This window comes from Drosophila bipectinata, chromosome XR (genome assembly GCF_030179905.1).
Source record: "Drosophila bipectinata strain 14024-0381.07 chromosome XR, DbipHiC1v2, whole genome shotgun sequence".
Classification (NCBI taxonomy): Eukaryota; Metazoa; Arthropoda; class Insecta; order Diptera; family Drosophilidae; genus Drosophila; species Drosophila bipectinata.
The window spans coordinates 6,774,521-6,918,699 of record NC_091735.1 but is presented as its reverse complement, the minus strand read 5'-3'; the positions used below and the strand labels follow the sequence as shown (position 1 = coordinate 6,918,699).

Here is a 144,179-nt window from a genome sequence, read left to right as displayed (position 1 = left end):
TTACTTCGGCGAACGAGCGGTTGGACGGCTGCGGCTGGGCCTTCCTCTTCTTAGCCTGGGGGGCTTCTCCCTCTGTGGACCTCTGCCTTTTCGCGCTTTGCGCGGCCTCCTTGGCAGGGTCTGACGCAGTACGTCTCTTCGGATCCAGCCTTTCTCCCGCCTTTTCCGGATTAAAATCGGGTAGGATCTCCCTTGCCCACTTAATAATTTCGGCTTATGGGTCGCCCTCATCAGAATGAAGGCTGCTCTTCTCCTGTCTTTATAAGAGCCTTTACGCTGCGTCGAGTGAGACGCTCTCGGACCAGGGTTCGCTTTAGGGGCCCCGCCGGTTGGTTTGGAGGTTGACCCTGGGGTCTTCCTCTCCACGCCGTTCGGTGGTCCCATGGCTAGCCCTACTTTGGAAGAAGAAGCCTTGGCAACCTCCTCCGCACCGGCGCGTCCCGCCTCCAGATGTTGCCCCTCTGTGGGGGCTTCTCCATCTCAGCAACTCCTTGGCTTTTGAGTGCCTTGGAGTTTGACGGGTCACTGACCCCATTTCCGGACTTTTTTCGGGAGTTCCGTCCTCCACTTAGGTTTTTGTTCGGTAAGTTAGAATTCATGTTTTGGTCCCACGAGTAGGCGGGAAGGGGTTCGTCCATCATGACATAGCCCGCTTGTCACGATAAGCCTGGTTAAAACTGGGAAGTCGGCCGGTCCCCCAGAGTTTGCATAATAGCGTCCGAGCCCCCCCTCGGACACGCATCCTTCGGCATATGCTGTTCCACCTTGTATTGGGGTGATTTAAGGAAGGGAGTGTTCTTGTCCCCGCCCGACGACCATTAGCCAGCATCCTCGGCAGAGACATGACCTTACTGGGACCTGTTACCAGCCGCCCTCACGTGGAGAGTATAGTCGCACTACCAGCGGTGTACACAGTTACGGCTGTTGTACCCGTTGTACCCGTTGGCTGACGGCCCCAACGGGCATCAAAACATTTTCCAAAATTATTTATTTTGGCAAAACTTTGACAAAATTTTAATCTACGCGGATACCATACGAGTTCAAGTTCTATCTCTTATAGTCTTCGAGATCCACGCGTTCAAAATTTTAGCCTGTTTCACAGTGCCCGGTTTAGCTATTCTAGCGTCAGATTAGGCAAATTTTCAACTGTTAAAATTCATTAAAATGCTGTTTCCTACCGTTAGTCAAATAATTAAATATTTTTGCAGCACCCTTTTTTATGACAAATTTCCACTTCTGTAGAGGTAAACTTTGTGAAGCTCGCCTCGGCCCGCAAAAAGCGTATATTTTTGGTAAACTGTGGTTCGTCTAGTGTATAAATTATCCATGTTCAGCTGCCCCTACGTGCCCCTGTTAAAGTTAGCGATATTTCCAGCAATCACTTTTTGCAGTTTGGCATGGGGATGCAGACGCCATAATCTTTATGGGTTCTGCAGTAGTAGATCACATTTTTAGGAATATAATTCATTAATCGAAATGTTCCGAAGCGAACTTGACATCTATAGAATGCACCGGTAAAAATTTTTGTAATATTCGTTTTAAAAAAATTATGGAATAAATCAAATAGGTACATATGTTTAAGAAGCTTTTCGAGAGCAAGAACGCTTGTTGGTTAACGAAACATTAGGTTCTTTTGGATGAGGATAGTAAATTGTATTCCATCCTCAATGTACAACATTTTGATTCACTGCGGATACCGATCGGAATGATGTCGGAAGAAGCCCGAAACAAAGATTTTAGAAATTTTCGCTTGAGCCATACACGTAAAAACTCTTACAAAAACACAATGGATGAATTTTTGCACTTATTGTTAGTATCGTCAGATCCATTAATAACAAACTTTTCCAAAATTTCGACCAATAACTCGAGCAAGGCAGTTTCCTTTGAGATTAAAGGCCAAAATCTTCTTATGGACAATTGAAACTAGTTTATTTTGCAAAAAAAGTAAAGTAAACTAGAAAAAAATAAAAATAAACAATTTTACTTAATTACAATTACTAAATTTTATTTCTTATTGGGTTAACATTCCATACGAATTTCAAACTTTTTTAAATTATCATTATTTTTAATGATATTCCATATTCGACGCTAAATTACCAAAATCGGCCACAGTGCGTTTGTATGAGAAATTGTACATATATATGGGTATATGTCCTTTAAAAAACGGCCGATTTAGATAAAATTAGTTTTTTAGAAACATATAAAAAGATTCAACACATCTCAATTACGCTGATTTAAATAAATACTTAAGTACCTGTACAAAGACCTTCCATTTTCAGATTCAGGAATTATTTGATTCACACAACAAAATTCCATAAACTTTATGATTGTTAACGCCAATTTAACCACATTAAAAAGTCAATGAAGAAGCTGGCTTTGGTACTGTGACAACACTGATGATTTACCACTTAAAATTTTTTAAAATTGCGAGTCACCAATATGACGCCAAATAAGAATATGATATGAATATATTCATTTTATTTAAAACTTTTCTTTATGGATTGTTTTAGTATTGTCAGCACAAATACAGAAAATTTGTTAAGAGAGTTACAGAGAATCTTCGAAGGCGCCTCGAATATAGTTTATTTGCGGTGTCAGGCATAACTCGCCACAGAATCATTCGCAACCAATAAATCAAAATTCATATGTTAAACAACAATATCCTCCGTCACAAAAAAACCCTTGTTTAATTTGTTTCTGTAAAATTAATAATTATTAACGTCATTCCATGTAAATAATCGACGTCACTACCTGATAAATAAGTTAATTATAAGTAATAATAAAAATAATTATTTCCACTATTAAAACTAGCAATTACTTTAAATTAAGATTCTTTTAGAGAATATGGATCGTTTGCTGCATTTTTTTTCGGAAGATTCTGTATTTTGATCTCTGAAATATGGGTTCGCTTGATGCTCTTAAAACAGAACTCTTTAACTATTTGAAGAATTTCATCTCTAGTAAATGCTTTACCTATCAAAGAGGTAATTTTTGTGCCACGTTCATTCATTGGAGAAAGCCAATCGCTATTAATTTTACTTGGATTAATATTGTCAAGATGTTGGGTGCGGACACCATTGCCAGAAAGGGATATGCGATAACTGTTCTGTTTTTTCCGATAGATCAGCTGATGCGTACGCAAATGCTGATGAATTTTCGTCTTCATACTAGCACTAGGAGGAGCTAGCACCTTTGAGCAGTATTGCTGATGTTGGTCCAATACCTTATTATAAAGTTGACGATCAGTTACCTCTTTAATAGCCCTCAGTTGTTGCCATTGGTGATTGTCTTGCATGAGAGATGAGGCGGATGAAAATTCGTTAAGTTTACTGAAGTTAGGCACATATAAATCCGTCTGCATCAACAGAGGTCCCATCGATCCCGGCCGTCTAAAAAAAGTATCGTTAATTGCCAAGCCATGTTCCACAGGTACAAATTGCAGTAATGTATTATTTTTGCGTTCCAATGAAATTTGCGATTTCTTTTGTTGATTATACACAATAGTCCCCATTTTAGACGATATGCAGGATTTTTCAATTTCACGGTTCTTCGCACAGCTTCCAAAGAAACAGGGGTTCAAAACGGGTGCGCTTGACGTATTGTTTAGCCTAAAAGGAATAAGTTTTTGAGAGAGTTGTTTTTTTAGCGGCGCATAAAATTTTTTTTCCGATGACTGTTTGTTCACGCTTTTATCTTTATAAGGTTGATTAGATGAAGCTATCGTGGACAAAGTCACGTCGTCTTCTTTAGGGCTATGTGAAAAACTTCTTCGTTCGCGGAAGCATTTAAGTTCAAAGGAACTCATTTTCTTTGAGAAAGTGTAGGGCATTGATAATGGTAACGAGTTTGTACACAATTGTATACTTCTTGGTTGAATCTGCATATAAAACTTAGGATAAATGTCCAGCTCATCGCAGGTCTCGTTTAGAGTGCTATCAAAATCATTCAGGTCATCGTCAGATCTTATCTGAAGTTTTTTAACTCTTTCGTCAAACCTACGTGCGTTATTTTTAACCTCAGCAGGATTTAAGTGCGCATTGGATTTAAGTGGTAAGAGTTTTTTTCTGTGTTTGATCCTTTTCAGAGGGTTGCTTGTAAATCGGTTTCCATTTTAGACGCTTATCAGATATTTTCTGAAAATCTTCAAGCTTAAGCCGAGCCAATACTAAAGGACCTTAAGTGAAATAGGCATTCGGATTTTTAATGTACGTTTTCACAAACTTAGATTGGTTGAGAACCTTTTCTGTGGTTACGTAATCATCTATTTGAGAAGGATCAAACGATTTTGTTTCTTTAAAATTGTTCGTCTTATTCTCCTGAACTTTTAGATGTTGGGGTTTCGCAAGAAAGAAACGCAAGAAACGTTGGGGAGAAACACAAAAGTTTCTTTTAGTTTTTACTGTCGGATTTTTAATAGGCCGATGTGACAAAACGACATCACTTTTCCGAAATGGATTATGTCGATGGCTGATTGGACTTCCTTTTGTAAACTTGCATAAAGGTATGTAAACTTCCTCTCTTGTGCTTTGGTCTTGACATTGACCAATATTCATTTTAATAATCTATTTTTATAAAACGGACTAGGCAATACAATATACTAACGAAATTTTTTTTGAATTTTTGATTTCGGATGAACCGTTCTCGGGATATGATGTCTACCGCAAGAGACCATCGAAAAAAGACGATCTTGGGATTCGGCTATAACATTTTTATTATTTAATATTTTTTTATGAAAAAATCTAAATAAGTATCCAGAAACATGTACTAAACAACGTCACTAAAACATTTTTAATAAATATTTTCTGTGGTGTCGAAAAAAAATCGATAAAATTTGTTTTTAAAAAAAACTGTATATAACCCCTTAACGGAATGGATTCTCAGCAACATATTTTGGTTTCATACTTTTGTGCTTGGGCAAAACAACAACAAAATAGCAACGGCCATACTGCCGACTCAGAAGTGTAGCTTGTAAAGCGGCTGCTTTTATATTCATGGTAGATTTGTCATTTGAACAGTTTGGCATCAAAACATTTTTCAAAATTATTTATTTTGGCAAAACTTTGACACAATTTTAATCTACGCGGATACCATACGAGTTCAAGTTCTATCTCTTATAGTCTTCGAGATCCACGCGTTCAAAATTTTAGGCTGTTTCACAGTGCCCGGTTTAGCTATTCTAGCGTCAGATTAGGCAAATTTTCAACTGTTAAAATTCATTAAAATGCTGTTTCCTACCGATAGTCAAATAATTAAATATTTTTGCAGTACCCTTTTTTTATGACAAATTTCCACTTCTGTAGAGGTAAACTTTGTGAAGCTCGCCTCGGCCCGCAAAAAGCGTATATTTTTGGTAAACTGTGGTTCGTCTAGTGTATAAATTATCCATGTTCAGCTGCCCCTACGTGCCCCTGTTAAAGTTAGCGATATTTCCAGCAATCACTTTTTGCAGTTTGGCATGGGGATGCAGACGCCATAATCTTTATGGGTTCTGCAGTAGTAGATCACATTTTTAGGAATATAATTCATTAATCGAAATGTTCCGAAGCGAACTTGACATCTATAGAATGCACCGGTAAAAATTTTTGTAATATTCGTTTTAAAAAAATTATGGAATAAATCAAATAGGTACATATGTTTAAGAAGCTTTTCGAGAGCAAGAACGCTTGTTGGTTAACGAAACATTAGGTTCTTTTGGATGAGGATAGTAAATTGGATTCCATCCTCAATGTACAACATTTTGATTCACTGCGGATACCGATCGGAATGATGTCGGAAGAAGCCCGAAACAAAGATTTAAGAAATTTTCGCTTGAGCCATACACGTAAAAACTCTTACAAAAACACAATGGATGAATTTTTGCACTTATTGTTACTATCGTCAGATCCATTAATAATAAACTTTTCCAAAAGTTCGACCAATAACTCGAGCAAGGCAGTTTCCTTTGAGATTAAAGGCCAAAATCTTCTTATGGACAATTGAAACTAGTTTATTTTGCAAAAAAAGTAAAGTAAACTAGAAAAAAATAAAAATAAACAATTTTACTTAATTACAATTACTAAATTTTATTTCTTATTGGGTTAACATTCCATACGAATTTCAAACTTTTTTAAATTATCATTATTTTTAATGATATTCCATATTCGACGCTAAATTACCAAAATCGGCCACAGTGCGTTTGTATGAGAAATTGTACATATATATGGGTATATGTCCTTTAAAAAACGGCCGATTTAGATAAAATTAGTTTTTTAGAAACATATAAAAAGATTCAACACATCTCAATTACGCTGATTTAAATAAATACTTAAGTACCTGTACAAAGACCTTCCATTTTCAGATTCAGGAATTATTTGATTCACACAACAAAATTCCATAAACTTTATGATTGTTAACGCCAATTTAACCACATTAAAAAGTCAATGAAGAAGCTGGCTTTGGTACTGTGACAACACTGATGATTTACCACTTAAAATTTTTTAAAATTGCGAGTCACCAATATGACGCCAAATAAGAATATGATATGAATATATTCATTTTATTTAAAACTTTTCTTTATGGATTGTTTTAGTATTGTCAGCACAAATACAGAAAATTTGTTAAGAGAGTTACAGAGAATCTTCGAAGGCGCCTCGAATATAGTTTATTTGCGGTGTCAGGCATAACTCGCCACAGAATCATTCGCAACCAATAAATCAAAATTCATATGTTAAACAACAATATCCTCCGTCACAAAAAAACCCTTGTTTAATTTGTTTCTGTAAAATTAATAATTATTAACGTCATTCCATGTAAATAATCGACGTCACTACCTGATGAATAAGTTAATTATAAGTAATAATAAAAATAATTATTTCCACTATTAAAACTAGCAATTACTTTAAATTAAGATTCTTTTAGAGAATATGGATCGTTTGCTGCATTTTTTTCGGAAGATTCTGTATTTTGATCTCTGAAATATGGGTTCGCTTGATGCTCTTAAAACAGAACTCTTTAACTTTTTGAAGAATTTCATCTCTAGTAAATGCTTTACCTATCAAAGAGGTAATTTTTGTGCCACGTTCATTCATTGGAGAAAGCCAATCGCTATTAATTTTACTTGGATTAATGTTGTCAAGATGTTGGGTGCGGACACCATTGCCAGAAAGGGATATGCGATAACTGTTCTGTTTTTTCCGATAGATCAGCTGATGCGTACGCAAATGCTGATGAATTTTCGTCTTCATACTAGCACTAGGAGGAGCTAGCACCTTTGAGCAGTATTGCTGATGTTGGTCCAATACCTTATTATAAAGTTGACGATCAGTTACCTCTTTAATAGCCCTCAGTTGTTGCCATTGGTGATTGTCTTGCATGAGAGATGAGGCGGATGAAAATTCGTTAAGTTTACTGAAGTTAGGCACATATAAATCCGTCTGCATCAACAGAGGTCCCATCGATCCCGGCCGTCTAAAAAAAGTATCGTTAATTGCCAAGCCATGTTCCACAGGTACAAATTGCAGTAATGTATTATTTTTGCGTTCCATGCAAATTTGCGATTTCTTTTGTTGATTATACACAATAGTCCCCATTTTAGGCGATATGCAGGATTTTTCAATTTCACGGTTCTTCGCACAGCTTCCAAAGAAACAGGGGTTCAAAACGGGTGCGCTTGACGTATTGTTTAGCCTAAAAGGAATAAGTTTTTGAGAGAGTTGTTTTTTTAGCGGCGCATAAAATTTTTTTTCCGATGACTGTTTGTTCACGCTTTTATCTTTATAAGGTTGATTAGATGAAGCTATCGTGGACAAAGTCACGTCGTCTTCTTTAGGGCTATGTGAAAAACTTTTTCGTTCGCGGAAGCATTTAAGTTCAAAGGAACTCATTTTCTTTGAGAAAGTGTAGGGCATTGATAATGGTAACGAGTTTGTACACAATTGTATACTTCTTGGTTGAATCTGCATATAAAACTTAGGATAAATGTCCAGCTCATCGCAGGTCTCGTTTAGAGTGCTATCAAAATCATTCAGGTCATCGTCAGATCTTATCTGAAGTTTTTTAACTCTTTCGTCAAACCTACGTGCGTTATTTTTAACCTCAGCAGGATTTAAGTGCGCATTGGATTTAAGTGGTAAGAGTTTTTTTCTGTGTTTGATCCTTTTCAGAGGGTTGCTTGTAAATCGGTTTCCATTTTAGACGCTTATCAGATATTTTCTGAAAATCTTCAAGCTTAAGCCGAGCCAATACTAAAGGACCTTAAGTGAAATAGGCATTCGGATTTTTAATGTACGTTTTCACAAACTTAGATTGGTTGAGAACTTTTTCTGTGGTTACGTAATCATCTATTTGAGAAGGATCAAACGATTTTGTTTCTTTAAAATTGTTCGTCTTATTCTCCTGAACTTTTAGATGTTGGGGTTTCGCAAGAAAGAAACGCAAGAAACGTTGGGGAGAAACACAAAAGTTTCTTTTAGTTTTTACTGTCGGATTTTTAATAGGCCGATGTGACAAAACGACATCACTTTTCCGAAATGGATTATGTCGATGGCTGATTGGACTTCCTTTTGTAAACTTGCATAAAGGTATGTAAACTTCCTCTCTTGTGCTTTGGTCTTGACATTGACCAATATTCATTTTAATAATCTATTTTTATAAAACGGACTAGGCAATACAATATACTAACGAAATTTTTTTTGAATTTTTGATTTCGGATGAACCGTTCTCGGGATATGATGTCTACCGCAAGAGACCATCGAAAAAAGACGATCTTGGGATTCGGCTATAACATTTTTATTATTTAATATTTTTTTATGAAAAAATCTAAATAAGTATCCAGAAACATGTACTAAACAACGTCACTAAAACATTTTTAATAAATATTTTCTGTGGTGTCGAAAAAAAATCGATAAAATTTGTTTTTAAAAAAAAACTGTATATAACCCCTTAACGGAATGGATTCTCAGCAACATATTTTGGTTTCATACTTTTGTGCTTGGGCAAAACAACAACAAAATAGCAACGGCCATACTGCCGACTCAGAAGTGTAGCTTGTAAAGCGGCTGCTTTTATATTCATGGTAGATTTGTCATTTGAACAGTTTGGCATCAAAACATTTTTCAAAATTATTTATTTTGGCAAAACTTTGACACAATTTTAATCTACGCGGATACCATACGAGTTCAAGTTCTATCTCTTATAGTCTTCGAGATCCACGCGTTCAAAATTTTAGGCTGTTTCACAGTGCCCGGTTTAGCTATTCTAGCGTCAGATTAGGCAAATTTTCAACTGTTAAAATTCATTAAAATGCTGTTTCCTACCGATAGTCAAATAATTAAATATTTTTGCAGTACCCTTTTTTTATGACAAATTTCCACTTCTGTAGAGGTAAACTTTGTGAAGCTCGCCTCGGCCCGCAAAAAGCGTATATTTTTGGTAAACTGTGGTTCGTCTAGTGTATAAATTATCCATGTTCAGCTGCCCCTACGTGCCCCTGTTAAAGTTAGCGATATTTCCAGCAATCACTTTTTGCAGTTTGGCATGGGGATGCAGACGCCATAATCTTTATGGGTTCTGCAGTAGTAGATCACATTTTTAGGAATATAATTCATTAATCGAAATGTTCCGAAGCGAACTTGACATCTATAGAATGCACCGGTAAAAATTTTTGTAATATTCGTTTTAAAAAAATTATGGAATAAATCAAATAGGTACATATGTTTAAGAAGCTTTTCGAGAGCAAGAACGCTTGTTGGTTAACGAAACATTAGGTTCTTTTGGATGAGGATAGTAAATTGGATTCCATCCTCAATGTACAACATTTTGATTCACTGCGGATACCGATCGGAATGATGTCGGAAGAAGCCCGAAACAAAGATTTAAGAAATTTTCGCTTGAGCCATACACGTAAAAACTCTTACAAAAACACAATGGATGAATTTTTGCACTTATTGTTACTATCGTCAGATCCATTAATAATAAACTTTTCCAAAAGTTCGACCAATAACTCGAGCAAGGCAGTTTCCTTTGAGATTAAAGGCCAAAATCTTCTTATGGACAATTGAAACTAGTTTATTTTGCAAAAAAAGTAAAGTAAACTAGAAAAAAATAAAAATAAACAATTTTACTTAATTACAATTACTAAATTTTATTTCTTATTGGGTTAACATTCCATACGAATTTCAAACTTTTTTAAATTATCATTATTTTTAATGATATTCCATATTCGACGCTAAATTACCCAAATCGGCCACAGTGCGTTTGTATGAGAAATTGTACATATATATGGGTATATGTCCTTTAAAATAAGATAAAATTAGTTTTTTAGAAACATATAAAAAGATTCAACACATCTCAATTACGCTGATTTAAATAAATACTTAAGTACCTGTACAAAGACCTTCCATTTTCAGATTCAGGAATTATTTGATTCACACAACAAAATTCCATAAACTTTATGATTGTTAACGCCAATTTAACCACATTAAAAAGTCAATGAAGAAGCTGGCTTTGGTACTGTGACAACACTGATGATTTACCACTTAAAATTTTTTAAAATTGCGAGTCACCAATATGACGCCAAATAAGAATATGATATGAATATATTCATTTTATTTAAAACTTTTCTTTATGGATTGTTTTAGTATTGTCAGCACAAATACAGAAAATTTGTTAAGAGAGTTACAGAGAATCTTCGAAGGCGCCTCGAATATAGTTTATTTGCGGTGTCAGGCATAACTCGCCACAGAATCATTCGCAACCAATAAATCAAAATTCATATGTTAAACAACAATATCCTCCGTCACAAAAAAACCCTTGTTTAATTTGTTTCTGTAAAATTAATAATTATTAACGTCATTCCATGTAAATAATCGACGTCACTACCTAATGAATAAGTTAATTATAAGTAATAATAAAAATAATTATTTCCACTATTAAAACTAGCAATTACTTTAAATTAAGATTCTTTTAGAGAATATGGATCGTTTGCTGCATTTTTTTTCGGAAGATTCTGTATTTTGATCTCTGAAATATGGGTTCGCTTGATGCTCTTAAAACAGAACTCTTTAACTTTTTGAAGAATTTCATCTCTAGTAAATGCTTTACCTATCAAAGAGGTAATTTTTGTGCCACGTTCATTCATTGGAGAAAGCCAATCGCTATTAATTTTACTTGGATTAATGTTGTCAAGATGTTGGGTGCGGACACCATTGGCAGAAAGGGATATGCGATAACTGTTCTGTTTTTTCCGATAGATCAGCTGATGCGTACGCAAATGCTGATGAATTTTCGTCTTCATACTAGCACTAGGAGGAGCTAGCACCTTTGAGCAGTATTGCTGATGTTGGTCCAATACCTTATTATAAAGTTGACGATCAGTTACCTCTTTAATAGCCCTCAGTTGTTGCCATTGGTGATTGTCTTGCATGAGAGATGAGGCGGATGAAAATTCGTTAAGTTTACTGAAGTTAGGCACATATAAATCCGTCTGCATCAACAGAGGTCCCATCGATCCCGGCCGTCTAAAAAAAGTATCGTTAATTGCCAAGCCATGTTCCACAGGTACAAATTGCAGTAATGTATTATTTTTGCGTTCCAATGAAATTTGCGATTTCTTTTGTTGATTATACACAATAGTCCCCATTTTAGACGATATGCAGGATTTTTCAATTTCACGGTTCTTCGCACAGCTTCCAAAGAAACAGGGGTTCAAAACGGGTGCGCTTGACGTATTGTTTAGCCTAAAAGGAATAAGTTTTTGAGAGAGTTGTTTTTTTAGCGGCGCATAAAATTTTTTTTCCGATGACTGTTTGTTCACGCTTTTATCTTTATAAGGTTGATTAGATGAAGCTATCGTGGACAAAGTCACGTCGTCTTCTTTAGGGCTATGTGAAAAACTTCTTCGTTCGCGGAAGCATTTAAGTTCAAAGGAACTCATTTTCTTTGAGAAAGTGTAGGGCATTGATAATGGTAACGAGTTTGTACACAATTGTATACTTCTTGGTTGAATCTGCATATAAAACTTAGGATAAATGTCCAGCTCATCGCAGGTCTCGTTTAGAGTGCTATCAAAATCATTCAGGTCATCGTCAGATCTTATCTGAAGTTTTTTAACTCTTTCGTCAAACCTACGTGCGTTATTTTTAACCTCAGCAGGATTTAAGTGCGCATTGGATTTAAGTGGTAAGAGTTTTTTTCTGTGTTTGATCCTTTTCAGAGGGTTGCTTGTAAATCGGTTTCCATTTTAGACGCTTATCAGATATTTTCTGAAAATCTTCAAGCTTAAGCCGAGCCAATACTAAAGGACCTTAAGTGAAATAGGCATTCGGATTTTTAATGTACGTTTTCACAAACTTAGATTGGTTGAGAACTTTTTCTGTGGTTACGTAATCATCTATTTGAGAAGGATCAAACGATTTTGTTTCTTTAAAATTGTTCGTCTTATTCTCCTGAACTTTTAGATGTTGGGGTTTCGCAAGAAAGAAACGCAAGAAACGTTGGGGAGAAACACAAAAGTTTCTTTTAGTTTTTACTGTCGGATTTTTAATAGGCCGATGTGACAAAACGACATCACTTTTCCGAAATGGATTATGTCGATGGCTGATTGGACTTCCTTTTGTAAACTTGCATAAAGGTATGTAAACTTCCTCTCTTGTGCTTTGGTCTTGACATTGACCAATATTCATTTTAATAATCTATTTTTATAAAACGGACTAGGCAATACAATATACTAACGAAATTTTTTTTGAATTTTTGATTTCGGATGAACCGTTCTCGGGATATGATGTCTACCGCAAGAGACCATCGAAAAAAGACGATCTTGGGATTCGGCTATAACATTTTTATTATTTAATATTTTTTTATGAAAAAATCTAAATAAGTATCCAGAAACATGTACTAAACAACGTCACTAAAACATTTTTAATAAATATTTTCTGTGGTGTCGAAAAAAAATCGATAAAATTTGTTTTTAAAAAAAACTGTATATAACCCCTTAACGGAATGGATTCTCAGCAACATATTTTGGTTTCATACTTTTGTGCTTGGGCAAAACAACAACAAAATAGCAACGGCCATACTGCCGACTCAGAAGTGTAGCTTGTAAAGCGGCTGCTTTTATATTCATGGTAGATTTGTCATTTGAACAGTTTGGCATCAAAACATTTTTCAAAATTATTTATTTTGGCAAAACTTTGACACAATTTTAATCTACGCGGATACCATACGAGTTCAAGTTCTATCTCTTATAGTCTTCGAGATCCACGCGTTCAAAATTTTAGGCTGTTTCACAGTGCCCGGTTTAGCTATTCTAGCGTCAGATTAGGCAAATTTTCAACTGTTAAAATTCATTAAAATGCTGTTTCCTACCGATAGTCAAATAATTAAATATTTTTGCAGTACCCTTTTTTTATGACAAATTTCCACTTCTGTAGAGGTAAACTTTGTGAAGCTCGCCTCGGCCCGCAAAAAGCGTATATTTTTGGTAAACTGTGGTTCGTCTAGTGTATAAATTATCCATGTTCAGCTGCCCCTACGTGCCCCTGTTAAAGTTAGCGATATTTCCAGCAATCACTTTTTGCAGTTTGGCATGGGGATGCAGACGCCATAATCTTTATGGGTTCTGCAGTAGTAGATCACATTTTTAGGAATATAATTCATTAATCGAAATGTTCCGAAGCGAACTTGACATCTATAGAATGCACCGGTAAAAATTTTTGTAACATTCGTTTTAAAAAAATTATGGAATAAATCAAATAGGTACATATGTTTAAGAAGCTTTTCGAGAGCAAGAACGCTTGTTGGTTAACGAAACATTAGGTTCTTTTGGATGAGGATAGTAAATTGGATTCCATCCTCAATGTACAACATTTTGATTCACTGCGGATACCGATCGGAATGATGTCGGAAGAAGCCCGAAACAAAGATTTAAGAAATTTTCGCTTGAGCCATACACGTAAAAACTCTTACAAAAACACAATGGATGAATTTTTGCACTTATTGTTACTATCGTCAGATCCATTAATAATAAACTTTTCCAAAAGTTCGACCAATAACTCGAGCAAGGCAGTTTCCTTTGAGATTAAAGGCCAAAATCTTCTTATGGACAATTGAAACTAGTTTATTTTGCAAAAAAAGTAAAGTAAACTAGAAAAAAATAAAAATAAACAATTTTACTTAATTACAATTACTAAATTTTATTTCTTATTGGGTTAACATTCCATACGAATTTCAAACTTTTTTAAATTATCATTATTTTTAATGATATTCCATATTCGACGCTAAATTACCAAAATCGGCCACAGTGCGTTTGTATGAGAAATTGTACATATATATGGGTATATGTCCTTTAAAAAACGGCCGATTTAGATAAAATTAGTTTTTTAGAAACATATAAAAAGATTCAACACATCTCAATTACGCTGATTTAAATAAATACTTAAGTACCTGTACAAAGACCTTCCATTTTCAGATTCAGGAATTATTTGATTCACACAACAAAATTCCATAAACTTTATGATTGTTAACGCCAATTTAACCACATTAAAAAGTCAATGAAGAAGCTGGCTTTGGTACTGTGACAACACTGATGATTTACCACTTAAAATTTTTTAAAATTGCGAGTCACCAATATGACGCCAAATAAGAATATGATATGAATATATTCATTTTATTTAAAACTTTTCTTTATGGATTGTTTTAGTATTGTCAGCACAAATACAGAAAATTTGTTAAGAGAGTTACAGAGAATCTTCGAAGGCGCCTCGAATATAGTTTATTTGCGGTGTCAGGCATAACTCGCCACAGAATCATTCGCAACCAATAAATCAAAATTCATATGTTAAACAACAATATCCTCCGTCACAAAAAAACCCTTGTTTAATTTGTTTCTGTAAAATTAATAATTATTAACGTCATTCCATGTAAATAATCGACGTCACTACCTAATGAATAAGTTAATTATAAGTAATAATAAAAATAATTATTTCCACTATTAAAACTAGCAATTACTTTAAATTAAGATTCTTTTAGAGAATATGGATCGTTTGCTGCATTTTTTTTCGGAAGATTCTGTATTTTGATCTCTGAAATATGGGTTCGCTTGATGCTCTTAAAACAGAACTCTTTAACTTTTTGAAGAATTTCATCTCTAGTAAATGCTTTACCTATCAAAGAGGTAATTTTTGTGCCACGTTCATTCATTGGAGAAAGCCAATCGCTATTAATTTTACTTGGATTAATGTTGTCAAGATGTTGGGTGCGGACACCATTGGCAGAAAGGGATATGCGATAACTGTTCTGTTTTTTCCGATAGATCAGCTGATGCGTACGCAAATGCTGATGAATTTTCGTCTTCATACTAGCACTAGGAGGAGCTAGCACCTTTGAGCAGTATTGCTGATGTTGGTCCAATACCTTATTATAAAGTTGACGATCAGTTACCTCTTTAATAGCCCTCAGTTGTTGCCATTGGTGATTGTCTTGCATGAGAGATGAGGCGGATGAAAATTCGTTAAGTTTACTGAAGTTAGGCACATATAAATCCGTCTGCATCAACAGAGGTCCCATCGATCCCGGCCGTCTAAAAAAAGTATCGTTAATTGCCAAGCCATGTTCCACAGGTACAAATTGCAGTAATGTATTATTTTTGCGTTCCATGCAAATTTGCGATTTCTTTTGTTGATTATACACAATAGTCCCCATTTTAGGCGATATGCAGGATTTTTCAATTTCACGGTTCTTCGCACAGCTTCCAAAGAAACAGGGGTTCAAAACGGGTGCGCTTGACGTATTGTTTAGCCTAAAAGGAATAAGTTTTTGAGAGAGTTGTTTTTTTAGCGGCGCATAAAATTTTTTTTCCGATGACTGTTTGTTCACGCTTTTATCTTTATAAGGTTGATTAGATGAAGCTATCGTGGACAAAGTCACGTCGTCTTCTTTAGGGCTATGTGAAAAACTTTTTCGTTCGCGGAAGCATTTAAGTTCAAAGGAACTCATTTTCTTTGAGAAAGTGTAGGGCATTGATAATGGTAACGAGTTTGTACACAATTGTATACTTCTTGGTTGAATCTGCATATAAAACTTAGGATAAATGTCCAGCTCATCGCAGGTCTCGTTTAGAGTGCTATCAAAATCATTCAGGTCATCGTCAGATCTTATCTGAAGTTTTTTAACTCTTTCGTCAAACCTACGTGCGTTATTTTTAACCTCAGCAGGATTTAAGTGCGCATTGGATTTAAGTGGTAAGAGTTTTTTTTTGTGTTTGATCCTTTTCAGAGGGTTGCTTGTAAATCGGTTTCCATTTTAGACGCTTATCAGATATTTTCTGAAAATCTTCAAGCTTAAGCCGAGCCAATACTAAAGGACCTTAAGTGAAATAGGCATTCGGATTTTTAATGTACGTTTTCACAAACTTAGATTGGTTGAGAACTTTTTCTGTGGTTACGTAATCATCTATTTGAGAAGGATCAAACGATTTTGTTTCTTTAAAATTGTTCGTCTTATTCTCCTGAACTTTTAGATGTTGGGGTTTCGCAAGAAAGAAACGCAAGAAACGTTGGGGAGAAACACAAAAGTTTCTTTTAGTTTTTACTGTCGGATTTTTAATAGGCCGATGTGACAAAACGACATCACTTTTCCGAAATGGATTATGTCGATGGCTGATTGGACTTCCTTTTGTAAACTTGCATAAAGGTATGTAAACTTCCTCTCTTGTGCTTTGGTCTTGACATTGACCAATATTCATTTTAATAATCTATTTTTATAAAACGGACTAGGCAATACAATATACTAACGAAATTTTTTTTGAATTTTTGATTTCGGATGAACCGTTCTCGGGATATGATGTCTACCGCAAGAGACCATCGAAAAAAGACGATCTTGGGATTCGGCTATAACATTTTTATTATTTAATATTTTTTTATGAAAAAATCTAAATAAGTATCCAGAAACATGTACTAAACAACGTCACTAAAACATTTTTAATAAATATTTTCTGTGGTGTCGAAAAAAAATCGATAAAATTTGTTTTTAAAAAAAACTGTATATAACCCCTTAACGGAATGGATTCTCAGCAACATATTTTGGTTTCATACTTTTGTGCTTGGGCAAAACAACAACAAAATAGCAACGGCCATACTGCCGACTCAGAAGTGTAGCTTGTAAAGCGGCTGCTTTTATATTCATGGTAGATTTGTCATTTGAACAGTTTGGCATCAAAACATTTTTCAAAATTATTTATTTTGGCAAAACTTTGACACAATTTTAATCTACGCGGATACCATACGAGTTCAAGTTCTATCTCTTATAGTCTTCGAGATCCACGCGTTCAAAATTTTAGGCTGTTTCACAGTGCCCGGTTTAGCTATTCTAGCGTCAGATTAGGCAAATTTTCAACTGTTAAAATTCATTAAAATGCTGTTTCCTACCGATAGTCAAATAATTAAATATTTTTGCAGTACCCTTTTTTTATGACAAATTTCCACTTCTGTAGAGGTAAACTTTGTGAAGCTCGCCTCGGCCCACAAAAAGCGTATATTTTTGGTAAACTGTGGTTCGTCTAGTGTATAAATTATCCATGTTCAGCTGCCCCTACGTGCCCCTGTTAAAGTTAGCGATATTTCCAGCAATCACTTTTTGCAGTTTGGCATGGGGATGCAGACGCCATAATCTTTATGGGTTCTGCAGTAGTAGATCACATTTTTAGGAATATAATTCATTAATCGAAATGTTCCGAAGCGAACTTGACATCTATAGAATGCACCGGTAAAAATTTTTGTAATATTCGTTTTAAAAAAATTATGGAATAAATCAAATAGGTACATATGTTTAAGAAGCTTTTCGAGAGCAAGAACGCTTGTTGGTTAACGAAACATTAGGTTCTTTTGGATGAGGATAGTAAATTGGATTCCATCCTCAATGTACAACATTTTGATTCACTGCGGATACCGATCGGAATGATGTCGGAAGAAGCCCGAAACAAAGATTTAAGAAATTTTCGCTTGAGCCATACACGTAAAAACTCTTACAAAAACACAATGGATGAATTTTTGCACTTATTGTTACTATCGTCAGATCCATTAATAATAAACTTTTCCAAAAGTTCGACCAATAACTCGAGCAAGGCAGTTTCCTTTGAGATTAAAGGCCAAAATCTTCTTATGGACAATTGAAACTAGTTTATTTTGCAAAAAAAGTAAAGTAAACTAGAAAAAAATAAAAATAAACAATTTTACTTAATTACAATTACTAAATTTTATTTCTTATTGGGTTAACATTCCATACGAATTTCAAACTTTTTTAAATTATCATTATTTTTAATGATATTCCATATTCGACGCTAAATTACCAAAATCGGCCACAGTGCGTTTGTATGAGAAATTGTACATATATATGGGTATATGTCCTTTAAAAAACGGCCGATTTAGATAAAATTAGTTTTTTAGAAACATATAAAAAGATTCAACACATCTCAATTACGCTGATTTAAATAAATACTTAAGTACCTGTACAAAGACCTTCCATTTTCAGATTCAGGAATTATTTGATTCACACAACAAAATTCCATAAACTTTATGATTGTTAACGCCAATTTAACCACATTAAAAAGTCAATGAAGAAGCTGGCTTTGGTACTGTGACAACACTGATGATTTACCACTTAAAATTTTTTAAAATTGCGAGTCACCAATATGACGCCAAATAAGAATATGATATGAATATATTCATTTTATTTAAAACTTTTCTTTATGGATTGTTTTAGTATTGTCAGCACAAATACAGAAAATTTGTTAAGAGAGTTACAGAGAATCTTCGAAGGCGCCTCGAATATAGTTTATTTGCGGTGTCAGGCATAACTCGCCACAGAATCATTCGCAACCAATAAATCAAAATTCATATGTTAAACAACAATATCCTCCGTCACAAAAAAACCCTTGTTTAATTTGTTTCTGTAAAATTAATAATTATTAACGTCATTCCATGTAAATAATCGACGTCACTACCTAATGAATAAGTTAATTATAAGTAATAATAAAAATAATTATTTCCACTATTAAAACTAGCAATTACTTTAAATTAAGATTCTTTTAGAGAATATGGATCGTTTGCTGCATTTTTTTTCGGAAGATTCTGTATTTTGATCTCTGAAATATGGGTTCGCTTGATGCTCTTAAAACAGAACTCTTTAACTTTTTGAAGAATTTCATCTCTAGTAAATGCTTTACCTATCAAAGAGGTAATTTTTGTGCCACGTTCATTCATTGGAGAAAGCCAATCGCTATTAATTTTACTTGGATTAATGTTGTCAAGATGTTGGGTGCGGACACCATTGCCAGAAAGGGATATGCGATAACTGTTCTGTTTTTTCCGATAGATCAGCTGATGCGTACGCAAATGCTGATGAATTTTCGTCTTCATACTAGCACTAGGAGGAGCTAGCACCTTTGAGCAGTATTGCTGATGTTGGTCCAATACCTTATTATAAAGTTGACGATCAGTTACCTCTTTAATAGCCCTCAGTTGTTGCCATTGGTGATTGTCTTGCATGAGAGATGAGGCGGATGAAAATTCGTTAAGTTTACTGAAGTTAGGCACATATAAATCCGTCTGCATCAACAGAGGTCCCATCGATCCCGGCCGTCTAAAAAAAGTATCGTTAATTGCCAAGCCATGTTCCACAGGTACAAATTGCAGTAATGTATTATTTTTGCGTTCCATGCAAATTTGCGATTTCTTTTGTTGATTATACACAATAGTCCCCATTTTAGGCGATATGCAGGATTTTTCAATTTCACGGTTCTTCGCACAGCTTCCAAAGAAACAGGGGTTCAAAACGGGTGCGCTTGACGTATTGTTTAGCCTAAAAGGAATAAGTTTTTGAGAGAGTTGTTTTTTTAGCGGCGCATAAAATTTTTTTTCCGATGACTGTTTGTTCACGCTTTTATCTTTATAAGGTTGATTAGATGAAGCTATCGTGGACAAAGTCACGTCGTCTTCTTTAGGGCTATGTGAAAAACTTTTTCGTTCGCGGAAGCATTTAAGTTCAAAGGAACTCATTTTCTTTGAGAAAGTGTAGGGCATTGATAATGGTAACGAGTTTGTACACAATTGTATACTTCTTGGTTGAATCTGCATATAAAACTTAGGATAAATGTCCAGCTCATCGCAGGTCTCGTTTAGAGTGCTATCAAAATCATTCAGGTCATCGTCAGATCTTATCTGAAGTTTTTTAACTCTTTCGTCAAACCTACGTGCGTTATTTTTAACCTCAGCAGGATTTAAGTGCGCATTGGATTTAAGTGGTAAGAGTTTTTTTTTGTGTTTGATCCTTTTCAGAGGGTTGCTTGTAAATCGGTTTCCATTTTAGACGCTTATCAGATATTTTCTGAAAATCTTCAAGCTTAAGCCGAGCCAATACTAAAGGACCTTAAGTGAAATAGGCATTCGGATTTTTAATGTACGTTTTCACAAACTTAGATTGGTTGAGAACTTTTTCTGTGGTTACGTAATCATCTATTTGAGAAGGATCAAACGATTTTGTTTCTTTAAAATTGTTCGTCTTATTCTCCTGAACTTTTAGATGTTGGGGTTTCGCAAGAAAGAAACGCAAGAAACGTTGGGGAGAAACACAAAAGTTTCTTTTAGTTTTTACTGTCGGATTTTTAATAGGCCGATGTGACAAAACGACATCACTTTTCCGAAATGGATTATGTCGATGGCTGATTGGACTTCCTTTTGTAAACTTGCATAAAGGTATGTAAACTTCCTCTCTTGTGCTTTGGTCTTGACATTGACCAATATTCATTTTAATAATCTATTTTTATAAAACGGACTAGGCAATACAATATACTAACGAAATTTTTTTTGAATTTTTGATTTCGGATGAACCGTTCTCGGGATATGATGTCTACCGCAAGAGACCATCGAAAAAAGACGATCTTGGGATTCGGCTATAACATTTTTATTATTTAATATTTTTTTATGAAAAAATCTAAATAAGTATCCAGAAACATGTACTAAACAACGTCACTAAAACATTTTTAATAAATATTTTCTGTGGTGTCGAAAAAAAATCGATAAAATTTGTTTTTAAAAAAAACTGTATATAACCCCTTAACGGAATGGATTCTCAGCAACATATTTTGGTTTCATACTTTTGTGCTTGGGCAAAACAACAACAAAATAGCAACGGCCATACTGCCGACTCAGAAGTGTAGCTTGTAAAGCGGCTGCTTTTATATTCATGGTAGATTTGTCATTTGAACAGTTTGGCATCAAAACATTTTTCAAAATTATTTATTTTGGCAAAACTTTGACACAATTTTAATCTACGCGGATACCATACGAGTTCAAGTTCTATCTCTTATAGTCTTCGAGATCCACGCGTTCAAAATTTTAGGCTGTTTCACAGTGCCCGGTTTAGCTATTCTAGCGTCAGATTAGGCAAATTTTCAACTGTTAAAATTCATTAAAATGCTGTTTCCTACCGATAGTCAAATAATTAAATATTTTTGCAGTACCCTTTTTTTATGACAAATTTCCACTTCTGTAGAGGTAAACTTTGTGAAGCTCGCCTCGGCCCACAAAAAGCGTATATTTTTGGTAAACTGTGGTTCGTCTAGTGTATAAATTATCCATGTTCAGCTGCCCCTACGTGCCCCTGTTAAAGTTAGCGATATTTCCAGCAATCACTTTTTGCAGTTTGGCATGGGGATGCAGACGCCATAATCTTTATGGGTTCTGCAGTAGTAGATCACATTTTTAGGAATATAATTCATTAATCGAAATGTTCCGAAGCGAACTTGACATCTATAGAATGCACCGGTAAAAATTTTTGTAATATTCGTTTTAAAAAAATTATGGAATAAATCAAATAGGTACATATGTTTAAGAAGCTTTTCGAGAGCAAGAACGCTTGTTGGTTAACGAAACATTAGGTTCTTTTGGATGAGGATAGTAAATTGGATTCCATCCTCAATGTACAACATTTTGATTCACTGCGGATACCGATCGGAATGATGTCGGAAGAAGCCCGAAACAAAGATTTAAGAAATTTTCGCTTGAGCCATACACGTAAAAACTCTTACAAAAACACAATGGATGAATTTTTGCACTTATTGTTACTATCGTCAGATCCATTAATAATAAACTTTTCCAAAAGTTCGACCAATAACTCGAGCAAGGCAGTTTCCTTTGAGATTAAAGGCCAAAATCTTCTTATGGACAATTGAAACTAGTTTATTTTGCAAAAAAAGTAAAGTAAACTAGAAAAAAATAAAAATAAACAATTTTACTTAATTACAATTACTAAATTTTATTTCTTATTGGGTTAACATTCCATACGAATTTCAAACTTTTTTAAATTATCATTATTTTTAATGATATTCCATATTCGACGCTAAATTACCCAAATCGGCCACAGTGCGTTTGTATGAGAAATTGTACATATATATGGGTATATGTCCTTTAAAATAAGATAAAATTAGTTTTTTAGAAACATATAAAAAGATTCAACACATCTCAATTACGCTGATTTAAATAAATACTTAAGTACCTGTACAAAGACCTTCCATTTTCAGATTCAGGAATTATTTGATTCACACAACAAAATTCCATAAACTTTATGATTGTTAACGCCAATTTAACCACATTAAAAAGTCAATGAAGAAGCTGGCTTTGGTACTGTGACAACACTGATGATTTACCACTTAAAATTTTTTAAAATTGCGAGTCACCAATATGACGCCAAATAAGAATATGATATGAATATATTCATTTTATTTAAAACTTTTCTTTATGGATTGTTTTAGTATTGTCAGCACAAATACAGAAAATTTGTTAAGAGAGTTACAGAGAATCTTCGAAGGCGCCTCGAATATAGTTTATTTGCGGTGTCAGGCATAACTCGCCACAGAATCATTCGCAACCAATAAATCAAAATTCATATGTTAAACAACAATATCCTCCGTCACAAAAAAACCCTTGTTTAATTTGTTTCTGTAAAATTAATAATTATTAACGTCATTCCATGTAAATAATCGACGTCACTACCTGATGAATAAGTTAATTATAAGTAATAATAAAAATAATTATTTCCACTATTAAAACTAGCAATTACTTTAAATTAAGATTCTTTTAGAGAATATGGATCGTTTGCTGCATTTTTTTTCGGAAGATTCTGTATTTTGATCTCTGAAATATGGGTTCGCTTGATGCTCTTAAAACAGAACTCTTTAACTTTTTGAAGAATTTCATCTCTAGTAAATGCTTTACCTATCAAAGAGGTAATTTTTGTGCCACGTTCATTCATTGGAGAAAGCCAATCGCTATTAATTTTACTTGGATTAATGTTGTCAAGATGTTGGGTGCGGACACCATTGCCAGAAAGGGATATGCGATAACTGTTCTGTTTTTTCCGATAGATCAGCTGATGCGTACGCAAATGCTGATGAATTTTCGTCTTCATACTAGCACTAGGAGGAGCTAGCACCTTTGAGCAGTATTGCTGATGTTGGTCCAATACCTTATTATAAAGTTGACGATCAGTTACCTCTTTAATAGCCCTCAGTTGTTGCCATTGGTGATTGTCTTGCATGAGAGATGAGGCGGATGAAAATTCGTTAAGTTTACTGAAGTTAGGCACATATAAATCCGTCTGCATCAACAGAGGTCCCATCGATCCCGGCCGTCTAAAAAAAGTATCGTTAATTGCCAAGCCATGTTCCACAGGTACAAATTGCAGTAATGTATTATTTTTGCGTTCCATGCAAATTTGCGATTTCTTTTGTTGATTATACACAATAGTCCCCATTTTAGGCGATATGCAGGATTTTTCAATTTCACGGTTCTTCGCACAGCTTCCAAAGAAACAGGGGTTCAAAACGGGTGCGCTTGACGTATTGTTTAGCCTAAAAGGAATAAGTTTTTGAGAGAGTTGTTTTTTTAGCGGCGCATAAAATTTTTTTTCCGATGACTGTTTGTTCACGCTTTTATCTTTATAAGGTTGATTAGATGAAGCTATCGTGGACAAAGTCACGTCGTCTTCTTTAGGGCAATGTGAAAAACTTTTTCGTTCGCGGAAGCATTTAAGTTCAAAGGAACTCATTTTCTTTGAGAAAGTGTAGGGCATTGATAATGGTAACGAGTTTGTACACAATTGTATACTTCTTGGTTGAATCTGCATATAAAACTTACGATAAATGTCCAGCTCATCGCAGGACTCGTTTAGAGTGCTATCAAAATCATCCAGGTCATCGTCAGATCTTATCTGAAGTTTTTTAACTCTTTCGTCAAACCTACGTGCGTTATTTTTAACCTCAGCAGGATTTAAGTGCGCAATGTTGGAGGAGTTAGGCCCTGCGCCGTTATGTATTTTTAAATTGTCCAAATCTGGGTTATTTAAAGGTACACATTTTGTTGAATTTTTTAATGTAAACATATTTTTATGGTAAGAGTTTTTTTTCTGTGTTTGATCCTTTTCAGAGGGTTGCTTGTAAATTGGTTTCCATTTTAGACGCTTATCAGATATTTTCTGAAAATCTTCAAGCTTAAGCCGAGCCAATACTGAAGGATCGTAAGTAAAATAGGCGTCGGGATTTTTAATGTACGTTTTCACAAACTTAGATTGGTTGAGAACTTCTTCTGTGGTTACGTAATCATCGATTTGAGAAGAATCAAACGATTTTGTTTCTTTAAAATTGTTCGTCTTATTCTCCTGAACTTTTAGATGTTGGGTTAATACATTTTCATCGCAAAAGTTTCTTTCAGTTTTTACTGTCGGATTTTTAATAGGCCGATGTGACAAAACTACATCACTTTTCCGAAATGGATTATTTCGATGGCTGATTGGACTTCCTTTTGTAAACTTGCATACCTTTTCCTCTCTTGTGCTTTGGTCTTGACATTGACCAATATTCATTTTAATAATCTATTTTTATAAAATAATAATAATATAATTTGTTTTAGAATGTCCCCTTGTGGCTTCCTCAATTTCTACGACCTGTTTGAATGTTTTAACGATCTTTAAAGAAGCATTGCAATTAGACTATTTTTTAGATCTGTCCTGGGTTTTCTTTCTTTTCATAGGATGATTAAATATACGTAGAATTATGTGAATAAAATATGAAGGATGTAAGCAAGATAATCCAAAAATGCTTATATGTCCTTTCACTTATGAGGTTATGGGGTTGGTGCGGCGAAATTCTGCAAAGAAAAAATATCGATTTATAATTATTTTAATCGAATTTTTTGATGTGATACAATCGCTTTACAATTTAAGACAGTTTAATTTGGAGGAATTTTTCCATGAACCTCTTAACTTTAAAAAACCTTCAGGAAAGACTTTTTTTCAAGTGTATAAAATTAATGTGTATTAAATTAATCAAAAAATGACGGTCGATTTTCCCGACTATATTATACCCGGTACTCATCTCATCCAACCACAATTGAACTAACCTTTAAAGTTTAAACCTTAACAGAATAGATTCTCAGCAACATACTTTAATTTCATACTTTTGTGCTTGGGCAAAACAACAACAACAAACCTACGGCCATACTGCTGATTCAATAGTGAAGCGGACTAAAAAGTCTATAACTCCTCTAAAAATTATCCGATTCGGCTGCTTTTAGATTCATGGGCGAAGATTAGTCATTGCAACAGTTTTGCATCAAAAAATTTACCAAAATCATTAACGAACTGGCGCTACCACGATATTTCTGTTTTGAAGGAGAGAGTGGGTGTGCCAAAATTTTGACACAATCTTGATCTGAAATATCAACTTTCGTATTTTTGAAGATAGAAGTTTGGGACTTTTTTTAGATTTTTTATTTTAGTTAATTAGTTTTATTATGATGTAATCATAAGGATCGGTATCCTTATTCCATTTTTATCCTTATTTTTATTCCATTTTTATTCTTGATCAGGATCACCTCCTAAGTTGATATGAGCATGTCCTTGTCCGTCTGTCCGTTAGTCCGTCTTTCTGTCTGTTTCTACGCGAACTAGTCTCTCAGTTTTAAAGATATCAACTTGAAACTTTGCACACACCCTTCTTTCCTTTGCACGCAGTATATAAGTCGGAATATTTCCTTTAAGGACATTCGATACACCATTTGAAATGTACTGCGCCACAGATCATAAATATGTTTTTTAATAGTCCACTTGGTTTAGAAGTTATTCGCATTCAATTTTTATAAGATTTTTTTTTATTATAATAAGTTTTATTTTCAATTTTTATAATAAAAATTGAATCATAATTTTTATTGTTAATTTTTATTGTAAAAATTGAAAAATAATTCTTATTCATAATTATTATTATAAAAATTGAAAATAAGAGGTCTATTTCAATTTTTGTCATAAAAATCAACAAATAATGAACAAAAAATTATAATAATTACGGTCCCGAATCGCGGGAATAGATACAAGTTATTAAATCGATAAAAAAAAATTAGAAAGGAAGATTAAATTTTAAGAGAGTGAGATGATGCGGTAGAGACCCTAATAGTTCGAACATAAGACCCTAAGAGGATCGTGTTGTGCATAAGTCGAACTACAATGGCTAAGGAATAAGGGACTAAAGTTGCCAGTCTATCTATTAGGGACCATTAATCATGTTGTGTAGGAAAGCGACACCCAGCAATGTTCTACGCTTTGTTAAGGGGGTTAAGTTTTAGTAATTTTTTAGTAATATAGTAATATACTAAAATTTAAGTAATTTTAGTAATATAATATTCTTGTTACCATCTTTTAATAAAACCAAGGTCACCTTTTTTATCATTTTCAGCCTTGTTTACCATTGTGGAACTATGGTCGGGAAATTTTAGTTTTAATCTAATAATTGGTATTTTTTTCTGATCATTACCTCTGAGTTAATTTTTCTAAAGCAATCCAATAGAGATAATACATAGTATGGAGAGGCCAGAACGATAGAAAGACAACATTTTTCATTTTGATCCAATTAAGTATTAAATCATTCGCTAAACACAATTTATGAAAATTGTCGAGTTCGGACTGAAGTCACTGGGCAGAGGTGAATTTGTATTGAAAACAAAGCTTAACATCGTCTGCGTACACACGTACTAGCGAGTTCGTTAAAGCACGGGGCATATCATTAATAAAAAAAAGTAAACAGTTACGGGCCAATGTAACTTCCTTGAGGGTCTTCAGATGTAGCACAGACTAAGCGGGAATGTACATCTTTAAAATAACACTTTTTTTTGTCCATCTATGTAGCTGGAGATCCACAAGTATCGTGAAGGATGACATGCGCCTTGAGTAGGAATATTTAAATTTCCTAATGTTTTCCACTCTAATAGGATCATGGTTTTAGCTTTGATGTAAGCTGAGGTGACGATACTGGCCTGGGAGGCTGAAATCGGCTTACTACACGATTTTGACGAGCAGACAATAAAATCATAAGTTTCCATAATTAATTCAACATGCGTTAAACAAATAAATCTTTAACCATTGTACGAATATTAACTGTTAAATAATAATTATAACAATAATAATTATCAATAAAATGTTATACAAAAATTCAAATTAAAAAAAAAAGAAGCCCTCAGAATAACACAAATTAAACATCGTGAAATTACCTATTTTTTTGGCCCTTTACAGAATGTTCAGTCATTTGATTGAGCATGGTATTTAAATGTAAAAAAGAAAAAAAAAATAATAGTAACTGTAGCCTTTCTTTAGAAAGTTTAATAATTGTTAGTAAACATAAATTACAACAATTCTAAAAAATGTACAATTTCCGTTCACTAAAAAATCGAAGAAAACATTAATTATTAAAATTAATTAATTAATTATAATTATCTAATATTGAAGAAATGAAATATATAAATTTAATATAAAAACAAAAATACACATATACTAGACATATGCATGATTACATTCATAACATAAGTCTCAAAGAATACTTTCGAATTGAATAGAATGAAGTGAAAGAAATGTTAGAATGAAATGTCATTGAATGAGTACAAGTTTGTGTTCCTCTCATAATTTGACAGGTCAAACTAAATGAAAGAGAATGAACCAAACTAAAAGTAATATTAAAGATTTGACAGATGCCTTGTATACTTGAATCATTCGAGTTGTTGGATAGATTTCAATACATTCCCTTTTTGACAAATCCGGAACAAAGCCGAAATTATGGAAAACCAAATAGAAAAAGAAGCCGATGAATCTGTATGTATTTGTAGACCTCGTAAATTAGATTATTATTAAATGCAAGGCGGCTTTTGCTTATTCCGCCTCTGCAAGAATCCTTCACAAGTTGTTAAGGGACTGTCACAGATGGCAGCTGGTTGAAAAGACAGTTTACCAGCGCCGGTGGGTCACTCGTTAGCTACCGTTGTTTGGTTAGCTATTAAGTACCTACTGCTAAGAGACTGTGTTTTCGGCAAGATGCTCCGTCCCCGTTTTCTTAAATATGTATTGTTCTTTAATACATATTGTTCTTTATTTATTTTAATTTGTCAATTTAATTTGTTTGAAACATTTAGGTTGTGCAAGGCGCGATAGGTATCAAAGAGAAGCTGCAAATTGGCATGTACACCTTAATTCAAAAGAGAGGCAGAAGCGAAGTATGGGAATTTTTCTCTAAAATTAAAAACGAAAATGGAGAAATAATTGTCGACTTTGTAGCCTGTAAGATGTGCTATACAGTTTTAAAGTTTACAGGAAGCACATCCTGGTCAAACATAAATGCTACATAGTAAATGCTAATAAATTCCGCAACCCTTCTCTTATTGAAGTCAACAAAGCTACAAAGGACGAGGGCTTATCTATTATAACCGAATGGGTACTTAAGAACTGCCGTCCTGTTAAAATTATTGTCGACTCTGGGATTAAACAGATTTAATCTGTTTACCTGATTGCATAAACAGGTTCATTGCATAAACCACTTGCTTAACAACGCTGTTGAAAAAGCTATTAACGCTATTCCCGAGGTGGGAAATATTGTCACAAGTTGCAGCAAGCTAGTCAAATATTTTAAAAAGTCAGGAAATAATTCATCGTTAAGCGTGTCCTTAAAGAGCTTTTGTCCAACTCGGTGGAATACCGTCTACTATTTGCTTAAGTCCATTGAAATTAATTGGATAGAGCTAATAGCTATTTTAAAAGCAAAAAACCAAACCTGCACAGTTGAAAACATTAATATAAATCATTTAGTTGGAATTGTACGATTGCTAGAAGTATTTGAGAATGTGTCCAAAAAACTTGAAGCTTCTAAACGCCCAACGATACATTTAATTTTGCCAAATTTAAATAACCTTAAGAAAACCTGCCATATCGAGAACAATGACATAGAAATAATTAAAAGACTTAAATTGCAACTCAATAGCCAAATTTTATCAACAAGTAATCCAAATTTGACAAAATACCATAAATTAGCCTTGTTCCTTTTTCCTCCAACGAACAAACTAATTCAATTTTCACAAACTGAGAAAGAGACCATAATTAAAGACTGCAAAATTATTATAAGTCAATTTCTACAAGAAAACTTTGACATCAACAATAATGAAACCCAGTTGGTAGACGATGAATTTGCTGATTTTTTCGATGTCCCCCATGTTGAGACAATACAAGACAAGGTGGATCAAGAAATTTCAGGATATTGCAATATTAATGTAGCATACACCATTGATTTTAATGCTTTAGGCTGGTGGCATATGAATAAGCAATTTTTTCCGCTATTGCACAAAACAAGCTGCAAAATATTTTGCATTCCAGGGAGCAGCGGCGTCAGAACGTACATTTTCAAACGCAAGAAATTTAATTACAGAAAAGCAGTGTCAAATAGCCACTAATTCAGAAAACATAAACAAAATAATGTTTTTGCATTCAAATTTAAATGACTTGTAAATTATTGTTAATATAGAAATAAATTAAATTAAAACTTAAACATTAGCAACTCGAATCATTCGAATGAAACTTCTCTGTTTTTAACATTCTCAATTCATTCAATTCGTTTCCTTTTTCCTATTAGTTGTGCAAATGAGTAAGAGTAAGAGAACCGAATCTATCACACCGGGTTGGCTTTGCTTTCAAATTCACTTAACTCATTTTGAGCATTGTACATTTGAATGTGTGTTTTTTGACATTCATGCAGATGTCTAATATATACATACAGTCCGCTAAAGGATATAAAGTAAAGAGATTGATTATGCTAAATAATATTTTAATCTAAGACAACATCAAATAGGAGATGAACAGCCTAACACAAATAAATAAGTGGTGCGCTTATCGCATTAAAGAAAGGTCGCATAGCATGTCAGCGTGCAGTGCGTAGATAAGTAGTTTTAATCAGCGTTTGCATTTGCTGCTACATAGCAGCAATTTAAGTATAAATATTGCCTGCTCCCGATCACCTCTGTAGCATAGCAGAGAGCACAAAATCAAAACGGCCGCTCCATGCTCTGCTCTGTTGCATTGAACGTCGGAGCACGAAGCAATAGCAATAGCAAGAAAATTCGCGACACGCTATTTGTAGTTGTAGCAATAGCACAAGCATCGACAGCGAGATGAGAGCAGATCCAACGAAAAGAATATTGTGCTCTCGTAGCAACTGCATAGTCGCTCTTGTAGCATTTTTATACCCTTGCAGAGGGTATTATAGTTTTGGTCAAAAGTGTGCAACGCAGTGAAGGAGACATCTCCGACCCTATAAAGTATATATATTCTTGATCAGGATCACCTCCTGAGTTCATATGAGCATGTCCGTCTGTCCGTCTGTCTGTCTGTCCGTCTGTCTGTCCGTCTGTCTGTCTGTTTCTACGCGAACTAGTCTCTCAGTTTTAAAGCTATCTTCCTGAAACTTTGCACACACCCTTCTTTCCTTTGCACGCAGTATATAAGTCGGAACGGCCCGGATCGGCCGACTATATCCTATAGCTTCCATATAACTGAACGATCGAAAATGACCCAACTTTCGTGTTTTTGAAGATAGAAAGCTGAAACTTAGTACAGATTCTAATTTTGGTCAGTTGATCCAACCTACCAAATTTCATTAGGATCAGCCGACTATATCCTATAGCTGAACGATCGGAAATGGTTTTTGGTAGAAATACCAGCTTTGGTATTGTTAAAGATAGAAGTTTGGGACTTGTTTTAAATTTTGTATTATAATAAATTGGGTTATATTATCATATTCTCATAAGGATCGGCCAACTATATCCGATGTTTGCGATATATATACGGTTTTAACTGCAAGGGTATATCAACTTCGGCTCCGCCCGAAGTTAGCTTTCCTTTCTTGTTGTAGTTAATTTTTGTATTTTATTGTTATTGTTATTGTATTGAAATTTAATTTTTTATTTTTGTAATATGAAAGATAAATATATTCTTATAATTTGAAATTAACGTCTTTTAATGCAGTATCTGGTATGCAGTGGTAGGCAGTAAAATTGATATTCGGAAAAATTCGGCGAAATGAGAGCACCAACAAAAATGCTACGAGAGCGACGCAGTTGCTACGAGAGCACAATATTCTTTTCGTTGGCTCTGCTCTCATCTCGCTGTCGATGCTTGTGCTATTGCTACAACTACAAATAGCGTGTCGCGAATTTTCTTGCTATTGCTATTGCTTCGTGCTCCAACGTTCAATGCAACAGATCAGAGCAGAGAGCAGCCGTTTTGATTTTGTGCTCTCTGCTATGCTAGAGAGCCGATCGAAAACTGAGCAATAGCGGGAGCAAAAAAAAATACTCTGATGTAGCATAGCATTTTCAATTACTGGTTTTAGTTAGATTTAAGATTTTTATGTTCTTTCGTGTAAGAGAATTATATGAAAATAAAACAGTGTCCAAACGGAACTCATTAGATCGAGCCTTGCTTGCGAAACTAACGTAAGCGCTAAAAAGCAAATTTTACAGGAGAGGGTTGTTTCACGTTTTTTTCACGGACACTACATAGGCTTTTGTCCCTTGACAGGCCAATATCTCCGTAAATAGATTCAATTAGTTTTTAATATTTTGGGAGCTAATTCGGTTGGTATTTGGTAAAAATTTTTATGAAGATAGGAGCTTACGTTATTATTGCAAATGGGTCGATTAACATTGCTTTTTGTTACATTGACTATTTTATTTCGATAAAAAAACATGTAAATAGATGAAATTCCGTAATAGTAAATAACTCCGTAAATAGATGCAATTAGTTTTTAATATTTTGGGAACAAATGCGGTTGGTATTTTGTAAAATTTTTTTCTGAAGAATGGAGCTTACGTTATTTTCGCAAATAGGTCGATATATTAACATTTCTGTTTGTTACATTAACTATTTTATTTCGATAAAACACATTATGAAAATTTTGTCTCACAAATGTGCGGTCTTCCATAAATTTTGGAAATTTCTTGTGCATCATTTAGAGCATCAGCTAGCATTCCTGTATTCATCATAAAGCTTAGAGGCCCAGACGACCGAGGAGCGCTCGAGAAACGATTTATTAGTGTTTGTTAAACTTTTTGTAATTTATTAAGCTGAAGGAGTTTGTAAGGACATTTAAAATTCTATATTTTAAATTTGAAGGAGAGGAAAGAGATGTTAATTCGAGTAGAGACCATTGTAGTTCGAATATAAAACCTTAAAAGGGTCGTTCTGTGCATATGTCGAACTACAATGGCTAAGGAATAGAGGACTAAAGTTTCTAATCCTTCTATTGGGAATGCTAAAATTTAAGCGTGTTAGTAAATGCTGGCTATCTATCAGGTCTATGCATATGAAACTGCTTCTTACTTCATTTTACTTCATTGTTAATTATCGGTAACAAAAGTGATCGAAAATTGTTGGTAAAAAATTTTTTTTAGCAACTTTTGACATCTGGGAACACTGCTTAAACGTTATTTGATAGTTTTTTTCCAATAGCAATTTGTTTTCTAATTTTGAAAATATAGATTTTTATACCCACAAACCACTATTCGCGGTCATCGAAAAATGACATGCGAAATTCTCTTGAAAATTCTCGCTTTTGCATTGCATTGTCACTGGAAATAAAAAGTGGATCTATTTTCAAAACCCCAAATGAAAAAAATCCTATGTTAGTCCAGGCCAGCCGACCCAATCCCAATCTCGGCCTAACCGTTAGGCCGCAAAGCCATGCTGAGCGTTTTCCGGGATCAGGCCGGAATCGTTTGGTGTGAGCTTCTTAAACCGGGTGAAACCGTTGATGGCGAACGCTACCAGCAACAATTGGAAGAATTGAAAGAAACTCTGCTCCGAAAACGCCTAGAAAACGCAAAAAGGCAGCTCAAACCCATTCTTCTGGACGACAACGCCAACATCGGCCAAGAGACACCAAGGAATTGGTAGCCACGTTTGGCTGGGAGTCCTTACCCCATGCGGCTTGTTCATCAGATTTGGCTCCATCAGATTACCATTTGTTCGCCAGTTTGGGACACGGATTAGCCAACCAGCGCTTCGATTCCTATGGAGACCTTAAGAATTGGGTAGAAGACTGGTTTTAGTCCAAGGAAAAGGAATTCTTCTGGCGAGGAATTCATAAATTGGCCGAAAAATGGGCAAAATGTGTGGCTTCTGAAGGGGCATACTTTCAAGATTGAAATTGTCACCATTTATTTTTAATAATACTCCAAAGTAGTAAAAAAAAAACGCAGTTTCATATGCATAGACCTGATACATCCCTATTAATTAGGTTATGCAGAAAAACTACACCGAGCATTGTCCTTTGACCACCTTTCAATGAAACCAAGGACTCCTTTAGCCTTATTAACCATTGAGGAAATATGGTCGGCAAATTTAAGTTTAGTGTCTAATAGGACGCCGAGATCATTAACCTGAGTTAATTTCTCTAAGATACCCGGTACTCGTAGAGTACAAGGGTATATTGTAGTCGTGTGAATTTATGTAAATAGAGAAAAAATCATCTTCGACCACAAAAGTGTACGAAGTATCGACCCAAATATACATGTATTCAACAGCCGAGTTGATATAGTCATCTCCGTCTGTCCGTGCGTCCGTAGGAACGCGTTGATCTCCGATACTATAAGAGATGGAGCTAAAGGATTTGGCATGGAGACTCCTACAATAGGGGAGGTGTATACTATGAACAACTAGGGATCAGGGCCTCCTTTAGACCTCCCAATCACTTCAGCTTCTTCCAGGCTGAAGTGATAGCTATAAGAAAAGCACTCATACACCTTAATTCATACAACCTCAAACACAGTGGAGTCAACATATACCACTTGGCGACAACCAAGGGGCTATTAAATCGAAACAACTCGAAAACGTCTCTGGTCAAAGGGAAGACACAGGAAACTGCATAGCAAACGAATTGACTCCCATAGGTACCACCACACCGCTCCAGGATGATATGAGGGGTACTGGTATATCAATAGCCTTTTATAAACTCCATAGGAATAAATTAAGGGAAGCCAACAACAGAAAAAACCAGCTCAACTGGGAATGTGTCCCAAATTTCCCGTTGACCCGCCAACTCTGGCCCAATATCTCAAAGAAAAGGACATCCCAATTATTAAGGATAGATAGAACCCGAATCAGCACGGCTATTAGAGTCATAACGGGACACTGGCTAGATGGACACATGATAAGCGAATAAATTCACCCCACAACGACTACTGCCGCAGATGCAAGGACAAAAAGGAGAAAGAAACAGTTGAGATCTTCTATGTGACTGCCCAGCCCTGCAGTCACTTAGTCAATCACATCTCGCGGATAGATTCCTAAACGACATCATGGAGGTGTCTGATATAAATCCAAAAAGAAACAAAAATTTAAACCAAACCCTCAGGGTGGGCAAAATGCCAGACCATGAGTCTCTCATACGCGACTCATACAAGGGACCGAACACGGTCTAAGTGTGTCGGTTTTTCTTAAGGAAAACAGTATTTTTTTTAAAGATCCCAAACCTCAATTTGTCATTGACAAATATTCCTTAAGAACTCCTATAAAGTTCTATGCAGAAAATACCCAATACCTTCCCTAAGATTTCTTTGCATGATTTAATGTGATAATTCTCTGTCCCGTTGAGGAAAAAATCTAGGTCAGCAATGCATCCCATAAAAAAACTTCTCAACGATTCTCATAGACGGTCTACATACTACCGATTCAATAGGGAAGCAGACTAAAAAGTCTATAACTCCTCTAAAAATTATCCGATTTGGCTGCTTTGTAGGTGTACTGGTACTAACAGAAGATTTCTGTTTTGGAGCCAGGAGTGGGCGTGGCAAAATTTCAACACAAATCTGCGTGGATATCAAACGATCCCAAGTTCCAAATCTTATAGTTCTATCACTAACCATAAAACATATAGACTACTTATTTCATACTCTGAAAGGAGTATCATGAAGAAGGTTGGTCTTCGCTTCGATTAATTGTTGTATGTATGCGTGTCACAAATTCACATACACGGGGCATGTCCAGCATATATCTCCTCAAAAAATCGGCGGATTTGTAATTTGATTTTACCGGGTATAATATAGTTGGGAAAATTGACAATTTAACCATCCTTTCTGGTTTTTTTTTTTTTTTTTTGAAGATAGATGCTTGGGACTTTTTTTTAGATTTTTTATTTTAATTAATTGGTTTTATTATAATGTAATCATTAGGATCGGCCAACTATATCCGATATTTGCTATATATATTTGGTTTTAACTGCAAGGGTATATCAACTTCGGCTCCGCCCGAAGTTAGCTTTTCTTTCTTGTTTTATTGTAATTTATATCGGTACACTAAAAAAAAGTTATAGTAACATTCAAAAAATTGATTATAATATAACGGTTAAATATTTTGCGAATTTAAAAAAGGATTTTATTTTTTTGCAAAAACTTATTATTATACTATGACAAATAATTCATAGTTTCTTACTTAAAAAAATGTTCTGCAAAAAGGAAATTCGTCGCTTAAAGCTGACCATTTAGCAGAAACAGAAACAAGAATGTATCTTTTGCAGTGAAAAGTTTTCGGCAACCCAACAACAAAATGCATTAGGATTAAGAAAATGCATTTTGGAAAAACACGAAAAATTGTTATTATAATTGCTCTTTGCCTATGCTAGAAAACACACATGTATATAACTTTTCCTTTCCCTTATAAAAGAGCAATGGAACAACAAAGGAGGAACTAGACCAATAGGAGTGAGAACCCCTTTTGTGGGCCATGCGTGAAGCCTTCTTTTTCAGGAATGAGTCAAACTTTTTTTTCAGGTATGATTCACCTCTGATTTCCAAAATATGTTCCCTCCTGTAGCGAATCCGAATCAAATTCACGGCCGAGAGGACGTTTTTAAAAATTTCAGTACAATATTCAGGGCCGCTTGTTATAGGAATCCGGCCCGATTCAGGGCGTTTCTCCGGGTCTCACCAGTGATTGATGCGTGTTTTAGGGCTGGGTGGTACTGGCAAGTATGTATGCTGATTACTCCAGATATAAATTGTTCATCAACATTTGGGTCAACTCAAGGGCTCAACTCAAAAAGGTAATGTTTTTCGTATGTTTGCCGTATCATAATATTTTTAAACATTTCTTCCTGTATTATACTGAACTAAAGAAGATATTTAAGATATTTGTCATTTGAGCCAACCTCTTCAAACTCTTGAACAAATTTAAATATTTTTAAAATTTGTTTCATTATGTTTCAGGTAAGGAGGATTCTATTTTAAAAATAGTATTTTTATTAAATGACCCCTATATAACCAAAACACTATTCATTTCTATGGTCCGTCCTATACTGGAGTACGGTTCATGTGTCTGGAGTCCCCAATATGGAGTACATCAGGACCGCATAGAATCCGTACAAAAGAATTTCCTAACTTTTTCACTTAGAGGTCTAAACTGGGATGCAAATCTTCAACTTCCATCTTATAGTAGTAGACTCTTACTCATAAACTTACCTAGCTTAACAAATCGTAGGACAATGCTCGGTGTAGTTTTTCTGCATAACCTTATTAACGGGGATGTAGATAGCCAGCATTTACTAACACGCTTAAATTTTAACATTCCTAATAGAAGGACTCGAAACTTTAGTCCTCTGTTCCTTAGCCGTTGTAGTTCGACATATGCACTGCATGACCCTTTTAGGGTATTATGTTCGAACTACAATGGTCTCTACTCTATTACATCTCTTTCCTGTCCCTCTAACTTAAAATATAGAATTTTCCTTCCTAACTCCTCTTAGCTTAATAATTAACAAATAACTTAATATTCTAACAAATCGTTTCTTGAGCGCCCCTCGGTCGTCTGGCCCTCTAAGCTTTATGATGAATACAGGAATGCTAGCTGATGCTCTTATTGATGCACAAGCCATTTCCAAACTCTGAAAGACCGGTAAAAGAATGCCCTTTCAAATAATTTTTTATAATATTTTTAATTGTGAATATCTTAAATGTTAAAGTTGAAAATATTCTACTACGGCGCTACAACAAGATTTCAGTTTTAGAAGTAGAAAAGGGCGCGGCAAATTTTGACACAAACTTAATTTGCGTGGATACTATAACCAAGTTCGGATATTTTTATCTTTTATATTCTCGGGAACCAAGGATTTTATATTTTAACACGTTAGTATGGAAATGGCTTTAAAAATCGGCCAATTTGTCTGAATTTTGTTTGCGAGATAGAAATTAGACTTTTCAAAATACCTGAACTGGGGCTACAGAAATTTGTGTGCAATTTGTGCGGGTGGTAGGGGGCGTGGCAACTATATTAAATAAATTTGAACGCCGCGGGTAATTTAGGTGTCTCCAAATCCTATAGGTCACTCTCTCTCATAGTCTTTGAACTCCACGCGCTAATACGGACAGACGGACAAGGCTATATCGACTCGGCTTTTAATGCTTATTAAAAATATATACACTGTATGGGGTCGAAGATGATTCCCTCTGTATATTACATACATTCACGCTAATACAATCTTCACTTGTACTCTACGACTACCGACCGGAACTCATCTCTTCCTTTCAAACTTTAACGTGTTAATTTAAAAGTAATTTTTAAACCTTAACTTTTGAAAGAAAAGACTGTCAACATAAACAAAAATAAACAAAATTTTGTTTACATACTTTGCTTTGGAAATAACTGAAGCAATTATGTAGGGTAACAGAATAAAAAGTCTATAACTCTTCAAAAAATTATTCAATATGGCTTAATTTTTGGAATACAAGGTGTGTTCCAAAGAAAAACGGGACTTTTTGAATCTAGCGCCCTCTAGTGGCGCCATCTATATATCAACTGGTGCGATAGAATCTGCTATCCTTTATCGACTTCCAGTAAAAATTGCATGACATTTCATCTATTGGAAGTGAAGTTATTGCGTTTTAAGCGTCAGTATGTTTTTGTCATCGGTGCGAAAATGAGCTTCGAACAAAAAGCAAAGATTTAATTTTGTTTTAAAATTGGTAAAACTTTTACCGAAACGTTTTAATTGAGGAAACAAGTTTATGGCGTTGATTGCCTATCTCGTAGCAGAGTGCAGAGTGGTTTCAACGTTTCAAAGTGGTCGTGAGGACATAAATGACGATGAACATGTGGCCAACCAAAATCCGTGATCACCGAAAATTCCATCGAAACTGCCATGAATTCATAAAAAATCATGGAAATAGAATTGAACATCTCCAAAACATCGATTTATCGCATTTGGACCGAACATTTAGGCTTACAAAAGGTGGGTGCACGGTTTGTTCCGCGTAAATTGACTGACGTCCAATAATTGCTCAGAATTCAACATTCGAAGGACATCATTAAAGAGGCAAAAAAAGACCCGAACTTCCTTTATAACAGAGGTCGGCACGGCCCTATCTCGGGGGCATAGGAAATTTCTCTGCCAGAGCTCTGCCACACACACACAGTATAAATGTGTGAAACGTCATGCTCACAGCCTACTTTCTGATATTCGTTACTAACAATAATGCGGTAAAATCATATCAATGTATTGGGGTGCCGACCACAGCTTTATAAGATTGTGACTCGTGACGAAACGTGGTTTTTTCAATATGATCCCGAGCCGAAACACAAAAAATCGGGCCTGGAGAAATCAAAAGTGAAGACAATGCTGATTTGTTTTTATGATTCCAAGGGTGCAAGGATTCCAAGGTTCTTATGAGTCCACAAAGAATTTGTTCCACCCGGCCAAAACGTTAATGCGGGATTCTACCTTGGAGTTTTGAAGCGTTTGGTGTGCCGTATTCGACGTGCTCGGCCCGAATATCGCGAAGTTGAAAGTTGGAGTTTGTTGCACGATAATGCGCCGTCTCATTGATCGATGCTTGCGACCGACTATTTGACCAAAAATCAAATTTTAAGCATCTATCACTCCCCGTATTCACCTTATATGGCACCGTGCGACTTCTACCTTTTCGGAAAAATGCACTTGCCGATGAAAGGAAAGCGTTATGCAGAGATCATTCAAAAGGCTTGCACCGGCATACTGGCGGCCATAGCGGGCAACGAGCCAAAACACTCGTTCGACATGCTTTTCGACCGTGCAAAAAAGCTGAGTTGAAGCAGAAGGAGAATAAAAAGAGAATTTTTAAATAATAAAAATTAATTTTGCCGAAAAAACTATTTGTTCTGTCTTATTTTTTTGAAGTCCTGTTTACTTTGGAACGCACCTAGTAGATTAGCAACTAGATTGAAAGTTTGGTTATAGATTGAAAAAGTTTGGCATCAAAACATTTTTCAAAAAGTTTTTAAATGGCCCTACAAGATTTCAGTTTTTGGGGCGGGAATGGAGTAAAATTGGATAGTTTTATCTTTTATAGTCTCAGACCCATGCGTTTATGCGGACAGATGGGCAAAGTTATATCAACTCAGCTAATGATACTGAAATGATTTCTTTTTTATATAACATACAATCACACGAATACAATATACCCTTCTACTCTACCAGTAAATATTTAAAATTGTAATATGCAGTTACTGTATAATTACTTATTCATATATAATAACAATGTAAATAAGAAGAGAAGTAAACCGTTATTAAATCATCATTTAGGGGTTTACGCAGTTAGGATTTTAAAAAATAAAAATTTTTTTTTTTATTTTAGTCAACATATGTATATATGTGGATGTCCTTTCAAAAATTAAACTTAATTCGATAAATATTTTCGAACTATATATTTGAACAGTATTTTTGAAGTCGGTGAATTCTATTTCTCAAAAATAGATAAACTGATCGGTCTAAAATTTTTAAACAATTTTCTTAAATGTAGTCCCCAGGTAATGAACTACGCAATTTATTTTCAATAATAGACTAATAATTTTTTCTACAATTTATATTACTTGTATTTATGTATTCTTTAAAAGAATTGATAACAATTTTTTTCGATAGAATTAGAATTAGAAAACAGTTTTACAGGGTCGGCATGCTATTATATTTTTAAAAATAGCTTTTACTTATGTAAATAAAATTCCTGAAACATCTTAAGGTTTCTTTGTAAGAAAATGTAAAAAAATGCTAATTTTTGGGTCGCGCAACGGCGTATATCCTCCTAGGGTTTTGTGTAAGAAAACGACGGGCCATTTAATTCTTTAAACCGTTTTTTAATAAAACCAAGTACACCCAGTATTATCCATAGTGGAAATATGGACGGAAAATCCAAGTTTCATATCTAATAGGACACCCAAATCTTAAACCTCAGTTCAAATTTCTAAGGAGCAGAGAAAGTATAAAGACTGATGAGGACTAGATCGAAAAAAAGGCATGAATTTTCATTGCGAACCATTAAGCTTTAGGGTACAAGCTCGTCACAATCGGATATAAGATTAGAAACGGATTGAATAGCGGACAAGTAATGCGGTTCGGACGAAGGTGCTATAATGAATGAACAAGTAATAAATAAAAATTTAAAAAAACAAAAAATGTCATGGTGCAAGGCAAGAACTATCAGAATATAGTCAAGGGAGTTTACTACGTAGCTCCCTAGAACTCTGTTAGATAAATGTTAGTGACGAGATTAGTTTTAAGAAGTTGTGGAAGATGAAGAGGTGGAAGGCTGGCCAATGGTTATGTGGGAGTTTTACTGCCACTAGTATGCCAATTTTAATACACTTGCAGAGGGTATTATCATTTTAGTCAAAAGTGTGCAACGCAGTGACAAGATATTTCCGACCCTACAAAGTATATCAGGATGTCCAAGCTCAGCATACGGCAGAACAAACTCCAATACCAATTCTAAGTACCATTTTCAATGGAAAAAAGAAAATAGAAGCCGCTTCGGGCGGAGCCGAAGTTGATATCCTCATGCAGTTAAAACCGGATATATATCGCAAAAATCGGACGTAGTGGGCCGATCATTATGAGAATATCATAACAAAACCAATTTATTACAATATAAAATCTTTAAAAAAAGCCTCAAGCTTCTATCTTCAAAAATACAAGAGTTTGTATTTTTACCAAATACCATCTCCGATCGCTCAGTTATATGGCAGCTTTAAGATATATGGTAGTTGGCTGATCGTTATGAAATTTAGCATGTCGTATTATTTTGCCGAAAATAGCTCTCACGTAAAAACACCGAAGTTATTCCATTTCTAATCAATCAGTTTAATGCCAGCTATAGGATATAGTCGACCGATCCCGGTCGTTCCGACTTATATACTGAGTGCAAAGAAATGAAGGGTGTGTGCAAAGTTTCAAGTAGCTTTAAAGCTGAGAGACTAGTAAAACTGAGAGACAGAGTGACATGCTTATATTAACACAGAAGGTGATCCTGATCAAGACTATATATATACTTTATAGGGTCGGAGATGTCTCGAAAATGCCATAACCTTGTTTTTAAAGTTAGAAAATTGGGATTTTCTATTAATTTCGCGATATATGTACATCTGATCTTAACTGCAAAGGTAAATCCTGCAATGGTGCTTTCCTTTCAAGTTTTTTTTTAATACTAGGCTGATGTTCTCGAACAAAAATGTTCTCTGGCCAAATACTGTGTGAACAAATCGTCATGAACGTCATCACTGGCACACCAATCTTGAAAGAAAATGTTTTCCCAATGTAGATACATATATTTATATTTCTTATGTCCTCCACCTTTCGTTTTGCCTTTGATGTAAACCGAGATATCAATCTCACTAATATCAGTACTGACTTTGACTATAGCAGTGGTCGGCATCCCAATACATTGATATGATTTAAACGCATTAGTGTTAGTAACGAATAGCAGAAAGTAGGCTGTGAACATGACGTTTCACACATTCATACTGTGTGTGTGTGGCAGAGCTCGGAGAAATTTCCTATGCCCTTGGGATAGGGCCGTGCTGACCACTGGACTATAGCCATCCCCTCTTGTTTTCATAAAATTTCCTTAAAAATTACGATCAATTCAAGTATTTTTTCGCAATTTTCACAACAGTTCTTCCAAAACGTTACTACCTTTACACCGGAACGAAAAAGTTGAAACAATCGTTGCACAATGAAATGGAAAATGTATCGAGTCCATATAATGCAAAAATTTAAATGGCGCCTTTAGATACATTTTTTTAGTGGTTCTGTAAATTTTGCCGAATTTTTTCTTTATTTTGATACATGTTTGCGACGCTAAAACTCATAAATGACGAAATCAAACAAAAAACTGTCAATTATGTCAATCATTCAGCGCCTGAAAATACCTTTCATAGACCTTAAATAGCATTGCTCGATGCGTGGAATAAAATACGCGCTAGCAACGACACCAAAATACAGCTAGTATTTTTATAAAAATTTTCAAATGTCAATTTATTGAGGCCAGCCGCAAAATTTCTAATTTAATGAGTAAGCGTAAAGCTAACAAAAGACAAAAGTTTGGTTTTAGACATCTCTACATATTCACTTCCACATTACACATACACATACACATACATAAAAGTAAAAAAAAAATGTCAACACAGAGTGTAGGGCAGAGTGACCGTTTTGATCAGAAGAATTCTGCCAACACGAGCATAAAGAGCATCGCATTCTAAATTTCATTTTTCCATAATCCTAATATACTAAAGACTAGCACTCAGGTCAACAATACTGTTTCACAATAATACAAAATCACAAAAGGATTGTTACCTTTGACTAACAAGGGATTTTCGAGCACAATCAAATGTCCAAAATATGTATAAAATAGGGATGTCGAATTTTTTTAAAATATCGTATCGATTTTTTGTTTTAAAAAAAATATTAAAATGATATTTAATATATCGCTACAAGACATGTTTTGATATGTTTTTAGTATTCCAAAATGTTTTTTAAATTAAAAATGTGAATAAAGTACCCTGTATATTTAAGTATGTTACAATGCACGCTTGTATAGTTATTGAAAAGAGAAAGTGATCTTGAAGTAGAAGCTGAGAAGAAAACAATTTGTGTAACAACTTTTTGTTATTTCCTCAACTTCATATTAAGTCGCAACTAAGGTTCCGAAGCTGATTTTGTCGCTTCGAATTCTGCCGCTCAATATAAAATGTAAGAAATAAAACACAGCAAAAATACATCTTTTGATTTTATAATTCATTATAAATTAAATTATACAAACTATATATTATATTATATTATATTATATATTATATATTATTATATATATACAAACTATTATATTATATATTTCATTACACATAAATGTCTTGGCCTGAGATTCGAGCTTTGTTTATAAACAAACATGTATTGTATTAATGCGTAAATGTATTTTTTAATTAAATTCAAAGTTCTTATGGCTTTTGGATAATACAGATTATATGAGTTCCTTGTCCAAGGAAAACATAAAATTAATTTTAAATTAAATTCTTAGAAGTTCCTTGGACAAGGAACTCATATAATCTGTATCAGAGAACGGCTTCGGGTAAATGAAAAAAAATCGTACGCGCTCAACAGCCGAATAATCGCACTGTTCGGATCAGCCAATCAAACTTGGATGCGCTCACATTTTCGTTGTAGATTTTAAATCCACTCAGGTGCGAGCGATTTTTTGTGTAACTCCAAATTGTTCGGCTCGTGTTCAACATAATGATTTCGGGCGCTACTCATTCATTCAACAATCATTTTTTTGAACAAGAATAGCACTTAACTTACAATAATCAACTCGTATGATTTTACTCATGGAACTATGATTTTACTCATTCACGCAAACTGATCTTTTTTTGCACAGATGAAATATGTGAAGAAGAAGGCGAAATGCAACACAATGAAAATGATTTTACATCAAAGCGTTTAGTTTCATGTTTTAATTTTATTTTATAACAAATAAAAAAAAAATTTAATTGGTTCGTCGCACTTTGATTTTAAATCTATATTAAACTTAATTATGTTTTACATTTAAGCATAGTACTGAGTTGACGAAAATCCGCTGTCCAACGAGTGACAGCTGTCAAACTCCATATAAAAAAAACGGTGTAAAAAAGGAAAGAAGAAGAAATTTTTGCCTTCTAGACTTTGCGGGTACTGAGTTGACAAAAATTTTTAAAAGAAAAGAAAAGAGTTAAAAGAAATATTTGAATTTATTTTTATAGGTGTGACATGGAGGGTCAATTGACCAAAATAAAAAAATAGTCGGCCCGAAAAATTTTCGACGCGCCAGGACAAATTAAAATTAATTTCTGCGGTCAAGGCGAAGCCCATAATATGGGATTTGACCCACAAGGGGCATTTTAATGACATAAAAAGGCATTGAAATGATTTGTGATTGATTTTGATTTTGACCCAGTTTTCTATTTCTTAATCAGCTCCTTAAGCATAGTACTGAGTTGACGAAAATCCGCTGTCCAACGACTGACCGCTGTCAAACTCCATATAAAAAAACGGTGTAAAAAAGGAAAGAAGAAGAAATTTTTGCCTTCTAGATTTTGCGGGTACTGAGTTGACGAAAATTTTTGTTATCGATTTTAATGGTGTTGCCGGATCAAAAAAAAAAAGCAGCTGCTCTCGGGGTGTCAAAATAAATATTTGAATTTATTTTTATAGGTGTGACATGGAGGGTCAATTGACCAAACAAAAAAAAAGTCGGCCCGAAAAATTTTCGACGCGCCAGGACAAATTAAAATTAATTTCTGCGGTCAAGACGAAGCCCATAATATGGGATTTGACCCACAAGAGGCATTTTAATGCCATAAAATGGCATTGAAATGATTTATGATTGATTTTGATTTTGATTTTGACCCAGTTTTCTATTTCTTAATCAGCTCCTTAGCGGCGAAATACATAAACAAAACACCAACATCCAATCGTTTTGAATTCATTTTTGCTTATTTGTTTTTTGTTTACAAACAACAGCTGTTCAGTATTACCTTATTTCTTCATTGTTTTGGTCACACTACCTCGGCAGCCGAATAAAGTGCAAAATCGCTATTAGAATTTCAACAGCGGATTTTCGTCAACTCAATACTATGCTTTAGCGGCGAAATACATAAACAAAACACTAACATCCAATCGTTTTAAATTCAGTTTTGCTTATTTGTTTTTTGTTTACAAACAACAACTGTTCAGTATTACCTTATTTCTTCATTTTTTTGGTCACACTACCTCGGTAGTTGAATAAAGTGCAAAATCGCTATCGGAATTTCAACAGCGGATTTTCGTCAACTCAGTACTATGCTTTACATACTAAAGCTTTCGTCAACACATTGTCATATTTTTGATCGGAATGATGCGTACGGCAAAATGAGTGGATTTTTACTCATCACTGTGTTTCGTTCAGTGAGTTGAGTTGATTGAAAAAGTTCGCGTACGATTAAATGAAGAAAGAAGTGCTTTTTGCAGTTCTCTGATCTGTATTATCCAAGAGCTGGAAACTAAATGTTAAATTAATTATACACAAATTACACGTTGTTGTGCCATTTTTGATTTCACCGTAATGTTTTTCTACCTCATACAAATAATTATATGTTCACAAATTTTTAAAATAGTATATCTTAATATAGAGGTTTATTACTATTATAATGTAACATATAAAACACAAAAAATTATAAAATTTCCAATTTTTTTTTACCTAAAAAACAAAATTAAAACTTATATTCATAGTAAATAATTATATGTGCATTTTTCTTTTCTTGTGTGTAAATCTGATTAACATCTATGAAACTTAAAGGTATCTTAATTTTAATAATCAATACTTTTTTCTTTATTTTTTATAACTAAATTAAGTCGTTTTGGCAATGAATTAATCAACGATTGTTAGTTTTGGATGTCAATATCAGCCCATTCTTGTATTATTGCTGATCTCTGGTCACGTACAGTCTGAAACTGTATTTCATTTTTATATACACGACCAGCAAGAATCCCCCAGAGGTCTTCAATTAAATTCAAGTCAGAACTCAGCGCAGGCCATTTCAAAATGAGGAATTCTTCGGCTGTTAAAATATTCGTTTGTGAGCTTTGCCTTGTGGATTGACGCGTTATCCTGCTGATAAATCCAATCGTCGCCGTACAAATTCCCAGCAAACTCCATAAGTTCACTGTAAAAGAGCTCCACATACATATTGGCATTCATTCTGGTGGATATAATGCATATATCAGGTCGAAAAAAATATTGGGACACTTTATTTTTTTTTATAAATTTGTAAATGATTTTTTAATTCTTTTTTGTTTTTTTTTTTATTTGTAAATATAGAGAAGAAATGCATTAAAAACAGATAACACTTTTTTATTTTACTGATCCTTTCAACGAAAATTGATATTGTTTGTTAGCTCCCTTAGAAATAATTATTTGGACACTGTAAAGATAATAATTTTTAAAAAATGTATAATTGTAGAAAAAAAATGTTTACCCACCTCCGAAATTGCGATTATAGCAGGACTTGCGTTCACGGCGGATATCTTTGCAGGACATCATTTTTCCGTCAGGACCATTCAAGTTGAACCGAAAAATTATGTCCTGGAGAGATATCTGCCGTGAACGCAAGTCCTGCTATACTCGAAATTTCGGAGGTGGGTCACTGATGGTATGGGCCGCATTTGGACACGCCGGAAGATCCCCTATATGTTTTTTATTAACATGAATGAATTCTCAGATGTACATTTTGATACCGTTTGGCGAAACTTGTTTTGAGAAAAAGTTAATTTTTCAACAGTATAACGCCGCCATCCACGTATCCAAAGTGTCAAAGCAGTTTTTTCAGGATTAAAAAATTGAACTTTTGGGGTGGCCAGCTTGTAGTCCCGACCTAAACCCGATTTAGAATGTGTGGGGTATACTCTCAAATAGAGTATACAGCAATGGACGACAGTTTGAAAATTTGGCACAGCTCAAGAAAGGTTTTGTTGAAAAATAGGCCAAAATCGACGAAAAACATTGCAGGATTTGGCTAATTTAATGTCTAAACGCTTGGCTAAAGTCATTTCAAAGCACGGAGGCAATACCCACTATAAGGTAACAAAATACATTTTTTTTCTACAATTATAAATTTTTTAAAAATTATTTTCCTTACAGTGTCCCAATAATTATTTCTAAGGGAGCTAACATAACAATATCAATTTTCGTGGAAAGGATCAGTAAAATAAAAAAGTTTTATCTGTTTTCAATGCATTTCTTCTCTATATTTACAAATAAAATAAAAATAAAAGAAATAAAAATCATTTACGATTTTATTAAAAAAAAATAAAGTGTCCCAATATTTATTTCGACCAGGTAGGTGTCTTTCCTTTATGACAGACTGCAGCCCCTACCGCTATACTACCACCTCCAAAGCCTCGTTTGTAACAGGACCGTCGTTCTTGGCGCAAATCTCTCCAATATTGTTTTGAATTATCTGGTCCGTCTAAGTTAAATTTTTTTTCATCACTAAAGATGACATTTTCCCCACTCTTCGGCACAGAATTGATATTTATTGGCCAATTCCAAGCGAGCTCTTATATGCCGGTAGCTTTGGTTTAGGCACCATGGATGTATGTTCAACGAATTTGTTTTCGTTCAAAATTTAAAAAATTCGGCTTTGGGTGACTTGGAGGCCAAAATGAGCTTTAATTTGCCCGCTGGACATGCATTGCTCTACTGCTAGACGCCGAATATGCCGTTAGCACCGATCATCAATGGTGGTTTTCCTTCCACTGCGTCGCGCTACTCCGTGTTCAGTGGGGTTTTTTATAAATTTGGATATGCAGTTTCTATGCCTATTTAATTTAGCTGCAATATCTGATATTTTGGAGCCCGTTTCACGCATTCCAATAATAATTCCTTTCTCCTTGGCCGACAAAATATTCCCACGAGGCATTTTTAGCTAATTTCTCAAATAATTGAATACAAATTAAGCAAAATTAATTATTTTTATATACTTACAATAATTAGAAAAGCAATTTTCACTTTTTAATATTTTTCACCATACTATCAGCACGAAATATCAGATAGACTGATATTGCACATATATACATTTATTACGCAATACCCAAGGCACCAACATCTTTTTTAAGTAAAGATACTACGAAAGAGATTAGAATGAAGCAATTTTTTCACATATCCACAGAATGTCTTTGGCCCCAAGCAGGCAGCTGTCCTACGCTACCAGCCGCCCCACTTCAACAGGATTAACTACAACACTAGCAGGGTTAATCCAAATGTCACCTACGCTGACGCAGCAAGGAATGTTGCCCAGAGACCAACCGAAAACCAGTTCTAACACCAACCCAATCCCGCCAGGCAACCCACTGGACGCGGTTATGTCCAGAATAGAGAATGTTCGAGAGAATGATAGAAAAAGTTATGGGTCAAATGACCAAAATGATCGCCACTGTCTGCAAGTCCTTATGCAAATGGGACTAGACGTCACAATTTGGAAAAGCAGGCCAGCAGTGGAGCTCTACTACAAAACTGAAAATCCGATATTCTCCTCATATCGGAGAGCCATTTTACGAACAGATCCTATTTAATCCTCAGAGGATACGACCTTATTGATGTCAACCATCCAAACGGAAGAGGTCGCGGGGGTGCGGCCATCATCAACCGCAGCAGCATCAAGTACGAGACCCTGCCAGCCATTAGAGAGGACTGGGTGCAATGCGCTAAAATTCAAGTCGCTACCACCAATGGAGACATTACCATTGCTGCTGCCTACTGCCCAACCCCCCCCCCCCCCCCCCCCCAGACACAATGTCAGCGACGTTGGCTTTGGGATGCTCCTGGACTCCCTCGGGCCCAAGTTTCTCAATGGCGGGGACTTTAATGCCAAACACCCTTGGTGGGGCTCCAGAGTCAATAACCCAAAAGTCGGGGCTCTAGTTAGGCAAATCTGGGCTCGTAATCTCGGCTGCCATGCTACAGGCGCTCCGACCTACTGGCCAACAGATCCGTCGAAATCCCAGATGTCCTGGGCTTCGCCATCACAGGAGGACTGGACTCGGCCGTAATCCAGGTACGAGAAGTCGTCGATCTTTTGTCTGACCACAGCGCTCTTGCCGTCTCTCTATACACGTCATCCATCCTAAGGTCGGTCCGGAAGTAGTTTATTGAGAAGACGACGGACATCGGGAAATTCCAGTCCTGGATGTGCTCTGCCGCGGATCTTAATACAATTCTGGAATCCCCCGACCAGATTGAGGCGGCCGTCGAGGAACTGACCACACAAATCCAAATCCAAATCCAAGCTGCAGCAGCCGAGGCAGCTCCAAGGCTTTCGAACCGCCCGAGAGCCACTGACAGGGATATCCATTTTTTGAATCCAGACGTCACGGCTCTCAAGCAAGAAAAGCGGGCACTCAGGCGGGTCTGGATGCTGTCCAGAAACCCAAGGGACAAGACCAACTTGAATAGAGTCTCCAAGTAGCGTTCGACGGGTTCGTTGAACAGTTGGAACCGGGTAACCCACAAAACAATCTGTGGCGCGTCACGAAAAGCATACGACGTGCTCTTAAGAGGATCCCACCTGTTCAGCGAGCCGACGGCAGTTGGTGCAGGTCAGAGACGGCCGAGCCAACGCGTTCGCCGAACACCTGGAAAGCGTATTCTTCCCTTTCTACCGATGCTCGCCAGAAGAGGCAGCAGAAACGGAACAACTCTTGGCAGAGCCCGCAAGAGGCGACGACAGAATACCACCTGTGACGGAAGAGGAGACAGCCACCCAGATTTCAGTGTTCAGCAACAACAAGGCCCCGGGCGATGACGGCATCAATGCAGCTGCATTAAAACTGCTGCCACCTCCAAGCATCAAGATACTAACAAAAATTTATAATAGATGCTTAGAAATTGGGTACTTTCCGACCAACTGGAAACATGCTCTGGTAACCATGATACCCAATCTTGCCTCTTATCATCCGATTAGTCTCCTATCGATTAGAGCTGGAAAACAATCGATAGAACTATCGATACCATCGATGTTTTTGAAATTTTCTCAACATCGATGGTTTGTTGGCCACTATCGATTGTTTTCATTAATTCTGTGCATTGAGGACAACGTGTAAGTAAAATGGGTTTTGTGGTGCATTATTTTAATTATATTAAATATTTAATCACATGTAGTGAAAATTTGAATACCTCGCAAGCAAGTGGCGGTGTTCGTTGTAGGCGTGGTGCTACAAAATGGACAAGTTTGTGAAAAGTAAGTATTGTTTCAAAATTACTCTTTGCATACAAGTGAAAATGTATTCATGCGTATGTATTGGTATGCAAACGCATTGAAAAGGCCGGTATTTATGCATATACTCATTGCATGCTGTTTTTATTTTTATTATTTTAGTAACATCAACTAGCAATAAAGAAAATGACAACGATGGACAGCATGCAACAAAGCGCAAAAGAGAAACATCGATGGTTTGGCAGGTATTTAAAAAATGCAAAGATAGCAATACGGCGATTTGCAACCAGTGCGGTAAGCAGTACAAAACTGGTGGAAATACCACTAACCCCATGGATCACCTGAAGCGTATTCATCCTGCGCTACTAAAAGAGCAACCTCTAGAAAAGAAAAAAAGTTTGACAAAGTTCCTAGAGCGTGACACCCATTACTCAAATACGTCAGAAAAAAAACGCATTGACAAGCTGGTATTAAATATGGTCGCGTCCGATGTCTTGCCATTAAATGTGGTTAATAATGTAAGGTTAACAAGGTTGATTCATGAGCTTGATCCACGTTACAAAATGCCTAGTAAGACTCACTTGCGAAACGTACTGTTAAAAAATTAATACAAGAATTTAAAAGATACTTTAAAAGCAGATCTAGAGCATATAGAAAGCGTCACATTGACAACAGATGGCTGGACATCAAGAGCAAATGAATCATATTTAACATATTCAACAAATCAACTAGCTTCCCCTACAAACCATTCAGCTATTAACATTGCTGATACTATCAGTAATGTTGTAGCTGAATGGGGCTTACTAGGGAGTCTTTTGCATAGTTACCGACAATGACGCCACAATGAAAAAAGCATGTGCGCATCTCAAAATCATGCATATTTCTTGTTATGCGCATACCATAAATTTATTGGTGCAAGATTTGCTAAAGCTTCCATGCGTATCTGGGATTCTTTTAAAGTGCAAGCGCACAGTCTCATTTTTTAAATCGAGCAATATAGCATATGCGAAGTTTAAGGAGGAGCAAGGGGTTAGTAAGCCGTACAGTTTGGTCCAGAAGGTACCTACCCGCTGGAATAGTGCGCTTTTCATGATTCAGCGTATCCTGGAGACAAACGAATCCATCTCAAAGGTTCTTTTAAAAACTCCAAAGTCACTACCGCCGTTTACCGCAGACGAAATCACTCTCCTAAAAGAATTGGTTGAGATACTGAATGCATTTCAGGATGCAACGGTATCCATTTCTGGAGATACCAAAGTGACTATATCACTTATTATCCCAACATGCTGCGAGTTGCGCCAAAAAGTGTCGGAAATGGGATCGTTCATATCTCCAGAGGCGACACAAGTAGTGGATTATCTCAAGGTATGAGACGCGAACAGCAACAAGGCTTGCAACCATATTGGACCCACGGTTCAAAAGTGATGGATTCCTGCAGCCATCAAATGCTGAGCAGGCAGCAAAAACCTTGGAGCTGGAAGTGTCTACATACTTATCAAAAACTGTCCAACGTCCACAGCCAGCACCACCACAACAAAAACGCTTCTCGTTTATGAGCAAGAAACCGGAAGACAAGGTGAAATCTAACAAAGCTGACGCTATTATAATTCTCCGCCAATATTTTGAAGTGTCGCATGAAGCAGAAGAAGCAAATCCACTTGAATATTTGAAGGTAATAAAAAATTAAATATATGTAGCATGGGTGTAAAAAATATTTTCTCTTTATTTTAGGAGCATACAAAGGATACCACGGCCTTAGCAATGCTGGCTAAAAAGGTTCTATGCGTGCCATCATCTTCTTGCGCTTCAGAACGAGCATTCAGCAAAGCTGGACAGATCGTGTCCGACAGGAGATGCGCTCTGAAACCAAACATAGTCGATAAACTGTTGTTCCTAAACAAGAATAGTGATCTCAAAAAATAAAAACTTGTTAATTGTTATTTTTGTGTTTTAACTGAAAACATCGATGTTTACTTTCAAAAACATCGAAAACATCGATGGTCCCAGACATCGATTGTTTTCCAGCTCTACTATCGATACTCTCCAAAATACTCGAAAGAGTGTTTTTGAGTAGAGCATTGCCAGTACTATACGAGGCTGGTCTAATCCCCAATCACCCAATCACCACGGAACCCCGGAACAATGCCACAGAGTGGTGCAGTATATCCTGGACGCCTTCGAAACCAAGAAGTACTGCCTGGCTGCAATGCTGGGCGTCAAAAAAGACCTCTTCGAAGATCCAAATCTATAAGGCGACTATTCGGCCAATTTGCACATACGGGATCCAACTTTGGGGCACAACCAGCAAGACTAATATTCAGACTATCCAGATGTTTAAAAATAGAGCCCTCCGTATCGCCACTGGGGCCCATGTCTACCACGACAACCAGACAATCCACGAGGTACTTGGCTTCCCATGGGTGAAGGAAGAGATCCAGAGTAGCAGCTGTAAGTACATCTAGAGATTACACAACCACCCCAACAAGTTGGTGACCACTCACTTCGACAACAGCGAACAGATGCGGCGGCTGCGCAGAACTCACCCGTTGGACCTCATCCGGAATAACTCTTATTTTTCTTATTTTTCCATCTCCAACTTAAGAAAATTTTTTTTTTCGCTTAAAAAACTCTTTTGGGTCTTAAAAATAACATATCAAAAGATAGAGTCTGGGCAAAGTGTCTAAGTGTCGAAATTTTCCATTCTGCGGCGAAGCCTCACAGGTATATCCCACAGTACTTAAAACTTTAAACGCGTTTTTCTCGAAACCACTTTTTTTGAGTTGGCCGAACACATAACTCGAACAACTCTTAACCTTAGTCTATCGACACACGTAGGATTTTATTTTTCAGCCGCTGAGATACAGAGACTAACAAAACTTGATTTTTTGTTCTAGATCAAAAATTAAGGACGTTAGGTGTTCGGCCATGGACCCTTTAAAAAATAGGGCCTACGAATAGGGCTGCTGGGCCGCCATTTTGTTTTCGATTTATTAAAAAAAAATTTTTATGTGTAATTTAAATATAATATAATAAAACCTCATTTACAAATTTTCGATTAGCTGTTTTTATATGGCCAAAAAAAATTCCAGAAAATCCGTTTTTTTTTCGCCTGTTACTCAGATGTCCCCCCTTAAGTTGCACATAAGCCAGGTTTTCTGCCACAATATTTAATGGTTGTCCCTGTTGGACAGTTTTAAATAAAACCACACCTGTCATAATAAAAAAGAACAGCAACAGAAACATATGATAAAAACATTGTACATTCATCAATACATAAAGAATTAACTCTGAATATGAAAAATAATCAAAAGAAAAAATACACATATAATTGCATGAGGTATTAGGGGGGCCGGTCTGACCCCCATCCACTTGAGCCGCTGGAGCTCCTTGCGATAGCGCACAGGCAAGGGTCCTACAAGGGGACCTCTCCCTTCCCATTACTTATGTCCAAGGGTGTTCTATCCTTCCTGCGGCGGCTCGCGTTCCCATCCAGATTTACGAATGAAAGCTACGAGTCTGTGTGGAGCGACCTCCGCGAGGTCAGTTAGATCTGTGAGTATTGCTGCGCCCAAGAATTTGAGTCGGCTGCGCCCCAGCGCAGGGCATTGACACAGGAGGTTCGCTACTGTCTCTTCCTCTTCTACGTCCCCACAGCTCCTGCAGTAGTCATAATGTGGCACCGCTAGTCTAGCCGCGTGTGCTCCTATTAACCAATGTCCCGTAACGGCCTTTACCGCCAAACTACAGTCCTGCCTTTTAAGGGCGATAAGCATCATTGACCTCTCCTAGATCGGATGGGCCATATCATGCGGGAGTTCCTGCAGTTTTGGAGATTTCTCCATTTCCTCAGTGATGCGCGGTCAAAGTGGTCCCTGCATTTTAGCCTACACGTAGCTAAGGGGATACCTACTGGTTCCTTCTCCCGTAGGAGAGGATTGGTAGTACCTGCTCTTGCCAGTTCGTCGGCGGCGCAATTACCCTCGTGGTCCCTATGCCCGGGTACCCATATGAGGTGGATGTCATGCTGCTCTTTCATCTCGTGAAGAGATCTTTCAGTCATTCACTGTCCTGGAGTTGGATGAGAATCCGTCAAGGGCTTTGAGTGCCGCCTGACTGTCTAAAAAGATACAGATTGTGTTTTGATTGCCAGTAAGTGCTGGGGATCTAAGTGCTTCCCTGATAGCTATTACTTCTGCTTGGAACACACTACAGTGGTCGGGGAGTCTGAAGGACTCATTTAGACACAGCCGTTCGCAATGGAAACCGCCTCCCACCTGGCCATTCAATTTTGAACCGTCTATGTAGATATGGAGGGAACCGGCTGGTCCCGGGATTTGTGTGGCCCATTCCTCCCTTGTTGGAATGTAGACCTTGTATTTTAAGGTGGGATGATCGACATGTACGCAGTAGTTTGTAGACCCTGTTGGCGTGCAGTGGTGTAGATCTAACTTGGTATGTCTATAGTTAGTCCATTTCCATGTGTCCGTCTCGCGTAGCCTGATTGCCGATAGCGTGGCTATCTTGACCCCCATTATCTCTACCGGTAATAGGTCGAGTATGAAGTCTAGGGCATCCGTCGGTGTGGTGCGTAGGCTGCCTGTGATACAGACCTCCGCCATCCTTTGCGTTTTCCTAAGTTTCTCTCTCATTGTGGAGTTTGTGAGAGCAGGCCACCAGACCACCACCCCGTAGAATAGGATGGGTCTTATGACCGCTGTGTAAAGCCATCTTACTATTTTTGGGGACATTCCCCATTTAAGGCCAATGGCTTTTCGGCATATATAGAGCGCGATTGTTGCCTTGTTAGCTCTATCCCAGGTGTTTGACTTCCAGTCCAGTTTCCTGTCTAGCTTAATCCCTAGGTACTTGGCGCTATCGCTAAGGGATAGTTTTTCTCCTAATAGTTTTGGAAGCCTTAGGTTTGGTATTTTGTACTTCCTGGTAAAGAGGACGAGCTCGGTTTTGGACGGGTTTACACCCAGTCCATTTCTAACTGCCCACGTTGAGAGGACCCTAAGTTTGTCCGTAGAGTCTGAGGAAATTTTCCAGAGAAGGCAATTGCGACATCATCCGCATAAGCGATAACTTTGCAACCACCCCCTTCTAGGGATCGCAGTGGGCTATTAACCGCCACGTTCCAGAGTAGGGGTGAGAGTACGCCTCCTTGCGGGGTGCCTCTTCTGACGTATCTATGAATAGATTCTCCTCCTAGTGACGCCTCAACAGTCCTGTTTACCAGGATCTGCTCTATAAGGCGTATGGATTGATCGTCTATTCCTAGTCCTGTCAGCGCATTGATTATCGAGCTTGGTAGGATGTTGTTGAACGCACCTTCTATGTCTAGAAAAGCAATGAGTGCGTATTCCTTATCACTAAGTGCCTTTTCGACAAAAGTAGTGACTTCGTGGAGTGCCGTTTCCGTGGATCGGCCCTTCCTATACGCATGCTGTGACCCCGAGATATCATCTGGGTTTAAAGTAAGATTAATGGGTATAAATACGACTTTCGTCCGCAACCACATTGCGGGTACGATGCCTGTCCTGAAAATTGCTGAGAAAGCTTTCTTTACCCAAGACCTCAGATTGGGATTGAGCCGGGACAATGCCATCTGGGCCTGGGGATTTGAAAGGCTTGAAACTATTTATTGCCCAGGTGAGATACCTGTCACTCAATAGGTATTCAAGTTGGTTAGGGGGGGAGGGGCTATTCCCCTGTCTCTGCATTTCCAGGGTTTTATCTTCTCCAGAGGATCCCGGGAAATGTGTCTCTGTGAGAGCCTCTAGGGTTTCTCTGCTGGACGATGTCCAGTTACCTTCTGAGATTTTAATATAACCTACATTTGGTGCAGTAGTTGCGAGGACCTTCCTGAGTCGGGAGGCCTCTGATGTTTGCTGAATGTTCGTGCAGAACTGGGCCCAGGCATTCCTTTTTGTCTTGCAAAGCTCTTTGTTATATTGTCTAAGGTCCGCTTTACGACTCCCAGGCTGTCTCCGAGGTTCTTTTGCTGGCAAAATTAAAGGCCTTGCGGCCCTTGGTTTTAAAGGGCGCAAGTGCTTGCGACCACCATGGTGGTTTCTTTGACTTGCTATTGCCCGATCTGCTTTTGGGACAAGCTTTATTGAATGCCTTGGCGCACGTTGCCGTAAGCGTGTTCACCATGGCATCCAAGGCTTCCCTACTGTCAACGTCCACTGTTCGAGGTTTCCCCAAGGAACTTTCTAGTTTTTTCCTGTATAACTCCCAGTTCGCTTTTCTCGGGTTGCGTACCGTTAGTCTATTAAAGTTCTCAAAGTTGACCACTAATTCTATGTATCGGTGGTCCGAGAAGGAGTGTTTCTCTAGGACTCCCCATCTAGCAATACTGTCTGCTAGGGATTCAGAGTAAAGAGTGACGTCAAGTACTTCCCTTCTGTTCTTGACTATGAAAGTGGGTTCTGTACACCTGTTACCCACCAGAAGATTGGAGCTTAGGATAAAATCGAAGATTGACTCACCCCTCTCGTTCGTGTCAGTGCTACCCCACTGATGATGATGGGCGTTAGCATCGCAACCTATGATCAGGTCGATCTTGTGCTTCCTGCTGTCTTCCACCAGCTTTTTGATTAGCGGGTGCGGAGAGAGGGCCTCCTGGTCGTGGCCCATATACGCCGAACATATCCTTAGAGGGCCATTTGGGCTCTCTATGGCTGCGGCTACGTGGTCTTCATTGCTGAAATTGGGTAGCAAAAAGAGTTTAAGGTTCGGCTTTGCATAGCCTATACTCCGACGCCCCCAACCCAAGAATCCTGTCTCCTAGGATCCAGGGTTCCTGGATGAGGGCCACATCAGCTCCACTCTCGGCGAGGTGGAGTAGGAGGGCAGCTGACGCCGCTTTACTGTGGTAGAGGTTTATTTGTAAGATCGTCAGGGACATCCTTACAAATCTCCACCACAGTAACTTCTGCCTCCGTCTCGGAGCTCAGCAGAGAGTTCTCTTCCATTCCGACTCCACTAAGTGCCCTTGCCAAGTCGCTTTCCTCCGAGGTGTACCCTTCCAGAATGTCCTCCTCCTCATCCGACATTCCTTCCGGGTGCCCCTCTTCGGTCGGCTCCTCCAAGTCTGGCTCTTGCGTGTCTGCCTCCAGCCCGATACCTCCTGGCTTGGCCTTCGCATCGGATTTGTAGATACGGACTGAAACCTGTTCGAATCCGTACTTCAGCCGGTGCTCCATCATCTCCAGGGCTTTAACGGTCTCCTCGTTGAGTGTGAGGACGACCTGCCTTTGCAGTCCCACCTCCTCCCCGACCTTGGCGACTCTCCAGTCCGCCGTGGGAAGCGTCGGGTTGCACATCCTAAGCATCGTTAGTATGGTTTAAGGGTCGGCTGGCTTTTCAGTGAGCCACACTCGCGCCCTCGGTTTGCTAGGGATCTCGTCCCAGTCAACCGCCACCAGCTTAGCTCCAGGGTAGACCTCTCCAAGCGATGCAACCATCCGCTTGTAGGTCTCCACCGATCGCGCGTCTTGGCAGGCAATTACCTTGACGCTACCCTGATACCATCCTGCGTCTTCGCATTCTGGTGGGGGTCCTCCGCTTCGCAGCATCTCCTCCACGAAGCGCCCATGCAACTCGTTTACCACTCGTCGCCAAAGTTCCTTGGGGATGAGCCCATCCTTGGAGCCCTTGTCCAGGACTCCAATTAAGGTTCTTCCCTTCGTTACTTCGGCGAACGAGCGGTTGGACGGCTGCGGCTGGGCCTTCGTCTTCTTGGCCTGGGGGGCTTCTCCCTCTGTGGACCTTTGCCTTTTCGCGCTTTGCGCGGTCTCCCTGGCAGGGTCTGACCCAGTACGTTTGTTCGGATCCAGCCTCACTCCCGCCTTTTCCGGATTAAAGTCGGGCAGGATCTCCCTTACCCACTTAATGATCTCGCCCTGGTCCGGGTTGGCTTCGGCCGATGGGTCCGCCCTCATCAAGATGAAGGCTGCTCTTCTCCTGTCCTTGTAAGAGCCTTTACGCTGCGTCGAGTTGGTTCAGAAGTTGACCCTGGGGTCTTCCTCTCCACTCCGTTCGGTGGTCCCATAGCTAGCCCCGCTTTGGAAGAAGAAGCCTTGGCAACCTCCTCCGCACCGGCGCGTCCCACCTCCAGATTTTGCCCCTCTGTGGGGGGCTTCTCCATCTCAGCAACTCCTTGGCTTTTGAGGGCCTTGGAGTTTGACGGGTCACTGACCCCATTTCCGGTTTTTTGTTAGATTAGTAGAATTCATGTTTTGGTCCCACGAGTAGGCGGGAAGGGGTTCGTCCATCATGACATAGCCCGCTTGTCACAATAAGCCTGGTTAAAACTGGGGGATCGGCCGGTCCCCCAGAGTTCGTATATTAGCGTCCGAGCCCCCCCTCGGACACGAATTCTTCGGCATAGGCTGTTCCACCTCGTATTGGGGTGATTTAAGGAAGGGAGTGTACTTCTCCCCGCCCGACTACCATTAGCCAGCATCCTCGGCAGAGACCTGACCTTACCGGGACCTGTTACCAGCCGCCCTCACGTGGAGAGTATAGTCGCACTACCAGCGGTGTACACAGTTACGGCACGCAATTGCGTGCGCGTAGGTCCCCCTGTTGTACCCGTTGGCTGACGGCCATGAGGTATTAACTCTAAATCTATTTTCTCTAAATCACACCGGCCAAGCTGCACTTTTATCCCTTTGATCACAGAGTGACCAACGCAGAAATCAGTAAACATAAAAAAAAATTATCGCACACTCGATATTTGGGAAAAAAATTATTACGATATAAAGATCGGTATTGATATTTTGATATATTATCATCCCTAGTATAAAATATACCAATGTAAATACGCACTTCTCCATTTACATACATAAATGGTACAAAAAATGCAATTTGATGATTACTCAATGCTATTCTGCATGTGTTGCAACAGAAATGCGGTACCCACGTTTTGTCTTGATTGGAAATTTCTTTATTGCTTCTTTCATTATGTTTTCATTAATGGGTCTTCTCTAACAATAATCGTCCGCAAACATAGAAAATCAGCATGGGCGTTCACGCAATTTAAAACTGCAGACATATTACTCATTTTATACTTTATTTATTCAAGTTGTAACGTTTTAATAAAGGCTAAAAAACGCTATTAAAGTAAAGGCTATTAAAAAAACGTATATTAAAAACTCCAATTTAATTGATGAAAATATTGTATAAATATTATAAATTTAATCAAATTATTTCAAGCTTTTCCTATAATCCAAAATTAAAAAAAGTATGATTTACTGATTTTGAAAAGATAAATATATAACATCGGAAATTTCAACTCTGGATGAATAATCTATTTTTTTATTTCAGTTGGTACGCATACATTCAATATTTATATGTATCAAAAACACTGATGGTCAACGCAATTACATCCCTTCAGTACCAAAATTCTTTCCCCAACATTTCCTGGCGACATGTTCGAAAAACAAAAACAAATTGCATGGGCTTCGTTTACTCAAGTCCGAAACGAAAGGGGAAACGAAACTTCTACCTGCTCTCGGTTTTTGACAATGATTCTTGCAGCTTCTACGTCATATTTTCGGAGCAGAGGCACGCGACAGAGAGACAATTAGAGAGATGTAGATGGAGGGAAGGGAGAGAAAAAAAATCGGTGTCGAAAACCAAATGAATGGCAGCGACGTCAGAATACCCTTTTTAAAATATGTTGAAATATTTATATATATTTAAGATTATATTTAATTAATTTTTCTTATCTAATCATATGGTATATTGAAATGTATTAATAATTGGCTTTAGGCAAAGCCAAAATGTTTATGTTTGATTATTTGCCTTGTGCGATTCTAATTAGAAGGCATTGCGTTGGTCGACTATACCCTGACACGCGCCAGAATTATCGGTTGTCAATTTTCGGTTTTGTCTTGCCTCTCCCCTTCTCTTTGCATTTGATGTTCAAGTTGCATATGAATTACACGCGTTTGTTTGTTGAGTTTGAAGTTAAATTTTTTAAAAAACATTTAAGTGACCTGGTGATAATAACTAATTCTGGTGAGTAGTGCATATAATGAACTTATTTATTAGCAAGGCCACCAGCACCAACGAGGCATTGACAGCCTTAGATTTTGCTTTGGCCGCGGCATAAAGGAAATTAAATATAAAAAAATGTTTAATACCTATTAATTTTTGCAGACCACCGCAGTGACCAATTTATTAAAGCGCGGACCATTAACAAAATCATTGAAATATGATTTCGTTGAGGACCTGATCGTCCAATACAACAATGACGGTGTTAGTGGGAAGAAGAAATTGAAAGCGTTTCCAAATTTTTATGCAGTTTTGATTGGTATGTATTTTAATTACAAATAATGTAAGCAATATCTAATTTCTATTTATTTTATGTACAGATAGTATATCTAACGTGGATCCGGGGAGCTCGCCGGAGAAAGTGTTGGGGCACGTTTTGACGTGCATTAAAAATAATAGTAATAAAAAACAAAAAAAAAAAACAAATTAGTAATTTGTAAAATAATTTGCAATTATAAAAATAATAATAATAAAAGTAATAATAATAATAATAATAATTTTTAATTTATTTATTGAATTCTTTTTTATTGAATGGAAACGGGGGAGTGGGAAGTGTGAAATTCCTTACAGATTCCTCAGTGAAATACCCCAAAGATTATACCCCAAGTGGTATTTCCCCAAAGATTCCTTAGAGCAGGGGTGCCCAGGCCCATTGCTCTCGTTGCTCCTTTGTTGTTGGAATTGCTCTTTCATATGGGAAATGAAATGTCATATATGTACGTGTGTTGCTCCCAGCATAGGCAAAGCCCAAATACAAAAACAATTTTTCGTGTTTTCCTTATTCTCCTCAATCGTGCTAATCCGAATGTATTTTTTGTTGAATTGCAAAAACTTTTCACTGCAAAAAATTCATTTTTGTTTTTGTTTCGGCCAAAATGGTCGACTTGAAGCGATGAATTTCTTCTTCGCAGAACATTTTTGAAATATAAAGTTATGCATTAATTGGCATAGTATAATAATAAGCTGTTTTAAAAAATATAGGCTGTTTTTAAAAATATAGGGATTATTCATAATTGCTATAATAAAATGTATTTTTTATTATATTGATATTTATTTGAAACCCCTTGTAAATGTTGCTATAATTTTATTTTTCAGTGCATCGACATGAAAAAAATGGTGTATTGTGTATTGGTCATTTTTTGCACTAATATTTGAGTTTGCTCTGCCGTATGCTGAACTTGGGCACCCCTGCCTTAGAGTATACCCCAGGGATTCCTTGGGGTATTTCCCCAAAGATTCCTCTGAGTATACCTTAGGGATTCCTTGGGGTATTTCCTCAAAGATTCCTCAGAGTATACCCCAGGGATTCCTGGGGTATTTAGTTCGAAATGCTCCTCGAATAACTGCAGCAATCCTGCAGTATTTCTTGAGGTGTTCGAATTCCTCGATGCGTGGAACTCTTCTATGGAAATTCCTTGATGGTTTGTATGAATCATACCCCGAGGATCCCTTGGGGGCAATTCTATTACCTCGAGGTTTCCTTGAGTAATCCTTGAGGTATGGTACTGAAGGGATGGCCTTCATAATTACATAATGTTACATAATTACATATGTATATAGGGTAATATTTTTTAAATTTCTTTGTTGGGTGTTCCGTGGAAACTGTGTAAAATTTCATTCAAATTGCTTCGAAGAAATCAAGTCCCAAAAATTTCTTACCTTGATTTACCAATTTTGTCAATAAAAGTGTCACAGCTTATTTTCAAAACAAATTCTAGAATTATAGTGTTGATTTTATTAAATTTAGTGGCTAAATAGTGAAATAATTGAAAAACAAAAAGTTTATTCCTGTGTTTCTATTCCACCGATCCGCGTCGACGCTTTATTGACGGACTTTAACTTGAGTATGAAAATTTTAGTATTTTCTCTTAAGTATTTAAACTTTCCTGTCATGGTTACATTAAGTGCGTTCCAAGTTTTATTCATCAGTAACTAAACGTTAACTTTAAATGTAAGTTTTTTAAATGAAATGTTCAAGTTTATGGCTGGTAGGATTTACAAAACCTATAAAGTATTATTTTTATGGGGATAAATAAAGCCAATTCCATTTGTCTAAGTCCAAAGTTCATTTAGCGTTGACCACGAATTGATAAAAAAAATAACATGCCACTGTTTTTTTCAGTTTCTATATTATCAATCGAACATGCTGAGGCTACGTAATCTATTAACCGCCAACAGCAAGTCGTTGCTCAATTTGCGGTAAGAAAATCAATTAGCATCGAGAATATTTCAAGAACTTACATATGTACATTGATCCTGGTTTATAGTGCATGTATTGGCTTCTAACTAAAGCCTTTTATTAATCAATGTACATACATACATATATGTATGATATCCGGTTCACCTTTTCCCCTGCTTATGTATGTATGTGGTTTAACCTACATAACTTAGTGAATGTCAACTAAAGTCATATATGTAATTTTGACAACCCCCAATATTTAATGTTATATTAGATATGTATAAAAATGTAGTTTATATTCCCCACGTTTTTATTATAAATCGTTTTTTAAATGAAATTTGAAAATTGTACTTCAACGTAAATTTTATTTTTAACAAGGAAAACTTTTATTTTATTGGTGAACTAAAATTTATTGATTTATTTGAATATTCTATAAATATTTAAAAATAAGCCATGTATATATGGTTTTTTTTTAACCTGTACAACATATATGGTTTTGGAATATCGCGAAAGAACGGAAAGCGAATAAGAGAGAGTCTTAGATTATTTTTCCGAATTTAAAATAGTTATTGTATCAATGGATGGGATTTAAGATAATCTTTATGATTTAAATGTATTATTTAAATGATTTATTTATAAAATAAGGTTTAAATAATTAAATTTATGATGAAATAATGATTTATAAAACATTTTTATTATGTAATTTTGAGATAAATATATACATATGTATGTACGTAAGTAAATTTAGACGCCCCAGTGTCGAAATCTAGCTAGATTTCTTGTGGTTTTTTTCGGGTCAACGAAATTTTACAACGACGCACCTCTCACCTCGACGCACCAAATGTTTTACAAAAAAAGGATTAAAATAAAAAAAAGATATTATTGTTGTTTAAAAAAAATTACAAAAAAAAAAAAAAAAAGGACGGCTATAGTCGGTTTCCCGACTATATAATTCCCGGTACTTATCTCTTCCCCCCACAATTTAAGGGGATGGTAAGGTCAAATCATGCGAAAAAAGCCATGTTTTTGTGATTTTTTTCCTGACGACACAGTTAAAATTTATTTATTCAACCAACGGTATATTAAAGTATGACATTAGAAGAATGTTTAATAAAATTTTTAGAAAAAAATATTTAAAAATATGGCAATGGTAGCAATTGTCCGGACGTGTCGCCAAAAAAAGTTGAATTGCGGTGCCCCTCATATGAACGGTGCTGGATCATTTGTAATCAAAAAATGAAAATTCATTCGTTAGATAATAGTTCGCCCCAGGTAACGCTGTAAAGGTTTTTTGAAAATTGCAATTTTTTAATTTTTTCGAAGACTTTGAAGTGAAAAACTCAATTTTTTGGGAAAAAATCGGTTAATTTGTCATTGCGAAATCAAAATTATGAACAAAAAAAAAACTCGACAGCGTTACCTTGTAAAATATGTACAGAAATGGTGTTTAAAATTTCAAAAGGATCGGTGCAGTAGTTTTGAAGTTATGAGGGGCACCGACTTTGAAAACGTGAGTTGTGGGAAAAACGCTTTAAAGTTTCAACTCGAAAAAATCAAGTGTAAAACGTTTGCAAGCAACTTCGTATATAACTAATAACTTCGTCAATTTTGCTTTAATTGACTTGAAATTGACACAATATTGAACACAAATTGAATTGACTTGACACAATATTCTTCAGATATTATGCATTCAATTTAAAAAATAAAAAAAAAATTAAAAACAAAAAAAATTTAATACCTTACCCTCCCCTTAACTAGCCTTTAAAGTTTAAACGTTGACGGTATGAATTCTCAGAAAATATTTTGCGGTTGGGCAAAAAAACAACGGCAGCCCCCTAAGGCCATATTACCGATTCAGTAGGGAAGCAGACTAAAAAGTCTATAACTCCTTCAAAAATTATCCGATTTGGCTGCTTTGTAGGTGTACATTAGCCATTGGAACAGTTTGGCATTAAAACTTTTTCCAAAAACATTAACGAAGTGGCGGTAACAGTAGATTTCGGTTTTAGGGGCGGGAGTGGGCGTGGCAAAAATTTTGACAAAAACTTAATCTGCGCGGATTTATTACGATCCCAAGTTCCAAATCTGATAGTTCTATCTCCTATAGTCTTCGAAATCGACGCGTCCAGCCGTTTCTGCTTATATACTGCGTGCATAGGAATGAAGGGTGTGTACAAAGTTTCAAGTTGATAGCTTTAAAACTGAGAAACTAGTTTGCATGGAAACAGGCAGACGGACATGCTCATATCAACTTAGGAGGGGATCCTGATCAAGAGTATATATACTTTATACGGTATTTTATAGACGAACATTATAATACACTTTGCAAGGGTATACAAAAATAAACTTACATAATTGCTAAACTTTTTCGGAAATAGTCGTTGGTATAGCCAACTCTAATAAATGAATAAGAAGTATCTGTTTCCTATTTAAAAAACAAAAGTTCGATTACACCCTAGCATGCGCCAATTACTTCATGGCTTCGATTAGATTTTTCCTCGTTTCGCTTTCACTGGATTCATACGTTTTTATAATAAAAGAAGTTTTTTTTACATATATGTATACATTTTTGTATCTGGTAAGTTATTTAATTGTTTTTTGTATTTTATTTCAAATAAATTGGCATTCCATATTTTTTGCCGTAAATGAGAAGAAAAAAATTAAGCCGTTGCGAAATATTAACGGCACACTTATAATTATGTACATTCATATCGAGCCCTATTTGCAAAAATAACGTAAGCACCATTTTGCGGAAAAATTTGCAGGCAAATTTTTACATATTTACCAACCGCATCTGCTCCCAAAATATCAAACACTAATTCCATCCATATAACATAAGCGACTAACGCCCAGAGTTTAGTTGCCGGGAAATAAAAGCGAAAAAAACCCCTCCCCTGTAAAATTGGCTTTTTTGCCTCCAATAGGGCTCGATATATTTGTAAAAATACATTCATAAATGAATAATTTTTTGATTGAAAATCGATGATTTTTATTGCAGATCCCATCAAATTGCCAACCTCCGGTTAAACCTGATACTTTAGAAAAATATTTTATGAAGAAAAATGATTAATAGAATATAAAATGTAATAAAAAATTTTTGTGATAAGTAATTTTTTGGGCTAAGTCGGGGCGTAATTTTACAGAGGAAAGAGAAAGGAATTTCCCCAAGAATCAACTGTGAAAACTCTTGGCTTGGCTCAGGCCAATTTATCTTTAATTCCAAAATTCACGATTTCAAGGAAATTTCCTTCTTGGAATTTTTGACGCTTCTATGAACACCAACGGTTGTATAAGCGCCACCGAGGAATGGGACAGAACGTTTACAAATCGAATGGCACTGAAGGGAAAGGCTAAGTCCAATAAGGCCGCTAAATACAATTGGTAGCTCCACCTATCAGACTATATTTTGTGGATCCAGATTACCCCAAATATAAATGGGCGAGCAAATCCCAGAAACAGACCTTCAGAGACTAATTTATAAAAATTATTCTTTTTTTTTCTGGAATGTAAGAGTTAATTTTGTTAATTTATAAAAAGAATCAAATCAAATCTATAAAAGAATCAATCAAACCTACCCGCTCTTAAAATTTTGATCAATTAGAAAATATGGAATATAATGTGAGCTGGTCCAGAGTGCGCCACGACACTTTATAAAAAATTCTTTCGTAAAATGTAACAATAAGCAAATTTTAATATACGTCACTTAAATGTATACTCATGTTTAACATGAAAAATCTATGCAACAGTTAATGGTGTGTTTTCTAAGTTTCAATTCTAAGTATGATTGCGAGCGTCAATTATGTCTCAGTGAGAAATGTTCAGTAGGAGAGCGTCTTTTGAACCTCTTAACGAAAAACACTCAACCAAAATCAAAAGTAAGAAAGTAAGTCTCGGACCTTAAGAAAAAGTGATTGTGTACATTTGTTTTTGGGTTTTCTCGTGAACAGAACATAAGGAAAAAAAGATTAACAGTTATTTTTAAGCAATGCTAGAAGGAGAGGGTCTTATTGTCTGGAAATGTAAATAAAAAATTGTTTGTTAGAAACAAAATGTCTTTTCAGAGTATTTATTTTTTGCTATTATAAAGGAGGTCATGCCGTGTTGAAGCCGTTTTTATACCCTTTCAGAGGGTATTATAATTTTGTCCGAAAGTGTGCAAAGCAGTGAAGAAGACATCTCCGACCCTATAAGAATATATATTCTTAATCAGAATCACCTCCTGAGTTGATATAAGCATGGCCGTCTGCCTGTTTCTATGCAAACTAGTCTCTCAGTTTTAAAGCTATCGACTTGAAACTTTGCACCCACCCTTCTTTTGCACGCAGTATATAAGTCGGACTGCTATAGTATATAAGTCGATCGGAAATGCTGTAACGACTCACCAAATTTCATAAAGATCGGTCGACTATATCTTATAGATGCCATATAACTGAACGACCGGAAATGGTATTTGGTAAAAAAACAACCTTTGGATTTTTGAAGATGGACTTGAGACTTTATTTTTTGTTTTGTATTGGAATAAACTGGTTATATTTTGATATTCTCATAAGGATCCACCAACTTAATCCGATGTTTGCGATATACGAGGGTTGCTATATATATATTTTTCTGGTCTAATAAAGAAAATGCGAATATTTATGATTAAAAATGGTTTTATTGTTTTTCAAAGTATTTTTCACCAAGACTTACAGACTTTTGCATGCGTTCAAACCAATTGTTGAAGCACTTTGTCCACTCCGATTGAGACACCTCCAAAACATGATTTTTGAACGCTTCAACAGCACACACGGTCGATCAATGTTTTGTTTCGGGCTCATAAGCATAGATCCATGATTCGTCACCTGTGACGATCTTATAAACGTCTTTTGACACACCGCGATTGTATTTTTTAAATTTATTTTGCACCAATCCACACGAGTCTTTTTTTTGAGCGATTGTCAAATTGTGCGGGATCAAACGAGAACAAATTTTTTTTACGACCAAGTGTTAATGCAATATAGAATGTATGCTAGTAGAAGAAATGCCCAAGGACGCCTCACAACAAGCTCGAATGGCAGCTTGTGTTCCGCTGCATCCAGTACGAGGCATGATCCTGCTTCCACTAGCACACTATCATGCAACCCCACCCCAGGCTGGCAGCAAGTCACCGCTAAGCCAATCAAAGGTGCAGCTAAGAAGAGAGCAGGTACCGCTCTCTCTCCCAAGGTCAGGTCGGTGACATACATGACGATCAATGTCAATGTTCTTTGGAACAACGACTTTTATTTTGAGGCCTTCATGACCTTCGCCTTCGAGCGAGAGTCGGCCATGATTGAATACATTATACCAGTTTTTCACAGTGCTATAAGATGGTGCTTCATCGCCATACAAAGATTTAAGTTGGTGCATCGATGGATGCACTCTTGTCGTGTTAGTTCACGTCGAAAGCCGTGAAAAATGATTGCGCGAAAATGTTCACGAGTTAATTCCATTTTCTGCCAAATTGATTTTTTCGAGTCACTGTAAATCAGTGGTGGGCAAACTCTCATTTTACATAGCACGCGAGTATAGGGTAGGAAATTCTGCCGCATCGCTGCCGGCACACTGACAGTGTAAGCACTCTCAAATTTTTTTAGAAGCTTTCTCATTTGCTCTCATTTTGATTCATTTGACAGCCCAAACTAAAAATCAAAATTTTTCCACTTCGAAAAATTTTCTCAGAAATTGGGTTGGAAAAAGTTTTCTTCATGGAGAATATAGATAGGGAAGGGTAGTTTCTCATTTTTTTAAGAAATGTTTCTAGCAAAGCTTTTTTTAAAATAAAATACTTTAGTTAAATTTTAGTGCCCATTCCAACTTTTGAATTAACGAAAAATGAAATAAAAAAATACGTTTTTTTCGCTTAGTGAATTTTCGGCTCTCATTGTTTTTCTTAGCTACGCACACACTCAAATTTTAAACATGTGTTAGTTTTGCACAACACTGCTGTAAATAACACAAATTATGGCCGTACGTCAAAACGTTCTGAGCACGTTTCTGCTAAAACATGTCAAACTTCCGAATGAAAACGTCAGATGGCAACACTTAGTGTGGCCTAGGCCAGAAATATATATAGCAGCCCTCGTATTCCTAACTGCAAGGGTATATCAACTGCAGCTCCGCCTAATGTTAGCTTTCCTTTCTTGTTATAGCTTATGTTTGGAAATTTGATTGTTAGGTCGATTAAAAGATATAACTTTAAAGTTTGAAATGTACGCATGTGTATGGACATTTGAAATGTGTATGGAAATGTAAAAAGTTGTTTGTGGTGTCTTCGTAGTTGTATGATAAATTATATCGGCTTAACAGTGAAATTTAGTATAGAAATTCATATTGCCCCTCGTAGAGTAAATTATTCTTTTTTGAGTCGAAATTCTCGCCTCCAACACTTCTTTAAATTTGGTTTTATAGCTTTAATAAAATTAGAATTGTTTGCTATATGGTAAAGCTAAGTCACCCAAGGAGAAACCAATTATTCATTTTTGTACCACTAAAACTTATGGCAATAAATCTGAAAAAACAATTCATGTTTTTGAGGATGCTAATAAAAGAGTATGCTATGGTTTAGCAGCAAAACGGAAGAATTGCAGATCGAATGGAAAGGTATTTTAAAACAGACATTCCGATTGGGCCTTTTCACAAACTTGTATACCGGTTATAGACGCATATAACGGTATATGCGTTGATCAAGTCCTTTTTTTGTGGTGACGTTCCCCGATGGAAGTTTCCTATGAGATCTTTCTAGAGGGTTCATGTGTAATCACTATTTCTATGTGATTCCTGTTCAGTCTAGTGTCTGCATCAGCCAGTGAGTCAGAGAAGAAAGTTATATGAATGACCACCTTCTTTTTTATTCAAATAAGATAAGGCTCTGAACCTTTGGTGGTGTCTTCGTCTTCCCCCATGTGTGCCGGGCATACTCTTAGATGTCCCCTGGGCCCTTATATTGCTGGGCTTGCTGTCTCAATTTTAAACACGGTACTCGTTGAAGAATATGTATGCAAGAATATGTAAGTGCAAGAATATGTATGTAACATAGAGATGGGATCCACTCCGACCCCATATATAAGTTAACAATGCAACGGTGATCGGAGCCAAAAGCACGAAGACGAACGGCACATAATGTCTTACTGGTCGTCGGCCGCGATCTGTGCGCGATCGAGTTAGGGTTACTATTAAGCACTTCCTCTCTTAGGTTAGTCAGGTCGGAGCCAACATTGAATGAATAAAGGCACCCCTACTAAAGGTACCGTATTTCTTTGCCAATTATCGCAATAGTGATAACTGGCGCCACGACACGGCTACCAGCTTACTAAGGGGTACAGCAGCGTCATCGTCACTGATCGTGGCCACCGACTGCGGGGGCACCTTTTAAATGACCGCCCGTTGTGGACAGCAACTTGCCGCAACGGGTACGTCAGAACATACAACGTACCCGTGAGCAGCACGTGCCACGGTGGAAACCTCCTGCAATAGCTGCGCAGGTGGAGAATATTGTGGGCAAACACGCTCCCTCAATATCCTCTAACCCTAGCTTTATACTTTATTCTTGAACAGCATAAACAACAGAGTCAATATTGCTATTTCCGTCTGTCCTTGTGAACGCGTGGATCTTGGAGACTACAAGAGATAGAATTATAGGACTTGACATGGAGACTCCTACAATGCCCACGCAGTTTAAGTTTGTTTCAAAACTTAGCCTTCCGACCCCACAAATCGCATAATCCTATAGCGCCAGTTCTGAAAAGCCAAACTATTTCAATATCTAATATATATTAGAAAAACAAAATTCATTCAAATCGGCCGATTTTTAGAGATATATCCATACATGTATATAAAATTTCTCATACAATTGGGCTACAATTTTAAACGCGTGAATCTCAAAGACTATAAGAGATGGAGCAATTTGGAACTTGGGATCGTGTGGTATGCGCGCAGATCAATTTCTGAGAAAATTTTGCTACGCCCACTCCTGTTTCAATGGCTTTTCCAAAAACAACAATCTCGTTGCAACGCCAGTTTGTTTATGTTTTTGGAAAATTTTACGATGCCAAACTGTTCCAATGGCTAATCTTCTGCCACAAAACTCGACTACTCCTCCCACAAAGTCTGGAAACTCGACTCAAGGCCCAAGATTTTATATTGTAATAGTAAATTATGAGGTATAGACTTTTTATTCTTTGAGTAATTTTAGAGATGAGTAGCGGGTGAAATATATTCGGAAAACTCGACTATAGCTGTTCTTTCTTATTTGGAATCTGGCAGGAGAAGGTCCCTTTTTGCAAGAACACAAGCTTTCACCTGCTGTATCGTTTTTACAAAAACAAGAATCCTGTTATCTTGGATGCCTACCTATTGGATGAGAGGTACATCAAGTCCACCCTTCGCGAGATGGAGTATGGAGCGACCGGGCAGTCTTTCGATTCTCCACCACAGTAATCTCCGCGATAAATATTGGTCTCCCATTGCGAAACTAAATGCGTTAAATCTTAATTTTTAAAATCATGCAGTAAGACTAAGCTCTTTTCCTATCGTGGTCCTTTTCTGTTTATTTGCTGTGTCTCGCCTAGAGTCTTGTTTTTATATTCTCGCAGAGGGTATTTGGTCAAAAGTTTCATTTTGGTCAAAAGTGTGCAACGCAGGGAAGGAGACATCTCCAACTACTTAAAGTATTCTTGATCACGATCACCTCCTGAGTTGATAACAGCATGTCCGTCTGTCTGTCTTTGATTTTTAAACCTATCGACTTGAAACTTTCAAACTATAAGTCGGAACGGCCGGGAGCGGCCGACCATATTCTATAGCTGCGATATAACTGATTGATCGGAAATGCTATAACTTTGGTGTTTTTAGAGTTTTTGGCAAAATAATACGACATACCAAATTTCAAAAGGATCGGCCGACTATCTCCTATAGCTGCTATACGAGGTGTGTTCAAAAAGTATGGTGAATTTTTCAAATTTCGCAGGCAACATATTTTTGATTATCGAATTTTTTGTTTTGTTATGTTGGTACACTCTTCCCTAACATCTGTACTAGAGGTCTGCATAAATAGGTAAAAAACGACATTCAAATGCACAACCTTTAAAATGAATTGAGTGAGATAGAATGCTGAGACGAAAATTAATGAATTGATGAGTGCGACTGTGTAGGTCTCACTCGCACAACATTCGGGGAATGAAAACCTAATTGAATGAGTTAGAGTTACAGTTCGCATTCGAATTGTTTCGAATGCATTCTAGAATGTACTATACAACTATGCATATTTCCTATATTTTTAGACGCTGATAATAAAATAATTCAAAAGTGAAGGAAGTCATTGTTTTTTTCAGAAATATTCATTATTATGTTTTACATTTTATTTTACATATTTTACTTATAAGAATGCAAAAATATGTAAGAATGTAAAAATATTTTTAATATTTATTAATAACTACTTTTCCAACAAAATTTTGTCGCTAACAAATTTTTGTAAAATAATTTAATTTGGAAAAACTCACAGGAAAACTAAACAAAAGAAAAATAATAAAAATAAATAATAATAAAAAAAGAAAATAATAACAGTTAAAAACCATAAGTATAAAAGAATTTTATTCATTTATGAAGATGGAAGATGCCTATGACGAGCCGGGAAGATGACAATGACGAGCCTCGCTCTGGACGCCCAAGCACGTCAACAACTGATAATAACGTTCAAGCAGTGAAAAGCATTGTTTTGGAAAATCGTCGAATCACTATTAGAGAAGTTGCTGAAGATATCGGTATATCGCTTGGCTCGTGGCATAAAATTTTTCCACACGTTTTGGGCATGTGTGTCGTGTGTCAGCGAAGTTTGTTCTGAAATTGCTGAATTTTGACTAAAAAAAAAGTCGCATGAGTATCGCTCAAGAGCTGTTAAATGACGTCAACGACAACCCAGATTTACTAAAAAGGGTCATAACTGGTGACAAATCATGGGTATATGGTTATGATATCCAAACCAAAGCCCAATCGTCCCAATGGAAGAGCCCAGGTGAGCCGAAAAAAGCACGGCAAGTTCGATCAAATGTCAAAGTTTTGATCACTGTTTTCTTAGATTACCATGGCGTGGTGCATCAGGATTTCTGACCATATGGTCGTACGGTCAATAATCAGTATTATTTGGAAGTTATGCGCCGTTTGCGAGAAGCTATACGAAAGAAACGTACAGAATTGTGGAAAAAGAATTCATGGCTTTTGCATCACGGTCTTGTTTTTGGCCAAAAAATCTCTCACAAGCAAAGGTGAGTGAGCAGGGGCATTAGCTCACTCACCTTTGCTTGTGAGAGATTTTTTGGCCAAAAACAACACCACAATAATGCCTCAGCCATTATTGTGAGTGAGCAGGGGCATTAGCTCACTCACCTTTGCTTGTGAGAGATTTTTTGGCCAAAAACAACACCACAATAATGCCTCAGCCACCACCGGATTTGGCCCCATGTGACTTTTTTTTGTTCCCAAAACTAAAGAGACCTATGAAAGGACGGAGATTTGCAACGATTGAAGAGATAAAGACTGCATCGCTGGAAGAGCTCAAGGCTATACCGAAAAGTGCTTATGGGAAGTGCTTAGAGGATTGGAAAAACTGTTGGCATAAGTGTATTGTATCGGAGGGGATTACTTTGAGGGGATAACATAAATATTGATAAATAAATTAATAATTTTTCTTGAAAATACAAAGTCACCTTACTTTTTTAACACACCTCGTATAACTGAACAATCGAAAATTTACCAACTTCGTGTTTTTTAAGAGACAACTTCGTACAGATTCTAGTATGGTTAATTGATCCGACCTACCAAATTTGAAAACTATGTATCTGCCGATCTGCCTTATAACGAGCTGCCTTATATATTTGGTAAAAATACCAACTTTTGTATTTTTGAAGATAGCAGCTTGGAACATTTTTTTATACCCTTGCAGAGGGTATTATAATTTTGTCCAAAAGTGTGCAACGCAGTGAAGGAGACATCTCCGACCCTATAAAGTATATATATTCTTGATCAGGATCACCTCCTGAGTTGATATGAGCATGTCCGTCTGTCCGTCTGTCTGTTTCTACGCAAACTAGTCTCTCAGTTTATAATAATAATCAGTATATAAGTCGGAACGGCCGGGATCGGCCGACTATATCCTATAGCTGCCATATAACTGATTGATCGGAAATGGTATAACTTTGGTGTTTTTAGAGTTAGGGAGTTCAAATTTGACACGAGAGCTATTTTTGGCAACACATTACGACACGCCAAATTTCATAAGGATCGGCCGACTATATCTTATAGCTGCCATATAACTGAACGATCGGAAATGACCCAAATTTCGTGTTTTTGAAGATAGAAAGCTGAAACTTCGTACAGATTCTATTCTATATTCCGGTTTTAACTGCAAGGGTATATCAACTTCGGCTCCGCCCGAAGTTAGCTTTCCTTTCTTGTTAAATAATGTATTCAATAAAATTCTCATAACGAATTATATCCGATCATAGCTGCAAGGGTGTATGTAGTTATATATACAAGTGTATATAAATAGTCAGCTTTCCTTTCTAGTTGAAATTGTTTTTTAACCTATGTCACTACCTCCATTATTTTTAATCCATTAAATAATTGACCTCTTGCAGAGGGTATTATAATTATATAATTAAATATTTATAAATATATAATATAAATAAATAAATGTCTATATTATTTTTAAACCTTACAAACTATTTTTATTTCTTAGATCCCATTTAACTACGGATAACTACAAGGACAGTGCATCGTGGTTTTCGAAGCTCCTAGTTCGCAAAATAGAACCAACCAAGGAATCCCATAGTCGCATGCTTAGCGATAAGGAAATTATATATGCGTTGCATACCCACAATGTTCGGCCCGACTCTATAAGCGAATATCTGAAGAATTAGTAAGATTTTAATATTTACGAGGGCTCATAATAAACTGTAAACTGTATGTTTAAATGTAATTATGTATGTACTGAAGCTGATATTTTTGTATTTTCTTTCGTTCTATGTGATATTGCATACTGATATTTCAGCTTGATTTTCTCCAGGGGTGCTCAAAGTTGCCCGACCCTTTTCGATAACCGGCAAGTTTCCCAAAATATAGGCCGAGCGTACATCCGCAACGCTTAAGAGGTCCTTAAAAGTTTTGCAAGCTAATTAGAATTGCGAAATAGACCCTTTGAACTTTCAAAAAATTTACGCTTTCCAAAATCTGGCACCTCCGTCTCAGGAACTTTTTAATAGACTCGCGCGTCGAAATGCCATCGTCTCCGACTCCGTCTTCCATCTCGTTTCATTTATCCTGCGTGGCCGGGTCCAGCTTCTGTAGCAGCACCTACGCGATGGCTTATCCTGCAAATTGCTGGTGCCCATGCAAGATAATACCCATGCCCTCATATCGCATCACGGAGTCCTCTCGATGATGAACCTTTGAATGATCCCAAATTCAAAATTTCCCCTACATGCGCTTAAAAAATAAATATGGTGGTTGCTAAACCTCAAACGCCATAGTTATTGTCTGTCAATTCCAGTGAGCGAATTGTTTCTAACTGAATCACGCAAGCAAGCCCGCAGTCACTGGAGTTTCTCAACCAGACCGATGAACGGGTTAGCATTTAGCTGAGAACATCGACCGGAACTTGATACAAGTCTAATAAACTCTGATTCAAGTCCTTCCAATTCTTTCAGCGAAACGCTTAGCATGACATCTGGAATTGCCTTCACCGTGTTTAAAGCCTGACGCATTCTCCCCAAATCCTCCCCCAACATGACGACAAAGCTTTGACGCAGAAACGCGACCCTACTTTGGGAAACTGATTCCATAAAGTTCCAGAATGGACTCCTCTTTAAACGTTAATTTCGCAACGGCACTAAAATAAATTATTTTTGTTTTGTTACCTTCGCCGCCATATAAGATAGATTTTAATAAGCTTCTACCAACGCTACAAGTTGAAATAGTGAGCGCCCTTTTCCAAGGGCATCGGAAATTTCGCTGCCCGAGCTCTGCCGCACACACACAGTATAAACGTATAAAATTTTGTTTCTACTTTCTGCTATTCGTTACTAATACTAATGCATTCAAATTATATCAATCTATTGGGTGTCGACCAACGTCTTAAGGGTTAGAGAATTATGATTTTTAAAATTGCGTCATTTTCGATCAATGAGTTAAATGGCTATAGGATATGGTCAGCCGATCCCGGCTGTTCCGACTTATCATATATCCTATAGCTGCCATATAACTGATTGATCGGAAATGGTATAACTTTGGTGTTTTTAGAGTTAGGGAGTTCAAATTTGACACGAGAGCTATTTTTGGCAACACATTACGACACGCCAAATTTCATAAGGATCGGCCGACTATATTCTATAGCTGCCATATAACTGAACGATCGGAAATGTCTCAACTTTCGTGTATTTGAAGATAGAAAGCTAGGACAGCTGGTACAGATTATATCTTTGGTCAGGTTATCCGGCCTTCAAAATATTATAACGATCGGCCGACTGCTGCCATATAACTGAACGATCGGGAATGGTATTTGGTAGAAATACCAACTTTTGTGTTTTTGGAGATAGAAGCTTGTGACTTTTTTTTAGATACTTTATTGTAATTAATTGGTTTTATTATGATATTTTCCGATGTTTCCGATATATCCGGTTTTAACTGCAAGGGTATATAAACTTTGGCTCCGCCCAGTTAGCTTGTCTTTCTTGTTTTCCCCTATGTTCTATTCACGAGAAAAACTGAAAAAAAATTTGCACAATCCCCCAAATATTTGCACAATCATTCTCCTTCAGAGCACGAGACTTTCTCTTGATTTTGGTTTTCGATTGAGTTTTTTACGTTGAGATGTTCGTAAGATGCTCTCCTACTGAATATTGCATTCACTGAGAGATATGATTGACACCCGCACAGACTCATTAAAGGACCGATTGACCAAAAAAGTCAATTCAAAAAATCTTTTCAACTCTTTATATTAAGGGTAATATATTGTGGCGCTATCCCGCGTGAGCTTGCCGTCATATTTGGTCGGTAATGCGGTGATCAGACAACATGTTACATGGACTAAAGGCTATATATTTGTAAGCTATTAGCCGCCATGTTGTGTCACAGCCACGGTGCAGCCAGAATGAAGTGATGTTCATGCACCACGGAAGCTACAACAACAGCGACGCTGTACCCTCGCCATCACTCGGATCCTATGGAACAGCGGCCTTGATAAATGGATGTAGTTTGTTTTAAAACCGGAGGAATGGCCAATATTCCAGTTTCAGTGGATTACAGCTATCGGTGTACAGCTTTGAAGAACAACCAAGCGCTAGTAAAAGCGATGACGAAAGTCAATTCACTGCTCATTCAACCGAACAACGTACAGCCCGTAATGGAGCTGCTACGCATTCGACATGGACGTCTGAAGCAATTGATTCGGAGTCGACTCCAGAGCGTGCGGGAGCTGCTACCAATTCAGGAGCACAACATAGACTGGATTGTATCTTTCCCTACGAGGTAGAGCAATCTTGTATTGTTTCTACAGTCCGCCGCCAGCGGCGAATCCTAGAAAATCCTGATGGAGGGGCTGATCGCCAATTTGCCCCTAATTAAGAGAAAGTAGATGGGACATCAGGTCCCAAAACGGTCAAGTTTTTTCGTCGAGTTTGTTGGTGAGGGGGGAACGCACATGCATTCGATTCTATTTTTAGAACTCTTTACATGTATCCGTCAACAAAAATTTGAGCCTTTCTATGTATGTGAGACTGCTCGCACGACGGCGTAAAAACGTTTTGGCTTCCAAATTTCTCGTTTCTGTTTTCAATGCGCCGATGTAGTAGTTAGTAGAAAAAATAGTATTTTAAAGCGCTGCAGATCGAGACAGGGTGGTAGCGTAATGTTTAGAGTAGTTACTCAATGTATAAATTTTCTGTGTTCAAATCCTCGTAAGGACTTTGAACTTTTTCTTTCTTTTATAATTATTATTATTTTTTTTTTTATTTTTCTTTAATTTTAAAATTTTTTTTAAATTTTACTATTGTAAAATTGTTTAATTCTTCATTATGTCCGGCTAATTAAATTTCGAGGGAGTCCGTCCGTCATTTTGTAATCCAAATAATAGAATGCTATTAAAAATAATAATAATAAAGTAAATATAAAAAGTTAGAAAAAAAATATTAATAAAAAAGAAAAAAGTAAATATAAAAATAATCATAAATCTAAAACTTTCTCAAAATTGAAACAACCGCCCCACTAATTTAATCAAACCCATGACCCCAAGAATAAGGAGCGCGCACTATTCATCTAGGCTACCCTCAAAGCTGATCTAATGATATTTAAAATTTGTTTTAATGTAAGCGCTAGAATCCATACCAAAAACAGAGCTGAAGATTAAGGATAGTAGAAAATATTTTTGAGGATATATTTCTCTTTGCTATCACACTGGTTTGATGTGAACGTTTCAAACTTTCATCGTTCCAAAGATGTTACGATCTAAAAATATAATTCTTTTTTTCCCTCTCTCATCTGCCAACCGTTTGTCGTGGAACTCGCTCTCAAATGTTTTAATTTTTACGGCGGGTTCCACGACGGAAAAAATGAAAACATTTGAGATCGGCTTCACGATGCGGCCTGCCAAAATGCAGTAGAACCCGCACTTATAGACATTTTTACAACGGGTTTCACTACAAACTGAGACAATGTTAAGGTGTTTTTAAAATTTGGTATTATTTTTGATTGGATTATAAATTTAGAAAAACACAAAAGAAAAAAATATAATATATATTTAAAACAAAAAAAAAATGGATGCCCCCAGCCTGGTTTGAGCCCGTTTTACTTTTGCACATCAACCAAACACGACCACTCGGCTATCCCTTATTAGTTGTCGCGCAAAAAGTTTCTCAAACTTAACTTGTCGCGCTGTGGAACCCGCTCGTTCCAGGGGGTTCCAGCGCTAATAGATAGAATCATAATAGACCGTATTCGACAGTAGGGCGTCTAATCGAGTGGCTAAGTGAGCTCGCTCAGCTAGTATATAGTATATACCATAACGGACGTGAGAGAAGTAAAGTAAAGCGAAGGGTGTTACATGCGAACGCGAATCTACATCTTCCGATGAGAAAAATTAATCGGGATGACATGTGTGAGGCTACAACCGTCACCGGTTATTTATAAAATTCGACTAAATATTAGGTATATATTCTTCAATTCTTATATCGAAAATTAGACCTACATATGTTCTGAAAGTTTTAACCCGGCTCTCCGTGCTTGGTATCGGGTAGCCGCTGTTGCGTTGCAGTGCATTGGCTGCTGGTTGCGCTGACGCTGTACAATATCCGTAGGTGACGCTGGCCTTGGGTTATTTTTGTGACGACTCTGCGGGGTCAGCTTCGCGACTTTTTTTTTGCTGGATAACCGTAATTCCTCCTCCCTGCTTAGATGAAAGACGTCCTCGGTCTTCTTGAAACTGTTAATAACAACTTGTAGGTTATGTTGGACGGACTCGCTTTCGTCTCTGATAGAGCTTTTAAATACAAAAGCCGATGGCCAAAGAGGTGATCGCAGCCGTTCCACATATTATAGGTCCTTTAAACAGTCCCTTATCCATTACCGCCAAACCTAGGAGGGGGCTTTTGAGAGCTAGTCGTCTATAAGCCTCACAGACCAACCTTGCCATCGTTTATAAGCCTCTTGCAGAACCATGCCATGTGCCCGGTTTCAAGGTACGCGAAATAGATCCGATGTTTCTTGAAGAACTTCATCCGCGTGATTGAACTGCTTGCAATCCTTGACAACGTGTTGCTCTTCACACATGCTGACCCCGCATAGTCGTCAAAAAAATAACGCAAGGCTAGCGTCACCTGCGGATGTTGCACAACGTCAGCGCAATCAGCGGGAAATGCACTGAAACGCAACACCGACACCAACCACGGAGAGCCGGGTCAACAGATTCAGAACATAATTTGACGCATACAAAATTGAGTGTATGCGTAGCAGAAAAAAACGATAAGAGCAGAGCATTCACTAAACGAAAAAAAACGAGTTTTTTATTTTATTTTTCGTTAATTCAAAAGTTGGAATGGGTACTAAAATTCAGTATTTTATTTTAAAGAAAGCTTTTTTAGCAACAGTTTTTAAACAAATGAAAAACTGCGCTTCCTTATCGACATATATTTTCTTTGGAGAAAACTTGTTCCAAACGAATTTCTAAGAAAATTTGTCTCGGTGGAGATATTTTTATATTTCTACCCTGTGCACGCGTGCTATGGAAAATGAGATATTGCCCCCACTGCTCTTCAACAACGATGGATTATTTGATTGACATGCATTTTTTTTATTAAAAAGATAATCTTGTGGCATTTCATTTTAAAAGTTGTACCGCGCAAAAAAATGAAATTTTATCGATTTTTTTTGACACCATAGAAAATATTTATTAAAAATGTTTTACCGACGTTGTTTAGTACATGTTTCTGGGTACTTATTTAATTTTTTCATAAAAAAAATATTAAATAATAAAAATGTTATAGCCGAATTCCAAGATCGTCTTTTTTCGATGGTGTCTTGCGGTGGACATCATATTCCGAGAACGGTTCATTCGAAATCCAAAATTCAAATATTTCGTTAGTATATTGTATTGCCGTTCACGGACTACGAAGGATTTTTAAAAATTTTGATTAAGAAAAAAGTGGCGACGGTTTTAACAAAAAATGTACTTTTTCAACGTATAAGATTTTCGATTTTTATTAGAGGTCAGCATGAATAGCTAAAAAACGACATTCAAATGCACAACCTCGAAAATGAATTGAGTGAGATAGAATGCTGAGACGAAAATTAATGAATGTGTAGGTCTCACTCGCACAACATTCGGGGGATGAAAACCGAATTGAATGAGTTAGAGTTACAGTTCGCTTTCGAATTGTTTCGAATGCATTTTAGAATGTACGATACAACTATGCATATTTGCCTGTATTTTTAGACGCTGATAATAAATAATAATAAAATAATAAATAAAATAATTCAAATAATAAAATATATAAAATAATAATAAAATATATAAAATAATAATAAAATATATAATAATTATAAGATAATAAAATAATTCAAAAGTGAATTAAGTCATTGTTTTTTTCCAGAAATATTCATTACTATTCTGTATATTTTATTTTACGTATTTTACTTATATAAATGTAAAAATATTTTCAATATTTATTAATAAATAATTTTTCAGCACAATTTTGCCGCTAAAAAAATTTGCAAAATAATTTAATTTGGAAAAACTGAACAATAAACACTAAGAAAATAATAATAACTGTTGAAAATATTTTTATATGCACCACTGTATATCTTATTCCTCTTATGTTATACACTAAAGTAACGAGTAACGAATTATCATTCTCTCTTTAAGTTCTGGTTCTGCCTGCGTGCAGCATTTTTTTTTTTAGTCTCTAATAAATCGTCAAACCGAATAGGTTATGGGCCCAGGCCAGCAAGAAAACTTCTGCGTAATAGTCGAAAAGATTATAAAATAATTAGAGATTCGGTCGTGTTTAATGAACAAGATAAACAAGATGAGTTCGCAATACTCAATAGAAAAACTTGATAGTGACAATTATAGTTCGTGGGCAGTGAAATGAAAAGTCTGCTGGTACACTCAGAACTTTGGTCAATTGTGTGTGGTCGTGAAATTAAAAACGAAAGTGGAACGGTTGCAGAGCAGGGAAATTTTGATAACAAGGATGAAAAAGCCCTCGCGAGTATTTTGTTGTGTATAAAGCCGTCCCAGATTAACTATGTTAAACACTGCAAATCATCGATGGAAGCTTGGAAAAAGCTGGCTAGTGTTCACATGCCTAGTGGACCAGCGCGTAAAATACAGTTGTTTAAACAGTTGCTGTATATGAAGATGTCAGAGTCAGACAGTGTCACAGTGCATTTGAGTAATTTCAATGACGTCATCGAGAAATTACAAGAGATCGATCAACCAGTCCCAGAAGAAATGCTTGTAATAATTTTGTTGTCCAGCCTATCGGATTCGTACGAAAATTTCGTAATTGCTATGGAGACGCGTGATTCTTTGCCTTCCTTAATTTCTCTAAAAATTAAGTTGCTGGAAGAGGGAGAACGACGAAAAGTGGGAGACAAAATGGACAATAAAGCGGAACAGAAAATCTACTCGTCGCGTGCCCAAAAGGAAAAGCCCAAGCATAAGAAAGACATGAAACATGTCGAATGTTGGAACTGCGGTCGTTACGGACATGTTTCGGCAAAGTGCTACTCAAAACAGAAAAACGCAAGATCAGAAAAGGATAAAAATAGTGTGAGCAAACGCGAGGAGAACAAAAAGTCGTTCTCGGTTTTCGCTGCCGCAGCGAGCCAAAGTGGACTAACGAGTAATATTTGGTGCATTGACAGTGGGGCAACAGCCCATTTATGTGCAAACAAATCGTTATTTGTTTCAATTCGTGAGCATAAGGAAAAAATAATGCTGGTTGGAGAAAATTACATTGAGGCTGAAGGCATTGGAACAGTAAAACTGTTTTGGCAAGAAAACATTATTGAACTGGTTGATGTATTGTTCGTACAAAACCTTCAGTGTAATTTTATTTCGGTGTCGAGAGCAACTAATAACGGGTTCGAAATAAGTTTTTCGAAAAATAGTGCTAGTGTCAATAATAAGAACGGCGAAACGGTATTAAAAGCAAACAAACAGAATGACTTGTTTATTTTCGAAAATAAAAACAAAACGGCTTTTGCTGCAAAAGGAAAAACAAATCAAGTAATAACGTGGCACAATAGATTCGGACATTTAAATTTCGAAAGTTTAAAATCCATGATTCGAAAAGAACTAGTGTATGGTCTACGCGGAGTAACCGGTAGCACGAATGACTTTGTTTGCGAGACTTGTGCGAAAAGCAAGATATGCGTGAAACAATTTCCAAAAGTGGCGGAAATTCGTTCGAACAAAGTGTTGGGGCTGATCCATACGGACGTGTGCGGTCCTATGAGTACAGTTTCCAAAGGTGGAGCGCGTTATTTTGCTACATTCATAGACGACAAGACGCGTTATATATCGGTGTATATGCTTAAGGATGTAGTCTCATGTTCCGGCCTACTTTTTAGAGGTTATTTCAAGAAATTTTTTTTGTAATAAAAAATAATGCGATCGTTTCAATTTTCACATATGTTTTTATAGGCATTATAAACTATTTGAAAATATTTTGTTTAATTTATTCTTGTGTAGTTTAATACACTTTATAGCATGCCAAAGTATGCATATAAAAAAAAAGGTAGGTCCCTGGCGCAGGTGATTTCGACTGCTAGAGTCATCCGAAACAAAAAATTAGAATAGATTATTGTTTTGTAAGCTTATGGCTCTGTCCCGTACTAGAATGAAATATTTTCATCAATAAACAAAAAAAATGGCGAACACACAAAAAAAAAATTTGTTTTAATTTAAAAAATTTGTCTTAAATTAATGATAAAAAAAAAACTAATCATTAAAAATAAATGATTCTAGTACGGGACAGAGGTGTTACTTTTTAGAACAACATATCCAAATTTCAGCTAGATCGGTACCATAGAATTTTGTGAATCACCTGCGCCGCACACAAAAATGTAGTTCCGAGAAAAACGCGTTTAAAGTTTAGACGCTACCGAGAAACTCATACTTTTCGGTGTAGGCGCGCTCTCGATTATGGGCTGTATCTCTGTCATTATTTGATATTTTTATTTGAAACTTTAACAGTACATTCTTAATAAACAATACTATCGAAATATGTGAAAAAAAAAATCGATTTTTTCAACCTTACACATGAGACTACATCCTTAAAACAAAAGACCAAGTGTTTGAGAAGTTCAAAGAATTTATGTTGTTGGCTGAGAAGCAAACTGGGCAGCAGATTAAAGCTATACGGAGCGATAATGGTAGAGAGTACATAAATGGAGCATTCGAAAACTTCCTGGTAAGCAATGGGATTAAGAGGCAGCTAACCGTTCCCCATACACCACAGCAAAACGGCGTGGCTGAGCGTGCCAATCGGACGCTAGTGGAAATGGCAAGGAGCATGATGGTTCACGCTAATGCGAACGAGTACCTGTGGGGGGAAGCGATAATGACTGCGATGTATTTGAGGAACCGATCAGAAACGTCTACATTGCCAGACATGACTCCATACGAAGCATGGTTTGGGAAAAAGCCCAGCGTACCCCATCTTAAGGTGTTTGGTACAAAGGCAATTGTGCTAGACAATGAAAAGAAAATTTTCTCAGAAAGGAATAGAGCATATCCTGGTTGGGTATTCAGAAACTGCCAAAGCGTATAGACTCTTCAATCCTGATACGCAAACTTTCAAGGAAGCCAGAGATGTGGTGTTCCTTGAGCACGATATAACAAAAACCGAGGATATATCGAAAGTAGAATTGGCAGAAAACGGAAGCGTTTTTGGTGAGGAGATAAATGGGGGTCACGATGAAAATGACGGAGATCATGCAAGGGACGGACAGTCGGGAGCCGAAGATGGTGAAGACGAGTTGGTTGATAGCGTCGAACGAGTTCAGCGAGGCCCAGGTAGGCCTAAGATAATTCGTACTGGAAAGCCAGGACGACCACGTAAGGAGTACAATATGCTTAATGCTATTGGAGTTGCCGACGTCCAAGTACCGAGTGGAGTCAAGGAGGCTTTGAGCTCGATACAGGCTGAAGAATGGAAGGTTGCGATGCAGAAGGAGTATTCTCAACTACAGTCCACCAATACATGGAGTCTTGTAAATCTTCCTCCTGGCGAGAGAACTATTGGATGCAAATGGGTGTTTGCGGCTAAAGGAGACCAGTACGGCAACGTGGAACGGTTCAAGGCTCGCTTAGTTGCAAAAGGTTGTGGACAGGAGTACGGCATAAACTACAAAGAAACATTTTCCCCAGTGGCTCGGTATTCTTCTATTCGATTGGTGATCGCACTGGCTGTCGAGAACAAAATGTTTATGCATCAAATGGACGTCTCAGCTGCGTATCTAAATAGCGACCTACAAGATGTAGTCTACATGCGGCAACCGGAAGGGTTCGTGGACACAGCGTATCCAAAAAGGGTGTTGAAGTTACACAAGTCTTTATACGGTCTGAAGCAGAGTGGGCGTGAATGGAACCAGAAATTGGACAGTACTCTTCAGCGTATTGGTTTTGTGCAATGTCCCAGTGAGCCATGCATTTACACCAAGAACAGCGGCGAAAAATTTAACATAATTGTTGTATATGTCGATGATCTAATTATTGCCTGTTCCATAAAAGAAGACCTTGTCGACATAAAACTTCAAATCGCACGGGAATTCGAAGTAGTAGATGGCGGAGAGCTGAAACTTTTTTTTTTTTGGCTGGAGCAGCGTTTTCGTGGGAGTCGAAGAAGCAGAGCATCATAGCACTCAGTAGCACGGAGGCTGAGTATGTGGCGCTTTCAACAGCAGCTAAGGAGGCAGCTTACGTGCTGAAGCTGATATCTGAGATGGGTTTCGAGACGGCGCCAACATTGATGATCTACAGTGACAACCAGAGCGCCCAATGTTTAGCGAAGAATGCGAGTTTTCATGCTAGAAGTAAACATATAGATATCAAGTATCATTTCATAAGAGATTTATATAAGAAGAAAGTTATTGATATTGAATATGTTCCAACCGAAAATATGATTTCAGATGTTCTAACTAAAGCTCTATGTAAAGTTAAGCACACAAAATTTATAACTTCACTAGGGTTAAACTAAAAAAGAATCTTTTGAATTAGATATACCGCGGTGAGAAGGAGTGTTGAAAATATTTGTATATGCACCACTGTATATCTTATTCCTCTTGTGTTATACACTAAAGTAACGAGTAACGAATTATCATTCTCTCTTTAAGTTCTGGTTCTGCCTGCGTGCAGCATTTTTTTTTGTAGTCTCTAATAAATCGTCAAACCGAATAATAACAGTTAAAAACCAAAGTAAAAAAAACACTATCATAATACACCTTTCGGTCAATTCCCTCATTATTAAAAAAGTATTTAAGAAGCGTTTTGCGCAACAGAAGAAAATAAATGAATGCATAGAGTATCTTAAAAACCATTCGAGACATTCGCCTGCGTTCCTCATTCCAAAAGCACTCTTTTTACTTCCCACCCCAACTCACTCTGTTTCAAAGCAAGAGAATGCCCATGAGTTACAATGCTCTCTCACTCTCTCACTCCCTCTCATTCAATTCGTTGTGTCTCTTGCACTCATTCATTCTATTCCATTCGGATGTATTCTATGGCTGAGGCAATAAGAATGTATTCCTGCAGACCTCTAATTTTTATGCTCTGAAAAAGGAGTTTCAGAAAATCCTATGTTCACGGACTAGCTATTATCGTAATAAATTAGTGGTCAAAATTTGGTTAATCGGATTAATAGTTTTTTAGTAATCGTTTCCACCGCAAAGGTAATTTCGAAAAAAACAAGATTCTGAGATAATCGGGTTTAAAGTTTCAAGTTTGTTCAAGTTTGATGTGCAGGTAGTGCGCTATAAATAGCTACAACTTCTGTTCTAATGCTCCGATCGTTATGAATTTTTGTGAGAGTATTCTCAACATATATATACTTATACTAGTACTAGTATATACTTAAAGAAAATGCAATAACAAAAAATCGATTTTCGATTTCGTCTATCACAACTGTATATAACCGCTTGACAGTATACGGTTATATATGACAGGTTATAATATGACAGTAATGCCAACTTAAAGTTTTATATCTCTAAAAAAAACAACCTTTATATGGGTTTATATATGTCCTCCAGAAATCGGCCAAACTAAAGAAATGGTTTGGGATAAAAAGTTTTTCAAAAAACCTTCCAGTATTGGCGCTACAGAATTTCGCGATCTGTTCAAATAAACTTGAACTGCGTTTTAGAGGTCTCCATACCAAATTCTATAGCTCTATCTCTCATAGTCTCTGAGATCCACGCGTTAATACGGACAGACGGACATGGCTATATCGACTCGGTTGTTGATGCTGATCAAGAATGTATATAATTTATGTGGTCGGAGATGATTCCTTCTCCATGTTACATACATTCACACGACTAGAATATACCCTTGTACTCCACGAGTACCGGGTATAAAAAAACCAAAGTTATAGCAAAGATAATAAATTACATAGATGGGACATCAGGGCCCAAAACGGTCAACTTTTTTCGTCGAGCTTGTTGGTTTGGGGGGGACATACATGCATACGATTCTATTTTTAGAACTCTTTACATGTATCCGTCAACAAAAATGTGAGCCTTTGAATGTATGTGTGACTGCTCGCACGACGGCGTAAAAAGGTTTTGGCTTTCAAATTTCAATTTCAATTTCTCGTTTCTGTTTTTAATGTGGTAGTTAGTAGTTAGTAGAGTTAGTATTACTTAGTAGAACAAATAGTATTTTAAATCGCTGCAGATCAAGACAGGGTGGTAGCGTAATGCATAGAGTAGTTACTCTGTGTCTAATTTTTATGTGTTCAAATCCTTTGCCTTTTTAAGGACTTTGCACTTTTTCTTTCTTTTATAATTATTATTTTCTTTGATTGTAATATTTTTCTTTAATTTTACAAGTTTAAAATTGTTTTATTCTTCATTATGTCCCGCTAATAAAATGCTAATAAAATTTGAAGGGAATCCTTCCGGCATTTTGTCACCTGACACGCCCGTCACTTATTTGTACAACAATTGTAATAGAATGCAATTAAAAATAATAATAATAACGGAAAAATGACAAGAAAAAAATAGAAAAAAAAAGTGAATATAAAAAGAATCATGAAACTAAAACTTTCTAAAAGTTGAAGAAACAACCCGCCCGCCTATGAAATCGAACCCAGGACCTCAAGAATAAGGAGCGCGCACTATCCATCTAGGCTACCCTCGAAGTTGATCTGACGATACTTAAAATTGGTTTTAAAGTAAGCGCTAGAATCCATACCAAAAACAGAGCTGAAAGGTTAGGATACCATAGTAAAAGATATTTCAGATCTCTTTGCTCTCACACTGGTTCAATTTGAACGTTTCAAACTTTCATCGTTCCAAAGATGTTACGATCTAAAAATAGAATTCTCTCTTTCCCTCTCTCATCTGCCAGTCGTTTGTCGTGGAACCCGCTCTCAAATGTTTTCATTTTTACAGCGGGTTCCACGACGGAAAAAATAAAATCATTTGAGAGCGGGTTCCACATTGCACATCAGCCAAGCACTCTACCACTCGGCTATTCCTCATTCGTTGTCGCTCGAAAAATTTCTCAAACTTAACTTGTCGCGCAATGGAACCCGTTCGTTCCAGCGGGATTCACTGCTGGAACCCGCCATAGAAAATTTTTCTTTTGTATAAGATGTTCCATCTATGTACTTTATAATCTTTGTTTTATAGCATGTTAATGAAAAAGGGAATGTAATCATTAGCATTACTTTGTGCAGAGTAAATGAAGGTAAAATCGTTAAAAATAAAGCTAAATTTTAAATTACGGCTTGGGTGTCAAAACTTTGTATACCCTTGCAGAGGGTATTATAATTTTGTCCAAAAGTGTGCAACGCAGTGAAGGAGACATCTCCGACCCTATAAAGTATATATATTCTTGATCAGGATCACCTCCTGAGTTGATATGAGCATGTCCGTCTGTCTGTTTCTACGCAAACTGGTCTCTCAGTTTTAAAGCTATCGACTTGAAACTTTGCACACACCCTTCTTTCCTTTGCACGCAGTATATAGGTCGGAACGGCCGGGATCGGGCGACTATATCCTATAGCTGCTATATAACTGAACGATCGGAAATGACCCAACTTTCGTGTTTTTGAAGATAGAAAGCTGGAACTTGGTACACATTCTATTTTTGGTCAGTTAGTTAATCCGATCTACCAAATTTCATAACGATCGGTCGACTGTATCTTTTAGCTGCCATATAACTGAATGATCGGAAATGGTTTTTGGTAGAAATACCGACTTTGATATTTTTGAAGATAGAAGCTTGAGACTTTTTTTAGATTTTGAATTGTAACAAATTGGATTATATATTCATATTCTCATAAGGACCGGCAACCTTTATCCGATGTTTGCGATATATATCCGCTTTTAACTGCAAGGGTATATCAACTTCGGCTCCGCCCGAAGTTAGCTTTCCTTTCTTGTTTTAGTTTAAAACAGAACTCTTCAGAGTTATTTTATTTTATTTTATGTTATATGTTATTTTACAACTTTGGAGACTTATTAAAAAAAATGGTGACAATTTCAATCTTCAAAGTATGCCCCTTCAGAAGCCGTACATTTTTCCTATCTTTCGGACAATTTATGAATTCCACGCCAAAAGAATTCTTTTAATTCCAATTCTTAAGGTCTTCATAGGAATCGAAGCGCTGGTTGGCTAATCCGTGTCCCAAACTGGCGAACAAATGCTAATCTGATGGAGCCAAGTCAGGTGAATAAGCCGCATGGAGTAAGGACTCCCAGCCAAACGTTTGGGCCTGCTGGCCTGGATTAACATAGGATTTTTTCGGGGGTTTTGAAAATATATCCATTTTTCATCCCCAGTGACAATTCAATGACATCCTTTTGTACCGTTCCAAGAGAATTTCGCAAGTGTTTTTTTTCTGTTCTCTTATTGGCGTTCATTTAGCTCATGCGGAACCCATCTGCCGACCGTTAAAATTTTTTCCATGGTTTTGAGGCGTCTTCCAACGCTGCTCTAGTCAACATTCAATTGTTCTGCTAGTTGTTCTTGTGTTTGGCCATCGTCCTTATCAAGCAACGCCTGCAATGCACTGTCCTGAAACTTTTTTGGTGCTCCTTATTCTCAACTACAAATTCACCGCTCCGGAATTTTTTTAACAATGCTTGGCAACTTCTAATGCTTAGGGCATGCAAATTAAATTAATCCCAAGTTCACTTTTTAAAAAAATAATTTTTTATTTTTAATTTTTTATTTTTAAAAACTTTATTTATTATTTCTTATTTGGTTCACAAACTTTATTTAAACGCTTAGGCTAAACCGATTGTATGTGAAAGGCTTGCTCCCGGAATAAGACTGCTAATTTTTAATTGCCAGATAACCAACAAACATCGGCTTAAGAGAAATAACTCAAAAGGGTACTTGGAGAGAATAAACAATTGCCCTAAGAGATTCTAAGAGAAAGGGACAATTTGCTGATGCAGTAGTTGAGTCATTCGTGAAGAGTGATAAGATCGGAAGATCGAACCAATTCGGACTGGTGACGGCGAGTCGGCTCTAATGTTTATGTCTGGCTTGGGCCATGGAAAATTTCATGGGAATGTTTACAAGTGGAGCTTGATGTTTAGTCTGGATAATCTTTTGGGGATCATCAGAAACGAGTGAGGGGAAATTAGGAGACAAGATAAGAAACGGCATGACGCATTCAGCAGGGGCTACTGCGTTTTGCAAATAATGTTTACATTGCCTTTTTGGTGAGGCAATTTATGAGTTGGATAACACACCCCCTTCTAAATTGAAGCGTCCCGATTCAAATGATGGTGCAGTCATGGAGTTTATTTGAGCTGTTAATTCTGCTACGATTATTTCTTCATGCGGGATTTCTTGATCGGACAAATTATTTGTTTTTAAAATATTGCTAAGCCGTGGTTTAATGGTTTTACAATATTTTCTTAATTTATAAATTAATAACCAAATTATATATGTTGAAATTAATGTGATTACAATTAATGTTAGTGGTATTCTGGTTTGTTTAATTTGAATAAAAGGATATAGGGTATTTATGTTATCAAATGATAGTTCCGAATTGTTGGATAATATATATTCGGATATTTCAAAATTATTATAATTGTGGGCTGTAATGTATTCTAATATTTTATTATCTACGTTTGAATATGATATATTATTAATTATTGTGGTGCCATTGAATGTTATTAAATAAGACCCTATTAGGCAAGAGTCATTTACAATATTATTTCCATTTACTAAAATAGCACCTTCCTGAATTATATCTATTTGTTTATTTTTTTCTCTTATTTTATTACATATTGATTTTTCACCGTTCAATAAGCGAGTGAAACATGATTTTTCTGTGCTAAGAACACAATAATTATTAAATAGTTCTTTTTTGAAATTATTTATTTCATAATAAATGTTGTCGCATTTTGCTACCTGATTGCTTAACAGTAATTTTCCATCATTATGAGAAATAGCTCTTGCGTAATAAGTATCGCATCTATTTTTTATAATGGGATATTTTAAATAGATTACAAATAATTCTTTATGTAAAGCAATTTTGAATTCAGAAATGTCCAATAAATCCGTGATTACTACAGGTTTTGATTCGTGTTTATATATTTCTTGAATATCATCTATATTTAATATTTTTGTGTTAAAAATGTCCATTTTAGCCAATGTAATTGTATCAATTAAATTTTGTAGATCATAAGTTATTAAATGTAGACGATGTTTTCTAAGAGGTAACTCTTGGCTTGTAAAAACCGATTTTAAATTTGTGGACAGTATTTTGATTTCATCAAACAATTTGGAATTTATTATTTGTTGCTTGTTGTTGTTGTCGATTAGTTCATTAATTTTATTTTCAATTGTTATTACGTCATCATGGTCCGGGGTACCAGCTAACCATTTTAAAACCGTTCCTAATTCATTAATACCTCTCTTAGATCTTGTTGGCAATAATTGTGACAGAATTAAATTTAAAGTTCTTAAATTATATGAAATTTCCCAGTTCAATCTATCATTATTAGTATTTTTTATGTAGTTAAGCTCTGTGTCCATAATTTCTTTATAGAAACTAATGTTGGTAACATGAAATAGCTCAGCATATGAGTCATAGGTCAGAACGTCCTTATTGTCTTTATAAAGAAAGAAGTCATGATTCGAATAATTAATTATTTCGGATGTTGTTGTGACTATGATCAGAAATAGAAGTATTGCGGAATGCATTGTTATCTGTAAGTTAGAGAACAAAAAAAAATTTTAAGACTTAATATTATCTTTGTGAACTATTCTATTCCTATTGTTTATTATTACTTTATTATCCTGGTTTTCCTTAACTACCTGTTTTTTATATCTCGGTTTTAGTTTGTTTCTTTCCCCATATTTCTTTTCATAAATTATTTCTCCTACATTATAATTTTTTTGTTTCTTGTCTTTGTTATGCGTTGCTAACATAACTGTTTGAGCTTGTTGGAGAATGTTAGGTATTTTCTCATGGTTTATTTTGTTGTATAATATGTCCAATGGCTTCTCATTGGTAACTGAGTGAATACTCTGATTATATTTTTGAGCTGCCCTTATGATTATTTCAGAGTAATCTGTTAGATTGTATTCATCTTTGATACATCTAGCGATCTCTGTGAGTGTTGAATGTGCCCTTTCAATTTGACCATTGGAAGTGCTATGTCTTGGATCTGCAAAGTGTATTGTGAGTCCACTTCTACTTATAAATGAACGAAATTGCGCAGATGTGAAACTTGGTTCGTTGTCTGTCATGACGGTTTTGGCTAATGGATAATGTTGTAAAATTTCTAGTACTTTGTTTTCAATATTTAGCTTATTTTCTATTTCTTTGACTGTTAAGAATTTTGAATAAGCGTCAATACATGTTAAAAAAATTTTTTTATCTGCGTAAAATATATCAATATGAAGATTTTCACCTTCGCTAGTTGGAATTGGTGCTTCACCTATCGGAATTTCTACTGGATGTCTGCAATATTTATTTTGGTTACAAATGACGCAATTTTTTATATATTCTTTTAATTTTATAAATAATTTTGGCCAATAATAAAGTCTAGATATTTGTTTGTAATTTTCGTCTAATCCTCTATGGGCACGACAATGAGTCTCTTCAATAATAATTGCCTTATCTTCGTCACTTTCTACGTCTTGTAAAAAAATTCTTGTAAATAGGAATTTGTTTCCGAAATTTTCTTTTAGTGGTTTTTGCAATAAGTAAAGGTCTTCTAGGGTACAGTGCAGGCCTATGGCTATATTTGGTGAAATATATTCCTTTAGTAACGTTACTAAATTCTCTGGAGTATCATACTCAATAATATGTCTAACATTATTGAAGACATTTATTGATTCGTGGACTGTTAATCTGCCAGTAGTGATTAAGAGTTGAATTTTGAATTGATTAAGTGGTTTATTAGTTTCTTGGATTACATTTTCAAAGCTGCTTTCTGCAGAATGAATTGTATTTTCATCAGAGCTAACCTCTGATATATCTGCGTCGGACAAATTGTTTATTTGGACTCTGGATAGGGCATCCGCTACAACATTAGTTGTACCTGGTTTGTAATGAATTTTTGGTGTAAAGGTTTGTATGAATGAATACCAACTTTTCATGTCAATATTTGGGTTTTTGTTAGATATTGAATACGATAATGACTGATGATCGGTGTGAATTTCCATTCCAACCACGCCATATAAATAGTTTCTTAGGTTTTTTAATGCCCAAACAATTGCTAATAATTCTTTCTTGTTTGTGGCGTATGCTCGTTCTGTTTTATTGAGGGTTTTTGATATAAAAGTTATAGGTTTACCCTCTTGTGACAGAACCGCTCCTAATGCTATATTTGAAGCGTCTGTTGTAAGAACGAATTTTTTACTATAATCTGGTTGCACCAATTCAAGTTGATTAGTAAGGTTTTGCTTAAGTTCATTGAATTCTTTTACAGCTGGTTCGTCCAACTGTACCGACATTTTTTTCGACATGTTTTTAGATATTTTACCATTATGGCCTCCTAAATATGATGTGAGTGGTTTTGCTATATAAGCATAATTACGGACAAACTTTCTATAATAACCTGTTAGGCCAAGAAAGCTTCTAAGCTATCTGATATTTTTTGGAATTGGGTAATTTTGTATCGCTGCGATTTTGACTGGGTCTGTTTTGATTGCATTATAAGAGACCACGTATCCAAGAAAGTTGGTTTCTTGCGAAAAGAATTTGGATTTTTCTAAAGAAATTTTCATATTTGCTTCTAAAAGGATATTTATTATTCTAGTTAAATCATTAAAATGTTCTTCTACTGAATTTGAGAAAATTATTATATCGTCCATATAGACGTGGCAAGTTTTTCCAACTTGATCTCTTAAAATGTCATCCATTGCTCGTTGGAAGATTCTTGGAGCGTTTGTCAAGCCAAAAGGCATTCTTAAAAATTCGTATTTACCGTTATTTATAGAAAAAGACGTTTTTTGAATGTCGGATTCTCTCATTAATATTTGATGAAAACCTGATTCCAAGTCAATTGTGGAAAAAAATTTTGCTTTTCCCAGATTAGCTAATATAACAGATGGATCCTGCATCGGGTATCTATCGGGAATTGTGTTTTCGTTTAATTTTTTAAAATCAATGACAAGTCTTAGTTTTGGACTGCCATCTTCATTGTATCCTTTTTTCGGAACTACAAGAACTGGAGAATTATACGGACTCCTGCTAGGTTGTATGATTTTTTCGGACAACATTCTTTTAATTTCTTTATTAACAAATTCTGCTACAGATTGGGCATATGGGTATTGTTTACCATATATGGGTCTATCATGTTCTAAGTTTATTTCCCCTCTAATATCAGTGCGGAAAGGGATTTGCATATTTATTTTAGAGTGCTCATTTTTGATATGGTTTGTTATTATATTTCTTAATTCTTCCATATCATTTTCTGATTTTAATTTTATGTTGTTTAGGCAATGTTTTTTATTTTTTTTGTTGCCTGAAGTGGATTGTGAGGTTATTGACCTTAGACCTTCGTTTTTTGATTGGAAGGACTTTATTGAACAAAAATCTTCTGAGCGCTCTGATTCGGAGCTGTAGTCAAAGTCGCTTGTTTCGACGCAGACTGAATACGATTTAACTTGTTTTATCTGGTTAAAATATTTGTTTATTAAGAATTTGTTCAGAGGGTGATTACATTTTTCCTCGGTGTGGCATAGATTTTCATTACACACTTTATTGTGAAAAAGTAATTTTTCCTCTTTCCCATGATATTGTATAACTCCCTTTTTTGTGTCGATTATAGCACCAATTTTTTTAAGTAGATTATATCCGACTAACAAGTCAGTTTCTAAACCCTCGATTTCATAAAAGATATGTTTAATATTGAAAATTGTTATTATGTGAAAATATTTTATTATCGAATATCCGTTAACTGTTGAAACCCTTTTATAAATAGGGAGTTCATTTTTATTTAAATATATTCCCTTTTTAATGTAACAAGCGGTTGCGCCTGTATCAATTAGTACTTTAAAATTTTTATTTTCTTTTCTGTCAAATCGTATTAAGTAAGGTAATCTTACTCTTGCCCTTCCCCTAAAAAATGGTCCTCCTGAATATTATTAATTTTCATGGTTTTATTTTGTGGTTGATTTACTGTACTCTCAAGCTCTCGCTTTACTGGAAAATGACTTGGGCCAGCTGCTTGATTTGCAAAGTTTTGTGGATTATTACGGCTATAATTATGTTGATAATAGTGTGGTCGACCTGAATACGGACGATCTTGGTTTTGGTTTGTGTCAAAATTTTGGGTATATCCCTGACGATAATTATTAGATTGCCCTTTTGGTCGGTTTACGAACTGTATGGAGGGATCGACTTCCATTGGTTCTGGGGTTTGTTGTCCCTGAACGTTGTTCTGGCCGAAATAAGTCTGTTGGGGCCAACTTTGGTTTTGGCTGTTTCCCCATTTTGGTTTATTAAAGTTTTGTTTTGGTTGAACCGAGTTAAACCTTAGGTAATTATTTTGCCTTCGGTTTTCATTTTGAAAGCCATAATATCTATTGGCGAATTGGGCTCTAAAATTATTTGATTCCAGTTCTTGCACCTTTGCTAAGGCGTTTGGAAGGTCGGGTGGATTTAGCGAGAAAAGTGTCTCTGATATTGATCCGTTTAGACCAGAAATAAAGATTCTTAGAGCATTGCTCCTAATTACTTTATTAGTTTCTTTTGTAATTTCGCTTTCTTTACCGTATGTCATTATGGTCTTATTGATCAGTAGGGTCATCTTTTTATTTACCTCATTATAGAACTCCGTAATAGACAATTTACCTTGTCTAAGAATACTTAGTTCAGCTTCTAGAACGTGGATTGGTCTTCTATCATTATAGATAAAATCCAATCTAGACAAAATTGCATCGAAATTAAGAACTGTTCCATGGTTGGTTAGGGCATCATGTGCCGCTCCCATGATTTTGTTACGAAGTATGGTTAACGCTATAAAATATTGCTCACTGTTTATTTTATATAAACTCATTGCTGTCTCTGCAGCCTCCCTCCAGCCTACATACTGAGTTTGTTCCCCATTAAATTTTGGCAGAGCTTTAATCACTTCTAATGTTGTATCACAACTTATATTTGGATTAATTGTCTGAATTTTATAATCTTCTACCGTTTTTTCCTTACTTTCTACTTTCGCAGATAATTCATTAATTTTTGTAGTCAATTCATTTAACTGGACATTTATCAATCTATTTATTATTTCTGTGGTAATAGAACTGGTTCCAATTCCACAACCTAATGTGCTTGATCCACCACCGGTTGCCATGTTTAAATTTTGAAAATTATTTATTATATCTTCCAGATTGTTTAATCGTATTTTCAAGAGTATTTATTTAAGTATTTAATTTTTCAAGAGATTTGACTTAGTTTTATAAAATTCTTTGTTAGTATTTTTTATATGTAATGTAAATTTAATGTATAACTAAGGATAAGCTTTTCTTTAATTTCTCACGATGATGTTGTATCCTTTCCTCCTTAGTTAGATGTCCTGTTTGGTTTCTTCCTTCTTCTATCTGTGTCCTTTTCTCCTTGGTTAAATGTTCTGTTGGATGTCTTCCTTCTTTCTTTCGTTGGATCGGTTAATCAGCTTTTGTATTTAATTGAATTTATTTATTCCTTTTGTATTTATTCCCTTTTTTTTAAATTATTTTTTTGTATTTCTTTGTATATTGTTGTTTTTTTTTATTTTTGTATGTTGTTTTTTTGTTAAACTTTTCTGTTTATAAAATGTTTTTGATTTATTGTTTTTTTTTTTTTTTTTTTTTTTTTTTTTTTTGCTTATTCAGGTCTCTTGAAAAGCTCCTCTTGAAAAATCACTTATTTTTTATCGGAGTCTTTGCCAATCACTAGTCTTCGGTTTTGCCCGTTCAACGCGATTAAATTGGGATTTATATGCGTTTTTTTGAGCCACGCTGGTGCTTCCCTTTTAATTAATTTGTTTTTATTTTAATTAATTATTTATTAGAATCACCTTTATTTGCATGGGCCCACGTTGGGCGCCAATTAAATTAATCCCAAGTTCACTTTTTAAAAAAATAATTTTTTATTTTTAATTTTTTTTTTTTAAAAACTTTATTTATTATTTCTTATTTGGTTCACAAACTTTATTTAAACGCTTAGGCTAGACCGATTGTATGTGAAAGGCTTGCTCCCGGAATAAGACTCGCTAATTTTTAATTGCCAGATAACCAACAAACCTCGGCTTAAGAGAAATAACTCAAAAGGGTACTTGGAGAGAATAAACAATTGCCCTAAGAGATTCTAAGAGAAAGGGACAATTTGCTGATGCAGTAGTTGAGTCATTCGTGAAGAGTGATAAGATCGGAAGATCGAACCAATTCGGACTGGTGACGGCGAGTCGGCTCTAATGTTTATGTCTGGCTTGGGCCATGGAAAATTTCATGGGAATGTTTACAAGTGGAGCTTGATGTTTAGTCTGGATAATCTTTTGGGGATCATCAGAAACGAGTGAGGGGAAATTAGGAGACAAGATAAGAAACGGCATGACGCATTCAGCAGGGGCTACTGCGTTTTGCAAATAATGTTTACATTGCCTTTTTGGTGAGGCAATTTATGAGTTGGATAACATGCACGCCATAAGCTTCCAAAAGCATTTTTTGGGCTTCCACAGCAGTTTTCTTTCAAAGAGAGCAGAAAAGCAACGATTTCCGCGAATCGTGGTTTGTGGGTATAAATCTCGACATTTTTAATATTGGAAAAAAAATAGATATTGGACAAAAAACTCGCAAATAAATTTTGAGCAGTGTTGCCAGACGCAAAAGATGCTAAAAAATTTGTACCAACAATTTTTGTCGATCAAAATTGTTACTGATAATTAACAATGAAGTAAGTGGTAAGTTAAGTTAGACTGGTAAGTTACCGCAAAAACAGATTTATAAAATTTATAGGGTCGGCGATTTCTTCTTCACCACGTTGCACACTTTTGACCAAAATTATAATATCTTCTGCAAGGGTTGGTTCTGGTCATTTGGTTTTTTTGTTCCTTTGTTCTCTTTCTTTAAAATATACATATAATTGTTAGTAAGATAGAATTATTATTATAGAATTAGACGAATTATTAAACTAATTTCAAAGACTTAACACCGCACTAAGAATTAGACATGGAAGACATGGACCAACGAACAATTAATAGCCATTATAGAAGGCGCCGTTGCAAGCGCACTCACCGCGCAAGGTTCGAAAAAAAATATACAGGATGTTCAGAAACGCCTAGAGGGTTTAAATATCAGCACGCCAGAAATAGAAACATATAGGGATGCCGAAATCAGAATGGGTATTATTTACAATGAGACCTTGGATATTATAAAGTCCCTTGCGGACTTCGCGAGTAAAAATGGGACGTACGTTTCATGGAGGAAAGCGGCGCACACCGCACATTAGGTGTTAGGAAAAATTTTAAGGTAGTTCTAAACATTACCAAGCTTTAGGAATAGGTCGAAATAAAATAAAAGGTTCGGCTGATATGGTACTCTCGTCGTTCGACACATCTTTAAGCTTTAAAGCTATAACAGACAGACTAGATTTCACATACGCGGACAGGCGTCTGGTATACTTAACAGACAGGAGATTTTAAAGCTTCGCCAAGGGAACTATGTCTTTTGATGTACTATGACAAAATTATGAGAAACAAGAAAGGAAAGCTAACTTCCGGCGGAGCCGAAGTTGATATACCCCTGCAGTTAAAAACGGATATATATCGCAAACATCGGATATAGTTGGCCGATCCTTATGAGAATATAAAAATTAAAACAATTAATTACAATAAAAAATCTTCAAAAAAAAGTCCCAAGCTTCTTTCTTCAAAAATACCAAAGTTGATATTTCTACCGAATACCATTTCCGATCGTCCAGTTATATGGCAGCTATAGAATATAGTCGGCCGATCCTTATGAAATTTGGTGGGTCGTATTATTTTGCCAAAAATAGCTCATATGTGAAATCTCTAACTCTTAAAACACTTAATTTATACCACTTCCGATCAATCAGTTATATGGCAGATATAAAATATGGTCGACCGATCCCGGTCGTTCCGACTTATGTACTGCGTGCAAAGGAGAGAAGGGTATGTGAAAAGTTTCAATTCGATAGCTTTAAAACTGAGAGACTAGTTCGCTTAGAAACAGACAGACGGACATGCTCATATCAACTCAGGAGGTGTTCCTGATCAAGAATATGTATACTTTATAGGGTTGGAGATGTCTCCTTCACTGCGTTTCACACTTTTGGACAAAATTATAATACCCTCTGCAACGGTAGAAAAACTGACTCTGCTGATAACAAGACGATCATGACCTACGACAACACCGTAGCTGCCCCACTGAACCAAAAATACAGAGCAGATGCGCTACGAGTATTCATTTAGGGAACAAGAAAATCGCTAAGTGAGGTTCTTTTTTGGCAAGACCATCCTATTTTCCTTTCGCTTTAGAACTAGCCCAGGAAGTAGAGGCTAAACGCAAGCGATATATGTTCGCCCGGAGTTTTGCCGGTAGCATGGAGGAAAAACTCCAAAGGTCCCAACAAAGACAGCAGGAAAAGGAAAGAAATGCAGGTTCAGGCGTCAGATTCAACCCTGAGGGTAAAAACCCCCATTTCAATATAAAACAAAGACAGCCTGTCAGATAGGATCCAGTCCAGCCAATGGACATCGGTAGCTCATTATCTCGCTTCTGGCAACCAACCCAAATTCAACAATGTGGTCCATTTGCTAGGCAAATCCAAAACAAACAGTGGCGACAAATCAGCTAAAAATTTAATCCAAGGCTTACAATAACAAGGGACTGACAGCTGAAAGACCCGGTAGTAGTAGCGCAAGGAACAAGGAGTCCTATTCGTAGGAAAGGGAGATCGCAGGGAAAAAAAATCAAATTTTTGATAGGGGGCTTCCAAAAATCATATCAAGCCTATGAAAAAGTTAAAAAACGTTATTTTCGTAAATAAACCATTTTCGGTACAATCAATCCATGGCCACAACACCATTAAACAAAAAATGTACCATTCTCTTTTTTTAACTCAACTGCAATAATTTTTCTATATAAGGCCAACATGCGGGTTTCGCCCGAGGATTCAAATTTTTTGAAAGAAAGCTTAGAGTATTAATGCTATTTAACCTACTCTACCTAATATTTAACCTATTCAAAAATAGTTTTGATTTTATTCTTCAGTATTTTGTTGGCCCCTCTCTGTTTTTATACCCTTGCAGAGGGTATTATAATTTTGTCCAAAAGTGTGCAACGCAGTGAAGGAGACATCTCCGACCCTATAAAGTATATATATTCTTGATCAGGATCACCTCCTGAGTTGATATGAGCATGTCCGTCTGTCCGTCTGACCGTCTGTCCGTCTGTCCGTCTGTCTGTTTCTACGCAAACTAGTCTCTCAGTTTTAAAGCTATCGACTTGAAACTTTGCACACACCCTTCTATCCCTTGCACGCAGTATATAAGTCGGAACGGCCTGGATCGGCCGACTATATCCTATAGGTGCCATATAACTGATTGATCGGAAATGGTATAACTTCGGTGTTTTTAGAGTTAGAGAGTTTAAATTTTACACGAAAGCTATTTTTGGCAAAACATTACGACATGCCAAATTTCATAAGGATCGGCCGACTATATCTTATAGCTGCCATATGACTGAACGATCGAAAAGACCCAACTTTCGTGTTTTTGAAGATAGAAAGATGAAACTTAATACAGATTTTATTTTTAGCCAGTTGATCCAACCTACCAAATTTCATTGGGATAGGCTGACTATATCCTATAGCTGCCATATAACTGAACGATCGGAAATGGTATTTGGTAGAAATATCAACTTTCGTATTTTTGAAGATAGATGTTTGGGACTTTTTTTAGATTTTTTATTTTAGTTTATTGGTTTTATTATGATGTAATCATAAGGATCGGCCAACTATATCCGATGCTTGCGATACATATCCGGTTTTAACTGCAAGGGTATATCAACTTCGGCTCCGCCCGAAGTTAGCTTTCCTTTCTTGTTTATTACAGCCTTTATTCTTGATGGCATAGAATCTTTCAAGTGTACGATGGTTTCCATAGTTATGTCGTTATACCAGACCTTCTCCACTGTCAAATCAAATTCTCTTATGGTTTTAATTATTTTAACTTTTAAAATATGCCAAAGATTTTCAATCGGGTTTAAGTAAATCAGGACTATTGCCCGGCCAGTCTAATGTTGATATTCTATTTTTCTGAAAATAATTTGTTATTATTTATTAAATAACAAGAAAGGAGGCTAACTTTGGGCGGAGCCGAATATACCCTCAAAACCGAATATATATCAAAAACATCGGATATAGTTGGTTGACCCTTATGAGAATGTCATAATATAACTCAACTGACTAAATATAGAATATGTACGGAGTTCCAACTTTTTATCTTCAAAAACGCAAAAGGTCATTTTCCCTTGTTCAGTTCAGCTATAAGATATATTCGGCCGATCCTTATAAAATTTGGCATGTCGTATTATTTTGCCAATAGCCCTCATGCAAAATCCGAACTCTGTAACTCAAAAAACCAAAAACACCATATGGCAGCTATAGGATATAGTCGGCCGTTCCGACTTATATACTGCGTGCAAAGGAATGGTGGGTGGTTGCAAAGTTTCAATTCGATAGCTTCAAAACTGAGAGACTAGTTTGCGTAGAAACAGACAGACAGACAGGCGGACAGACCGACATGCTCATATCAACTCAGGAGGTGATCCTGATCCAGAATATGTATACTTTATAGGGTCGAAGATGTCTCCTTCACTCCGTTGCACACTTTTGGACAAAATTATAATACCCTCTGCAAGGGTATAAATATGGAATGTTATAAAGTATGAACTATTGCTGTAGCTTAAGGCCTGCAATTGCTATATTAAATTTAAATTGTGGGCAATTTAAATAACGCATAAATTTCTTAATACTAATAATAATAATAAAATGCTGGTGCTGCACGATGATAAGGGTGTCTAGAAAATTTCTCAAACAAAACGTCCCTAGCAGTAAATCACACTTACGAGATCATTCAGTATCGGAAGGCTACTAAAATGGAACTACTACCATTCTACTAAATGGAGTGGTTACTCTCCGTTGCTATATAATTTTTTTTCGATTTTTTAACAAGAGTATAACATGTTTTTAACATTTTCAGTAAAACCACAGTATCTTTAATAAACGAAAAAAAGGCAAATCTTTCCTGTCAATTGGTGGCATCATGGACTGTACAGGTTGGCGACATGGATCAAACCTTGCATCTTTGGAAATACACGGGAGGATTTGAAAAAATTGACCAAGCCAAGGAAGATCTATGGAACGATCCTGAGTACCTAAAATTAATGCAAGAACGCTCAAAATTTTTACGGTCTCGTCATCTGCAGTATCTATTAGCTTTTAGTTACTGGCCGAAAATTGAAAATAGATGCGGAAAGAATATATACGAAATGCGGTATGTAATAAATACAAATTTTAAAGTTACCCTTTTAAATCAATCATTTAGGTCATACCGATTAACCCCTGGTACAATGATCGAATGGGGAAATAACTGGGCGCGTGCTATTAACTATCGTAAGCACAACAACGAAGCTTTCGCCGGATTTTTCTCACAAATTGGAAGACTGTACAACGTTCATCATATCTGGTGTAAGTCCAATGAAATTCCATTCAATTCCAATTCCATTTTTACTATTCAAAACATATTTTTATAAACTACAACAAACTTAAAACACTTCTGCTTCATTGAAAAATTGGTACTGCAAAATTGTTCAAATTAACAACGTTGAAAATAAGTTGAGTAAGAGAGAATTCAAAGACGAGAAAAAACAAGAAAGACGGCTATAGTCGAGTTTCCCGACTTATTATACCCGGTGCTCATCTCTTTCACCTACAACTAAATTATCCTTTGTAGTCTAAACTTTAAAGGTATGGGTTCTCAGCAACCAATTTTTGTTTCATACTTTGCGCTTAAGCAAAAAAATAACTGCAGCCAAAACAAATTCCTCCGTCAGTACTACCGATTCAGTAGGGGAGGCACGCTAAGGAGTCTATAACTACTCTAAAAATTATCCGATTTGGCTGCTTTTTGATAGATTCGATTAGATTACTGTAGATTAGCCAATGGAACAGTTTGGCATACAAAAATTTTCCAAAAACAATAACGAACTGGCGCTATAACCAGATTTCTGTTTTGAGGGCGGGGTGGGGCGTGGCGAAATTTTGACACAAGCTTGATCTGCGAGGATATCTAACAATTCCAAGTTCCAAATTTAATAGTTCTATCTCTTAAAGTCTGCGATATATCCACGGAAATTTTATATACATACATAGATATCTTCTCCAAAAGTCGGCCAATTTGGATGAAATTTGATTGTAAGATATATATTAACTAAAGAAATAGTTAAGCATTAAAAGTTTTTTAAAAAGCCTTCCTGTACAGGCGCTACAGAATTTCTCAATTTATGGGGCCGTGACAAAATTTTGAAACCAACTTGGTATATAGTACTCGGCTATATCGACTTCGCTGTTGATGCTGATCAAGAAAATATATACTTTATGGAGATGATTTCTTCTCTATGTTACGTTCATTCACAAGACTACAAAATACCCTTTTACTCTACGAGTACCGGGTATAAAAAGACGCTGGAATATAAATATGTATAAAAAAAGTGCAAGCAAGTTTTGCTCTAAAAGCAAAAACACTTTCATTTCTTTCGTTTTTTTTTTTTTTTTTAGCTGCCACATTATGGTTTTATAGACCATAATGATATTATAGACCATAACCATATAACCATATAATATCACTTATATTATAAGTGTTTTTTGGAAAAATAAAGGGTTCCAAAGTTAGCTTTCCTTTTATGTTAAATATCATTTAAATGATGAAAACATTTTAATTTCAACGATATATACGTGAAAACAACTGATAACAAATAAAAACAAAAGGATATAGTCGGCCGATCCTAATAAAATTTGGTAGCTTGGATCAACTGACCAAAAAAATAGAATCTGTACTAAATTCCAGCTTTCTATCTTCAAAAACACAAAAGTTGGGTCATTTCCGATCGTTCAGTTATATGGCAGCTATAGAATATAGTCGGCCGATCCTTATAAAATTTGGCATGTCGTATTATTTTGCCAAAAATAGCTCTCATGTCAAATTTGAACTCCCTAACTCTAAAAACACCAAAGTTATACCAATTCCGATCAATCAGTTATATGGCAGCTATAAGATATAGTCGGCCGATCCCGGTCGTTCCGACTTATATACTGCGTGCAAGGGATAGAAGGGTGTGTGCAAAGTTTTAAGTCGATAGCTTTAAAATTGAGAGACTAGTTTGCGTAGAAACAGACAAACAGACGGACAGACGGACATGCTCATATCAACTCAGGAGGTGATCCTGATCAAGAATATATATACTTTATAGGGTCGGAGATGTCTCCTGCACTGCGTTGCACACTTTTGGACAAAATTATAATACCCTCTGCAAGGGTATAAAAAAACCTCTTGACGCGTTAAAATACCCGTGACGAACTCACATATTGCGCCCAAAATATCTGATATACATTTGATGAGTGATGAAAAAATTCTGTAAAGGTAGACAAAATTATACATTTTTAAATATATTTATTCGGCACGCAATAAAAATAAAAATATATTAAATGTACATAATCTTAAAAACTAGGCCAGCTTCATTGTTGAATGACAAAACTATAGAAATATAATATGTATTTCATTGATCCATAAATCATTTATTTTTGACAAAAAAATAAATTTTGGGTCCACTAAAATCTAAAGAGAACAAATCCTTTGCATGCAGTGCAAAGTTTGCACTATAATTACACAGTGCAACAGTGATTTGGAACTTTTAAAAAGACATACATAGTAGGAATTGCTTATCAGGTCGAATATAGCACAAAATCGTATTTGAAATAAGCCGTATTGTTACACCAAAATCAAAATCTTGATTTATTAAGAAAACCCCGTTTTCAGGACTTTCTTTCGGTAACTGTGTGTTAAAGAAAGAAATAAGCGCAATGGAAGAGCACACTATTGCTCCGGAACGCTAGCAAGATTGCACTGAATCGTTTTGGAAAAGCGTTATAACTTCAACCATTTTCATAATTTCTATCATAATTTCTATTTCTAAGATCTATTTTTTTTTTCAAAAGCTATTAAACTATTGAAAAAAGATTTTGTGATATATTCGACCTGATAAACATTTCCTACTATGTCACTTTAAAAGTATATTTATCTAAAATTATAGGTGATTATATGTTTATAATAGCCCAAAAAATGTATAAGCCCCATCTAGCGATAAGAAACTAACTTTAAACATGAAAGTGTATGTCTTAGTTCCGAATAATATGGGCCACTAACCATACAATACAATGACTAGTCATTTCATAAAACGAAAATAAACACAACAAATTCTTTCGACGGGTCCCGGCCAGCCCTTATTATTTTTCTTACGCTCATTCTTACGTTCTCTACGTATTTTTATGCCCTTGCAGAGGGCATTATAATTTTTTCCAAAAGTGTGCAACGCAGTGAAGGAGACATTTCCGACCCTATAAAGTATATATATTCTTGATCAGGATCAGGATCACCTACTGAGTTGATATGAGCATGTCCGTCTGTCTGTTTCTACGCAAACTAGTCTCTCAGTTTTAAAGCTATCGACTTTAAACTTTGCACACACCCTTCTTTTCTTTGCACGCAGTATATAAGTTGGAACGGCCAAAATCGGCCGACTATATCCTATAGCTGCCAAGTAACTGATTGATCGGAAATGCTGTAACTTTGGTGTTTTTAGAGTTAGAGAGTTCAGATTGCTATTTTTGGCAAAATAATACTTAGGTATTTTTGAAGATAAATGCTTGGGACTTTTTTATACCCTTGCAGTGGCAAGGCAATTTTTTTGGTCACTCTTTTTCCTTATCTCACATATCATTCCGAATTAACGCATCGCTCTGTCATTAGCATAATATTATCACAAATGAACATTACTTGTAAATAATTTTTTTTTTTCTTAGCAAAAGCCTATATAACTGAAAACACTCAGTAAATGAACAGCCGTTATAGGATATATCCGGCCTATTTCTCGTGCTCGCAAAGAAATGAATGGACGGACATAGTTATATTATATCAGAAAGGGGTCCTGTTTAAGAATAAGTGTAGGAGTCAAAGATGTTTCTTTTACTGCGTTGACATTTTTCACAAAAAATTCGAAAGGCAATACTAATAATGTTGTATATATGGATGTACGGCATAATGCCGTCGTCACCTAGCATACGTTTTACGGCAAGTCGAAGGTGTGTTTATTAAATGTCCAATAACATAGTAATTTTGTTCAACAAAGTCGTTAGAATGTAACGCTCCCCACGCGAGATGTGCCCAGAAGGAATGAAGTTAAATACATAATTCGAATTTATATTTTCTTTATCTGGGGAAACCTATTTTTCTTAACACCCTACCCTAGTTCTTAATAATAGCCTTCCTATTCTTTACTACATTTATTTTTTTAAATATCGATCACAAGTAAACCAGCTATCCACAATTTTTTCCATGCAAGTTTTTTTTGTGTTACTACACTTGTTCTAGTGCCAATTTGACACTGTCAACCTGCTTAATGGATTGTGTATCTTCAATAGAGTAGATAGTACCGCTTTCGCCCGCTTTTTAAAAGATATTAATATTAATATTACTACTGAAACTTTTGATCCTTTTTTTGTACATTAATTTTTCGGTAAATTTTTGGCATGTTGTTGTTGGCAGTTACCGCATACATATATTCGCATATATACCGCATACGATGACAAAAATTAATTTCAAATGAATTGAATTGAGTGAATGGGACGCAAAAACGAAATGGAGTTGTATGAGTTCGAGAATTCAATCGAACTTACTTGCCGTGGCCTTCAGAGAAATGAGGAAGAATAAATTAAGTTAAAAATTAAGAAGAAGAAGACGTCCCGACGACGTTGAATGCAATTTTAAATTTCGTTATTTCATGGAAGCATTCTATGGAAGTGTATGTTGTACATACTATATATCTATTATGTACATATATTTAATGCGCTATTAGCTTATTTTGCTTTTTTTTATTTTGTGTCATAATGTTGAGGGACTGAAAAAAATAATAAATTTAAAAAAATAAAAAAAATTATATTATTTTTTAATTTTAGAAATAATAAATATTTATGTATAATAAAGGGCCCAGCACGCTGCCTTAGGGAACTCCGGCGCGGACCTCCCTCCGGAAGTAGCCTCTCTGCATCTGACCGCAAACATGCGGTTCTTTAGAAATGAGTCCAAGAAGAGGTAGGTAGTTCGGGGCAGGCTTGTCTTGAGCTTGAGCAGGAGACCGGTGTGCCAGACCCGGTCGAGGGCTTGTTTGACGTCCAGCATTACAGCCAGGCAGTACTACTCTGTGGCATTGCTCTGGAGTTCCGTGGGACCGCCTGAATCCAAACTGGTGATCGGGGATCACCTCGTCCAGTACCAGCAATGCTCTGTTCAAATATAGGCTTTCTAGGACTTCAGATGGCATCGACAGACGACTAATCGGACGGTAAGAGGCAAGAATGGCTTCGGGTTTTTTTGGGCTTAGGTATCATGGTTACCTGAGCACGTTTCCAGGTGGTCGGAAAGTACCAAATTTCCAAGAATCTGTTGTAGATCTTTGTTAGTAGCTTGATGCTAGAAGGAGGTAGCAGTTTCAATGCAATTGCATCGCCCGGGGCCTTGTTTTTGCCCGTCATGAGAAAGCTGAGCGGCTGTCCCCTCTTTCGTTATTGGTGCAATTGGTTCGTCATTTACGAGCGGGCTCTGCCAAGATTCGGGCTGTCTCTGTTACCTCTTAGGACGAGCCGCGGTTGAACGGGGTGAACACGCTCTCAAGGTGTTCGTTCCAACAGAATTGAGCGACTCCAGAAGAAATTTTTAAAATTTGTTCTTCTGCCTCTAAGGTTTCATGATCCTCTACCTTCATACCAGAGCCGCTGCCTTCTTCTCAATGTTTGCACATTGGAGGATCGGCGTACACTAACGTTTTTGAACAATATAGTCGCAGATAACATTGATTGCCCTTTTTTAATGGAACTTATTAATTTTAATGTTTCTCAAAGGGATCTTCATACCCTTGCGCCCTTTCGGATCAAGTGTCACAGGGCCAATTAGTATTGTAATATTATTTATTAGTTTGTAAGTTTTTATTTTGTAGCCATGTATGGATGTATCCGTTGGCAAATTAAATAAATAAATAAAACGCGTTGGACCCGTCCATCTCTGACCTACACCAGAATCCCCGTCTAATGCCTTTCGTGACGCGCCACAGGTTGTGTTGTGTGTCACCCGGTTCCAGTTGTTCAACGAGCCCGTCAAAAGCTTCCTTTCTCAGATTCGCTGAGATCAGTTCTGAGAGCCATTTAGAGACTATTAAAGGCAGTCTCGTCTCTCGGGTTTCTTGAGAGCATCCATACCCGCCTGTCAGTGGTTCTCAGACGGTTGGAGAGCCTTGGAGCTGCTTCTGCTGCTGCAGCCTGGCAGTTTGTGTATATAAATGTGGTTTTTATATTTATTAGTTTTTCAAAAATGTTTTAATTTTAACACACAATATGAACGAGGTTCAAAGCGTATTCAAAGACATAGGTATATGTATATATAATATATCATATAGCAAACTTTTTACATTAATAAATTTCAATACTGATTTTATTTGCTGTAAAAAATTCAACTGAGTTAAATTTTTCTATTTTCTGTTTTTTAAAAAAAGTGGCTTGGCATTCGAATGCATTCGAAAATTTGGATTCATTCATTCGCAGTTACGGGAATTTATAATAATATTAAAAATGTATCTTAATGTATCGCCCTTCCGAATCTGTCTTTATAGATTCTCTAAAGGTTACTTTAGTAATTCAGGGAAAGTACTGTACTTCAGGGACTAAAAAGTCTGGTTCTCTGCTGCAGCGTCAGCCGAATCACTCGTTACGTGTATCGACTGCACTGACCGAAATGTTTTCTGTCAGAACAATGGTATACAGACATATGTACATATTATTATTAATGCTTTGTGGCGGATGTCAACAGATACAGATCTAACGGTATGCTTCTCTGCCGCAGCGCCAGCCAAACAAGCAACGTAACCGGTTGGGGTGTCGACTGTGCTATACGATAGGGGAGTGCTTTATCTAAGTGATTTCGATTCCATTTAATTAGGAAAAGACGGACCATCAATGTTGCATACCACATGCCAATTCAGGAAATCTGAAGTAAAACTCAGTTGGTCATACTCAAAAGCGAGTGAAGTGTAAAAGTTAAAACATCCATTTTCAATATCATAAAACTGGAAAAAATAATAATGTAATCAATTTTTTGGCATGAATAGTAATCAGTATGGCTCGTACTATGTGTTGTGTGTAATGAAATATTACATGTTATTGTAGTGGTGTCTTCTCAGTTATATTATTAACCAAATCGTAAAAATTTTTGCATTGAAATATCGTTTTAAAAATTGACCTAATAAATGTTATAGGCTGCGGGGCGAAAAAAAAATTTACCAAAAAGAAACAAAAACGCGGGAAATTTTTCATTTTCATTTAATAATTTTCAGTTCATTTTCCGTTGTTTGCAGTGCATACGCTGAATGTAGGGAGCGACTTAAATTGAGACCAGAGCTCGAAAGAAGTGGTCCCTTTTCTCAGACAGTTAGCAAAAGAACTGTTGTCCGCGAACACGATTGAAAAGAGAATCGAAAAGACACTTCAACTTCGGTTTCTATCAACGCGCTCGTTCCTCAACCAACGAGATATTTTGTTGCTTACTTTGTAACATCGTTAACACAAGACACTTCGTTGAGCAGAATTTGCCGAAAGTGTCTTTTTGCGTATGTATGTGTGTTGCGCGTGTGACTCAGTTTTAGCCACACCAGCAACTCAGGTGTCGGTAGAAATATCGTTCTCAGCTCTTCATTTTATTCTGAACGAGAAGCGCACATCTTTAACTGCCGAAAATATTAATTCACTCTTAATTGTTCAACTCAATTCTCAATTTGAAAAAAAAAGTTTTATCTAAAATTTTGAAGTTTTCGTATTTTATCACAACATGAAAAAAAAATTGGAGAAAATTTTTGAAAATAATAATATGAAAATAAAATTTGTTAAGTTTATATATTTGTCTATTATTTTCCTATTCTAATATACACATGTATATAGTTATTTTAATTGTGCGTATATAAATGCATACGCATGACATATGCACACAAATTAGCGCTCTATCTCTTTCTCCCTTCCTCTTTCACGCTTTGCCTGCGATGATATGTAGACGCAACAACAAAAGCCTAACGCAACAACAAGAAAAAAGACACTTAGTGCTTCCACTTGGTTCGTTTTGCTCAGTGGCTGAGCTCAGTTGCTGAGCGTCAAACGACAGTGTCCCATACAAACTGTTTTCGTGAGAGCGCTTCGTGTGTCTCTCCCACCGAACAGCATAAAACAGAAAACACGAAAGCAGCAAAAATAACTGTTCTGTTCAGAGAGTGAGCGCATCCGTTTAGTTTTTCTCTGTATTTTTCGTGAGTAGACAGCAAAGAAAATATTGGTTGATCATAATTTGGGAGCTCTGCTTGAGACTAAGCCGAAAATTCCAAATTTTCGGGTACTGTCAGTGTAAAAAACCGAAGTAGGCTTGGATCCCTATTTACATTTAAAATTTTTTTTATAGGTATCTTTACTTAAAACTTTTTTTATGACCTTTTTTATAACCTTTTTTAAAATTTTCTTTAAAAAATTCAATTTCATTCCAAAATGGTATTGCGTTCCTCAATCGGATGATTCTATATTTTTATACCCTTGCAGAAGGTATTATTATTTCGTCCAAAAGTGTGCAAAGCAGTGAAGGATCTCCGAAGGATCTCTCCCTATAAAATATATATATAAAGTACGATTTTTTCCAATTATGGCTGCACAGAACATTTTCCAAGGCGGCTTTTTTTAAGGTTTCATGGTCGGAAACCTACTATTCTTAATTTTTAATCTAAAACAAAAATTTAAGTTTGCTTAGTTTCTCTATATGACGTGCTCAAACTTTTTACGCAAAAACTAACACCTAAAAATTATTGATATTAAAAATGTTACCACTATAATACGAAAAGTACCACGCATATTGGAAGATAAAGTATTTTGAATATTCTGAACGAATTTCTGATCGATCGGTTAAGATTTGCTCGAGTTATGCTTTCGGCCCTCCCAAAAAAAAGTGGTTTTAAAAAAAAAACGCGTTTAAACTTTAAAGAACTGTACGATAGACTTAGCATCTTTTTAGAAAAAAATGTATTTTCCAAATGTTTTCAATACAAATATGTATTTTTGCATTTAACACTCTGAGCTTTCCCAAAACAAGAAATACCATATCTTGTAGCGTAATCAAAACTTGGACATAACAAGCAATATAATGATCGTTCTGTTCTATTGGAACAGAACATTACATATGGTATTACATAAAAATGGCTTACATGGCCTGATTAGCAAGCCCTTAACACCCTTATCAGAGCCCCACTTAATTCAGAAGCTAGGCGCAAAGAGTTAAAATCAAAAACAGCCTGATCAATCAGCTTATTTAATAGATAATTGGCCCTGTTATATTTGATCCGAAAGGGGACAAAGATACGAAGATCCCTTAGAGGAACATTACAATTAATAAGACCCAGGAAAAAGGGGCAATAAATGTTGTCAGCGACTATATTATACAGTGGCCTCTGGTATGAGGGTAGAAAATCATGAAACCTTAAAGGCAGAAGAGAAAATTTGAAAATGTTTTCCTGGAGCTGTCTATTTTAGTGGACCGAAATTTACATGCCGGGTTCCAAATGATTGAGACTTATTCCAGCCTTGACCAAAAAAATGCATCGCAGACGCTGATGCTCGAGTGTGAAATTAAATAGGAGAATATTACGGGAGCTCCATGAGGGAACTTTGCACATATCCTCCTGCAAAAAGTAACAAGTAGGGTCAGCCGCATACATTAAGAAGTAGGCATGATAAAAACATGAAAAGATGTCAAATTTTTTTTTTTTTTTTTTTTAACATTGCTTTTATTTCTTGAATCTTCTCTTTGCGAGACTAACAAGAGGTGTATCAAATTTTATATTTTTAACTTAACTAACAGTCATATTGACTGATACGGAGTTAGACGGCCCTAAAAATCGATTGCTGGGTTGGGAGGTCGTTGCGTTTAAGGCGGGATACGCTAGAAACCCGAGTCAATTCCCGAGCGAGAAAATTTGGGTACGAAGACAGTTTTTCTTTGTATGACTCTTTTTGCTTCTGTATTTCGTCTTTCACTGCGAGGATGCCCAGATCCCGGTGGATGTTTTCGTTGCGAACATACCAAGGTGCCCCTGTGATAGTTCTCAAGATTTTTGATTGTGCGCGCTGTATGATGTCTATGTTGCTGCTGCTCGCGTTCCCCCACAGCTGGGAGTTTATGATCCAGTGGAGGCTGCTGGCTTTCAGTTTTAGGTGCATCTTTTTGTTTTCGATGTGCTTGTTCGTTTATTTTAATGCGCCAGTCGGACAGCCACCTTTCCACTTTCCATTAGCCAGTTGGGTTGTTGCCTGCGTTGGGCATCAGGAGCGACTAAGGATAGCGGTATCGTCGGCGAACGTTGAGGTTGTTAGTTGTGCGCTCGTAGGAATATCCGCAGTATACAAAACATATAGACACGGGCCTAGTGCGCTTCCTTGTGGAACTCCAGCTTCGATGGTGTAGTCGCTCGAAGTAGCTGCGTTGCATCTCACTGAGAATTCCCTATTGTAGAGGTATGATTCCAGTAGCTTGTGGGTGTATGTTGGCAAATACGTTTTAATTTTGTGCATGAGTCCGATGAGCCAAACTCGGTCGAAAGCTTGAGATAAGTCGAGGAAAATAGCGCTGCAGTATTCTCGCTGTTCGAAGGCTGAGCGTATTTCGGATGTTAATCTGTTCACTTGTTCGATGGTTCCATGGTTTCTTCGAAAGCCAAATTGGTGTGCCGGGATAATATTGCAAGCTTCCAGATGTGGTATTATGCGAGTTAACAATCATTTTTCAAACAATTTAGATAAAAAAAAAGAAGGTTTATTGGTCTGTATGATGACGGAATTGATTTCGATTTCGTTCGGCCGGAATGAAGGTGCGGCTGGCTGAGGGGAGGACTCTGGCTGAATTACTGGCAGGAGGAATGAATTGGCTGGGTTTGGCTGGAAGACACTTTGGAGATGTGTGGCGATTGTTTCAGCTCGGTCTTCGTCGCTGCGAGCCCAGCATCCCAAAGAGTTTCTTATCGGGGTGGTCGTTTCAATTGGGGCGCTAAGATTTGGGTGGGCCCTCCACAGGGGGTACTCTGTACTTGTTGGCGAGAGATTCTGGATGTACCTCAGCTGTGCATTTTCTTCCTGATCGTAAAGAGCCTGTTCGAGTGATCGGGTTGCTTCCTTAAGGCGTTGTTTTGAAGCTGGTGATCTGCTGTTTTGCCAATCACGACGCGTGCGCCTCTTTTCTCGCACGAGCTGTTCGATTTGCTGATTAGATTTGAAGTGTTTGTTCGGGTCTACATCTTTCCTATGAGGAGTAGAGATTTTAGCTGCCGCAACGAGTACTTCTTCCAGGGCGCTCGTAGTGTAGTCGATGTCCGATTCCATGTTAAATTCCGGGGCGAGTTCTATGTGGGCACTCACGTACTTTTTGTATTTTAGCCAGTTTGTTTTTGCCGTCGTCAGACTGAAGGGGTGTTCGGTTATTTCTGGGCTTTGAAGAAGCGTTAGAAGCACAGGCGAGTGGTCTGATGATAAGTCCGAGACTGCTTTGGCACTTATTAGATTGCGAGGTATGTTTTTTGTCACTGCAAAATCAGTAAGGTCTAGGAGCTTTCGTGAGTCTGTTGGCCAGTATGTGGGACTTCCAGGGGAAACGTAGTTCAGTTTTTTTTTCACATTTATAATTGCATTGTACAATTGTCTTCCTTTGGGAGTCACTAGACGTGATCCCCAGTGCGTATGTTTGGCGTTGTAGTCTCCTGTGGCTATAAAACGATCCCCAAGTGAACTGTAGAAGTCCATAAATTGTCCTTCCGAGATTGAGAAACGAGGAGGGCAGTAAACGGCAGCGATTGAAAGGATTCCGTTGCTTGACTGAATTTGTATCGATGTGGCCTGCAAGAAGTTTGTTGCAAACCTTTTGTGAAAGTGGTGTTTAATGCGTTCTCTGATTAGAACTCCAGTCCCGCCGTGGGCTTTCCCATCTGGATGATCTGTGCGGTAGATTGTGTAGCCTCTTATATGAAAGTTGTATTTGCTTGTAAGATGCGTTTCCACCAGTAGCATAACGTCAATATGGTTTTCGGTCAAGAATTGTGACAATTCTAGTTTATGCCGTGAGACATCATTGGCGTTCCACATTGATATTCGTAGCGCCTGCATAGATTATTTAGACAGTTGTGCTTCGAGCAGCTGTATCACCATGTTCTGGTTTTGAACAAGCGTTTGCATGGTCGTTTTCATGAATCATACTTTCATACTTTGTTGGAGGGTAAGCATCATAGTTTCCGTTTTGCTGTGTGGCTGTTCTGGGGCCTGTTAAGCGCTTTAAGAGTTAGGCAGAATTGGAATTTCCCTTCCAGATCGTAGAGCATCGGCATAGGAGAAGCCGTTGGTGGTGTTTAGTGGAACGAATGAGGATCTCGCAGCTTTGGCGAAGAAGACGTCTGGCGTAGTTTTTGACGCAATGTACGCATTCTGTGGATTTTGGTTGCGCGTTGCGGTCGCTTGACGCATGCGACTCTTTAACTCCTTATACACCATACATCCTCTATAGTTTGCCGTATGGCTGCCTCCGCAGTTTCCACATTTCTTCACGGTACTGTCCTTGTTTGTAGTGCAGCAAGCGGACTTGTGGGCGTCCCCGCAGACTACACAGACAGCCCGAAGTGTGCAGTAAGACCTTGTGTGTCCATACTCTTGACAGTTGCATTGCACTGAACCGTTACGTTTATGTTGCTCTTCAACAGTGATTTTCCGATGCAAAAGATATTGCAGGTTGTAGATTGGGTGGACTTCGTTCTTCTTCAGCGACCTGCTTTCTGGCTCGAGCTCGACCTTGAAGAGGGGTTGTGGCTTTTTATCTTTATTTAGAATGTTAATAACATTCTTGGCGGCGAAGCCCTTTTCTTTAAGGGCGGTTTTTATTTCCTCGGCGGTAACATCAGGTTCTATTCCCTTTACTACCACTTGTAGGCCCTTACTGCTTTTCAGCTGGTACGTGTAATAGTTTTTCTGTACAGTGTCCAGATATTTGGACACGATTCGGAAGTGCTCTTCAGTCTTGGTTTGCACCTTTGTTTCATGGATGTTCCCTTTGATAAGCGGAAAGTTGTCACCGTTCCCGATAAACGACGCAATTTTGTTGACCAGGGCACTCGAGCTGTTTTCCCTAATATAGATTGGAGGGGGCTTGGGTTTTTTTGCGGTGTCTTGGGCTGGTTGGTTTTCCTCAACCTCCGCCAGTAGGGCAAATCTGTTGGATCTGTCTGGTTCTTTATCGATATTCAGGACACGGTTAATTTTTGTTTTATTGCCTGCCAGATTACTCTGCGGGCTAAGCTTGCGCTTAATTTGGATGTAGCGATCCATTCCAGTCTGTGTGGCCGTTACCACTGTGGCACTTTCCGAGGTTGTTGTGTTTTTACTCGCTGTAGTCGTTGACGTCGCGGTACTTTGAGTTGCAGAGGTTTTGGCTGTTGTTGCAGAAGTTGTAGCGCTGCTAGTTGTTGGTGCGAAATTTGTTTGCGATATTGGAGGAGGGGTTTTACACTGCGAACTCCATGACGCGGGAGTCGGAGTGAGCAGAGCGGGTGAGCAAGACCGTGCCCTTTGGGTTTCAGCGGTCAGTAAAGCCGGGTTGCTTATAATCGCCGATTTTTCCACTTCGGTATCGCGGGTTGAAAAGTAAGAGTAGAAACTGTTTCTTTAGTTTACTGAAATTCTACGCTCGTTCTTTTGATCGTTGCTCAATGAGCTCATTGCGTGGCTCTTATTTTTTTTTTAACAATGCACTAGTTTTGGTTTAGCACATCACAACTGTTATAAAAAGCTTATCTGTCGCTTTTAGTAAATTGTAGTTCAGCGTCTTTTCGCTTATATTGGGTTACCCCAGTTTTTTGGTTAGCTGTATTATGGTGCAGTTTTCCCGGAGCTCGGACAAAGCACGTCCGCTCAGTTCGGTAGTTCGTATAGTTATCAATATGTCAATAATGAAGATAATAAATAGGAGAGGTCGCAGAGTGCAGCCTTGTGGATGACTAGAGGAAGCGACAAAGGGACTTGAGATAGCGTTTCCAATAAAAACGTGTCATGGTGGGTCTGGCAGATAAGACTCGAACCAAATTAATAAGCAGGAATGAATACTTAATTTATATAACTTGGCAGGAAGGGCAGCATGAAAAACTTTGTCAAAGGCTTTGGAGAAGTCGGTGTAAATGACATCAACCTTAAATCGGGTTTTAAAGGCTTCAATGCAGTGCTTAGAAAAGACCGTTTAATTATTTTACGGCTAAGATTAGCGACGTTGCAAATTTGAGCTATAGGTCGATAGTTGGTTACATCAGACTTACTGCCACCTTTGTGAATACACACCTTTGTGTGTGTGATTCGGTTAAATGTGCTTCTCATATTGAGAAAAGGCTCAATGCACAGAACAGTTTCATTATGGCTCCAAAGAACCCTTGGCTCCAAGTTAGAGTCAAAGTATTTTGCAAAAAGTTCCGAAACACTTTGATCCGAGTCGGCTATTAAATTACCATAAAATATGGAGGAATGTATGTCCGATGTTGACTTTTTGCTATAAACAAACCGCCAAAAAGGTTCACGATTGGATCGGAAGTTGCTTCGAAGTCGGATATATACTGGTTGTAAAGAAATTTTTTAAGAAATTCAAATTCCCGTTTAATTGCCGGTACAGTTCCTTTTCTCGAGGTTCCCCTGTCTTTATAAATCGTTTGTAATTCGTTTCCTTTCTATTCCTTAAGTTTTTTAAACATTTTAATCCTGGTATACAACCAATCCTGGTATACAATGATCCTATATTCGGGGCATTAGTGTCAATAATATTAAAAAGGGCACCCAAAAATATAGTATAACAATCATCAATCGAGCCATCGGAAAAAAGGGCAGCAATCAAAAGCTGCAATAGAGGCATTTATAAGTAGAAAGTTAGAATCATTCAGATGATAATATAGGATGGGTGAAGTAGAAGTCAAAAAACTCTAAAACTCAATATAAATTACTAACGGCTTGTCACATAGACATAATGGTACATTGCATAATTCTACTTTAGTATTAATCACGTTGTTTAAAAATATAGGATCAAGAATTTTAGATAAATCATTAAAAAATACTATTTACTTAAGAGAGGCCCAGACCAAAAATATGATCTAAAACTACAATTTCATGATATTGATGAACGTTCCTAGGTATCATCACTAATCCTAATCACTAGTCACACCTCACTAATATACTACCCATTTCATACAACGAAAATGGACGCAAAAATTTCTAGCTCAGCAAGCCCCAGAACGAGATCTTACTCTCTTTCTTACGCTTATCTTTCGTTAATTTTACGCTCATATTCTCCTTGAATGCTTCCTGTTTTTTAGCCTCTGAAAGGAGCGCGATGAAGGTTGGTCTGCGGTCTTGAAGCCAGCGCACACAAATTTTGTCTAACTTTTTAGGCTTTTACTAATAATTTCTAATTGGTAGAAATATCAACTTTCGTATTTTTGAAGATAGGATCTTGGGACTTTTTTTTTAGATTTTTTATTGTAATTTATTGGTTTTATTATGATGTAATCATAAGGATCGGCTAACTATATCCGATGTTTACGATATATATCCGGTTTTAACTGCAAGGGTATATCAACTTCGGCTTCTTTTCTTTTTTCTAACTCTTTTATTTTTATTATTTGTGTATGGATATAACGATGTCCCTGGAGTAAAACACCAACACTTTGCTTATTCTAATTTCTTTATTTGTTCTGACTAGATCCGCTTCGGATCGCTGCTGGTGTTCGACTAACTCCGCTCTCTCTCATCTATTTGACTTATTTACTTATTCTATTATATAATTACAAAAGTTTACATAATATTTGAGTTTCATTTGCGTTTACCAATCCAATGTTTAATGTTTTGACTACTCCAAACACCTTGATATGGAATACGTGACAATTGAAAACTTTCAACATCTTTAAATAAATACCTATCATTTCCTAAAACTTTGTCTATTACATTATTAGCTTGAGGTGACCCTGTTGCTATTTTTACGTACTTAACACTACATTCTTCAAGAAATTTCTGAAAATCCTCAGATGTAAAACAACTGCTCCTATCCGAGACGATACAAGTCGGTCTACTATACGATCTATAATAATCTTCCAATGCTATAATATACCTTTGTGTTTGTTGCATATAACCTAACATATTTTGTAAACCCGTCTATGACGACAAAAAGATGTTTATTTGACCTTCCCTTATCCACTTGACCGTAGGGATCAGTATGTATGATCTCAAATGGTACATTCCCTTTTGTAATGCTGTGTAAGAATCCTTCTCCTTTTCCTGACTTTGGTGAAAACGCCACACACCTCAAAAAATTATCAATATGTCTAACAACTTTCTCTTTCATATTTGCAAACCAATACGTCCTAACAATTGCATCCATAATCTTATCTCTACCTAAGTGACCTAACTCATTGTGATATTTATACAGTATCTTGTCTTCCATTTCTTCTGGAACATAAAACAACAATTTTCCATCATTTGCTTTCCTATAAACTTCTCCATTTCTCATCTCAAACATTTTGTCATCTTCTTTTTCTAACCTCATTTTAATTTTCTTTAACTTTTCATCTTTCGCTTGCCAAATAACTAAATTGTCTTCAAAACTCACCGTTTCTACTACACATATGTTAGTATTCCTACTTAAAGCATCTACATGTTGAATAAGCTTTCCTTATGAACTAACTCAAAATCATACTCGAGTAACTCCAACGCCCACCTCGCAATACGAGGGTTAAGTTCTATTGTGTTTAACGTCAACGTCAATGAATTACAATCAGTAAATTTGGAACCTTCGTAGAGCATAAATAATGGCTAACGTTTCAAGTTCAAAGCTATGATATTTTGCTTTATCTTTCGTTGTAGCTTTCGAAAAATAAAATATAGGATGCAACTTCTTATCTTCTTTCCTCTGTAATAGTACTGCACCAAAACCATGTGCACTTGCGTCTGTATGTAGTTCTACCTCATCCTTTTAATAATATAAACCTAGTACAGGTGCTTTTATGAGCTTCTTTTTTAGCATTTCAAAACAATCTAACTCTTTTTCTTCAAATACGAATTTGCAATATTTTTTCAACAAATCATATAATGATTTGCAATCCTCGAAAAATCCTTTATGAATCTTCTAAAATATGAATACAATCTTAAAAAGCTTCTAACTCCATGCACTTTATTGGGGACTGGAAAATTTCTGATGGCTTCAATTCCTTTATCGTTTGCTTGTATTCCTTTACTCGACACCAAAAACCCTAAGTACTGAACACTCGCTTGTAAAAACTCGCATTTATCCATTCTTAGTTCTAATTTGTTCCTTGCTAATCTTTTGTAAACTTCTTTAAGTACACTCAAATGCTCTTCAATTTCTTTACTTGCGATCATAATATCGTCCATGTATATAACCACTTTTCCTTCTCTTATCATGTCTGCAAAAATCTTATTGATAAATTTTTGAAACACCGCCGGTGCGTTTTTTAGGCCCTTGGCATCCGCATAAATTCGAACTGCCCTAGCGGCGTCATAAATGAAGTATATTTAATTGATTCGTTCTCAACAAACACATGAAAGTATCCATGTTTAAGGTCTAATTTTGAAAATATAGTCTTATTTACTAATGTGTCCAATAAATCATCAATTAAGGGTAATGGATAATTATCTTTAATCATTGTCTTATTAAGCTTCCTGTAATCCACACATAATCGCAAATCACCTGTTTTTTTCTTGACTAACACTATTGGAGATGCATATTCTGATTCGCTCGGCCTAATAATTCCCTCTTTTAAGTACTCGTCTAATATGCTCTGTAACTTTTCTCTCTCTGCATAAGCTAACCGTCTCGGAGAACTGCTAAAAGGTTTCGAGTCATCCAACCTCAGCTTTATTTCACACTTAACCTCTGGTCCCTTTGGTCTTTGTTTATTAACATAAAAATTTTCTATAATTTTAATAAATTGCTGTCTAACCTTACTCCACTTGTTCACCAATTTTGTATTCTACAGATTCATCTTCAATATTAATATTCATCAGTTCCTTTTCCACTACATTTATGTCATATTTCGTTGCTTCTTGTAACCTAACGGCATTTCTAATCCTTTGTTTATTACTAACTATTACTTCTTTTACCTCTTTGCTTATTATCCGATTTTCATCATTAACCTTACTAACATCACTAATTCTTCTCTGTTCAACATCAACATCACTAACTATTTGCTCTTCATCACTAACATTATAACTGTCTTTAACATTTTCTAAATTTTCTACCGTAGCCATCTTCAAGGTGTCAAGGTTCAGATTTAACTCACATGCTTCCATAAAATCCCTTCCCAGAACTACATCATGACTCATATATTTGTTTGCGACAATAACTTAATGAAAACGTACTTCATTACATTTTTTCTTTATATAACATAATGTTCTTTCATAAGTTTCCAAAAAACTTTCATTTATTCCATGATATGAACTTAAAACTGGCATTTTACAAACATTTTTGGGTACTTTAGAAATTTTAATAAACAAAATTGGGATCCCTGTATCTATGAGGCATTCTGTAATTAACCTGGTATTAGTGTTATTCTTAAAGTAAATTTCAAAATACCTTACATAATTGTTCTTGACCTCGCTCTTAATTTTGTTTTTCAGGCACTTCGCCACAAAATGTCCCATTTCGCCACATGCATAGCACGATCCTTTCTTTCGTCTTGGCTTCCTGCACTCCTTCGCCCAATGTCCTTTAGCATTGCAATTATAGCAACGCTGCTGTTCGCTGCTGCCTCCTTTTTGTCACCATAAGATTTTGGCAACTTCACCTCTGCAAATGCACGTTTCATACGTGCAACATTTTCGAAGCACTGAATATGTGCCTGATTACGCAGCCCTTGATTAGGAACTCCTTCAATGATGCGACTTATCATCTCTTCTGCATCTATGTTGATTCTATTGATTCTATTCTATTCTATTGATTCTATGACCAAGCATCACTTTATCGTCCACGTAACTTCCAAAACTTTCACCGGAACTTCATTTCCGGTTCTCGAATTGACGCCTTGCCGTTAACTTCGAAACTTTATCCGAAAACATTGAAATTAGTTCCGCGGTTAACTCCTCCAGCGATAGCATGATACGCTCCGGGTTTGCATGTAGCCACACGTTTGCGTTTCCTTTTATTTTACTAATCATCATCATTTCAATGTATTATCCACTAACTCCATAAATGGTTGCAATATTCTTCATTTCCGTAATCCATTTTCGTGCGCAAGTTTCGCGCGAAAAATCACTCACAACCTGTGTTGCCATACCCAATGAAATGTCGATGCTTGGGTTGTGAATTTCCAAAAGCTCCGACTTCGCAACGTGGCCTTTTTTCACCTCTTCAGTGGCGCCTTCTTTTGCGCCGCTGCTGCCGGGTTCATTCCTGTCATTGCGTGCATGATATTCATCTTTATCTTCTCCCTCGCCGCCGTCATTGTTGTGGTTTTCGTTGTTGTTGTGATTGTTGTGGTTTCGTGGTCGTTGTTTCTGCCGCCGTCGCTTTTGTTGTTTTCGCCGCCGTCTTTGCTGCTGCTTTCGTCTCCATCTTTGTTGTTCCTTTTGCCTCCGTCTTTTCCGCTTCGACCGCCGCAAACTTTGCTTTCATTTTTATCGCCATCTTTTCTTTTAGTTCCACCTCCGTGTTTGTCGTTTCCTTCACCTCTGGCTTTTTCGTTTCCTTCGACTCCAGCTTTGTTGTTGTTTTTGCCTCCGTCTTCGTCGCCATTATCGTTGTCATCTTGGTAGCTTTCTGATTCCAAATCCTCTTCATATTCGTCTTCATCGTTGTTTCCATCGCCGTCTTCGTCTTGATTCCTAATTGATTCCAGATAATTATGCGCTTCCGTTGACATTTTATCCAAACGCAATATTAATTCGAGCTTCGTTCCCGTTGTTGGTAACCGTAACACACTAAACCACCGTTTTAATTGCGCAATTGATGCGTTGCTAACGTTCATTTTCGTTTTACTTAATTGTCTTTAATTGTTTATTTGGCACGAGATCGGCCCACTTCTGATTTTGTAGGGATATAACGATGTCCCTGGAGTAAAACACCAAAACTTTGCTTATTCTAATTTCTTTATTCGTTCTGACTAGATCCGCTTCGGATCGCTGCTGGTGTTCGACTGACTCCGCTCTCAACTCACGATCAGCATCAACCCTCATCACTCGCTGAAAGCGCAACGAGAGCGATGAGAGCACAAGAGAGAGAGAGCCAAAATCGACAACAAGCAACGACACCGACTTACACTAACAAAAGTTTACAGTTATGCAATACACTTATAGCTAATATATATATACCATAAGTAGCAATCCTGCTACATTTGTTATATTATATTTCTTAATATTTCAGCATACATTTTATATTTAATTAGGAATAAGATTAAGTGTTAGCAGTAAAATGTTTAAAAACGATCATATATTTCATATATAAGACATATATGAAAGAGATACAGTAGCGGACAATGAAATCCGAACAGGCAGAATATACTACTTTTTTAGTTTTTTTGCAGCCAGCGTTTACTTTATGGAGTAAATTTGTTTCAAATCGATGAAATTAATATAAATGGTAATTCAAAACATGTTCTTTTAAATGTCATTTCGTTTTATTTGGAAATAAAACGTATACTTCAATACTCGATGGAATAACCAAAATGTAGGCAAACCAAAAATAATTTTTTTTTTGTTTACTTTTCCTAGGTAACAAAAATTTTTGAAATTATTTCTTATTAGCTTAGTATTTAACGTATTCAAAAATAATTTTGTTTTGGTTCTTTAGTATTTAGTTGGTCTTTCTTGAGTTTTTAATATGGCCTTTATCTTGATGGCATAAAATCTACCAAGTGTTCGTTAGTTTTCTTAATTATGTCTTTATAACAGATATATTGATATGTATCAAAAATGATTTCTTGGAAGTTGTACCGAAAAAATGGCGTCAAAGTTCGAAAAACACGACAAAAATTCAAAAAAGTCAGTTTCTTTTGTAAAATTTGTATCCTTTCTGTTTAAATAAATTAAAGATGTATTTTTTTTTCAAAAGCTACAACATTTAACTATTGAAAAACGTAAAAAATTTAAAATCGGCCTACAATTTTGAAACCGGAAACACTTTCGAAAAACCGTTTTTTCGAAATAAATCAAGATTTGAGGGTGTATGAAAAATTTCAAACATGGTTTTATACTATACTCGACCTAATGAACAATTCCTACTAGGTCTCTTCAAAAAATCCTCCAACTTTTCTTTTTTTGTCGCACTGTGTAATTTATTACCTAAATTTAAAAAAAAACCTAGAAATTTAAGACTTTAATTATTGTTTAAACAAATCCTGAAAGATTATGTTTGGGGCATGAGAAAGATGCTCCTTCATTGAGGGTAGAAGGTGACGATTCAGAACACCTAGCTCATACTATTGTAGGACAAATGGATTATTTTAGTGTCTTTACAAAAAAGACGTTTCGCCAATCATGTACAGTCCAACATTCGTGCATTTTGACCCACTGTAGCCTTTTCTGGAGCATTTTTGCGGTCAAGACTGGGTTTTTCGCTGTTCGCCGGTCATGAAGTCCTGCCTCCTCAATGTTCCTTCGAACGGTTCGAGTGCTTATTTCGACTTCTATCACCTGGAAAAACTTACTTCTTACATGTTTTGCTGATTTGAAACGATCAGTATTGCTTAATCGTGAAAGGATTCGATCCTTGTGGTAGTTGGCCTTCTTTTTCTTTCCTGATCCTGGAAAATGCTTTAGAGTTCTGGTTTTCTCAAAATTTTGTAGGAAATCCTCGAAAGAAGACTTGATAAATCCAACGTCCCAAAAGATGGAAGCGTGGATCCAGAGACTGTACAAAATATATTGTAGAGACTTCTGGAATATTAAGAAAAATATCCAAAACTAGTTCTACGGCCAATTAGTTTTTGAAAAAAGAAATTCTGTCAAATCTGCCTAATTTTGGAAGAGTTATATGAATTATTTGCCGATACTCATACTGACGTGTTACAAATTTAAACGCGTGGATCTCGGGGATTATAAGAGATAGAACAACATTGATATTGACATCTACGGTATCCAAGCAGATCAAGAGTGTTTCAACTTTTTTCCACGCACATTCTACCCTTCAAAACTGAAATCTGGTTATAGCCCAACCTTAAAAAATATTTTGAAAAATGTTTTTATGCCAAACTATTATAATGTTTACCTACAAATTAAAGTTCAAATCAGACTATTTTTAACGAAGTTACTGAATTTTTGTCTGCTTTCCTACTGGATTGCTTCAGTTGTTATATAAGGCATACAAAAATATCATAAAAATTTTCTTTTTCTTGTTTTTATACCTTTGCAGAGGGTATCGGGATCGGCCGACTATATCCTATAGCTGTCATATAACTGGTTGATCGGAAATGGTATAACTTTGGTGTTTTTAAAGTTAGAGAGTTAAAATTTTACACGAGAGCTTTTTTTTTTGGCAGAATAATACGACATGACAAGTTTCATAAGGATCGGCCGACTATATCCTATAGCTGCCTTATAACTGAACGATCGGAAATGACCCAACTTTCGGGTTTTTGAAGATAGAAAGCTGGAACTTGACACAGATTTTAGATTTGGTCAGTTAATCTGACCTACCAAATTTCATATCGGTCGACTATATCTTATAGCTGCCATATAACTGAACGAACGGAAATGGTTGGTGGTAGAAATATTAACTTTGGCATTTTTGAAGATAGAAGTTTGGGACTTTTTTGAGATTTTGTATAATAATAAATTGGGTTATATTATCATATTCTTATAAGGATCGGCTAACTTTATCCGATGTTTGCGATATATATCCGGTTTTAACTGCAATGGTACATAAACTTCGGCTCCGCCCGAAGTTAGCTTTCCTTTCTTGTTTTTTTTTTTTTAATTGGTAAAGCTTTGTTGAAGTGTGGGTAAAGCGAAAGTGTAAATCGATAATAATATAGTCGGAAAACTCGACTATCTTCATTTTAATTGGTCCTTCTATGGTTTCCTTCCCTAATTATAAGATATTCATTTTTCTCTCCCTATCTAAAAAAATTAACCTTGGTTGTATTATATTGCAATGCAATACAATAATAATATCAATGCAATTTATTTTTAATAGGTTACAAGTCTCTGCAGGATCGTAAAGAAACAAGAGAAGCAGCATGGCGATCACCAGGTTGGGATGAGTGCGTTGCATATACTGTACCATTAATACGCGAAATGCATTGTCGTGTTCTTGCGCCGACGGACTTTTCACCCACTCAGTAACTTATGGGCATCAAGATATGCAGCAAGGAACGCGTTTTTTGTAAATAAGACGAGACGTTTCTGGTGGTATATGCAGAAAATGATTTAAATATATTTTAATTCATGATCGCAAAATAAATTTAAAAATTTTTTAAATGTATAACCCAATGTAATGTAAATAAAAAAAAAAACCAATTACAATTCGGATGCTTCCGTTTAGTTTTTTTCGCCTAGTTTTAGTTTTTTCGTCTCGGGTCTTACCTTATCTAAGCACCATTAGGTTCAACTAGATAGTCTACATAGTTGGGATGCAAATGTGTTTTACTTGAAAAGGCTACTCTGAAGTATTTGACGTTGCTTATTAAATCTTTAAATAGTATTTAAATCGTAGTTATAACAGTTAAAGTAGTATCTTATCTTGTTATACCCTTGCAGAGGGTATTATAATTTTGTCCAAAAGTGTGCAACGCAGTGAAGGAGACATCTCCGACCCTATAAAGTATATATATTCTTGATCAGGATCACCTCCTGAGTTGATATGAGCATGTCCGTCTGTCCGTCTGTCCGTCTGTCTGTCTCTCTGTCTGTCCGTTTCTACGCGAACTAGTCTCTCAGTTTTAAAGCTATCGTCTTGAAACTTTGCACACACCCTTCTTTCCTTTGCACGCAGTATATAAGTCGGAACGGCCCGGATCGGCCGACTATATCCTATAGCTGCCATATAACTGATTGATCGGAAATGGTATAACTTTGGTGTTTTTAGAGTTAGAGAGTTCAAATTTGACATGAGAGCTATTTTTGGCAAAACATTACGACATGCCAAATTTCATAAGGATCGGCCGACTATATTCTATAGCTGCCATATAACTGAACGATCGGAAATGACCCAACTTTCGTGTTTTTGAAGATAGAAAGCTGGAACTTGGTACAGATTATATTTTTGGTCAGTTAATCCGACCTACCAAGTTTCATAAGGATCGGCCGACTATATCCTATAGCTGCCATATAACTGAACGATCGGAAATAGTATTTGGTAGAAATATCAATTTTCGTATTTTTGAAGATAGAAGCTTGGGACTTTTTTTTAGATTTTTTATTGTAATTAATTGGTTTTATTATGATGTAATCATAAGGATCGGCCAACTATATCCGATGTTTGCGATATATATCTGGTTTTAGCTGCAAGGGTATATAAACTTCGGCTCCGCCCGAAGTTAGCTTTGCTTTCTTGTTTCACTTGTCATACTTGTCACTTGTCTTTTTAGGATCAATGAATGTGAACTATGAATGATCCAGTATAGAAAGGACACCACTACTTGTGTAGACCCTCTTCCTACGCTGTGTGACGTTGCCATGGCTAGTTTAGAAAATGTATGGGTACGTTTCACCGAATTTAATCGACTTGATTTCCCGAGCCCAGAAATATTAAAAATTGCTTTTCTTAATTGTTCACCTTAAGGGGGGACATCTGAGTAACAGGCCAAAAAAAAACGGTTTTTCTCGAATTTTTTTTGGCCAAATAAAAACAGCTAATCGAAAATTTGTAAATGGGGTTTTATTTTATTATATTTAAACTACACAATAAAATTTTTTTTTAATAAATCGAAAACAAAATGGCGGCCCTGCAGCCCTTATTCGTAGGCCCTATTTTTTTAAAGGGGGTCCATGGCCGAACACCTCACGTCCTTAATTTTTGATCTAGAACAAAAAATCAAGTTTGGTTAGTTTTTTTATCTCAACGGCTATCGACACACGTAGGATTTTTTCGATATATTGATTTTTTCCAAAATGGCAAGTGATTGAACAAAATTTTCAATTTTCACTAACAAAAAACGTCACAAAATTGTTGATAAAAAAAAAAGTAAGCAAAATAAAAAAAAAATCCTACGTGTGTCGATAGACATAGGTATTCTGAGTATACTGTCAAAATTTTAGATCGATAGGTTAAGAGTTGTTCGAGTTAGGTGTTCGGCCAACTCAAAAAAAGTGGTTTCGAGAAAAACGCGTTTAAAGTTTTAAGTACTGTGGGATATACCTGTGAGGCATCGCCGCAGAATGAAAAATTTTGACACTTAGACACTTTTGCCGGACTCTATCTTTTGATATATCATTTTTAAGTCCCTAAAGAATTTTTTAAGCGAAAAAAAAAAATTTCGATTTTTTCAAAATTCTACTCAGATGTCCCCCCTTAATTCACGAGCCTTGATTTATACAATGTTACGGTGATAGTGCTTCAATTAATCGCCTTTCCGATTCCCGCACTCATAGATATTTTTACAGCGGGCTCCTCTCTCATTCCAGCGCTGGATATTGGGCATATAAAGCCGACTTTATATATATCTTTGAATATAAACTAACATAGTAAGGTTGTTTAAAATGGAAAATGTTAACTTAGTAGATTCGTGGAAAAAAAACATTAAATAATTTGTAAAGTGTCAAATAAAACAAGGAAAGCTAACTTCGGGCGGAGCCGAAGTTGATATACCCTTGCAGTTAAAACCGGATATACATCGCAAATATCGGATATAGTTTTCCCAAAAAAAAGTCCCAAACTTCTATCTTCAGTATTTTGGTTGGTATTTCTACCAAAAACCATTTCCGATCGTTCAGTTATATGGCAGCTATTAGATATAGTCGACCGATCGTTATAAAATTTGGTAGGTCGGATTATCTGACCAAAAACATACTCTGTACTAAGTTCCAGCTTTCTATCTTCAAAAACCCGAAAGTTGGGTCATTTCCGATCGTTCAGTTATAAGGCAGCTATAGGATATAGTCGGCCGATCCTTATGAAATTTGGCATGATTCTATTTTTATACAGATTCTATTTTTGGTCAGATAATCCGTCTGTTAAGAGGAGCCCCAAATAAAGGTCTTACTCCAATGAGCTCTTTTTGGAAACTGATTTTATTTGGTAAAGTTATCTTATAAGTAAGATACATAAGAATTTGAAATCTATTTAAAACTACTTGTCAACGCACTGCACGCTGACCTGCTATGCGACCCTTTCTCAAGTGCGATAAGCGCACCACTCAAATAGTTGTGTAGGCTGCAGGGGATCGGTTTTAGACCATGCTGTTTGACTCGTATTTCATGTGTCCGATCCCTTGAAACTCTATCTTTGGAATTTATATCTACAATTATGTTCAATGCTTGAACAAATTGTTAATACTAATTTTTATGAAGTCACTCGAAAAAATTAGGTGAGCAGGGCACTAGCCTGATGACATTTACGCATATAATTATTTGTATCACTTTTTTTTTTAATATAAAGAAGAAAGGATAGCTAACTTCTGGCGGAGCCGAAGTTGATATACCTTTGCAGTTACCCTTGCACCCAGATATATATCGCAAAAATCGGATGTAGTTGGCCGATCATTATGAAAATATCATAATACATATAACCAATTTTTTACAATACAAAATCTAAAAAAAATTCCCAAGCTTCTATCTTCAAAAATACAAAAGTTGGTATTTTTACTAAGCACCAAATACCATTTCCGATCATTCAGTTGAATGGAGGCTTTAAGATATAGTTGGCCGATCGTTATGAAATTTGGTAGTGCGGATCAACTGACCAAAAATCTGTACGAAGTACAAACTTTCTATCTTCAAAAACACGAAAGTTGCGTCATTTCCAATCAATCTGTTATATGGCAGCTATAGGATATAGTCGGCCGATCCTTATGAAATTTGGCATGTTGCATTATTTTGCTAAAAATAACATTCATTTAAACTCTTTAGCTCTAAAAGACCGAAGTTATAGCATTTCTTATCAATCAGTTATATGGCAGCTATATGTCATAACTCCGAACTCTTCCGCATGAAGAGATGGATCGGAAATTTAAGTTAGGCAGATCGATTCTATTTTGGGCGAGCCAATCATACCGATCTCTTTTCTAAAGTTCGAATGTATCATAGAGCCGCTTTATAACTGAACGATCGAAAATGGGCCATCTTTAGGGTTTGTAAGAAATTAATTTAATAAATAAAATATAATTTAATAATTTATTTAATAATACTCTCTTAGTCGTAACTTGTTTAAAAAAAAAAATATGTGAGGGAAATACGTAGAACTCGCAACTTGGGCTACTAAGCTATGAGACGGGGCATAGCAAGCTATGAGCAAATAAAATAACCCCCAACGAGCCCGAGCTGCAAGATATCTACGTGTGTTCCTTACGCCCATACTTATGAGAAATATTTAAATTGTACCGCATAAAGATATTATCGCTCTGTTAAGTACTCGTTCTTGTTACTCGCTGCATCGCAGTTTCGAAGGAAAGAATAGAAGGAGCAGATAGAAACTAGTAATAAATGAACTCCCATTGAATTCGGTTGATGCGTTTCTACTGGGACCATAGTTGCTGGCTTGAAACAGGCATTTTCGCAGTTTGCCATTTGGAGCAAACAATTTTTGGCGCCCCCGGGTGGACCGGGCGGATCAACATATATACATAGCAGATCAGTTATACGTCGATCTGCAATCTCAGTGTGGGCTTGTACTCGACACGCCGCTGGAATTCATCGTTCATATAGCAGATCAGCTTTACATATATACATTCACCGTGGAATCTCAGTTTGGGCTTGTACTGGACACGCCGCTGGATTTCGCTAATCGCTAAGTAACAAATTGATAGCATTTCGGTAAATGAACTACATACATAAGCCTGAAAATATCAGCCAAGGCGTAAGTTTTGTGGCAAACACGTGTTGTTCAAGCATTGAACACTATTTTGTATAGAAATTATTAAGTTAGAGTTTCAAGGGATCGGACCCATGAAATATGAGTCAAACACATGGTTCAAAACCGATCCCCTGCAGCCTAACACAAACAAATACATAAGTGGTGCGCTTATCGCTCTGGAGAAAGGGTCGCATAGCAGGTCAGCGTGCAGTGCGTTGACAAGTAGTTTTACATAGATTTAAGATTCTCATGTATCGTACTTATAAGAGAACTTTGACGAATAAAATCAGTTTCCATAAGGAGCTCATTGGAGTGAGACCTATTTATTTAGGGCTCCTCTTAACACGTGTCAAGATTACAGGTTGGTTCTTTAGTTGCTTGGTGCCGTTCTTTCTCTCTTCACATGCACATACCATCGCACACATCACACACACATACATACAGCAAAAATACAGTTCATCGATCAGAGGGAGTATTGAAAATCGTTGCAGCACCTTAATGGCGCTTAGCCCGAGTTTTGCGGATTCGAGTTGTTCAATTTGTCTCTCTGCTGTAGAGTAACGGCTCACGCTTGCACTTCAGCTCACATACAATTCGGGTACAGTTATAACAAAGTTCCAAAGTTAAAATAAGTTCAATCAATAACCTATCGTAACACTAGATAACTGTGCTTTCTACTTGAGAATTCAATTTCAATTAAATCAGTGGGTGGCAAAGATTCACTTATATTGACATTTTAGCGTAAAATTGCATCATGGCTCCGAATCGACGTTTAAGTCGTCAGCAAAGTTCAAAGTGTTAAGGGTCTTGAAAGTGTTAAGGGTGACATAGACCGCATGGGAGAGTTTATGCAACAACAAATCGTATCCATTCGAGGCAGCGAATTAAAGTGCAGATTAGACATTTTAAACAATTACATAAATCGTGCTAAATGCACCTTCAAGAGGAAATTGAGTCCATTAATCCGGTATTGTCCTCGCGAGCTGAGCTTGAGGATAAGTGTGTAGCCACAAAATCTCTTTATGTGTCAGCTAGTGTACAGAATCAAAGACCACCATTACTTAACTTGACCCTTAATACCACAAGCTTCCACAATAAAAATTACCTCGAATGAATTTACCCAAGTTTTCTGGATGCTACTCAGAGTATAAGAACTTTATTGGTTTATTCACCAGTCTCATAGATAGCGATCCAACTCTTAGCGACGTCGAAAAATTTAATCACCTGTTGTCATGTCTGGAGAAAGAAGCGTTGGGGACCGTGAAAGCATACCAAATAACTGAGACCAATTACCCAAAGGCACTAGCCGCCTTAAATCGGGTGTACGACAATCAGTGTTTAATTTTTTTTGATTGTATTTCACGCCTCTTCGACATTCCCTCAATGCAGGGTCCGTCCGCCTTGTCACTGCGTCACATGATAGATACTGTCACAGCTATCTACGAGTCCTTGCTTTCACTAGGCAGTGACAAAGTAATAGCAAATGCAATGCTCATACACATCGTCATGACCAAAGTGGACGCAAAAACTAAGTCTAAATGGGAAGAAAGTTTAGACTTTCAAAACATCCCCCTTTGGCAGGACTGCCAAGATGCACTCAATAAACGCTATCAACATTTAGCATCAGATGAAGCTACGTCAAGCATGCAAAGGTCTCGTAAGCTGGGGCGGCCGAATTCTTTAAAGAACTTTAGTAAAACTTCCTTGTCCGTTGCCAATACTACTCGAATCCAGAATCCAAAATGCTATTATTGCAAAGCTGTGGATCACTACATTCACGCGTGCAGTTTGTTTGTGGCCGCAACAGTCGCTACTTGATTCAAATTCGCTAAGATATCCCATTGTGCATAAACTGCCTAAGAAAAGGGCATTCCGTTCTTTCGTGTCAATCCTCTAAGTGCCGTGTGTGTTCGAAACTACATCATTCACTGCTTCATAGATACAGCTCAGACTCTTCACCTTCCGAGCTAGCTTCCACTCAAGAGCCGATTGTGACACAACCATTGACCACCCCTCCCGTTCACCACGCGATGACAGCCGACTCAAATCAAATTTTATTAGCTACAGCCCTTTATAACATTACAGGTAGCAATACTCAAATGCATATTGCTCGTGTGCTTTTAGATTCCGGGTCACAGGTAAACTTTATAACAGAGGAGTTATCCAAAATTCTAAAACTAAAGCGCGATCGAAAAGACACAAACCTTCTTGGAATAGGTCAATCAGCTATATCAGCTCGCCATGTAGTTCAAGCAACTATACACTCCCGAACACAAGCATTTCAATTGGAAGCTGAGCTTATTGTTCTGAAGTCAATATCATCGTCCCAACCAGAGAGGGCAGTTCAAGTGTTAGACTGGAACCTCCCTGATAACATAAAGTTAGCTGATTCACTGTTCCACAAACCTCAGAGAATTGACATATTACTTGGTGCTGACGCATTTTTCGAGTTGTTAAAGGAAAGGAAATTTAAGCAGGAAACATATGGTCCAGTCCTACAAAATTCCGTTTTTGGATGGATCGTATCAGGTCGGTGCAAGTCATCAAAAACAAATTTCAAACAGGCTACCTCAATGTTAAGCGCGGTTCAAGATCATTGCAGTGTAGACATTTTAATTCGAAAATTCTGGGAAATATAAAGTCTCCCGAGCATTGCACAGAATAAACTTTACACTCCGGAGCAACTTATGTGCGAAAAGGCATTCATCGAGAGTATTGTTCGGTTACCCTCCGGTCGACTTCAAGTTTCAATGCCATTTCTAGCCCTACTTGTCTCGGCTCGTCGTTTGAAATCGCAAAAAGGCGGTTCTTAGCACTAGAAAGGAGGATTTCCAATAACCCAGAAATAAATTCCATGTACGTTGCCTTTATGAAGGAGTACATTTCCTTAGGGCACATGACGTTGGTCAATGATGAAATTGAGCCTCATTTCTTCATTCCTTATCAATGTATGCTCAGACCGCAAAGTTCAAGCACTAAACTTAGAGTGGTTTTCGATGCATCGAGTAAGACAAGCTCTCAAGTATCATTGTGTGAATTGCTGATGATCGGACCAACTATACAGCCGTGTCTATACGCTACATTGCTAAGGTTTCGTTTTCGCAAATACGCTATTACAGCAGATATCGTCAAAATGTACAAGACAAGTCGAAATACCTGAATCCCATCGTAATTTTCAACTAATAGTATGGAGAAAATATAAAATTACAAGGAATATAAGGATGAAAAATTACAAGTCTATCGCTTGAATACCATTACATACGGCACGGCCTGCGCACCGTTCTTTGCTATCCGCTGCCTCAAGTACCACAGTGAGATATATTCAGTTTCCCACCCTCTAGGATCCTTAGTCTTATCGAATAGCTCTATGTTGACGATCTTTTGTCAGGCGCGGATACAGTCGAAGAACTTACGTCAATGCGAAACGGAGTAGTTGATATCTTAGGCTCGGCCGGGCTTGTTCTTTCGAAGTGGGCAACCAACTGTGAGCAGCTAATAGATCTTAATCAGTCTACAGATGTATCTGTCGGGGAGCACGAAGATACAAAGGCCTCGTTTGGAACCCATAACATGACATCTTTAAGTTTTCTTCGCGAGAGATGTGTACAAGCCATGCGCCAACAAAAAGATCTATGTTGTCCCTTACTGCTCGCACATATCATCCTCTCGGGCTTATCTGTCCTGTTGTCACAAAGGCCAAAATTCTTATACAACAGATTTGGCTGCTTAAGATAGAGTGGGATGATCCAATTCCTGAAAGCCTTCGGCAGAAATGGCAATCGATCACAATTGGTTTGGAAGAGTTGGATTTATTGACTATTCCAAGGCATGTAGGTACGATAAAAAATACCGTATGTCAAATACATGGCTTTACGGATGCCTCAACTGAGGCATACGGATGTTGCCTGTACATCCGTGTCGAACATCCACATGGTGTGAAAGTTAAATTGCTTACTGCAAAATCAAGAGTGGCCCCTCTGAAAACAAAGTCGGTACCACGACTGGAGCTTTGCGCGGCGCACTTGCTAGCCAACTTGTGGGAAGAAGTTCGTCCACTGATCGACTCTCCAGTTGAACGAGTTGTTATGTGGTCCGATTCAGAAATCGTCTTGTATTGGCTGCAAACACATCCTTCAAAACTAAAAACCTTTGTTGCCAACCGCGTCAGTGAGATTCAAGAGATAACCTTATCAGCTAGTTGGCGCCATGTACCCACTGACAGCAATCCAGCAGACTTTCCATCTCGGGGTTGTACAGTTAATGAATTAAAAAATTCATTTTGGTTTGATGGTCCCCACTTCTTGACTCAAGATCAAAGGCGTTGGCCTCAAAATACAAAAATTCAGCAAATCAACACTAACAAAGAGTTAGAGATTCGGAATATTACAACTAGCAACGTTACAACACAACTCGAGCCGAATCCGATAGAAAAAATTGTCGAAAATTCATTTTAATTTCTTAAAGTAATGCGCATTGTTGCGTTTTTTTTTTTTTTTTTTTTTTTGGATTGCGCCATTGAGGTGAAAATCTATCCTAGATACTATTGGCCCGTACCAATAGCATGCACGATTCACCGGCATGTCTAGCCGGCGCCTACGTACTAAAGACACCCCCGCACGCACCACAGACCCCGCGGTACCACTGCTAAGTATTACTTCGCGGGGAAGGGTTGCCTAATCTAGGCATTCTCCCTTAAGCGACGTTCATTTTCTAGTCTTCTTAAGTCGCCCTGTGTATAAGCTATCAACTGGCTTACCCAGTTCCATTGCTCCTGTGAGCTACACATGAATTCCACGAGCTGCTCTGGATCTGGTAGCGATCCGACGGTGGCACGATATCTCCTACAATTGTATAATATGTGCTCTGGGTCCTCGTCTGCTCCTGGGCAGTTGGGGCACATTGGACTCTCGTCGTGTCCGAATCTATAGAGGTATTTTCTGTACCCCCCGTGACCTGTAAGAAACTGGGTAAGCTGGTAACTAACCTGACCGTTATTCCTTCCGATCCACTCCTGGATGTTTGGTATTAGCCTGTGCGTCCATCTACCTTTGGTCGTTGCGTCCCACCTCTCCTGCCATGAGGATAATGCCGCTTGTCGGACTGACGTCTTAATGGCCTCTCGGGATGAGTTCCTTCCCCGTTGCCGATTGGCTGCGTAAATTTCCTCCGCTTCATTAGCCAGAATATCGATGGGAATCATTCCGTCTATAACGAGGGCGGCTTCCTCGGATATGGTTCTAAATCCGGATATGACTCGTAGGGCCGCTAGTCGGTACGATGCCCCTAGCTTTTTCTTAAGCCCCTGATGTCTTCTGACTGACGCAGCCCATATCGGCGCAGCGTACAGCAAGACCGACGTGACGACACTGGCTAAAAGGCGTCTCCTGCTTTCCTTTGGGCCTCCCACGTTTGGCAGCATCCTTGAGAGTGCGCCTTGGATCCTTGCAGCTTTTATGGTGGAGTACTCCACGTGCGCTCCGTAGGACAACCTGTTGTCCAGCATTACCCCTAGGTATTTAATTGCCTCCTTTGAGGTGATGCAGCAGTTGCCCACCTGGATGGTAATGTACTCCACCTTCTTCCTGCTCGTGAAGAGAACTGCCTCCGTTTTATGTGCTGCTAGGTCCAATCCAGAGTCAGTCATCCAGGTTGATATCCTTCGTATTGCTTCACTCGCATTGGTTTCCACGTCCTTGATTTCCTTCGCCACCACGAGCAGCGCCAGGTCGTCCGCGAAGCCGATGAGTTTGCATCCTGTCGGTAGTTCGATCCTGAGTACTTCGTCGTACATGATGTTCCAAAGAAGTGGCCCGAGGACCAATCCCTGCGGCACCCCCGCAGTCACCTCATAGGATTTTGGTCCTTCGTCCGTGTCGTACAGCAGTGTCCTATCTGAAAGGTAGCTGGATAATATTAGTTGTAGGTATCTAGGAGTTCCTGCCAAGAACAAGGCTCGTTGGATACGTGTCCAATTAGACGAGTTGAAGGCGTTGCGGATGTCCAGTGTTACCATCGCGCAATACTCCTTATCTCCCCATTTCTACCGGGTTCCCGCGATGGCTGCTTCCGCCGTGTCGGTCACGGCTTTGATGGCGTCCACCGTGGAGCGCGCCTTCCGGAAACCGTACTGGCTGACCGAGAGCGTTCCTTTTGCCTCAGCGAATTTCGAGGCGCGAGTAGCTATGGCCATCTCGAGGACTTTCCCTACCGTGTCTAGGAGACATATGGGCCTGAATCCTGATGGGTCGTCTGTCGCCTTGTTCCCTTTCGGCAGCAGAATGAGGTTCTGCCTCTTCCACTTTTTTGGAAAAGTGCCGTGCTGAAGACACTTGTTGAAGGTCTCAGCGAAGACCTCCGGTTTCTCCTGCATGGCCTGCCTCAGGACGGAATTCGGCACTCCGTCTGGTCCTGGAGTCTTTCTAGCCTTAATCCTTTTTGCGTAGTTCCGGATCTCCTCCTCCGTAACTGGCGTAAACGGCTCCCCATCATCGGCTGGTATAGTCTCCCTTTTTGGCGGGTGCTTCGGGAACAGAGCCTCCACTATTTTCCTTAATAGTGTAGGGCAAGTTGGTCTTAGGTGCTCTTGCCCTTTAAGCCTTTTCATGACGACCTTGTAGGCTGTGCCCCAAGGGTCCAACTCCGCCTCGTCGCAGATTTTTTGAAAGCATTCCCGTTTGCTGGCTTTTATAGCCAGTTTCAAGGCCCTCTTAGCTGCCTTGAACTCCTCCGTTCTTGTGGTTAGGTCCTCTGAGCCTCTTGCCCTTTGAAAGCGTCTTCTTGCCCGCAGGCAGGCGGTCCTTAGTTGCTGAATGTCCTGGTTCCACCAGTATACTGATGCTCCTCTTCTGCTGGGTTTCCTCCTAGGCATGGCACTGTCGCAAGCATCTGATAGTGATCCTGAAAGTTCTTCCGCTGCTCCCTCCGGGGAGGATGATGAAGTCCGGTCTAGCGTCTGCAGGGTTACCGAGAGTGCTTCTCGATCCAAACGCGAGTCCTTCCATTTCGGTCCTGTCACCTTGGGAATCCGTTTCCTACTTACCCCTCCAAGAATAAAGTTTATGGCCTGGTGGTCGCTAAAAGTAAAAGCATCACTGACCTCCCAGTTGCACCTCCTTATTAGTGCGCTGCTAACGAAGGTGATGTCGATAATAGATCCACGCCCTGCCTTGCTGTACGTCAGCTTTTGGCCTCTATTGGCCAAGACCACGTCTAGTGCCGCAAAATGTTCCAGTAGACTGGTACCCCTCTCGTTCGGTGCTCGGCTTCCCCACTCCGGGGACCAGGCGTTGAAGTCCCCTCCAATGACCACCGGCGATCTGCCTCTTGCATCCGCTACCAGGCTTCGTAGCATTCTTTGGTAGCGCGAGATTTCCCATCTTGGCGGGGCGTAGCAACTGTAAAATGTAACCCCATTTATTTTGGCCCGGACAAAACCTTCGCTGGATGTCCTAATGTCCTGTGGAGCGGTCTCCGTTGACCACAGAGCCGCACCCTTGCAGCTGCTTGTCAGCCATCCGTTTCCTGGGATGCTCCTATATGGTTCCGAGATGAGGACTACCTGTGTCCTTCCGTCTCTGACCGCCTGCCTAAGCAGCGACTGAGCCGCCTCGCAATGGTTAAGGTTGAGCTGGGTGCACTTCATTAGCTTTTCCTTTGTGATAGGGCGCTCCTAAACATCGGACATTTCCCACTTCCTGCTATATGTCCTGCTTCCTTCCCGGCGTTGCTGCAGAACGCACACCTTGGCTCTTCCGCGCAGTCTTTTGCCATATGGCCGTCCTTGCCACATCTCCTGCACATTCGTGAGCGGTCGATGGCGCTCTGACATTGTTTCGCCATGTGCCCAAACTCGAGACATCTGAAGCACTTAATGACTCTGGTCCTTTCCCTGAGTCTGCACCGCACCCATCCTACCTTCAACCAGCCTACCTTCATTGCTTTCCGAGCACACGCTGCAGGCAGTCTAATTATGGCCGTCTGCGTCTGGCCAAAAGCCTTCCTTAAAAGGATGTCGCTTACCGGCACTCCTGGAGATTCCACCAGCTTTCCAATGGCTTCAGAAACCTCCTCCTTTGTAGTGATCTCGTCCAGATCCCTGCACTCGATTTCGAGCTTGTGCGACAAGGAGCGCACTTCCACCTGATCACCTACCGATTCCGAGACCAGGGCTTTAAAAGCTGCTGTTTCCTCCCCTGACCTCTTCAGTTGGAGCAATAGCTCTCCTTTCTGGGTCCTCCTAATCCTCGATACCGCTTCGCCTAGTCCTTGCAGCTTCTTGTCCTGCTTCACACGTCGCAGGATGTCGGCGTAACTTGATTCGCCCTTAGCTGTGATGACCAGTGCGTCCGGCCTTGGCTTCTCCCTGGGAATTGAGCTAGTTGCCCGCTGCTTCTTCGGCAGTTTCTTTTTGGGGCCAACCAGCTTCCATTCTTGGACCTCCTTGCTCGCCTGAGTTTCAGGTTCCACGGTCTGCCCTAGTGTCCTGGCTTCCGCCCTCGTTCGAGTCGCCGCCTGTGCAGTCTCCCTCTTGCTCCTCTTGTTGTTGGGGGGGTCTGGGCCTGTTCCCTTCCTCCTGGGTTCCGCTAACGGTCGAAAAAGGGGCGATGTTTGTGACGCCTGGTGTGATTTAGGCGCCTCCTTACGTCCCTGCTCGCCCGTCTGAGAGGCTAGCCGCTCATAGAGAGCTTGGATGTTCACTATGGTGTCCCTCATTGGCTGGTGGATGGACCTCCTTTTGCCGTCCTCCAGCATCTCCACTAGCTGCGCGATCTCCTTCCCGAGGTCCTGCAGTGTTGTTGCGTCTCCAGCCTTCTGGTTTTTACTCCTGTTTTGGTCTGCTCGGATTCCTGAAATAGGAGGGGTACCCCCCAGCTTGCTGCTGGGAGATCTTGCAATTTTGCAGCTTTTTGCGAAAGCCGCCTCTCCAACTGTATTCTGGTTTGTGGTAATACTCATTTTATTGGGTCCCAACTCCTGAGCCGTTGTCCTTAGGTGTTATGCAGTCGCGTCCTTGATCCCATGGTTGCCTTTGCGCGCAGTGAGGTCCATGCTAGGGTTGACTCTAGCCCTTACGAGGTGTAGAGTTCAGAGCCAGATCCGCGTTGGTCAGGTATGGTTCATCTGAGCCTGCACGGCCAGCTTAGTGGCGACACCTAAGGAGCGTTTCCTGGAGACTTGCCAAATTTTAGCGGGACGGGGGCAGAAGCTGCATTAGCCTGGCAGCCATTTCGGCGGGAGTTCACTCCGCGTACTCAGGTGCCAGAATACAGCTGTCCGTCAGCCCAGGGTTCGTCGTCTCAAAATCCTTTTTCCAGTTACCTATCCCAGGGCTTTACTGGACTCAGTCCTGGTCGCTATCTCGCTATTTTGGAGGGGATGCCTTTCGGGTTATGGAGAAAGGTTGCGAGTAGCTCTTTCCCTGCTTACCTGCAGGGATATCCCTCTGCCCTGTCAGTCGCCTCTTACGACAAACCAGAGCTTGTTCCGATAGTATTCTTTGCTCCCGCTGCCGGGCGGGAGGGGGGTTAAAGGTTTGGGGGTTTCAAAAAAAAGATTATGAATATATAAATATAAATATAAATATAAATATAAAGTGCCGTGCTGAAGACACTTGTTGAAGGTCTCAGCGAAGACCTCCGGTTTCTCCTGCATGGCCTGTCTCAGGACGGAATTCGGCACTCCGTCTGGTCCTGGAGTCTTTCTAGCCTTAATCCTTTTTGCGTAGTTCCGGATCTCCTCCTCCGTAACTGGCGTAAACGGCTCCCCATCATCGGCTGGTATAGTCTCCCTTTTTGGCGGGTGCTTCGGGAACAGAGCCTCCACTATTTTCCTTAATAGTGTAGGGCAAGTTGGTCTTAGGTGCTCTTGCCCTTTAAGCCTTTTCATGACGACCTTGTAGGCTGTGCCCCAAGGGTCCAACTCCGCCTCGTCGCAGATTTTTTGAAAGCATTCCCGTTTGCTGGCTTTTATAGCCAGTTTCAAGGCCCTCTTAGCTGCCTTGAACTCCTCCGTTCTTGTGGTTAGGTCCTCTGAGCCTCTTGCCCTTTGAAAGCGTCTTCTTGCCCGCAGGCAGGCGGTCCTTAGTTGCTGAATGTCCTGGTTCCACCAGTATACTGATGCTCCTCTTCTGCTGGGTTTCCTCCTAGGCATGGCACTGTCGCAAGCATCTGATAGTGATCCTGAAAGTTCTTCCGCTGCTCCCTCCGGGGAGGATGATGAAGTCCGGTCTAGCGTCTGCAGGGTTACCGAGAGTGCTTCTCGATCCAAACGCGAGTCCTTCCATTTCGGTCCTGTCACCTTGGGAATCCGTTTCCTACTTACCCCTCCAAGAATAAAGTTTATGGCCTGGTGGTCGCTAAAAGTAAAAGCATCACTGACCTCCCAGTTGCACCTCCTTATTAGTGCGCTGCTAACGAAGGTGATGTCGATAATAGATCCACGCCCTGCCTTGCTGTACGTCAGCTTTTGGCCTCTATTGGCCAAGACCACGTCTAGTGCCGCAAAATGTTCCAGTAGACTGGTACCCCTCTCGTTCGGTGCTCGGCTTCCCCACTCCGGGGACCAGGCGTTGAAGTCCCCTCCAATGACCACCGGCGATCTGCCTCTTGCATCCGCTACCAGGCTTCGTAGCATTCTTTGGTAGCGCGAGATTTCCCATCTTGGCGGGGCGTAGCAACTGTAAAATGTAACCCCATTTATTTTGGCCCGGACAAAACCTTCGCTGGATGTCCTAATGTCCTGTGGAGCGGTCTCCGTTGACCACAGAGCCGCACCCTTGCAGCTGCTTGTCAGCCATCCGTTTCCTGGGATGCTCCTATATGGTTCCGAGATGAGGACTACCTGTGTCCTTCCGTCTCTGACCGCCTGCCTAAGCAGCGACTGAGCCGCCTCGCAATGGTTAAGGTTGAGCTGGGTGCACTTCATTAGCTTTTCCTTTGTGATAGGGCGCTCCTAAACATCGGACATTTCCCACTTCCTGCTATATGTCCTGCTTCCTTCCCGGCGTTGCTGCAGAACGCACACCTTGGCTCTTCCGCGCAGTCTTTTGCCATATGGCCGTCCTTGCCACATCTCCTGCACATTCGTGAGCGGTCGATGGCGCTCTGACATTGTTTCGCCATGTGCCCAAACTCGAGACATCTGAAGCACTTAATGACTCTGGTCCTTTCCCTGAGTCTGCACCGCACCCATCCTACCTTCAACCAGCCTACCTTCATTGCTTTCCGAGCACACGCTGCAGGCAGTCTAATTATGGCCGTCTGCGTCTGGCCAAAAGCCTTCCTTAAAAGGATGTCGCTTACCGGCACTCCTGGAGATTCCACCAGCTTTCCAATGGCTTCAGAAACCTCCTCCTTTGTAGTGATCTCGTCCAGATCCCTGCACTCGATTTCGAGCTTGTGCGACAAGGAGCGCACTTCCACCTGATCACCTACCGATTCCGAGACCAGGGCTTTAAAAGCTGCTGTTTCCTCCCCTGACCTCTTCAGTTGGAGCAATAGCTCTCCTTTCTGGGTCCTCCTAATCCTCGATACCGCTTCGCCTAGTCCTTGCAGCTTCTTGTCCTGCTTCACACGTCGCAGGATGTCGGCGTAACTTGATTCGCCCTTAGCTGTGATGACCAGTGCGTCCGGCCTTGGCTTCTCCCTGGGAATTGAGCTAGTTGCCCGCTGCTTCTTCGGCAGTTTCTTTTTGGGGCCAACCAGCTTCCATTCTTGGACCTCCTTGCTCGCCTGAGTTTCAGGTTCCACGGTCTGCCCTAGTGTCCTGGCTTCCGCCCTCGTTCGAGTCGCCGCCTGTGCAGTCTCCCTCTTGCTCCTCTTGTTGTTGGGGGGGTCTGGGCCTGTTCCCTTCCTCCTGGGTTCCGCTAACGGTCGAAAAAGGGGCGATGTTTGTGACGCCTGGTGTGATTTAGGCGCCTCCTTACGTCCCTGCTCGCCCGTCTGAGAGGCTAGCCGCTCATAGAGAGCTTGGATGTTCACTATGGTGTCCCTCATTGGCTGGTGGATGGACCTCCTTTTGCCGTCCTCCAGCATCTCCACTAGCTGCGCGATCTCCTTCCCGAGGTCCTGCAGTGTTGTTGCGTCTCCAGCCTTCTGGTTTTTACTCCTGTTTTGGTCTGCTCGGATTCCTGAAATAGGAGGGGTACCCCCCAGCTTGCTGCTGGGAGATCTTGCAATTTTGCAGCTTTTTGCGAAAGCCGCCTCTCCAACTGTATTCTGGTTTGTGGTAATACTCATTTTATTGGGTCCCAACTCCTGAGCCGTTGTCCTTAGGTGTTATGCAGTCGCGTCCTTGATCCCATGGTTGCCTTTGCGCGCAGTGAGGTCCATGCTAGGGTTGACTCTAGCCCTTACGAGGTGTAGAGTTCAGAGCCAGATCCGCGTTGGTCAGGTATGGTTCATCTGAGCCTGCACGGCCAGCTTAGTGGCGACACCTAAGGAGCGTTTCCTGGAGACTTGCCAAATTTTAGCGGGACGGGGGCAGAAGCTGCATTAGCCTGGCAGCCATTTCGGCGGGAGTTCACTCCGCGTACTCAGGTGCCAGAATACAGCTGTCCGTCAGCCCAGGGTTCGTCGTCTCAAAATCCTTTTTCCAGTTACCTATCCCAGGGCTTTACTGGACTCAGTCCTGGTCGCTATCTCGCTATTTTGGAGGGGATGCCTTTCGGGTTATGGAGAAAGGTTGCGAGTAGCTCTTTCCCTGCTTACCTGCAGGGATATCCCTCTGCCCTGTCAGTCGCCTCTTACGACAAACCAGAGCTTGTTCCGATAGTATTCTTTGCTCCCGCTGCCGGGCGGGAGGGGGGTTAAAGGTTTGGGGGTTTCAAAAAAAAGATTATGAATATATAAATATAAATATAAATATAAATATAAATATAAATATAAATATAAATATAAATATAAATATAAATATAAATATAAATATAAATATAAATATAAATATAAATATAAATATAAATATAAATATAAATATAAATATAAATATAAATATAAATATAAATATAAATATAAATATAAATATAAATATAAATATAAATATAAATATAAATATAAATATAAATATAAATATAAATATAAATATAAATATAAATATAAATATAAATATAAATATAAATATAAATATAAATATAAATATAAATATAAATATAAATATAAATATAAATATAAATATAAATATAAATATAAATATAAATATACATATATAATATAACCCTAACGCTAGGCTAGGGTATAGCCCGCGCCGACGGTTATGCTCCATTTGGGGGGAGCTTTTTGATAGCGCCATCTATCGGCGTCTACCGCCCATCCGTCTTCGTTGCCCCACACTGTCAGGGCTGCATTAGTAAACAGCTGACAGTGCATTGCTCTTTTTGGTGGGTGGCCACGCTCGTGTTCTTTCCGGAGAAAAATCTCACGGAAGCCGGAAGAGCTGCAAAGAGAGTGACCGGAAGAAAAAGTGATCTCCCCGTCTCTTACCTTAGCGTTGGCGCCATCAATCCGGACGCGTCGGATGAACCCGGATTAGGGCGTTTCGAGGCGTGCCTCGATGTTCCCTTTTAGGTAAGACCCTTGCGCACCTGATGAGCACCTTTATGTAACACTATGTTTCGCGCAGGCACTATATGCGGCTTGCGCTTCGGGGAGCGCCACACTACGCGTCTGTCCGCTTCGACCTCCAACCTCCAACATTGGCGCATTGTTGCGTACTTTTTACGATTCGTTAACGCAACAAAATCTCGCTCGTGGTCTTCGCTAAATCCTACCTCGGTTGAGCTCGGCTCGGCCTTCTTACTTGTTGTAAGCGTCATCCAGCAAAATGCATATAAAAGTGAACTCTAAAAAGTACAAAAATTAGTTGAATTGCCAGACTCACTTCAAAAATTAAGTCCATTCGT

At 37.5% G+C, this 144,179-nt stretch overlaps 3 protein-coding genes, 4 long non-coding RNA genes and 1 other non-coding gene across 15 annotated transcripts; 1 reads left to right on the top strand and 7 right to left on the bottom strand.

The window, feature by feature from the left end:
• Positions 1–1,904: 1,904 nt before the first annotated feature.
• LOC138925514 (uncharacterized) lies at positions 1,905–4,226 on the bottom strand. The gene is made up of 2 exons (XR_011441745.1): positions 2,819–4,226; positions 1,905–2,751 (listed from the first exon to the last, which is right to left on the bottom strand). It is a non-coding gene; the product is annotated as an uncharacterized lncRNA (long non-coding RNA).
• A 1,736-nt stretch (positions 4,227–5,962) lies between these two features.
• LOC138925513 (uncharacterized) lies at positions 5,963–8,723 on the bottom strand. Its single transcript, XR_011441744.1, has 2 exons — positions 6,877–8,723; positions 5,963–6,809 (listed from the first exon to the last, which is right to left on the bottom strand). It is a non-coding gene; the product is annotated as an uncharacterized lncRNA (long non-coding RNA).
• A 964-nt stretch (positions 8,724–9,687) lies between these two features.
• On the bottom strand, positions 9,688–12,565 carry LOC138925579 (uncharacterized). The gene is made up of 3 exons (XR_011441815.1): positions 10,925–12,565; positions 10,361–10,857; positions 9,688–10,270 (listed from the first exon to the last, which is right to left on the bottom strand). It is a non-coding gene; the product is annotated as an uncharacterized lncRNA (long non-coding RNA).
• Positions 12,566–14,068: 1,503 nt separating this feature from the next.
• On the bottom strand, positions 14,069–16,832 carry LOC138927757 (uncharacterized). Its single transcript, XR_011444241.1, has 2 exons — positions 14,983–16,832; positions 14,069–14,915 (listed from the first exon to the last, which is right to left on the bottom strand). It is a non-coding gene; the product is annotated as an uncharacterized lncRNA (long non-coding RNA).
• Positions 16,833–18,984: 2,152 nt separating this feature from the next.
• On the bottom strand, positions 18,985–20,333 carry LOC138927756 (uncharacterized; the record flags this gene model as incomplete). Its single annotated transcript, XM_070282987.1, has 1 exon — positions 18,985–20,333. A coding segment is annotated over one exon (1,287 nt), but the record flags the coding sequence as incomplete, so codon positions are not given.
• Positions 20,334–22,419: 2,086 nt separating this feature from the next.
• On the bottom strand, positions 22,420–43,233 carry LOC108133614 (uncharacterized). Of its 8 annotated transcripts, none has more exons than XR_011444233.1 (3): positions 42,553–42,761; positions 22,525–25,172; positions 22,420–22,434 (listed from the first exon to the last, which is right to left on the bottom strand). It is a non-coding gene; the product is annotated as an uncharacterized protein (transcript). The 8 variants fall into 8 exon arrangements; XR_011444238.1 differs by lacking the exon at positions 22,420–22,434 and having other exon boundaries at positions 22,727–22,967; positions 23,022–25,172; XR_011444239.1 differs by lacking the exon at positions 22,420–22,434 and having other exon boundaries at positions 22,727–23,021; positions 23,089–25,172.
• A 13,137-nt stretch (positions 43,234–56,370) lies between these two features.
• On the bottom strand, positions 56,371–58,349 carry LOC138925604 (uncharacterized). Its single transcript, XM_070276448.1, has 4 exons — positions 58,222–58,349; positions 57,595–57,732; positions 56,924–57,109; positions 56,371–56,842 (listed from the first exon to the last, which is right to left on the bottom strand). The coding sequence occupies exons 1-4, from the start codon at positions 58,347–58,349 to the stop codon at positions 56,371–56,373; spliced, it is 924 nt and encodes a 307-aa protein (XP_070132549.1).
• A 3,927-nt stretch (positions 58,350–62,276) lies between these two features.
• Nipsnap (protein nipsnap) lies at positions 62,277–125,805 on the top strand. Its single transcript, XM_043211342.2, has 6 exons — positions 62,277–62,419; positions 62,591–62,667; positions 74,400–74,579; positions 102,116–102,409; positions 102,461–102,603; positions 125,471–125,805. The coding sequence occupies exons 2-6, from the start codon at positions 62,612–62,614 to the stop codon at positions 125,617–125,619; spliced, it is 822 nt and encodes a 273-aa protein (XP_043067277.1). The 5' UTR covers positions 62,277–62,419; positions 62,591–62,611; the 3' UTR covers positions 125,620–125,805.
• The last annotated feature ends 18,374 nt before the right edge of the window (positions 125,806–144,179 follow it).

Bases quoted from the DNA above. Each gene is read 5' to 3' on its own strand.
- LOC138925604 (XM_070276448.1), bottom strand. From the start codon at position 58,349: ATGAGGGCGGACCCATCGGCCGAAGCCAACCCGGACCAGGGCGAGATC. The intron at 57,733-58,221 runs GTCAGACCCTGC...AACGATGCTTAG, and splicing joins GATCCGAACAAACGTACTGG to GATGTGCAACCCGACGCTTC. The intron at 57,110-57,594 runs GTACGGATTCGA...ACCCAATTTCAG, and splicing joins ATGATGGAGCACCGGCTGAA to CAATGAAGACCACGTAGCCG.
- Nipsnap (XM_043211342.2), top strand. From the start codon at position 62,612: ATGCTGAGGCTACGTAATCTATTAACCGCCAACAGCAAGTCGTTGCTC. The intron at 62,668-74,399 runs GTAAGAAAATCA...TTTATTTCTTAG, and splicing joins AAGTCGTTGCTCAATTTGCG to ATCCCATTTAACTACGGATA. The intron at 102,604-125,470 runs GTAAGTCCAATG...TATTTTTAATAG, and splicing joins CAACGTTCATCATATCTGGT to GTTACAAGTCTCTGCAGGAT.